Genomic DNA, 136,985 nt, shown 5'->3' with positions numbered 1-136,985 from the left:
TATCACACCGATACTATCAAACCGTTTTAGGTTTCATGTAGCATGTTATCACTTATCACATAATTTTATAATATAACAAACATTATACTGGATAGGATATCCTGCCATTATTTTGAAAATAATATTTTCTAAATAAATGTAATCAGTGACAATACAATTTATTTCATGTTTTAAAGTTTAAAATGTATAAGTTTAAAACTTATAATATAAATTCTAAATATATGAAATGTATGCAATATTTTTTATAATCCACATTTCTCTTGGTTCGACCTCCATACTGGAATAATTTTTTAGTGATAGAATATGCTTTATGTATTCTGATTTTCTAGACTGATCCATGTTTATGATGGAGGGATGCATTGTGTGGTCATCTGTCAGAAAAAAACAATGTGTCTTTTATAGTTCTTGCTGAGGATCTCACTCCATCACCACTGATCTCCTTCAATGAGGCTCTGCAGCATTTTCAGACCACTGATCTTGGAGACCTGCTTGTGAGTTTGTTTCAAGTGAATATGCATTATGACACTATGATTGTCATGACTATTGAGACCATTCTCTTTCTTTATTTTTTCTTTATTTTATACTTGCTCTTCTCCTCTATCAGAAGAATATTCAGCCCACCATTCACAGGACTGGATTGGCTGCCATCACCCATTTCCTGTTTGGACCTCCACGGCTACACAAAGACCTTGTAGAAGAGAGAGACTTAGTGTTTGCCATCGCACAATGTGAGTTGAACTTGTGACTTGACAAGTCAGGTAGAATTTAAAACAACGCTTTGTTTTATTGATATGCTTTGTTTTATTGATTACATACATCGTTTTACTAATATATTCCAATGGATCATTTGTAGGACTGTCAAAATTCTTGTGTTAATGCATGCAATTTAATTCTATTTAATTTAACGCGTTAAAAATATTTAACGTAATTAACAGCAATTTTTCCATCAGTCATTGGCTAGCGTTACAGTATATGATCAAGCTCTTGTTCATGCAAATACTAAAACCATTCAAGCGTGATAAGACACACAAGAGAATTCAGTGCAGTACTGGCAGTATATTTGAGTCTCTGAGCCTAATAAACCTGCTACTGTAATGTCTCATTAATGTTAATCAAAGAAAAAAAGAAAATCACTCACTGCTCTTGAACATACACAAAAAATATACTGCATTTATGTTGTTTCTACTGGAGGATAAATTTGAAATTATTACAATATAAAAATATACACTGTAAAAAAGTATTGTTGGTTTAACTTAAAAAGGTAAGTTACCTGGTTGCCTTAAAATTGTGAGTTCATTGAAATAAAAAAATTGAGTTAATACAACAAAGGAGACTGGTTTAATAAATAGAAACTCAAAATAGTATGTTATGGGAACCAAATTAATTATCTAAGTTGATTTGACAAAAGATAATATGTTGTTATAACAAATCATGGTGCGATTAATTACAGAAAAATGTTTGATTAATAATGATTTTTTTAATTGATTGACAGCACTAATAATTCGTTTTTTTAGTGTTGAAGAATCCGTTAAAGATCTTTTCTGGAGTTTAGCTTATTCATTTTGCAGAGAGCACACTTCCTTGATTTACATACAAAATGTTAAGGGACATGTAGAGGAAAATCATGACATTACAACATCATTTCAGAAAGGTGGAAAACAAAAATTCATTTTTGAAAATGGGGAGTTAGCTTTGAGTTATAAAACTGAGGTTTTTTTTTTGTAGAGTACCCTTTTTTATAAATGTAAATATAAAGGACATTTTTGATTTTCTATTTCATGACCTATTTTAAGTTGTTCAGACGGCTACCAGAGTAACTGATTAAATTAGGGATGCATAGAATTGTATTTTTTGGCCGATTATTTAACGAAAAACTATTAGCCTATACCGACATTTATCCCATGCTTATTTATTTGAACTTTTGTCATTAAAATATATTACGGTTTTGATCATGTTTTAAATCAGCAAAGTTCAAAAACACATGCATTAAAGTATGTATGAATTATTTTCATTGAATATGGATTGGATCTATTTAACATTCAACTGGCCTACACAAATACAATACAAGATGAAATAACAGTGCTTTTTAAGACCCAATGCATGTATAATGTAAACATATGTTCACTTAAGGCATAACTGACTATGTTTATGAGGATACTTGCCAAGACAGTCATTTTGAGATAATTTTGTGAACTGGTACATTCAAGTGCAAGAAGACATGAAAGAGAACTCAATTCAGTGGCTTTCTTGGTGCAAACTTGCTCACACAGCGCTCAACATCTTTTTCGTGTCTTCTTACGCTTGAATATTTAAATTGGCAAAGCTTAAAAACGTGCAAATTTTGTGATGATGCAGCACGGGCCCAATCTTTGTTCATGCTGGCCCCGGGCAGATCTTATCGTCGACCCCTGCTATATTTTGTACAGATTTTGTTTGGGCGAGCATTTAATTATTTACCCAGAGAGGAACATTGGATTATGCAACAAACATTAAAGGTCCCGTTCTTCGTGATCCCATGTTTCAAACTTTAGTTAGTGTGTAATGTTGTTGTTAGAGTAGAAATAATATCTGTAAAATTATAAAGCTCAAAGTTCAATGCCAAGCGAGATATTTTATTTAACAGAAGTCGCCTACATCGAACGGCCCATTTGGACTACATCCCTCTACTTCCTTCTTTAATGACGTCAGTAGAACAGTTTTTTGACTAACCTCCGCCCACAGGAATGCTCCCTCAACTCTACCGAAATTCGTTTATGTACTTGCGCACTTCTTATAACTTACTGTGTTTACTCAGCTCTTACGTTGATTTTCTGAAGTAAAACTGACGCTTCATCTTTTGTGTGATGTACAATAAACTTTATTAAACTCATCAGTATATGTTTGATCATCATTCGGACCTGGTCCGAAACAGCAGACTTGTAGGCTATTAATAAATAATGGATACATACAAGCAGATGACAAATACGTTATAATAACCGTAATTAAACTACTAAACTATACCTGTTCCATCTCTATACAGCACTCTGACTCTGTAGGCATTATTGTCCGACTCGAAATGAACACCATTACTGAGAGTTTCTGATATTATCATCATTCCTTGAGATGAAATTGTCCTGAGAGACTGAGCGCAAGCTCATGAAGCTCCGCCCCCTGGGTTGTGAAGCAGCAGCTTATTTGCATTTAAAGGGCACACACTAAAACAGCGCGTTTTTCTGAGCCCCAAAAATGACAATTTAAACATGCTGTAAAAAATGATCTGTTGGGTATTTTGAGCTGAAACTTCACATACACACTCTGGGGACATCAGAGACTTATTTTACATCTTGTGAAAGGGGCATAATACGGGACCTTTAAACAACTCTGTGCTTTCATGCAGGTAATTTATAAACTGTCCGTTTATTTTTTTTCATGCCTTTTTCATGCTATTACCAATATGCTGATGTTTTAAAATTGATAAAAAATGGGCAGATAAATATTTGTAGCCGATACATTGGTGCAAATCTAGCTTAAATGTCTTACATGTGTGGTGTATTTGCTTACCTTACATTTACATTTATGCATTTAGCAGACGCAAGCGATTTGCAAAAGAGGAATTAAAGCAATGTCAAAGAGCAAACAATATTTGTAATATACAATGCCAGGTTTATTAGACAACTAGATTAGGAAGCAGGCTAGTGAAGAGGAGAAATGCAGAGAGAAATGTTTGTGATTCTGTAGGTTCTCTGGATAATGGACAGTCAGTGCACATGCGTGTACTCCAGACCGTCTACAGGAAATTGACTTGCACACGAGCAGACTGCCCTCGCTATGGACCACACTGGGAGAATGTGGGCTTTCAAGGTACGTCAAATATTTAAGGCGCCTGTGTTAAAAAATCGAGATAAACTGTTTAACCACAATCATCGACCATTTCATTATTTATGATCCCATAAAATAGAAGTCACCTGTTTTTAAACTTTGTTTTTGTGTAACACTTTCATACTCCTAGGTTCAGACCCTGCTACAGATCTAAGGGGAACTGGTTTTCTGGGTCTGATGCACATTCTCTACTTCGTCATGGACCCAGAGATACTACCACTTGCTAGAGACATCTACAAACTCTCTCAGCATCCAGTCCAGGTGATGCAAAACACAAAGAAACATACACTTGCTCACTTACAAACTACAAACTTATCATTCAATTATTATAAAAATACTTATTTTAATTTTTAACACCTGCAGAATTTTCCGTTCAGTGTGATGTCAATCAACATGACCCGAATCGCCCTCCATGCTCTTAGAGAGGAAGTGCTGTCCAAGTAAGTCATCATTTGTCACAATATTACCTGAACATTAACTGATGGTTATTTTGAGCAATATTAATTTTTTTTTTTTTTTTTAAAGCTTTGAAATCATCTGGGTGTGTTTGTGTTGTAGCCTAACATAACCTCTTCAGTTGTTTTCATGACAATAAAACATTTTATTGCTTTGTGATGTCACCTAGGGAGTGTAACCGAAGGCAACAGGTTGTAGCTGTGCTGAATGATTTTTATGTTGCAACATTCCTGCACCTCTACCAGCTGTGGAAGAACCAGCAGAAAACTATCTCGGATTCTGGCCATGTACTCAAAGGTGACTTTTCAGTTACAAATTAATAGCGTAGTATTTGTTCTTGGTATCGTTTACTGACATTCAGCAGAGATTTTAATTAACACAGTGTCATTTGTTCAATATCATTTGAAGGGGCCATAATTTACTTTTATTTTCCACTTATGATAGTAAAGGTTTGCTCCAAAAACATGTTTAACTCTCACTGACCCTTGTTACTGTGACTTTAAGAGTTTTACGTGTATATTGCCCTTTGTAGTTTAGAGAGTAGTCTGAGAGCCACTTTCCTGCTGAGTTTTGCTCCAACACACCTGCCTGGATGTTTTCAGTGATCCTGAAGACCATAATTAGCTGGTTTAGGTGTGTTTAATTAGGACTAGGACTAAATTCTGATGAAAGGTGGCCCTCCAGGAGCAGGATTGAACACCTTTCGTCAAGGTAGCCTGGATGCTGAATATTTAAGTTTATCCACTTAAAAAAAAAAAAGAAAAAAAAATGAAAAAGTCTGACCACGTCTCTGTCTGTTCTGTGATGCACAGAAGTGGAGCTTTTTGCTAAGAAGAACCCCAAGCAGATTCTCAAACGTCTCGAGGGCTACCTGAAGGAGCGACGTGCTGGGACAGGACACCGGACATCACCAGACACACTATCACATAGCAACCCTTCACCTTGTGACACTGGGTCTCAAGCAGGGAGTCAAGGCGGGAAGGAGGGGAAAGAGCTAAATTTCACCGGAGTGTGTGAGCTGCCACCTGAAATGGAGGGAGAGGCGAGACTAATCTGAGAGACATAGACGAGGCATTTGATTTGTACAGTCTCTCGACTATCTCTCATGCTCTAACTTGGTCTTTCTCTGTTTCTTTGTTTACTTTCTGTGCTTTCTTGCTCAAGTACACTCAGAAACAAGTCTATGTTGTAACTGTAGTTGCTATAAAACTCTTTACTGTCTTCTGTTCTCTTATAGTACATATTGGCTCTTTAATGCTTTCTATGAAAAAGACCAGTAGATTTAGTAGCCAACTATCAGTTTAAAAGGATAATCTTAGAATGACCTGCCTCAGTGGCAGCAGATTGTCTTGAAGCTGTCAGGAAGAAAGAGGCTTACAGGCCTCATTGGTGTGCAATTGCAGAGTGGCCTGCAGAAGCAAGCACCTTACCCACGACTGTGGTATTGAGTGAGAAAGACTTCCTGTGTGAAGGCCTGACTATTAGGCATGTATTTGATTGAGTGAAAGCCTTGTGGTCCTCATGGTCACTTGAACATGTTCACTGTGACCGAGTCAATGTTCAAGAAAGTTGGCAGAGTTTATATTTATGTTGAAGAAGATGTTTTATTTATATAGAGAATATAAACAGATGTTGGCTCTTTACTCTTCACTGTTGAAAAATGGAATGAGGTATCAAAACATTGGATGGAAATAGCCACAATAGGCCAAAGTTTTTTTGTTTTTTTTTAATCCCTTTAGATAGAGTCCCTTTAGAGAGATAAATGTCACAATATGATTCAGAGATTTTCTGGCATGTTTCTGTTGGCAGGAACTCAACAAGTCAGGACATCTTTTTGATGGGAAAGTGCATTTTAGTGACCTGTAGACCAAAATGTATGAATGTGTGAGTATCTATTTTGCAGTTCCGTTACAAAGCTAACATTGACCCTTGCAGACTGATCACTATTAACAGAATTTTCCTTATCAGCTAAATTCTGTTTGCGCTTTGAGCTACAATTAGGACAGTAATCAAAGTTGAATGTGATATTTTGGAGGTGTTATGCTTCTCTGCATGAAGCAAAAATCTACATGTTTCTAGCAGGTACATTCCAATTTTAAGTAGTCATAACGTGACTGTGAACATGTGGACGAGAGTGAGGATGATCCCATGGCATATAACTTGTGCTGGGTCATTTCTAGTATCCCGGACGAGCCCGCAATTTATGTTGTCAATTCCTGTTATGCCAGAAATAATCCTAAAAAAGTTGTTATCGGTTACTTGTGACATTTCTCGTGCGGTACAGCTTTCTCAAGCTGTCTACTAGCTTGTCCTGAGAGAATAGATGGTGAGTTTTTAAATTGTTGGACAGTGATTAAATTGTTACAGCACTTTTAGCAATGAAAGTGTGTAAACAAGGCTTAATAGGGCTACTCGTGTCGATAAGACATGGCTTAAAAAAAAAAAAACATTAGCCTGGAAGCTGCAGGTCATTTAAGCTGTATGTTATAAGTAAGCTAACGATTATTATTTACTTCAGAGTTGCATGAGACGCGTCGAAAACTTCAATATCTAATAATAAAAGTGAATCACTCTATTGAACTTCTTGCATCTAACAAACAGCATTCAAGTAGACATGTGAGACCTGTCTATAGTATAGTCAAGGACACCGTGAGACTTGTTGATTTAAACACGAACAAAGTAGAATACCTTATTTACTGTTGAGCCACTTCAAGTTAGTGCAGAAAATAGTAGAGAATTTGATGTATTTTTGTAATTTGCGTCTTGTTCTCCTTAGTCCAGGTCCATTAAAGATGTGAGGGTTGCAACAGTCATGTAAATTGACAGTGATGTACTGTACATTTTGAAAAAAAGAAAAACTTGATGGGGAAAGTCTTTCCTCCCTTTGCAACCCTATCCTGCACTCTCGTCTTGTAAGCATGCCAGGTAGCGCTAGAGATGTAGCATCCAGGAATCGTTGTTTTAAATTCCTTGTTAAAAAAGCTTGTTAATCTAACTTGGTATGGTTGCATATGTTTGTCTAAGTTACCTAGTCCAAAGTGTTGTTGTACGATATGAGTACAGTGTGTTCTGTATGTTTCAGGTTTATTTGTTACGCTCTTATTTTATTATTTTGTAGGTTTTTTTTTCTCTTAAACGACACATGAATATAAATACTCAGTGGATGTATATTAGAAGTCCTGTCACTTTAGCCAGTTTAATTTTATATAAAGCAGAGTAGTATTTTATAAACTTGAATAAGAGCAAAAGCATGATGGGAAAAAGAATGTTTATATACAAAGGCAAATCACCCTTTCCTGGGTTATTTAATATAGTCTGGCTGGTTTGTATTAGTTTATATAAGCAGGTTCAACACTTTCATAATCCTATATATCCGAGTGAATTCAGTGCTATTGTAAACTCCACGGCAAGCATTGTATTTCAAACCCAATGATTTGTTTTCCACACTGACCTGCTGAAAGTAAGAGTGAATTTTATGATGTTGCGTAATGTGCACATGTACATTTCCTTCTATTTTAGGATATTTCAAGCTGTCATGTGCAGTTATTACTCAAGTGTGCTTCTATCTTGCATACTACAGTAGCTCACAACTCCTATGAACAATCAAACCTACAAATCAAGCAATCATCCTAATCAAGATATGAGCCTGGTTTGGCACCTTTTCTTGTATATGTGTGCACAATTAGCTGTTTAGTTGTTGTTTTGCTGTTGTTTTTTTTTTTTTTTAAAGGAGAGGGTGGTCTGTATGTGAGATGACTATTAATGTATCTTCTTTTCTTCTTCTTTAGCGTTAATCCTGCATAGAAGAAAAGAAGATATATATATGAAGAGTTCAGATGCAAAAGCCTCTAAGTGCCATCTGAAATTTTCTTCTAGAATGATCATTTTTATAAAGCTTGTATATTTAAGTTAAGTAATTTCACTTAAATGACAATTAATAGGTAATTTGCATTGCCATTTAAGTGAAATTATTGAACTTAAATATACGAGCTTGATAAAAATGATCATTCTAGAAGAAAATTTCAGATGGCACTTAGAGGCTTTTGCATCTGAACTCGCACACAAAATTATATGATTGTAACATTATGATTGTTACCGGGGCATATTATGCATACCTCAGGCTTTCAGACAAATCTCTTCTGGGCAGACATTTGATTGAGGACAGCCATGATCCCATGTCGTAGCACAAAATGGTGTGGTGTCTCTTGCAGTAATCTACCTAGCTTGAGAATGTACTGTATTTATATGTATGTACACTAATGCAGCACTGCAAAATATTGACTTCTACAGTATATATTTCTATAGCCCATGTTTGTGAAAACCGTAGTCTTACACGCTGAAACGCAACCGAACCTTTGCTGGAGGATGTTTTTAACAATCTTAATGGTTTGACGTCAAAACAAATCAGACGATTTTGTGGCCTTTGGTATTTACTGTGCTTTTGTGAATGGTTTTTTGCAAGCGTTACAATATGTCAAAAACGATTCACTCTACTATGGCACAATGTAACAATATTTGTTTGGACCAAAAGGAACATTTGTGGGTTTGATGCTGGTTTGGAGGTCAAGCTCTTTTAATGAGAAATCTCGCCATCCTAAATGTTAGAATCTCTCCTATATGTTAGATTTCTTCCCAGTGTGTTTTAGAAGAAATCATTCCACAATACTTCATCTATCTGATCCACAGAGATGAAATTTGTTTGTTGTGAAGATACAAATCCAAATGACCAATTTGATTCATTTAGTTGCCCTGAATCAAATTACAGTAAATCAAAAATATCCTGCACTTAATTTGAAGATGCATCATTATTGTCTGTTATGAATCCTTCAGAGCATTTTATTGTATCTGAACCGTGATTGTAGAATCCCTATTTTATAATGAAAATATATTTCAGAATATATGCGGTGGTACAGTGATGTATCGTATGAAGAGTAATAAATAAATGCAACTTTAAAAACAATGTTAAATTGTGTTACATTGTAATTCCTTACATGTGCTTTGTTTAAACCAAATGGAAAATATCTCTATCAGAGTTATCGTTCTTGCATTGTAATAGTGTGGACTGACCTTTAGGGGTCAGTCTACTGTAATGGCTGATGCAGTCTTAATACTAGCATATGCTTTCCTGTACTGAATGTTTTCTCATCTGTTAATGAATAACAACTGTGGTTTCCATCAGGAATTACTTTTATCTTTGTTGCTTTATGAAGTTTCAAATGTCTGGTTATCCACAAGACACAGGAATTATATTGAGTTAGATATAGTGTGAATGAACATGGTGTAGACTCAGAGAATGTCATCTTGTTTCTAGCTAGAAGACCCACATGAAATCTGTGCTGCAGAACTCCCCTGGAAGCTCCACAGATTTGATGGAAATTTCCATTGAGCAACAATGAACACTGCTTTTTATTCATCTCTATATATAATTTCTACATATACTAAAAGATTTCATTGCAAGTTGTATACATTGACATGTTAAATGAACATGATTTTTTATTATTTTTTATTATTAATTATAATGAACACTCAACAAAAGTATATTGAAAAATGACCATTGCCGTATATTAAGTTTTCTAAAAGAAATTGATCATATCGAATTCATTAATATTAACAAAGTGAACCTTGTAAAGTGTTATAATTTTTTTCTTATGCCTTTAATACTTTGTTAGCATAGTATTTTTTTTAAATACACTATTTTGAAGTGCTTTTCTCCTTAATATGGTAATCCAGAAATACATTTGTATTCATTATAGGACTGTTTTTCCTGCGTACAATGAACTACACACAGCTCCTCTGAGGATTTTGGCCTACATTTCCCTGGCTGACACATCAGAACATCAAATGTAAACCTGCTGTGGATCTGATGCTGTCCCTTAGTCAGGGTAACAGATTCAGATTGCTCTCTCAGGGCTCAATTTAGAGAGACCAGTGCATTTTTTATTTTTTATTTTTTTTCAGGAATTTCTGAATCAAAGAGGACAAACATCTGGCCTGCTTTGTTGAGAGCCAAAGAAAAAGGCACATCCTAAGAGGCAAGGACAAAAACAAAGTATCCAATAAATAGTTGTTTTAAATGTCCTCAACATTTATTATAATAAATGCAATATTACAATTATTGGCTTTTACATCTCCTTTAGTTCCAGAATAGTCCTGGCAGATATCTGACGAGTCTGGCGAGGCTGAGGAGCCGCTCTCTGCTGGAAATGCTTATGCCAGATGACATCCTGTCTGAATGAAGGACACAAATGATGGCCAAGGAGTTTGTGTTTATAGACACATGCTTGGAACAGAGAACAGCACTGTTGTATTTGTCTCCGTTCTAGTACTTGGAAGGAAAACTTTCACTTCTCTGTAATAAAAGGTTTGCATCATAACAAGTTTTAAAAGCATAATTCACCATTTTAACTAGTAAGGGGACATTAAAAAGGGAAAGTCGGCAGGTTATGTAGGGAGTCTGCACCACATTGACCTGTAAACAATGAAACAATAAAAATGTATGGAGGAGACAACTTTGTGTTCCTAATCTTTTGTTCCTCAAATATTAATATAATAATATAAAGTAAGCAACCAGACACTAAAATCAATAATGGAACAGGATAGATTTAATTAGGTGTTATTTTGCAGAATGTCCTGACTGCTCTTTTTCATACAATCATTTAATATTCAACAATATTATTGCTCTGCCGGCATTGACTTCATTATATGAGAACTGAACTAAGCTGGACGATGACATCACTGTTTTCTCCAGAGCGGCTATATATATATGCTAAATGTATAACTTTTTTTTTACAACAAAAATGAACCATCACTTAACTTACTTAAGCTGGACTATGATGTTATTTTCCTCTAGATCTGCTGTACAGCAGAAACCAACTTTGTTGCATTATTTTCCTGTTTTCACTGTAAAGCTGCTTTGAAACAATCAGTATTGTAAAAAGAGCTATATAAATAAATGTGACTTAACCTGACTTGACAATAAAGGTGAGTGGGGATGATGTACATTCAAATAATGCATGTCACTGCATGATGCCAGATCTGACACCATTTCACACGTATTAGGATTGAACCTGTGAGATTTGAGGTATACGGTGAAGGAAAATAATTTCAGTGTATGTTGTTTTTTTCACACAAAGGTTGGCATTTGCTAAACATCTCCTTCATGCTCCACTGAAGAAACAGAGCTGTACAGGTTTGCAATGACATGAGGGTGAGTAAATGACATTTAATTTTGGGGTGAACTGTCCCTTTAAATAACACTGTCATTTTGTGTGATTGCTCTGTTCTTAAGTTGTTCAACTCGAAATTGACTGTGAGAAGGGTTACGATACAAAAAAGCAACAGAAAGGGAGAGATATGTTTGTCTTGCGAATGCTCATCTGAATGTAATCAGACTGTTTTAAGACCGATGGCTACATCTTTCACACATACGCCACACGCCACAGTTTCCCTCACCCCTTCCTACCGCTTCAGATGTTGTTGCAATCTGCAGACCCTCTTTCCCCTTCATCACAGGCTCAGTGGTTTGTGCTAAACCTCTGTCAACATTTTAGTGTCGTGAGTCAGAGAAGTACACTGGTCTTTCCATGACTGAGACGAAAGTGTTTCTTCCAGAAATTAAAGTTTGCAAATTTAACAAAAGCTTTGTGCTAGTTGAATACTGTAGACTGTGTGTGATGAGACATTCTTTCAACCTGCTCCCCATCTGAATCTTGGGAGCCTTCTGGCTGATATCCCCCCCCTCCGTCTCTCGTCTCTCCCCTCTCTCTCTCTCGTCTCTCCCCTCTCTCTCTCTCTCTCTCTCTCTCTCTCTCTCTCTCTCTCTCTCTCTCTCTCTCTCTCTCTCTCTCTCTCTCTCTCTCTCTCTCTCTCTCTCTCTCTCTCTCTCTCTCTCTCTCTCTCTCTCTCTCTCTCTCTCTCTCTCTCTCTCTCTCTCTCTCTCTCTCTCTCTCTCTCTCTCTCTCTCTCTCTCTCTCTCTCTCTCTCTCTCTCTCTCTCTCTCTCTCTCTCTCTCTCTCTCTCTCTCTCTCTCTCTCTCTCTCTCTCTCTCTCTCTCTCTCTCTCTCTCTCTCTCTCTCTCTCTCTCTCTCTCTCTCTCTCTCTCTCTCTCTCTCTCTCTCACTCAGCTGTATGTTCTGGTTCTTTCCCTGCCCCTCCCTCCTTAATGCACAAATTTAACAAAAAAAAATACTTTCATTACTTTTATACCAGCCTCTCCTTCCTCGCCTTACAAAGCCTTTTTTCCTCGCTAAGGTCTGCAAGGTAATTTTGTGGTTGGTCCTTCAGCACAATTCAAAGGCATATTTGTACATACAAGCACAAATATACAGCTCTCCTTTGAGTATGGACTGTTTGTGGTCTGGACTGCTCACAAAATACACAAGAGGTGCGTTTCACTTGAAATCCTGCCATCGTCTCTCTGTCATTTAGTATCTGTCTGTCATTGAAAAAACATTTTACCATAAACATACTTTTTTTTTTTTTTTTGTCATTTAGGAAGCTTTATATTCATCTTTGCTATATTGAAAAGAGCTAAACATCTGCTAAACATGCTCCGTTGAAGAAACAAAGTTGTACGTGTACAGAATAACATTTTTGGGTGAACTGTCTCCTTAAATAATGCTGTAATTTTGTCTGCCTATCTGAGCAAACCTCTTTTTAAGTTAGAAAACAAACTGGTGTATTGTGGAATTTTAAAACAAGGGACGTAATGAAGATTTACTTTATGGGTCAAGAGATCAGGTCCAGGAAGTGTGTGTGTGTGTGTGTTGGGGGATGATATGAGGTGTCTTTTCCATATTGCTCAGATTTTCTTGCCACTATGGGGATATTACATTAGTCTGTGACACTAAAGGCCAACAGTAATTCCATTCGAGTACTAGGAAGGAATTTTCAACCAGAAGTCACTCTGTGTGTGATAGTGATTCTATCAAATACATGTTTAGCTTATTGTTATTCTATTCTGTGTTCGGAATTCTTGTACAGTGGGATTTGCAACACTTTATTTTCAATGTCATTTTTTCTAACTAGTTTAGTGTAAGTTAAAAATTAGACTACTGCATAAATCACCCAACTTTAGCATAATTGTGAGAATATAAACCTGCTCTCAGTTCTCAGTTATGAGGAGAAGTGTTGGCTGTGTGTATTGTGCATGCCATTGCACATACCTCCTTGCTCCTTATCTTTGCTGAAGACATTACTGCCTGGTGGTGTCCCTTGTTATCTGTCCCTGTTCTTGGTACCTTGGATCCTTATTTCCTTGAACATTCCTTTCATCCTAGCTCATTTTATATGGCAAAGTATCCTTGGCATTGAGTTGATGTACCCTAGCTGAACAATAAACCTCTAAAGAAGCTTCTGTGTTTCTTCCAGTGACTGTGCATTCCTGAGTGAATGGGCTCCGAATATTTGGGGCGATGAGAAATAACCTAACAATAATATATGGTGGAGCTGGTATCATATTGCTGACAGGGTTAGTTCAACCAAAAAAAAAGAAAAAAGAATAATTTACTCTTGCACGCATCATTTCAAAATGGAATGACTTTCTTTATTCTATGGAACTCACACAAGGCTTTCTATGGAAGCATATTTTCCACATTATGAGGAAAATTAATTCTCCAAAGTTTTCTGAAAGTCTTACCCATACTGCTCAAATCTCATTTGTCTATCCATATTCCAACCTACCAGCTAGGAGACAAATCACATCACATTGAGGTCAACTTCATTAAACAAAGTTTAAATTATAAGAATAAAAAAAAAACAGTGTTGGGGAACGTTACTTTAAAACAATTTTTTTTTACAATATTGTTTTACTCCTTCAAAAAGTAACTTATTGTGTTACTTGTAATGGAAAGTAATGTTTTTTTTTTTTTTGTTTTTTTTTTTTTCTTTTTTTTTGGCAAATGTAAAGGCTATTTTACACCAAAAGTGAAATGAATATGCCTTAGCCTGAAGGGCCTATACAGCAGCTCCAAAATCTTTTTCCGAATTTTTGTGTAATTTATTATTTATTATTTTTTTTACTATTTTTGCAATTTAATTTTTGTAATAAATTACATTTTTGCTTATTTGTATGGTTGAATTTGACCAAAGACATTGGTTAATACATTTTTATGACAGATGTTTGTTTTGTTGGAACATTTGGTGCAGTAACAACAGCCAAACTGGAAAAACGGGTCAATAAATTTTAAATAATATTTAAAAACGAAAAAAAAATCTCATTCCTCTTTTATTTGATTCCAAGTGTAAGTCTGAAATCTGAAACAATTTACCCTTTTACTATGATTTTGAGAGTGTGTGTTTAATGGCACCTATAAACAGTGTTTTAAAAGCTGCTGGGGGTATACTTTTATTTATGTTAACATACTTTTTTCTGTCCCTGCTTAGAGTGGAGAGACAACTAGAAGTAAACTATCAGTAAGGTAAGTGTAAAAGTATAAGCACTGTGACTCGCACTGTGGTCTATATAAAGAGACCAGGAGCATTGGGAAGAATTGAGGTGAACAGGAGAGGACCTTGAACTTAGGTCAACCAAAGCTCAGCTGTTCCATATGTCAAAGCATTGCCCACAAGACTACAGCTCTGACAAAGCAATCAATCTAAATGTCTAATCGCTTGAACACTATTTCTTTAACATAACATTGAAAACCCAGCTCTTAATATTACATGTCATAATGTAATTCCAGACTCTGGCTACAACTTGTCTTTAAATGTCTATGGCATTTGGATCTTGCCACACCTATTGCCACACACTCTTAATTCGTCTTCATTGAATGACTCTATACAGCTGACTGCATACATTTCTCTACCTAGTAAAACTACAGAAATACACCCTCAGAAAAAAAGGATCTTAAACAGTTTTCTTTCTTTCTTTCTTTCTTTCTTTCTTTCTTTCTTTCTTTCTTTCTTTCTTTCTTTCTTTCTTTCTTTCTTTCTTTCTTTCTTTCTTTCTTTCTTTCTTTCTTTCTTTCTTTCTTTCTTTCTTTCTTTCTTTCTTTCTTTCTTTCTTTCTCTTTTCTACCTACCCCCTCTCTTTAAGTCTGTTTTTACACTCCTCTGTAGCTCCTCATGTGTCTCTCCCCCCTCCCCTTTGCCTCACACCCCTCTGTCTCGCTCTCTCACATTCTCTTTCTCCCTCTCCCTCTTTCTCCAGCACTCACCCATCCCCTTCTAAAAACTGTCCGTGGATCTCTTCTTCTGTTTGCAGCCGTGAACAAGGCACCATGCCGGGACTAAGGGACCAGGCGCCACTACCAGTTCTCTTTCTGTCCCTGCTGGTTTACTTCTGGACTGTAAACGGACTGACAGAACACAGCGAATCGGAGATCAGCCACACAGCTCCAGAGCAAAATGTGGAGGGCAGAAAGGCAACATCTGGAGCAGGTACAAATGACACAAGACTTTTGTCTAAAGTTCTGTTTAACCCTTATCTTCTATAAAAAGTATCAGGCTGATTTTGACTTTTGGTAATAATCCCTGAAAGCTTCAATAATCTCTGTCATCTGGGTTTTAATTAGGCTAGAGGGGACGTTGGGGGTCTCTAGGATCCCAAATGTATAAGAAACGAAAAGAAGCTTTAACCAAGTACAAATTTTTGGTGATTTGGAAAGAAAGCACTTGCTAATTAGTATTCAGTTTTCCAACAGCACACTGCATTTACTTTGACAGGTTATATTTTGCACATAGTTTACAGCACATTTTGAGTGGTACTTTACGAAAGACAGGGATTCTTCTTGAAGGATGTTTTTGCAGTTTCGTGACCAAAGCTCTTGGTGACAACAGCAATACTTGCACCTGTGCTTGGAGAAGCCACGTCTAAGAAGAGAACTCACTGAGGAAGGCAAAAGCTGAGTTGAATATTTACCTGACGTGATGTGACAAATGGAGAAGTTCAACTAGCACTCTATACTGTACGTTGAAGACAGACTTTCATCCTTGTGTTTCAAAAGAATGTGATGGCTTCATTATTCTTGCAACTTGGATTAAGGAGTTAATTTAAGAGTTAATAGCAGCACTGTTGCTGAGGTTTGGAAAATATGGTTACTGGCAGGCTTCTGGTATTCAATAACACAGCATTTCCATTAAATGCAGGAACGCAGACTCACTTTTAACTGGAAAGATCGGTGAAATTACAAAGACTAATGAGAAGAACCCAATAGGAATGTATGTATTTACATGTCTTAGGCAGGAATATCTGTAGTGTTATTTGTCACTCCCTAGAGTAGCCTCTCACAAGACTTTTATAAAGGTTGCTGCAATGGTGGGAGAATCAGAGCCTTTTGGTTGCTTTTTAGGGCTTAAAGTCAACATGAAATCCATATATTGACCTTATTCACTTGCTTAATACTTGTTCCTTGCCTTGTTGTGAATGATTCATTGATGCATGTAATTTCAAAGATGAAGAGTTTAATCAAAATGTAATAACTTATCTTTTCTCTGAAACAACTTTCCTTTTCCGCTGATGTCATTATGGCCTCACAGGCTATTTGATGTTGTCAACCAATTGCTATTTTAGGCATTATTTTAGCAGGCTTGGTATTTAATGCCAACATTTCACAAACGAGTGAACAAAATCAAGTGCTGCCCTACAGTTTTACTTGTTGAATCTTGTTTTATTTGGAAATATATGTTACATTAACCAAGCAAAATGAGGGTTTCACATCGACTTCAAGACCTTTGGCTTCTTGGCTCAGTTTTGGCCTAGCTGTGGTTCTTCCTTCTGAAGATGCATTGGTAGAACAGACTTCAAACACACCTGCACACCAGCCCAGGCTTTACCCTGGTGCTCCTGTCTGTTAGACGATTTAGTACTCTTAGACTGTCAGACTGAAAGGATCATTGATACAATCTGTAAAATCTGATATTTAGGAACCCATCTGAAGTTGAATGAGTTGACAATAAGTTTGACTCCAATTGAACAATCCTGTTTCTGCTTTTCTCCTAATCATTTTGTGTTCTCTCTGGCAATAAAAATGGCAAAAAGGCCTGTGCTGAAACCCCTTCGATGCAAGCTAGTGTTGATCAACAGCTAAGTAAACTTTTGCCAGATTACTCAGAGACTCCCAAGGACTGGCGTTGTGGACTAGCTCTGTGGGTAATGACTTCACAGCAACAGGCAAGAATGTTGCTTAAAACTTTCCCACCAGGGATGAAACTGCCCTTGGGACACAGGACAGGATGAATTTCAAGGGCCAAAGCGTCTGTGTCAACATATGAGGCTATGAACTCTAAAATTGGGCTGTCTGGGTGTGTGTGTTAGAGTGTAGCTTCAATTAAAGATGAGTTGACAATGTGGAAATGAAGAGCCAAGAATATTTTTTGTTTTTCTAGATGTTCCACAAGTGAAGATAATCCCACCCTATGCAAAGATTGAAGTTGGACAGTACAAACGATTGCTGTGCAAAGGTGAGAGGCCAGTTTAAACATAAAATAATAATTTTGTCATCATTTATCCACCCTCGTGTCATTCCAAACTCGTATGGTTTTCTTTTGTGGATAACAAAAGATGAATTTTTGGAGAACATTGTGGCTACTCTTTTCATTAAAATGAAATTAAAAGCGGATTGGATCTGTCAAATTACAAACTAACAAAAAATTTAAATATACATATCATGAAAGTGGTCTATGAGCAACAAGTCTTTTGAAGTCATATAGTCTTTTGCAACAAGTCTTTTGAAGTCATATAGCTTTGTGTGAGGGACAGATGTCAAATGCAAGTTGTCATTCACTAAATAAACAAGCCAAAAAAAATTCTCAACTGGACAGCAAAAATCTAATTTGTTACAAAAATGCTGCACTTGAGGTTACATTTCATTGACATTAATGGCACCATATTTGATTTGAGAGTGCAAGGAGTCATTCTTTTTATTGAATTATATAAATTTCTTCACACAGAGCTATGGCTTGGAATATATTGCAAGAGTATTTAATAAATAATAAAATGTATAATAAAATAATATCAGGTTATAATAAATAATAAAATAAATAGTAAAAACATAAGGCATTGGCTGGATATGCATTTGTTGTTGAACTAACTCAGATGCTAAAGCTATAGAATTAATTCAGTCATTTTTCTATGCTATTTCCTAGTTGTTGGGGATGCAGAGGAGATTTACTGGTTTTCTCCTAATGGTGAGAAGATTCTAACAAAACATGACAATCTCGAGGTGCGCAGTCATGGCAATTCCTTGTCCTCTCTCATTGTTCTCAATGCCAATTTGAACAATGCCGGGATGTACAAATGTGTGGCCAGAAACAGAGACAAGGAATCACAAGCCATGGCCAAGCTGGACATCCTTTGTAAGTATTTACCTTAATATTATCAGTCAACATTATCACAATTATTATGACAGTCCATCCTGCACATTTCTGATTCATTTAACATTCTGGGTTAAGTGTTTTGTCAGTATACTGAAACACTTTGAATATATTTAGTATTTCAAATTGTAAAAATGTTTTGTTTTTTTCTTAAATGTTTTGCTAACTTCCATCATTTTGCTATATTAAACACACATTTATTTTTGCTCAAAGAATTTTATTGTGTATGTTATTAAGTCACTTTTAATAGTCTTTTTAGATAACTTTTTTTCCTGTTTCCAGATCTGGGCCAGAAGTAGAAGTGTTTGAATCATACTTGAATTAGTCAGTCATCCAGAACAATGTGTTGGAAATTAGGAGAGAATTATCAAAGTGTAGCCAGACATCCTGGTAGACAGATGCATTCCTTTTTCTTTGTACGTTCCTGTTACAAGTGTCCAAGAAGCGTGGGTTGGCTGAGGGAGTCAGTGTTGCAGTGTAGAAAACTAGACTTTTAGAAAAGCCAGAATTGGCTGATTGGTTTCGCCAAACTTGTATGCAAAAAGTGTGCTTTTCCATTTGATCAAGCAGCTCAAATAATTAAGCTTGGCAGGATATTGGTTATGACAGACTGTTTTCGTGGATGATAATGTTACTCTTTTTTTTGGTCTCAGCTGAGAAATATCTCTACATTCATAAAAATAATTTTTAATTCCATGCATTTATTTGCATGGAACATTTCAATCGCACAACAGGCTCCTTACTGTGGTTTTTCATATAATTAATGTCTTCACATTAAGAAAAAAAATGGTACTTTTAAGAAGTGTTCACTGAAAGGTTCTTTGGTGATCCTAAAATTATTTTTCTCTGGTTTTGCTGTGAACACGCCATGAAGGTACAACACCTCAGATAAAACCTCATACCATGGTCTTAAAGACATGGCTGTGATTGAATTTTCTCTTGTAAATGATTGCTTCAAAATAAGACTATGATAAACTTGTAAAATGTTTTTACTTTTAAGCAATTTATGATGAGATGATAAAAGTGAATTAAACAATGTAAATTAACTTTTTGTTTTCTTGCAGAAACTTTTGAATCGGCATAAAGTATGATCCACTTTGCAACTTATTTTAGACAAGAACTGGCTACATAGACAGACCATTGACTGGCATGTGACAACCAAAAGAGCCTATTGTATCAGAACAGTACTTTGTAAACACGACCTGCACACCCTGGAATGGAAATTGCATAAGTGCAGCCAATCAGATTAGCTTGCTGTTTTCAGAAAATTACAGTTCTGTGTTTAATATGCATCAGACAGTTTGAGACTAACCACAAAGTAACCTTCAACTTCAACATGTGCGGCTATAAATTGAGTTATAAACTACAGTTTTCTAAACCCTAAAATTCAAGATGGTTACCAAGTTGGTTTCTTTCCTTCTCTTTCCTTCTCTCTGTGTCCTTTAAGTAAAGAGAATGCGTAGAGAAACTGAGAGGGAGGGAAGAGGAAAACGACAGAAAGAGCCCAAGCCCACCAAGAAGCCCAAAGTTCCCAAGCCCACCAAGAAACCCAAGGGCGAGAAGAAAGCCAAAGGAGAGAAGGGTGGGAAGAAGAAAGGCAAGAAGAATAGGGAGGAGACCACCACCATCACCACCACCACCACCACCACCACCACCACTGTGGCCCCCACAACCACTGTGCCCATTGAATACGATGAGGATTTTTATGACCCTGAACCTGACCAATACTGGGATGAAGGTTAGAAAAGCCGTTCTTATTAAATGACTCACTCAATTAGATCTGGGCATTTTGGTTTGATTGGAGCAGAACATTGACTGCCTTGGTTCTGTAGAAGTATTGTCTCCACTCATTTTCTCCTTGGGGATTTTAAAACATTCTTCATAAAGATTCCTCAACCAAACCAACCAGTTCAGAGATGAATAACAACATTACACATTTGATCTGAAGCAAAATGGTATAAGAAAATCAGAGTCAAAGACAAAAGACTGAGTACTTAAATTCTTTTACAAATTAATAAACTGCTGATACCATGAAGCATTATGAATGACATAAACAAGTTAACTATGCTATATAAAACTGTTATTTTGTTATATATTGTTAGAAATATTGTGAAACTCATTTGCAATGATTCACAGGAGTAGTTGCTGAGTAGTTTATCATTGTCAATCAACTTTTGGAGAACATGCTGTGTCTGGAATAAGATCATGTAGAATGATTTTATTCCATGATCTGGAATATGGCTGGAATTTACTTGCACTCACAAAGACTGTTTGTATACATAGAATTTCCTGCAGAGACAACAACAGCGGAAAAGCCTACATACCCTCCGACAGAGAAAACCACAGATTTCCCAACAGATTTTCCTCCTGACACGGATGAGTATTCCCAACCTTTTCCTGACTCATGTGAGCATAATATCACTCATTTCTGTGTAAATAAACACTACTTTGTACATTATTATGATCAACATTTCCTTTAACTTTTTTGAAGACGATGACTATTGGAAGGTGGATGAGCCCACACCCACAACTTCTGTGATTGCTGGCCGTCCAACTAATGAGGATGATTATTGGGATGCCAGATGTGAGTCTTCCAAAAAATTATGTTTTCACATGAATTAAGATCTGAAGCTAGTTAGCAGGAGTCACAAATGACCAATTGTTCAGTTAGGACACACTTTAAAAAAGTTATAAAAATGTCTTTTCTTTGGCAACAGATGAGGTGGCAGAAAACCTGCCTTTCCCTGATGGCGAAGAGATCAGCTCTACCGAAAATGCCTGGCAGTACACTACCACAGGTAAACCGATCATTCCTTCTAAATGCTGTGTCCTCCTCAAAATTACATGATATTGTAAACTATGATTTATGAAATGTTCATGGCCACTTCTCTGTTTAACTATTATTGCAAAATGGTACTACTTACTATGTCTTAAAATTACTTTAAGTTCACATTTTGTAATTGTAACTATAGTTTCAAAACATAACAAAAACAGACAAAAAAGTAGGTTTAATTGGCAGTTGGGTTAATGGCTTTGTGCTGTCTCAGACTTGTTTTTTTAAATACATCTGTTAAAAAGGAGTGAATTTAAACACCCTATGAATTTATGTGTGAATCAAATAAAACTCTTACCACAATATACACCCATCTCATGAAAGATCTTGTTTTTACACCATTAAAAATCCGCAATGTCTTACAAAAGACAGCAAACCAACAGCGACAGACAATTAGCAAACATTTTATGAGTCATTAAAGTTTCTCTACTGTACTCTCAGTAAATCTCGCAAACTTAACCTACATTTCTTTTCTTTTGTCACAGAGGAGCCCACCGTCCCTCCATTTGAAAACAACTGGTATGAAGAATATGACTATGGACATGGTACAGTACATACTACTTTGTTACCCCTTTTTTTGAAAAGAAAACAAACATACAGTGAGACATGCATGAGAGGTGTTGGCCTCCCTCTTTCTTAATGAGAGTACAGAAAGTGTGACCTGTCATTTCTGACCTTAAATAAACACTTGCAGAGACACAGAGGTGCCGCTTAAGATGAAGCTGATAATTTTAAATCATGTTGCCGTTAAATGAAAATGTCACTGGAAATGTTTTTTTCCAACCAGAATAACATAATGTCTTGCGTCTCCTCCCCAACTAAATCTTACTCAAAAAACGTATGCATAAAAGCCCTTATGTACGGTACAGTTTACCTTTTTAGCCGGTTTTAATAGGCAATATGATATGGGGTGCATGCATGGAGGCAGAACCTGATTTTACCAAGTGCAGCGTGTTCCTGGATCAACACCTTTGCAATTTCCAATCAACCAATCAGATTTGAGTTTAGGCTTACAATAAGGTTTAGGTGCTTCTACATCAGTGTTATTCACCTATCATTTCCCTCAGATTTTAGGGATATCTTATAGGAAAGGGTTAGGTTTAGGGGTAGGGATATGGTTAGGATTACATTTTTGGACAGGAATGTTTTTCCAGGATCAACAAAACATGTTGACCCAGGAACGCGTCTAACTCAACAAAATCAGGATGTGCGTGCATGGAGCACTTATTTTAGATAAAAGGAATTGTTATTAGGAAACAAAACTCTGTCCAGGAGAAAAACAAAACAGACATTGTCTGTTATTATTAGGGTATAAAAACAGAATTTCGTGCAGGAAAAGATTGTAGCCTTAAGGAAAATGTGGCAGGAACAATTTTGATTTGATTATCTGATTCAGTTTATCTAATTCACTTAAGTTGGAAATCTGACTTTCAGACAATATTTTCTTACATATTTTGAATTTAGTATTTGGTTTGTCCTCTTTTGCTTTAATGATCTCCACAAGTTTCTGTAAAACATCACGATCGTGTTTTCCAGCATGATTTAAGAATGATCCAAAGAGCATCTTCTGCTTCAATCTGACCTACTAATGTGTTCACATGATCCATGTCACAAATATATTATCTGATTTATGACCTAAAAGCTCAATGAATTTCTTATTCATTACATATTCATTATATAATTATGACCGCCGCTAGCATAGCTAGCGAAAGCGGTCATATAGGGATTGTCAAAGTTTTTTTTTTTTTTTTTTTGTCATCTACTGAATTTTTCGTCAACGATACCAGGGACACCGAAACACCGGGGAACATGAAATTTGGTGGGCATGTAGCCCCACTAGACTTTTACGGAAAAATTTCGTTTGGTCCCCGGGGGCCACTCCCCCCCCCCACGCTGGGCCCCCCCAAACCCAAAAAATTCATTTTTTCCTAAATAACTACCTGAACCGTGGCACCGAGGATGAAGAATTTTTTATGGTATGTTGGTCTTAAGGGCCCACATCAACCTAGCCCATAATCACTCATTTGTGATTTGCGCCCCTTCCCTTAAAAAATGAAAATGCAATATTATTCTGCTTTAATCGCCCCTATCTTCAGTTGAGATGTTCAGAACTGCACCATATTTCATGTGTAAGATTAACTTGACATCCTCTGGGGGTATCCTCTGCTAAGTTTCGTAGAATTTCATCCATGGGGGGGTATAAAATAAATTCATTTATGTGCACATTTAGTGTACACTCATCGGCCTGTAGATGGTGCTGTTGAGCGAAGGGTTGCTGGTTTAGGATGATACTGTCTCACACACACATGCAGGAATACAAACAAACGCAAGCATGCACACACACTGACATCCACACGCACAGACACACACCCATACACACACATACAAATCCACATGCACAGACACACACACACAAACACACACGCGCACACACATGTACGCACGCATACATACACGCACAGACACACGCACACACACACACACACACACACACACACACGCACACACACACACACACACACACACACACACACACACACACACACACACACACACACACACACACAAACACAAACACACACACACACACACACACACACACACACACACACACACACACACAGACAGACATGCACATACTACTACTTTTTTATGTATCAGCCATATACCTGATTTACCAATACCCAATGTGTTATGCTTGGGCAGTATACTAATGAGGTGGGTGGGACATGTTTCATGCCATGTTAGATCACATCCTGAGAGTCTACGCTTTCAGAAAATATATAGTTTATATAGTTGAATCAGTTTTCTCTTCATGGTACAGACCAAAATGTATTATGTGCACACTTTCTTCACCTAAATCCATAAAATCCCATTCATTTCTTCACCTAAATCCATAAAATCCCATTAATTTCAATGGGACATTTACTTAAGTGTTCTACTAGGTACAGTGGGAATGAGTTTAATTTTGTTAACATTGTTTTTTTAAAACTCTGGGACCAGGGCTACAAGATAAAACCACTTTTTTGGGGATTTTTTTTTTTATTTCAGTAAAACCACTGTTATGGATGTGACGTTTTCACATTATGGATGTTAAGTGTCTAAACTAATGACTTTTGATATAAAACTTAAATAGTAATGGCAAATAATTACAAAACTCTAAATTATCCATGATCCACAGGAATACTCCAGACAGTCTTTTAAAATATACAACTTATATACATAAACACGCAATACAGCCAAATTGCTCCACGTCATTTATTTTTGTGGAAAGCCAGTGCAGGCCTGAGCGGCGGTCATATTTTGTACCGCCATGCGGTACATCTAGTTTCTTTTTTTAAAACACCTTTAAACTTCTTTGAATCCGGCTGTACTTGCTCAATGTGTGACACTGACTCTGTTATGTTGTGCTCTCACTTATACCCTTGCTTTCTGTTTTGTCATCAGAAAAGAAACTGGAAGAGGAGAGGGAAAGAGAGAGAAAAGAACAAGAGGAAAGAGGTACAGTGTTTTATCCTATAAAGAGAGTTTATATATTTTTGCTTTGCTCTCAACTAAATCTTTATATTTAAGAGTGCAGTTGTACTGCACATGATTTGGATGTATGCTCGAGAAACGCAGTAGCCTGATATTCTGAACAATAATACAATTTAGAAAACCATAAGTGGGTTCTATTCAGTTTAACACAACAATAGTGAAGTTATAGTGTTGTTTATTCCAGTGTAGTATTGGACTATCATTGGTTTCAATTAGGTATTTGGACATACAATACATGAGTAAGATCACATATTTTTAAAATTATTATTATTTTTAAACATCTTTGTTCATTCCGTTTGTTTGGTTTGTCTTGAGCTGGAAAACATGTTTTATTGATCAAAAGCATCAACGTGTTTGGCCAACACTGTCTCAGTCTTCAACAGGCCTTTCTAACTATCCGTTTCCAAATTCGGTTTCTAGTTATTTAAATAACACAGTTAGCATGACAATCACCTCTGTACCTCTTCCAGCTACCCTACATTCTGCTTACACATGATTATTGACTTTGACAGTTGTGGGAAATTACCGAATGACAAGCATTCATTAACACCTGTGAACTCTGACCCTGTTCCCATGAACTGATGTTCAGTTCCTAACAGACTGAACAAAATCCTTCGCACTGTCTGGGGCAGGAATTTTTATACAATTTCTATATGCAGAATATTGTTGAATATTAACCAAAATAAGTAAGCGAGCTGAGAAAGAAAGTTTGGGAGATCTTGAGAGAAATGTTCCAAGTTCAACAAAGTTAAGCTTTTCTAACATTATCTGAAATCAGAAGTCATCTGCAATATACTTAAACCTGATGTAAAATAATGATACTACACACTCGTCTATGCCTCAGTATAGTTATAAAGGGTTGCAAGGATGATGTCAAAACCTGGAAGACTAATTTAAAAATATATATATTTTCTCCTATCCCATTCCAATGTACAGAGACTATTGAAAATTCAGAATGCACTTGGCTGAAAACTGAAACCGAAAATAAATAAATAATAAATTAATTAATTAATCAATCAAATTTATTTAATAATCAACACTCAAAAAGCAGCTAAAACTTACTTTACAAACATTTAAATTGCACGAGGCAGTTTTTATTAAAACCTTTTAATAGCAGAATTGTTTCTACTCCAGTTTGTTGGTCAAATATAAACCTTAAAATGACAATATACTGTGAAAATTATTTTTCATGACAGATTTATTCAAACATACATTAAATAATGAAGACATCACTAACAGGTTAAGTAAAAATATGTGAATATGTACAGTGCATATATCAATTTAGCAAAATGCTGAGTTATTTTTTCTAGCTAACTAATGAGTTTGTGGACATTGAATAGCTTTCTTGAGGAAAAAGCTGTTTTTACAAGCTGTTTTATTGATGTCTTTCCCAGTTGAAACAGTTATTGGGTGAGACATTGTTATATGAGACAGGATTTATTTCGGTATGTTGTAATGTATCTTTCAACATACCTTCTGGTGTTCACCCATGGTTATTTTGTGCTGTAACTAATAGTAAAGAGGAGATGAGATGATCGGTTCATGCATGGCTACAGTGATCTGTCCCGTCATATTAAAGAGCGGCAGAACGACATTTATTGTTTGAATTTTGTAAAAAGAAATCGACAGAATTCTTAAGTTGAGACTTTGCTTTAATATTAAAAATAACAAAGCACAAAGCTTTTTGTGATTATCGGATGGCAGGCATGCTACAAATGTTTAGTGAAGTTTTGTTCACGCATCAACAGAAAACAGAACAGACTAAAAGATTTTAGATATAAGAAACCATATAATTACCGGTTTAAAATCGAGAGCTAGTGTCCACACAGCTGACATGTTGGTAACAATTTAGTTTAGGGTCCAATTCTCACTTTAAACTAGTTGCTTATTAGCATGCATATTGTCTGCTTATTAGTTCTTATAGGGCACATATTAATGCCTTATTCTGCATGACCTTATTCTACATCCCTTAATCCTACCCAATACCTGAACTATTAATAAGCAGTAATTAGGAGTTTACTGAGGCAAAAGTCATAGTTAATAGTAAGTTAGTGAAATTGGAATCTAATCTAAAGTGTGACTGACATGCCATTGGAGAAGCGGTAATTACATGTCTGTTTCAGTCACTGATTTCAGCCCTCCAAATCCATTTTGGCCCGAAACTGAAAATAGCTGTTTCGGCCGAAATTTTTAGGTAGCCGAAATTTCGGTATATCCTTACAGTGGAGTGTTGCTCTGTGGTGCTCTTCTAACATTGCTCTGTTTGTTTGAGCCAAGGAAATTTATATAAATTAATAACTGGAGAAAGCCATCCGTTAGCATTCACATTCTTCAAAATGTGAATTCACCAATATAATTTTACCTAGTTCCTCAATGGCTGATCAAAAACAAAGACTTGTTCTAGCTGATCAAAACAGCTAGTAAGCTAATTTAATTTTCATCAAAAGCAAAAAAAAGAAAAACTATAATATAATGAAAATATTAAAATATTAAGATTTAAATGTTTTAGTTAAAATATACAGCTACTTTTGTTTTGATTTTTCATAGTAATTTTAGCGTAGCTTTTAGTAACTTTATGTGCTTTTGTCATTATTTATTTATTTATTTTTATGTCTATTTATTCACTTATTTATTTCAAGCAGCTGTCAAGGCAGAATTTCTCATTTTCTTTTAAGTTTTTTTAAAAGTTTAATTAAACCAAAAAAGATTGTTAATAGTTTTAATTAGATAACAGTAACAACACTGACTACCAGCAGTTAACTACCAGCTTTATCTTCATGTTTTGCTCATGAATCCATAGCATTAATGATGAACTTTGTGTTTTTCCCAATAATTTGTCGTCTCAGAAAAAGAAGAGAAAAGGCATGAAGAAGAGGAGGAGAGAGAACGCAGGATTCAGAAACCTCCACCACGCGTGTACAGAGAGCCTAAAAGTGAGTGGTAGGACTTGGTTTGGGCATATAGCCATATGGGATGCTTGCCATTAGCTTCATCACTTAATAGATAACATAAGACAAAAAATAAACTTAGGACAAAATGACTGTGAATAAATAATAAAATACTGACATGCAACAAACTTATGTAAGAGCATTCCCAGCTCTCAGTTCTGGCCGCAGATCTTACCAAACAAAAGCAACATTTTGGCATTCATTTCAGTGACTTAGACATAATGTCAACATAAATATAATTGAAATAGTGAGATCTTGATGAAGCATTCATTAGGTTCAAGTGAGTAGTTACCTTAAAACACTTTTGGAAGACTTCAGTTGTTTTTAAGTCATTGCAGATGCTGAATCCAGCCAAATCCTGCTTTATTTCAACAGCTGGTTCTTTTCAAAGAAAATTCCAAAAGTCCTCCCTGCGCAGATGCATGGATGTAGTCCTTCATCTTAATGCACAGTACTCTGAATGAAGACAATAAGTGGTAGAGCACTTATTATATAAAAAAATTAGTTTTGAATAAAAAAAGATAAATATGTTATTAATCTATTGTTGTTTCATTATATCTTTGGGTTTATTGTGTATCTGCATAGTCTTGTCTATATAGTTTCCATTTACCTTCATAGTTGAAACTAATATTGAGTATATAATGTATGTACATATTTTTGTATTTATATATATTGACATCAAAATGTCAATTTTACTTTTATAAGAAAATAAAAAATGAATAAAGTAATACATAAAATAATAATGATATATATATATATATATATATATATATATATATATTTATATTTATATTTATATTTACTTGGAACACATTTTAGAACACAAAGAAAAGAACAAGTATAAATTAAAGGACATAAATTGAAATAAAATAATGAGGTGCCATCAGGAAAGTTTAGCACAGTGCTTAGTGAGAAAGCACAGATAAACTGATTTCAGTCTGGACTAGAACATATGGTGTCAATCACATTTACATTTATTCATTTAGCAGATACTTTTATTCAAATCATGTGTTAGGACAAAAACACATTCATGCATATGCATTTTTTCTCTGGTTTGCTGCCTCTTGCTGTATCAGTTTGTCCTCCTCTGGGTATGGAGTCTCATCGCATAGACAATGACCAGCTGCTGACTTCCTCTGTTTTTCAACATCGCTATGGCTCACACAGAGCTCGTCTTAATATTCAGGTATAAACATATGCACAGATACTCTAATGTATATACGGAACACTGAAATGTATAAGAAATATACATATATAGAAATAGATGTGTTGTCAATGTGAGCATATTGGTTCATGTAACAGGCGTCTGGTGATGAAGATGATATGAATGGTGGGGCATGGTGTGCTAACCCTGAGGAGAAGATCCACTGGATTGAACTGGACGCACGTACACTAACAGAGTTCACTGGCGTTATCACCCAAGGACGAGATGACCCCCTAGAGTAAGACAGATATTAAAAACTTAGGAGCCATGTGGTTAATTGTGTTTAAGAACTACCAAACTATCTAAACAGTATAAATTTACAGTCCTTGTTATTGTTTTGTTGTTTCAGGAGCGACTATGTTTCTTCCTATTATGTGGCATTTAGTAACGACAGCAGAGAATGGACTGTCCTTCATGACGGATATGCTGAATGGGTAAGTTGCCAGATTGCCGTCATTTTCTCTTCTCCTTTTGGTTTCCAAATCTTTCTGTGTTGCTTAGAGGTCATAACTCATTAACTAGAGAGGGATTTTCAACTGGGGGTCCGTGACCCTGATATTTCAAGAAGTTATTATTTGATCTCAAACTACTTTTTGTAGTTAAACAATACATATTAATTTAACTTCAGCCAAAGCTGAAGGTCAGTTAAATATTTCAAAGTTGCTTTAAAATTAAAATATACTAAGTAGAATTAATGTACAAGTATATGATTTACCACTAATATGGTTCTATACCCATGCTATTATAGGCCAGGCTTAAAGTGCAGCACTTGAAATTCTACAATAAAAAAAAAAAAAAAAAATACCTGTTAAACTGAAAGTATTTAGTCTTTGAGTCACTTTTTTTCTCCCTTCTCTCTGCTCTCAGTTATTCTTTGGCAACTCAGATAAAAGCACCCCAGTTTTGTCTCAGTTTATGGAGCCGGTAGTGGCACGTTACATCCGCATCTTGCCACAGAGCTGGAATGGTACGATGTGTATGAGAATGGAGGTTTTGGGCTGCCCAGTACCAGGTGAGAGACTCAGGACCTTTGATTAGACTCAACACAGGCATTGACGGGAAGTATCAAATTCAAACAAAGATGTTGTTGTTTTTTGCATTGCGTGCTGAATAGGGGTGTACAGCAGAGCCAATGCTTGCATCTGTAACAGTCTCAAAATTATTTGTATCTGTATTCGGATAAAACTGGACGTGGGTTGGATGTACAATTTATACAATTACTTGAGAAGACTGATATGTCTATGGTTCTTAATGTATATCTGTTTCCTTCGTAGTTATTATTTAACAAATATGCCTTGTATAACTCAAAATAATAAGTTTTTATTATGATTCTAACATTTATGTTAAGATCTTCTAACTGTTAAAGCTGATAGCCTTGTAGGCAGTACTTCGAGATATAATTCGATTGTGGTTTAGGTGACCTGAGTTCGAGCCCGATAAATAAATATTTAAATATCTTCTAATTAAAACAATAATACTGAATGTTTCATAAAACAAAGTAAAAAAAAAAAGAAATTTAATTTTCCAGAGGAACTTTGTGTACAGTTATGTCAGGACAATCACCATAGACTATAAAAAAAATATGGACGCTGTGTCCGTGACATCACCCGTAGGTTTCTGAAGAGCATTTTTGAAACTCAAAGTGGGCAGAGCTGGCCGTCGCCATCTTGGCAGCACGTCACCGCGCGTCACTCCTGGATAACCGAAAATGGGCAAAGAGGCGGGATTAGCTGAGGTGACATGACGGCTAACAGACAGCGGACAAATGGCTTGTGATAGCAGCGGCAATCCACCTGTCACTCAAGTGGCCACGCCCCTAATTATGCAGAGCTTTAAGGTTTAATATAATTTAAACAGACGCGTTAAATAAACACAGTTGTCATGAAGGGCAAAATTAGCTATAGACCAAAACCACTTTTTGTACCAGGCTGTAAACATATTTTTTTCTGCTGTAAAGTTGGGCATATTAACATGGGAGGTCTATGGGATTGACTCTCTTTTGGAGCCTGTTTCTAGCAGCCAGTCGATAAATTGCTGTTTAAGTCACTTCCGTGTTGGATTCAAGAGAGAGACCGGAAGGTTGCCGCTTGACAATCACCCATAACCTCAAATAAGAGGAGTCGGACTTTAGCTGATTAGTGAACATAGAAGTTGAAAGAAAATGTTCAGTGTTGAAAATTGCGATTGCGATCAAGCTATGCTTATTTCATTCATTTCTGTATCATGTCGTACAAGGTTTAAATCATTTAAATATAAATATCAAATAGTAGAACATGTGTATGATGTAGTATTTTAGTTGATATTTATGTTGCCAAGTTCTGATTTCTGAGAGATGCATAGAGACAGCAACACGGCTATTTGATTTGTGATTTGTTTAAGTATAATTTCGTTCTATCTCCTGGCACACATGTTATTCAACAAGGAGTGACTGTGTCAGCCAAATATTTTTTCTATTATTAGGCAAAATTATTCATTATTCCCTTTGAAGCCATCATCCGTGCCTTTCCGAATAAGGTATTCGGCTTCGGGCACATTTTTAGCATCAACAGTTTAAGTATATTAATCAACATTGTGCATTTGTTCTTTACTCAGATCCTCTCAGCCAGCACCAGAGTCAGAATGAAGTGATGCATCGAGATGACCTGGACTACACCCATCACAACTACCTAGACATGGAGAAGGTGATGGGAGAGCGCCAAATTCCTGGAGTCTTAAAAGTTCATGAATGGCAAAAAAGATATAAGAATAAACTACAATTTAAGAAAATGTAAAACTGGTCTTTATGATAGGATGTTGTGTGTGGCTGCCAGAGAATTTCTGTGTTTCTAAGCTATAAGATTCAAGGTGTAGCACATATTTGTAGCACAAACCATGTGGGATGAGTTACACACAGAAGTTTAGTAGGCTTATGGATTGCAACAAATGACTAAATGTGCAGTAATCGCTTACATTTTTTTACTTTTCCTATTGTCACAGCTCATGAAATCAGTTTCTGACGAGTGTCCCAACATCACCAGATTCTACAGTTTGGGCAAGAGTTTTAAAGGGCTAGAAATTTATGCCATGGAAATTACTGATAACCCTGGGATGCACGAAACAGGTGAGGGATATCAGAGTAGGTATGGAAGAAACGGTATTATTATTCCGTTTTGGTTATATTACAGGTATTGGTTATTAAATAATTTGTTATCAGATTTGAAATGTTAACATAAACGAGGAGGAGAAACAAACAATGTGAGTGTGTTCATTATCCATTTATCTTTCCTTAGGAGAGCCAGAGTTCAGGTACACAGCAGGTTATCATGGTAATGAAGCTTTGGGACGAGAGCTTCTTCTGATGCTCATGCAGTACCTGTGTAGAGAGTATAAAGATGGCAACCCTCGAGTGCGCCACCTTGTGGATGAGACACGAATTCATCTGGTGCCATCAGTTAATCCTGATGGCCACATGAGAGCTTTTGAGAAGGTGCGTGAAAGATGTAATTTCTGCATCACTAGGCAGGAATTGATAAAATAATTACTGCTTTTAAACAGATTCAGAAAAAAGTGAATAGCTACAGTCTAGCCATCTGAGATTTTGTAATGGAGATAATCCATAGGATTAAGATTTTTCACATATTAGCACCGTTTTTTGTTTGCTTTTGGGATATGATCTGATCTTAGCGTTTGGACCTGGAAACATCAACATTATCATTTACATTTACATTACATTTATTCATTTAGCAGATGCTTTTATCCAAAGTGACTTACAAATGAGAACAATCAACCAGACAGGTTAAATTCCCAGGGAACATGCAAACTGACTAATAATAGACAAATCAATGTGGATAAACAATCTGCCAAATGTACAAATATAAATGGTGTTGTGACATTTTAATCTCACTAAAGTATGTAAGTAACATAACTTTGTTTCACAGGGCTCAGAGTTGGGCAGCTGGACATTGGGACACTGGACTGAAGATGGCCGTGACATCTTCCAGAACTTTCCAGACATAAATAACATTCTTTGGGATGCAGAGGATAAGGGCATGGTGCCCAAATTGACACCAAATCACCATGTGCCCATACCTGAGGGTATTCTGTCAAGCAATGGTTCAGTAAGGAAATATTTATGTTATATGTGTTCATTTAATGAATCAAAGCACCACTCACATACTCTAGTCTTGAACACCTTGAGCTTGACCAATTAGATTAGAGGACCAGTACTAACGTTTTTCTTTTTCTTTATGTTCTTCCTTTCAGGTTGCAGTGGAGACTCTTGCCCTTATCTCCTGGATGGAGAGTCATCCATTTGTGCTTGGTGCCAACCTGCAGGGTGGCGAGAGACTGGTGACATACCCCTTCGACATGCACCGCCTCACCAAGGAGTCTGAGGATATGGAGAAAAAACTCAACTCCAGAGCGAACAGACGGAAGCGACAGTATGAGGAAGAGGAAGAAGAGCCCAACCCTTACCTTCACATTGGATACCATCAGGAAAGCTACAGTGGCCCCCAAGAAAACCATGCATATCATCAAGAAAACTATGGATACCATCAAGAAAGTTATGGGTACCACCATCAGAACCAAGGATACCATGAGGAGAACCAAGGGTATCACGATGAGACCCAAGGGTATCACGATGAGACCCAAGGGTACCACGATGAGACCCAAGGGTACCATGATGAGAATCAAAGGTATCATCATGAGGGTCACTCTGAAGGGTATCATGAGGGCTATCAAGAAGGATACCCAGAGGGATATGGAGAGGGTGAACCAGGGGAAGAGATCAGAGTGGTTGAGGACCAGTCTTTGTTTCGCTGGTTGGCCATTTCTTATGCTTCTACTCACCGCACCATGACACAAACCTATCAGGGAGGATGCCATAGTGAGGACCCAACAGGTGGGCTGGGAATTGTCAACCGTGCCAAATGGAAGCCCATCCCAGGAAGTAAGCATTAGGAATTTGTGTGGGACAATAATTTAGAGCAGGGCTGTCCAATCCTGCTCCTGGAGGGCCATATTACTGTAAAGATTTGCTTCAGCCTGCTCATGCCAGGAAGTTTCTATAAATCCGGAAGACCTCGTTAGCTGGTTCAGGCGTGTTTAATTAGTGTTGAAGCTAAATTCTCCAGGAAGGTGCCCTTCCAGGTGCTGGATTGGACACCCCTGATTTAGAAGGATCTTTCAGATCAAATTGAATCTGCTTTGACACGTTAAGACACCGATGAACTTATATATAAGAACGAACTTGTGTGACGCCATTTTGAACAAAATCAGGGCAAAACTAAATTAAAGTTCACTCCGACTGGTAAACACCTTCCTACTACCATTGGTCCGTGGCAATTACATAATGTGTAGGTGTGTGTTAGGCTGCACGATTAATCGCAATTTACATGTAATCGCACTTAAACCGATTTGGCTTATCACGGTTTTGAAATCGCAAAGCCTGCGATTATTTTTGGGTGTACGGATGTACGGCTTTGTAAACGCTGTGATCTGGGGCCGGTTTCACAAAGCTATTTTAGACCGGTCTATAGTATTAGACAAGTCTAAAATTTGCTCATAGACTAGTCTAATGCAAGTTAGACTGTTTCACAAAAATAAAGACTGACTTAATTTAGACCAAAAAAATTAGACACCTTACCCCCAGGCTAACTTTGGTCTAAGACTCGATGTTACCTTGGCAACCAGCAGTAACAATCAGTTACATTACAAACAGCCAAAAGAAAAGGGAAAATGGCTCATAATTTAAACATTTCTTCTTGTTACTACATTCCCAAGTAAAATGTCCTTGTAACTGTAAGGACTGTTACATAGTCAACGCGAGCAACGATCGACGCGCTCACTTTCATACGCAAGCGTCATGGGCGATGCGTGAAATGCAATACACCGTGACTGCTCAAACAGGGGGTAGTAGAGTCGTAGTGGAGTCATAGCTCTGAATGCCCGTCTATTTCGCTTCAAACGCTCGCTTTATATGCGCGTCCTATTCGCCTTGGACGCGTGAATGGATTCAAAATGTTCAAGAGTCGAACTAGACGCGAATTTGACGCTTTATTTGCGTTTGGTGTGAACGCATAATAACAGGCTGCGATGTCAAGATTGCAATCCTGGAATGTGTGTGTGTGTGTGTGTGTGTGTGTGTGTGTGTGTGTGTGTGTGTGTGTGTGTGTTTCAGAGAGAGAGGCACGGGCGCGATCGAACAGTGGAAACATAAAAACATACTCCGTCATTTATACTCCTCCAACAAACACATATTTTCCGCTGGGGTAAACTGCACTGAGCGGTTGAATGCGCTTACTCGATCCGCCATGTTTTTTGTTTTGAAAAGTGTCTTATTTTACCCAGAATGCATTGCAGTGTAGTCCTACTTAAGATAGTCAGAGTCTTAAGTGCTTTGTGCAATGGTCTTATTTAGATGTCTATCTGAAGTCTGACTATCTACTATATCTAAGCCATAGTCAAAGTCTATCTTTGTGAAACCGGCCCCTGAAAGCACTGTGAGTTTGAGTCACTTTTGAATAGGCAACAAGCGTCAAACATCTTTCCTGTGAGATGATGTGGCTTCTTACACAGAATAAGGCAGTTGTGTGTTTATTAGTCATGTTTAATCAATCAAAGGGTTTCAATCTTCTGTTTATTCAGCTATAGATAGTATGATGCCCAATAGGGATTTCCTGGAATGACTTGTGTTATTGTACTTCTGCGGCGGGGCATATTTGGCGTGTCTGTGTGAGAGCGCCCTCTGGCGTTCAGATGGAGCAGCATTTACTGCCGATCAGCCGCACTGCACTGACAAGCTGCGCATAAAATAATCGCAGCCTTTGCCAAATCGCGTGCGGTTTCATTGCGATTAAAGGAGAACTCCGGTCAATTTTAACATTGAGCTCATTTTTTTGTACATTTGGAGTGCTGTCAGTACAGAGAACAACGACAAAAATCGGTGTTGCCTACACCGTGTTATCTTCTTTTTAAAATTTGCACCCTGTTGACTTAAATGGGGCAAGTTTTAAACCTGCTTTTAGCCTCTTAAAATCCTTGATGTGTCATTACAAGTGCACAGCCAATGTGAGTGATTCCTTCAGAGTGAACACGGTGAATCTGACTGCAGTTGATGTGAAAGATATGAATAAAAATGAAGTTAATTCGGCCAGCGCTCATACCTGTATTTATTTCCTGTTTTCGGTCGAAGTCCATAGTAGTCGATTGTCGAGTTCTCCACTGTTGTTTAGTTACCTATGATCATGCGCGTGAACTCGACAATCGACTACTGTGGACTTCGACTGAAAACAGAAAATAAATACAGCTATGAGCGCTGGCTGAATTAACTTCATTTTTATTCATATCTTTCACATCTACTGCAGTCAGATTCACCGTGTTCACTCTGAAGGAATCACTCACATTAGCTGTGCACTTGTAATGACACATCAAGGATCTTAAGAGGCTAAAAGCAGGTTTAAAACTTGCCCCATTTAAGTCAACAGGGTGCAAATTTTAAAAAGAAGATAACACGGTGTAGGCAACACCGATTTTTGTCATTGTTCTCTGTACTGACAGCACTCCAAATTTACAAAAAAATGAGCTCAATGTTAAAATTGACCGGAGTTCTCCTTTAATTGTGCAGCCCTAGTGTGCGTTGAGGCTCTACCTTTGACGTATAAATCCTCTCTGGTTCATTTCTTCTGTTTAGTACATCAAGTTCGACATCTTTATAGTAGACAATTAATTTTTAATTCTAATCAACTTTGTCACTGTCACTCTGTCACATCTTTAATAATGTAATCTATTGTATAAAGTGGTATATAAATAAACGTAATGTGAACTGAATGGAGAGCCGAATTGCAAAGCACGTGCAAACATAAGCGAAGAACGAAAAATAACTTTAATGTGAGTATATCAGGGCTTTTAGTGACTAATTTCTTTTTGATACCAATTCCTGTCCCTTCTTCTCTTTTAGGTATGAATGACTTCAGCTACCTTCACACTAACTGTTTTGAACTGTCAATTTTCTTGGGATGTGATAAGTTCCCTCATCAGAGTGAACTTTTAAGAGAATGGGAGCATAACAGAGAGGCCCTGTTGACCTTCATGGCTCAGGTGAGCTGTTCACATTCACATCATGAGAATGGACCATAACAATTGTTTAAAAACAGAGAAGCCCGTCTCTGTTAAGTATGTAACACGGTTCCCTGAGAAGGGAACGAGATGTTGCGTCATGGCCTTGATGCTATTCAGCATGCACCGGTTTCTGAATCACGTCAATCTTATTGGCCGATGAAGGTCAGGTGACAAAGCGTAGCGCTTCATCAAACATATAAAAGGGCACCTAATTCACAGAATTACCAGATTGTAATTGTCTGTAGAAGCTGCAAAGGCATGCGGGAAGTATGGCAAAGCGACGCAGCATCCTGTGAGGAACCGGGTTACATATGTAACCCAGAGATGTTCTCTTTTGAGGGAACTCAAAGCTGCGTTGTTGGTGCGTGTTGAAGCTATGGGAATGTTAATACCCATGCCGCCATACTGAACAAATGCCTGACCAACAAGGTTGAGATGTATGCAGATGCACAAACCCTGTGGCCGACTGAATGAAATGACCCAGAAGGACTTGAGATCCTGTTGACGAATCCATGTCCAAACTGTAATCCTTATGAATGTGTGCGGAAAGGGCCAGCCTACCGCAACACAAACCTCTAATATGAGCATCTTAGAAGACCGTGCGCCTCATAGGCTAAGTGAAAAATGTCAGCAAGGTTGTGAGAGTATGCATAGATACACACCTTATGGCCACTGAAGAACAATTACCCCAGAAGGACCTGAGATCCTGGGGTTGAATCCATATCCAAACTGTTGACCCTATGAATGTGTGCAAAGAAGGTGAACAGTCAAAAAAGGCACCTTTGGAACGTAACCTGGCCTCAGCTCCATCAATGTTGACATGACAAGCCGAAACGGCGGCCATGTACACTTGAATGAATGAATGAATAAATGAATGAAGCATTTTTATAACGCTTTATTATGCACTATTTTACACCTAAAGTGCTTTACCAACATATCAGGGGTGTCACCCACCACCAGTGTGCAGCATTGACCTGGATTATGTGACAGCAGCCACAGTGCAATGGCGCCAGTGCACTCATCACAAACCAGCTATAGGTGGAGAGGAGAGTAAAGTGATAGAGCCAATTCGATGGATGGGGATTATTAGGAGACCATGACTGATAAGGGCCAATGGAGGGAATTTAGCCAGGACATTGGGGTTAAACCCCTACTCTTTACAAGTAGTGCCATGGCATGACAGCCCAACTTGTGGTGTGCAAAGCAAACCCGCTGAAGTGAGTCCTATAACCTCATTCCACAGAGATAAAATTGCTAGAAGTTACCATGATTCCAATCATTCTCTGCAGGTGAAAATGGTCTCATTTTCAGTGCCCTGAAACAGCTTGCTGGCAGGGAACAACTGAACATACTGACCGAGGGGACTAGTTGCAAGGGGAACTGCCCCGACAACCTATAATGTCCTAATACTCTCTGTAAGAGGAAGCGGACACCACACCACATCGCTCCACAAAGATACGGTGAAAAATCCAGCTGGAGACTGCTACTCCCAGAAATACCAAAGTGTCAGGGTTGGCAAAAAAATCTCCTGAGAGCATCAGGAGCAGAGCAAGCTTCCAGATCCAAAATGGGACATGGGGTCGGGAGAAAGAGAAAGGGAAACATCTGTCTCAAATACCAACTCAACCTGCAATCCTCATGATCAAAGGCTGCCTTGCTGCAGGTCTTGAATCAGTGGCGAGCAGATGTCTGACCCTCATCCCTCGAGAATAGAGCCAGTCAGGAGTAGAGCTTTCTTATTATGCCCCCTCCAGAACTGACTGTGCGTGCTCCACTCCTAAACAAACAGAGATTCTGTGAGTCATCACCCATAAGAAAGTGGCCACATTGACACACATCTCCTAAATTGCTTGCTTGTATTGATTTAGTACTATTTGTATCTAAACAAAATCAGTCGAACAGGACTTACAATTTTGACAATTGTACTGAAACAGACATGGTGCTTCTAAAGATAAAGAGCTGGGGATTCTGTGACATAGATGCCCTGTTATGGTCTTGATGATGCACTATACTTCATCACCTGACCTCCGTCGGCCAATAGGATTGCAGTGATTTCACACATGATTCAGACACCAGCACATGCTGAAGGCGATCTCATAGTGTCAATGCCATGATGCAGCGTCAAGTTCCCTCGAAAGGGAACCCTGTAGGTAGGACTTCGAGAACTCTGCACCAGTGTTGTAGTACTTGAGTCAGTCTTAAGACCGAGTCCAGGACCATATTTTCTATTACTAGTCAAGACAATCTCATTCGAGTCCAGGCCAAGTCCAAATGCTTAAAATGTGGTCTTGGACTCTGACTTGAGACTTTAGTCTGAGTGCTTTCTTTTCCAAACTCGAGTACTACAACACTGCCCTCCGCAACCTTACATTAACCATGGTCTCTTTCCCAGGTACATCGTGGCATTAAGGGAGTTGTGAGGGATAAAGAGGGAAACCCTATTCCCAACGCCACTGTTACTGTGGAAGGAGTCAACCATGATGTCAGGACTGGTGAGATGTTTTCTGTAGTTCTGGAAATTGTACTGTTTTTTGTGTACTAAAGAGTATCAATAAAAAAGACTTCTACTCTTAGGTGAATCTGGAGATTACTGGCGACTTCTAAACCCTGGTGAGTACCGTGTAACTGCCAGAGCAGACGGCTACTCTTCCTTCACCCGTCTATGTGTGGTGGGGTTTGACCCAGGTGCTACCCTGTGCAACTTTGACCTTAACAAGTCTAACTGGGACCGCATCAAACAGATCATGGCTCTCCATGGCAATAGGCCAATCCGGTTGCTGAGCAGTGGCAACAGGGGCAGTGGGCGGCACTTTTCACACGGCAGTAACCAAATCCCAAATTCTAAATTCAGTAACCAAATTCCTGTCGGTAACGGTGGGGACATGAACAGGGCTCGTCTCCGTCGATTACGGCTAATGAGAATCCGCCGCCTACGGCAGCAAAGACTTCTGGACAGCAAAACAACACCCCCTACCACAACCATGACCACCACAACTTCACTTCCATCTACCACAGAGAGTATAACCCCATGGTATGACTCCTGGCCCCTTGGGGAAGTCTTTGAAGAGAACACAACCCCACCAGAAGAGATTGAGTTGACAGATGCACTGGACTACAACTACAATTACAAGATAGATGATTATTAAGAGCAAACTACAGATCAAAGTTTTGCTCCACAGTTTTGGACTATATAGGTCATTACACAAAAGACTTTTATTCCAGAATATGAAAATTGACCTTGATAATTAATAACACTCAATTTTCTGGTTGCAAAGTATGTTGAAAGCAGCACCCAATGGCTTGCAAAGCCTGAAAGTAGTAAGAATAATTCTGTTGTGCATTCCTGGCTACACATCTACTGTACACTACAGTATACTACCAAAATGTAACATAAAAACTTCTCATATGACCATCATATTCACTGAGAGGAAAGGAGAATGTTTTAATACAAGAGAAGGGGCTGTATTACAATTTCTTTCTCACAATAAACAGTCAGTCTTTGTTTGTATAGGGCAAGTGTACATGGGAGATTTTCCCTAAAAGTTCCACCAGGTTCAATGCCCTGTGCTAAAGGACAGTTTCTTACCAGTAAATAAAGCCTTGTTTTCATATTCACACTGTTTTTGTTTTATCTGCATTAGTGTCATGTGCACATCAAGGGCCTCATTTATAAAACCTACCTATGCACAGATTTGATTTTAGAGTGCCTGTACACTAAAATCCACAATGATCAGATGTATAAAAATGGTCTTTGATATTTTGCACCACAGTGTTTAGCACCACATTGTGTTCTAAACAGGCGTACACACTTTTCCTTGAGGCAGAGTTGGAGTACTGCACAGGTATTTGGAAATCTAAACAGCCATAATGATAATAATAAAACCCTCTTAGCATTATTGCATAGCATTAAAGTTAAATTATTTGGTATAAATTACATGCTCGCACATTTGTCCCAGGAACTTTTTTCCAAGGAATTGTTTTTACCCCAGACCTGTTGCTGTCTGCGTTTCCACCGCGGTCTAAAGTACCGTGAAGTTTAGGCAAATTAGTCTGGTGACATAGGACTGCGCGCTACTTTACAGTTCCCGCTGGATTTCATCCTCTGAATTTAAGCTTAATAAAGCCTGAAGCTTGTCGTTGGTCCATCGGTTGTATTTTTTAAACTCCATTGTTGCTTTGAATTGCAAACAACAGCGCTGTTTACTGCACGCACCGCAACAGATAAAAAAAATGGTGGTTTTAAGATTTTTAAAAATTCTGCGTGGAGTCAACCAATCAAAATGCGGCACGAACTCAACCAATCAGCATGTTCAGCGCCCAAGTCCAACCACTGAAAGTTCCTGAACTTTGAAAAAGTACTACCTCGCAACCAGGGACTTTCGGAGGGGAAAATATTTACCCAGAACTTCATTTAGACCCTGGTTCCTACGGTGGAAACACACCGAGTAACACCCCAAAGTCCCAAGTTCCTGGGGAAATGCGTCACATGTTAAGAATGTATATGTAGAAATGAACATTAAACAAGATACATGCTGTTATATTGTTCATTATTTCATGTTAACAAATGCACTAATTGCACGTAATATTTTATACAATATTATAAATAATTCATATATAATATAAACTATATAAACATTTTAATGAATCAGAATGAACTATACCAGAGAGATGTTTACATTATGTATTATACCATGCACCAACAAATAAAGGATCAAGTGAGAGTGAAACGATAAATATTTGGATCATGTGGATGAAGGAGAGAGCCACGTTAATTAATGGAGGCTGCAGTTTCAGGACCGCATTTCTAGGATGCTGTTTGTTTGTGACAGCGCCACCTAGCCAATTCTACTCTAACAGAGGAGACCTGAATTAAGCCTAAAACAAAAAGGAGGAAAAAACTATTTTAGCTGTACAAAAAACAGTCCATTGTGGTGATTGATGTTGTAAACTGGTATTTGTTTTCATGTTGTTTTAATTCATCCAAGTACTACTAAACACACTAGTTTGTAGCGCAAACAATTTTACCATTTACTGCACAAGTCAGTCACACACCAGACGAGCTCTAAAAATAGTAAAAGCTGTTGGTAATTAAAATAAATAAAATAAGGGCCCTAGAAATGTGGTTATAGGACTGAGGTCCTGAAACTGAAGCCTCCGGTATTGCAGGAATACTATACTTGCAATATGGCAGAATAAGTCCCGCTTTCTAAATAAAAGAGCCAATCGCTGACGGGTAAAGTCATGGCATCACTGCAGCTGCCGTTAAGAGCTCTGGTTGCTATTGAAACGGTGTTCTGAGACAAGTGCTTAGGCCTGCACATGCGTATTGGCTGGTCTAGGCTGAAATATAAGCTTTTTTAATACTATTTGAGAATAAGTAACGTCATGTGTGGGACAGTTCATGTCAGATTTTGTTGCTTATTTGAAATATGTTATTTACTTGTTTAGCAGGCAGTTTCTGAGATTTCAGGATTCCCCCATTCAAGCAGATGGGACTTGGTCTTGGATGACCGAAAGCAAATATGGCCATCAGTGAACAGACATTCCTTGAAAGGGACTTTCAAGGATACTTCCTGTGGTGGGTTTTTGGGATGAATGTGGAAGAAGACCAGAGTGGGCGAAAACAATCAGCCACTTTATTAGGAAACTTACAAAATAAGCAAAGAGCATGCATTATGCACTCTGTGCTTTTGTATTGCAGATACTGACATGCACACAGGGAAGTCGTCTATCCCCAGCTGGCCAGCGGCTATCCCATCTCACCACACCAATTCCTAGAATCAGAGAACGGAGTGTTAGTCATCATGCACTTGACCTACTTTACTCACCACTTGTCTCCTGGCTTGTTTTTCCGCCGCAGACTTCGCTGAACCACACTACCTTGCCACACTTCCCTAGTGTATGCAAAAAACAGTATGCCAAATGAGTAATATGTCCGAATACATAGTATTCAAAAAAACAGTAGGCGTAAATTACCTAGATGACCTACTACCCCATTTCGAGATTCTGGATGAGTACACATTCGATGGACACTTTACTATTCCATGAGGCGACGGGAGAGGATTTGGGAATGTTAGTGAAGCGATGCACTTGACACTGTTAGGTCATGTGACTGCAACAACATGGCGGATATAATATGTCTGAATTTCATTAATTCTACCCATATGCATACTATATAACATAGGCGCCGATACCGTGGGTGCTCCGGGGCTCGAGCACCCACGGAAAATACTGAGCACCCACGGAAAATACCGAGCACCCACATGTGCCAGACTGTCATTAAACATTGCAGTTGGTGCTATGTGAAGTGTTTCTCGGATGAAAACGCCTATTTAGTGACCCCGCTCTGTACGCAGAGTATAAAACATACTTTTTTGGACACACGTTCGAAGGACATCTACTTTACATCGTCATTCGCCATCCGAAGTCCTGCATCTGCATTGACCTGCTTCTGGACCTTCAAATTACATGGTAATTAAAATATTACAGGGACAACACTTTATAGTCTGTTTTTTATTTATTAAATAAAATATCTTTAAAAAAAACACTTAGACTACATTGCCCCAAAAAATTTACACTGTGCACAGTTTTTATATTTTCTAAATACAAATTCAGTGAAGTGCCTCAGGCACATGACAAAATGCTTAGTGTAGGCTACAATAGAAATAAGACATTATTTATGATTTAATTTTTTTTTTTTTGATGCAATATATTTTATTCATTATAATGGACATACCAAAGTATTGTGAAAAAATTTTAATATTTCATTTTGGCTAACCACCACTTTAAAAAATCCGGGGAAAACTGAAATATTACCGAATCCCAGGAATGACTCTGGGGCGTAGGCTATTCCAATTGGAATTCGCTCCACGTAGTTCTTGAGCTAATTACATTAAATTAAATTACAAACAGCATCACCTGCGTTTGAAGGACCGAGTTGGACGTGACGTCTGAATGACCTTGTAGCCTACAAGACAAGTAGATCCTCTCTTCTGATACCTAAGCAGAGGTAGAATTTCTTGGCAACATGGTTTATTTGAGTGTCATCATGTTTGCCTGTAAGTGTTTATGCTCGATTCAATTCCTTTCGTGTTTTAAAAATGTAAGTGTTCGAAAAGTTCATAAGTTGTTAAATTAGAACTTAAAGGCCACGTTAGCAGAGCTTTGGTAGCCTATATAGGTCCAATAACGGACTTCAATCCGTACGAATAAAGCGCCATAAATTTCAGTTTATCTTTGATCCTAGCTTGTTGCCTATAGCCTACTAAGTCCTCTTTCGCCCGGACATGTCCTCTTTTGGACCTAAAAAAATGTTTCATAATTTGAATCCGCCCTCATCTATTTGCACGTAAATAATGATCTGCACATAAAGCTTTTGTGAAATTAGAAATGAAACATAAACTATATGGTACTATTGCCTCTCCGTCCGACTTTTCCCTCCTCATCAATATACAGGTCGTCTTTGTTCCCGTACCATACAGTTTTTTTTTTTTTTTTTTGTTTTTTTTATATTTTACAGAAGCACTGCCATCTCTTCTGGAAGTTCTGAAATGTAACTTGTACATTTATGGGTAATGAAATGTAACATGATTTGTCATTAATTTATTAACTTGTCTTTTTTTTTTTTTAACAGTGCTTCTAAATTCCAGGTTGCTAATATCTGCCAGTACTTCATCAGTCCAGTTACCAATCAGCAGTTACACAACATTACTTATACTGTGTGCATAGTCAGGGTAGATTCTATAAGCCCGTCTACTGGCCCAGTGGTGTATTTCAATAATATGGGTGAAGGTTTCTGTGTGTTACTATCTTTCCTTTTACGCAACACAACAAGATTAAATGAAATACATTTTCTCATATGTATTAACTTATTTCATCTGACTCCATAAATTAAAAGGGTTTTAATGATATCTGGGCACCATTAAAAGTGAGTGAATGTTTGATTATTCTTTTTAACTCTTTAATTATGTTTTACCCATTCAGATTAGGAAAATATATCACTTAGAGGTCCTTGCGTCTTATGCAGGTCTCACGACACAGTCTCGCCAGTTTTGTGCATCAAACAGAGGCAATTGGCTAATATCTTAGACGGTCCGATTCACCCTTACACAATCAAAGATACTTTGATAGCCCCCATGGAATTGCATATACATTAATTTAATTTAATGGTTTTACTTCAGTAGAGGTTTTGGCCACTATTATAGATGTAAGTCGACCAACTTTACTTCTCTTATAATAGCTCTGGATTGGCCAAGCCTGTGATTTCTCATGTACACTTATCTTTAGTAACATAAAATTAAAAAAGAGGTAATTAGACACACCCAGATTTAGATTGATCAAACAGCATTCGCTGCCCTAAACGGAAATAACTTGCCTCCACAAAAGTACACTTGAATTGATGTCAAATATTAGTCGTCACTAATCTGACGCAAAACTTGTGGGAATATACAAATCCGATAATCTATTTGGGAAAAACAATCTTAGAGTCAGTCAGAATAAAATCAAATTTTTACAATTTATTGACCAGGTACAGTAATTGACCGATGATTTTATTGAATTATTGCTCTATCAACTACAATAACAATAATTCAGAAATTGAGGAATTAAAGAAACATTTACCTGGCAATGAAAATTACACACAGCGGTGGTGTGGGAAATCAGCCTACAGACTCCTCAAACTTTTCTGCTCCTTTTCCTTATAAACCCAGATAATTCAATATTCTTTCCAAATGGTGGTGTCTGTCATTATACTTAGATTTGGTCCCCTATTGACGGGGCTCACAAATGTGAGATCAGAGATTGTATTTGAATGGGTTCTTGTTTTAAATACAGGAGGTAAGCCTCAAATTCCATACCATTAGCTTTTCCAGACACTTCATTACAATGGAGGTCAGGGCTACTGTTCTAATCATTATTTTCTTGAGGAACAGTTGTCTTATGAGTAATGATTCCCTTTTTCCAGAGATGTTACTGTGTGAATTAACAGACCTTTGAAAGACAGGGACCCAGGCTGGTGTAAGTTCCTCTGCACATGTCTTCAAAAGGGAAGCTGAGATGCCATCAGGGCTTGTTGCCTTTTTAGTGTTTGTTCTTTTAAAAAGTCTTGTGACTTCCATGGGACTAATGTCTATCATTGGAACCCAATCATCACTTATGGTATCGTTCTAAAGAGAAGTCATGTGAATCAGACCTAATCTAGAAGTTATTCAAATCATTTGCCATAGTATTGTCATCAGTTGTGCGCGGTGGTTTCTTAGTGGGAGTCATATTTGTAATGGATTTCATGGTCGCCCACAATTTCTTTATATTTGCACAAGTCCTTCTCTATGGATTCCATGCATTGATTTTTAGCTATGTTGAGTTTGTTTCAGCTCCCTCTGCACTGATCTTCGTTGTACTTTGTCCTTATTCCTGAAGGCAAGCCTCTTGCACTTGATGCAGTCCTTGATGTCCTTAGTGATGAAGGACTTGTTGTTGGGGTAGTTTAATTGTCTTTTGGGGTATCACAGCATCCACACACAAGTTAATATAAGCTGTGACTTCTGAGGATTTGTTTGGCTCATGGAAGATGTCCCAGTCTGTGCTCAAGTAACACCTTTAAAGTTTCAATACTGGTGGTGGACTAGACTTTGTCTTACCCAACTCCAGGCTCCAGTTTCAGTAAAAACCATGACGCATGACTCTCTGTACTCAGCAGATTCTGATGTAAAGTTTGAGTTCGTCCATCTTATTCCTCAGGGAGCGCGCACTACACCGGATCAACAATGGCAAGGGTGGCACCACAACAAATACGTATTAATCACAATTAAAAACAAAGTATTAAGGGTGGGAATCTCTAGGAGGCACGTCACGATTCGATTAAGATTCAGAGGGCTGCGATGCTAAAACGATTATCTGAATTTTTTATTTTTATTTTTTGTGTGTGACTACAACCCCTGGCAAAAAGTATGGAATCACCCCTCTCAGAAGATGTTCATTCAAATGTTTAATTGTGTAGAAAAAAAAAACAAGCACATATATGCCACAAAACAATTTTCACTGAACAATCCAGACTTCTGGCTGTATAAAACACTTAAAAAAAAAAAAAAAAAAAACTATAGTCAATTACAACTGTTTTTACAGATCACACAGAGGAAAAAAATATGGAATCACACAAATCTGAGGAAAATTATATGGAATCACCATGCACTTTGCATTTCTAAAACACACACCTGTATCTGATTACAACTGCTAATTAGTCTGCAGTTAAAAAAGAGTGCTTGCACCCATTAGTGATGTGTTGAACCAAGATGATTGACATAACTCATGGCTCCAACACGAGAGATGTCAGTTGAAACAAAGGAGAGGATTATCAAACTTCTCGAAGAAGGTAAATCTTCACGGAATGTTGCAAAAGATGTTGGTTGTTCCCAGTCAGCTGTGTCTAAAATCTGGACCAAGTACAAATCAAATGGAAAGGTTGTAAAAGGGAAGCGTACTGGTAGACCAAGAAAGACATCAAAGCGCCAAGACAGAAAACTTAAAGCAATATGCCTTGAAAACAGAAAATGCACAACAAAACCAATGAGGAACAAATGGGCAGAAAGTGGAGTCAATGTCTGTGACCGGACTGCAGGGGCGCCGCTATCAATTTTGGGCCCTATGAAAGAATATGAGGTTGGGCCCCCTACCGCACCCATTCTGTTAATAAAATCGATCTCTGGGGCCCCCAAAAGTGCCTGGGCCCTTAGAATCGTCCTAACTTCCCCCCCCCCCCTTAGCGGCGCCCCTGCCGGACTGTAAGAAATCGCCTAAAAGAAATGGGATTTACATACAGAAAAGCCAAACGAAAACCATCATTAACATCTAAACAGAAAAAAAACAAGGTTTCAGTGGGCTAAAGAAAGACAATCTTGGACTGTGGATGACTGGATGAGAGTTATATTCAGTGATGAATCACGAATCTGCATTGGGCAGGGTGATGATGCTGGAACTTTTGTTTGGTGCCGTTCCAATGAAATTTATAAAGACAACTGCCTGAAGAAAACATGCAAATTTCCACAATCATTAATGATATGGGGTTGTATGTCAGGTAAAGGTATGGGAGAGATGACAGTCATTACATCTTCTGTAAATGCACAAGTTTATGTTGAGATTTTGGACACTTTTCTTATTCCATCAATTGAAAGGATGTTTGGTGATGGTAGCATCATTTTTCAGGATGATAATGCATCGTGCCATAGGGCAAAATCTGTGAAAACATTCCTACAGGAAAGACATATAATGTCAATGGCATGGCCTGCAAATAGTCCGGACCTCAATCCAATTGAAAATCTGTGGTGGAAATTAAAGAAAATGGTCCACGACAAGGCTCCAACCTGCAAAGCTGATCTGGCAACTGCAATAAGACAAAGCTGGAGACAGATTGATGAAGTATACTGTTTGTCATTAGTTAAATCCATGCCTCAGAGAATTCAAGCTGTTATAAAAGCCAGAGGTGGTGCAACAAAGTACTAGTAGTGTTTTTATTTGGTGATTCCATATAATTTTCCTCAGATTTGTGTGATTCCATATTTGTTTCCTCTGTGTGATCTGTAAAAACTGTTATAATTGACTCTAGTTATTTTTTTTTGTTTTTAAAAAAAGTGTTTTATACAGCCAGAAGTTTGGATTGTTCAGTGAAAATTGTTTTGTGGCATATATGTGCTTTTTCTTTTTCTACACAATTAAACATTTGAATGAACATCTTCTGAGAGGGGTGATTCCATACTTTTTGCCAGGGGTTGTATAAATACTTTGCTTTAAAAGTACCCAAGAGTAATGACCCATAAAGAATTTACGTCCAATATCTTTTAACATTGCAAGGAACCAACAGGAATAAATGAGTGCCTGAAGCAGCATACTTAAGTAAATTTAGTAAATTAATAATATAACTAACAAATTATAACAAACCTCAGCATATTCTGAATCTCTAACATAAAATGGACTTCAAACCAACATCCTTCTGTTATGTGCAATAATCTTTGTTACGTGCCTCCCCAGTCTAGGGGTCAGGGAGGCAGTAACAAGAAAATTACTAAAAATTTGGCAACCAAGAACTCTCCTCTCCTGTCCTGGCACTCCACAAATCACACAGATTTTTGAAACACTCAAAAATGACTTTATTTGGAGTCCAAAGTACAAAAAAAGGGAAAGCATCAATAGGCTTCAGGAGGGGACAAGGCAAAAACAATAAACAAAGTTCTGACTTAAAGGGGAATACTTTCTTAACCTTTCAAAAATGAGATTCGAAAAGATAAACAAATTTCTTACCTTACTCCCTCTCTAGCCAAACACAGGAGAAAAACATGGACATGAACAGAAATGGCATCCGCCTCCCTACCGCTTCCCCAAATAAACTAAATCAAAATAGTTTAGGAATGGTTAAACTCAAGGCTCTTTTAAGAAAATCAAAAGAAGTTAAGAAAAATGAACTCAACCGCAGTCCAAGTCTGCTTAGGTTAACAACAACAAATAAACAACAACCAGATGTACAATTAGTCTTAGCACACATGCTAGGGTGTGAGGCAGGAGAAGACAGTCTTGGCAGCCTGGAGTCAAAAAGGGCCTCTCCAAACTGGGCTTTCCTCTCCAGCTTTATCCACAAGCTTTCCTAGTCAGGAGCCAATCAGTGGAAACCAGGAGATGATGGCAATTAGTGTCAGCTGGTCTCCATTTGCACCCAGGAGAGAGAAAGAGAGAGAGAGCACAACAACAACAACAACAACAACAACAACAACAACAACAACAACAACAACAACAACAACAACCACCAAACCATTGCACACATAATAATTACGGCCTGGGACGTAACATCTTTCAGACAAAAAATAAATGTTTTGCTGTAGCAAAATAGGCCACAATGAAATTATGCAAATGAGTGGCAGTGCAAATGTGCTTAGCTAGTGAGTGCAAATGTGTAAGTTCTTGTGTAATAACAGGAGCTGGTCTACATGTTCAGATGCAAGTGTGCTCCGCTGTGCTGTTACTATATCTCCTGCCATAGAAAAGACTCTCTCTGCAGAGACACTGGTGCCAGGAATACACAAGTATCTTTTGGTCAAATTGGAATGCTTTATCTCCTGGACCACTGATGTCTCTCCAATACTGTCCTTCGTGTCCTGGATGAGTTGAGCTTGCAAAGGAGCAATCAAACAGATGGTGGGGCTGCTCTCCTCTGACATGAGAATAGTTGGATCGTTCATTGGCTTTAGGGCCTTGATACAATCTTCTGCATTTGAGATGTCTGCTTCAGTAAGTGTGCAGATGTCAGACTCTCCTCTCCTTACCTGAGGAGACAGTAAGGCAGCACAGACTGCAGGCTGTTGCTCCAGAAACCTGTCAGCCATCTCATACGCACTATTCCACCTGGTGCTCACATCTGTTTTCAGTTGTTTCGGCTGACCAAGTAGAATCTGCTTCTCTTCAAGCTGGTGTTTTGCAGTGGTACTGCGGTGAAAATGCGTAGTAATACGTCTCACCAACCCCAGTGGCCTTGACACAGTGGGTAACTTGAGCGCCCGCTGAGAGGCCAGGTTTAGCGTGTGGGCATAGCACTTCACATGAAGGAATTTACACAGTTCAGCAGCAACAGCCATGTTGGATGCGTTATCAGCAACTAAAACTAAATCTTTTTTAGTGATCTGCCATTCCTCTGCTACATTCTTTAACTGCTCAGCCATATTTGCACCCGTATGGCTTTCATTCACTGCTCTTGTCTGGAACACATGAGACGCTAGCTGCCACTCATCTGTAATAAAATGCGCATTTACGGTGACATACGATTCTGTGGCAATGGATGTCCACGCATCACGTCACAGCTATCCTACACCCTTTCTTTAGTGATTCCATGACTTCGGTTTTGGTCTCGTTGTAGAGTGTGGGGATCGCTATGTCCATAAAATATCTCCTAGATGGGACGTTGAATCTCGGCTTCAAAGTGTGCAACATAGCGCGAAAGCCCTGGTTCTCAATGACTGAATACGGACGCAAATCCTTGGCAATAAAAGCTGCAAATGATTGTGTAATTCGCTTTGCCCTTTCCAAGCCAGGTGGAAGCTTTGACAATATTGTTTGCTCAATGGTCCTCGATGGTCGTTGGCACTGGCAGCAACGACCGGTACAGCCGATTGTTTTTCCTTCTCTGGGTGGAAACATTTAATATGGCTTCTTATGTTTGTCGTGTTTCCGAAATATATTAGTTTTGTTCGACATAACTTACAAATAGTGTGGCTCTTGTCCAACTCCTTTTCTCCTTCAACTTCATAGAAGCCAAAATATTTCCACACGTCAGCTTCAAACGAGGAGGGTGTTTGGATTTTGCACTCAGCCATTACGTCTGTTATGTGCACGCCACAGACTGCCCGGGCACTGCACTTCCGCACTTCAGAGTTCCGCCTTTTTATTTTATTTATTTATTTTTTGAAATTTCGCTTTTTGACATTTGTGAATCGATTCGGAATCATCCCGGTCACCTACAGAGCAGCGGCACCAAATTACCACTCCGAAGTTGTCAACCACAGCATGGTCAATTGCCTTGTCACTCTTAATGACACAGATGAGAAGCAGATGTAAGCAATCCTACAGGAGCCTGAAAGGCAAGGTGGCAGCCAATCGCTGTCAGGTCCAGGTAGAGATGTTTGTCGAGCATTTATCCAAGGGAATTGTATGCACTCAAAAAAAGAAAAGCCAGTCAGTTCTCAGGTGCGTAGAACAAAATTTAACCAATTAGCCGAAGTTGCCCGCACACTGGAAAAAATAATGCAATCAGACCAAAAAAAGGTCTATCTAAAGTGCCTTTCAGAATCAAGAAGTAAAATTAAAAAGTGAAAAGTACAAGGAGTTTTAAAAATGGACCATAGCTAAATGTTTGCTCTCTGGTCTGTTTTTAATTCACTTTGGATTTTATTTATGCAAGAAGTATTGCACTTTTTCAGTGTGCGGGCAACTTCGGCTACATTGAAATATTGAATGATGCAAACAGTTAAATGCTGCTTTAGCACAGCTCTAAAAAGAAAGTGGTATCATTCATTGTTCAGTGATTCAGTTCAATAACTGTAAAGATCTATGAAATGAGTTCAATTAAACTATAAAGCAGCTCTGTAGAAAATGATGTCATCCTGTTCAGTTATCATTACTTAATCTCTTCTGCACTGTTTTATAAAAGCAATAAAATCCACATTAACATGGCTTTCGTAGGACAAAACCCAGAAACGAGTTACTAGCACTTCTAGCTCCATTGTCCTGAAGTCAGTGGGTTGCATGAAGTGACGTTTTGGTTAAATGCCTGAAATAAAGTCTTTGGTGAACAAGCTTGAGCTTGGGCCGTCTTGAATTGTAGCTGGATTCCACCAAATTAGCTGGTGATTATTCTCTTGATGTGCTGTGGGATGTAGTAGTTGTCTAATGGTGCATGGATGAGAGCATGAGGGATTGATCCATAGGCAGGGATTGATCCTCACGGATCATCTGGCTGAGAACTCCGGTGTGTTCCAGGCATCCAGAGGAGCCTACAATTGCACCTTTCTGGATAGCAGTGTTGATGTATCCATTCTCTGTCATGTACAAGGTCATCCTCTTAGCTAGTACTGAAAACAAGATCTTGCCTTCTACACTTAGCAGTGAGATTGTTCTGAATTGGTCAATGGTTGAGGAGTTCTCTTCCTTTGGCACGAAACAGTCCTCTGCCTTCTTCCAGCCTGGTGGAATGGTACCCTTTTTTCCAGATCCTCCGGAATAGCTTCCACAGCCTCCGGAGAAGCATTGGGCATTTCTTATATACCTTGTAGGGTATACAGCTTGGGCCGGGGGCAGACCCTGTTCTGGCCTTCTTCACCACCTCTTGGACTTCCTTCCAGGATGGTTCACTGAAGTTTAGCTCTTTTTCTGGGGTCTTATACTGTTGATGCTTGGGTTGGTGTCCAGGGTCTGGTTTCTGGAGGTGTCATTGTGGGTCTCCCTCAAGAACGCCTCCACATCTCCTCTGGGGCTGGTCAGCCTTCCAGATTTTGCTTCACCCAGCAGTGTTCTGGTGAATCGGAAGGGGTCTTTGGTGCACTGGGATCTTTTGTTCTCCCTCTTCTTCCGAGTGCTTTCTGCTTTTCGGAGTCTGCAGAGGCGCTCCCGGAGTTGACTCGTCAGGTCCTTGATGCCTTCCCTTTCATCAGCAGAACTGCTCTTTTGAACTGCTTGGTGAGAGTCTTGATTTCTCCCCTCAGATGATTCATTTCCCTTTCTCTTCTGCTTGGCTGGTGTGCAGACTTGATGTTGATTTTCTTCTCCTTAATTCCAAAACGCTCCCTTGCCAGGTTGTAGGTTGTTGTTGTGAGAGTATTGACTTTTTTAGTGCTCATCACTTGTGATCCGATCACAAAAAAACACGTTAATTACAATGGTAATAAACGGGGACATTGGGTGAATTCCACAATTTTTTTGTACCCTTCCCAAATGGAAAGTGCAAGTGCCCTGCTACCTCCATATACTGTTTATATGTCACTATTTGGACGACCAAATGTTGAGAATGTAGCTACCAGTTCAGCTAAATAGTGTAGCATACTACTGTTTGGAACAACCCTTTAAACAGCATTTTCACTGGCCACAATTTTGACATCGATACCCATTGGGGAAAACTGACATATATTTTTTGGTAACACTTTACAATAAGATTTCATTTGTTAACATTAGTTAATGTATTCAATTTGAATGTTTCCTGGGGTGCCCTTATAATGTTAGTATGTTTTTTAGATAAAAATTTGTTTAATTTAGATATAAAGGGCATTTTTCCTAGCCTGATTTTAGCCTCTGATTTGAACGCTCTGTTTGAAGGGGCGTGTCTGCTGTGAGACATCAGTGTAAACGCCCACTGCTGTGATTGGCTGCTGTAAGACTTCAGTGTTAGCCTGTTGATCACGTGAATGAAGATCTCAGGCTTGTTCGACTTGAACCGGCGCTGCACAGACCGATCGGTGAATGACATCAAAGTACCGCAAGAGCATAGAAAGTAGACGGCTCCTTATCCTTTTGAATTGCTCTCGCGGTACTTTAATGTCATAAACCGATCGGTCTGTGCAGCGCCGGTTCAAGTCGAACAAGCCTCTTATCATTGCAACGCAGTTTTTTCTGCACTCTCACTATTAATGATTTCACCAATGCAATCTTACAATACAGTAAGAGCTTCGTTGTGCAGTGTAACAGCGTCATTGATTTCATAACGAGTTTTGGCAAGTGTCCAGATAAACTCGCGCTGTGTGATTGACAGCTTGGGCGACTGGAAAGGGATTGTTCTTTGATCGCTATCTGTATATTAATCACAGTTTAAATAAGATTATTTACATCCTACTAAGAGAAACGACGTGAAGTTGATCGTTTAGTCACTCGCTTGATTTACTGATGCATAAACAGTATTGAACGACTTTGAGAGAAAGATTATCTGTCTGAACTTGAACAAATACACATCAGACATTCACATAACCCACTGGTTCTTCAGCGGCTCGGATGAAGGAACTAAAAAAATGCCTTTGTGTTCATTTGTACATCCAAACACTGAGCAACTGCCATGCTTCGCTTGTTTGCAAGCCATGAGTCTCTCGAAGAAAAATAATTCGGACGATGATTCGGCTGCGCAGTTCCGCCTGGCCTTCAACATGGGCTGGCATATGCAAATTTTTGGAGGCGTACATATTAATGATCCCGACTGTTGCGTCACAATCGGTGTTATGTGGAGATTCGCCTATTTTTCAGGGGTGTTTTTCAAAAATGAGATTTAAATAAGAAGGAGAAAACAATGGTGTTTGAGACTCACTGTATGTCATGTACATGTACTGAACTCTTGTTATTTAACTATGCCAAGATAAATTCAATTTCAAATTCTAGGGCACCTTTAACTAACATGAACTAACTATGAGCAATACATTTGTTACTGTATTTGTTATTCTTTGTTAACGTTAATTAATACAAATACAGATGTTAATTGTTTGTTCATGTTAGTTAACAGTCCAATAACTACTGTTAACAAATACAATATTTGATTTGAATAATGTATTAGTAAATGCTGAAGTTAACATTAACAAAGAATAATATATGATGTATAAGTGAAGTTCATTATTAGTTCATGTTAATTAATGTAGTAGTTAACTAATGTTAATAATGAAACCTTATTGTAAAGTGTTACTGATATCTTTTATATCTCATAATTTGGCAGCAGGTAAACTAAGCTGCTGTCACTTTAAGACCTGACGCACAGACCCCTTATACTGGTACATATGCATTGTCTTTCTCAACTGTTTACGTTCACTTAAATCATAACTTACTGTGTTTATGTGAATAGCCTAGACCGGTATTTTATAATAATAATTATAATATTTATAATAATTTTACAATAAGCAGTGAAAAGGAACTCAATTTAGAATTGAGAGGCGGCTTTATGTGCACACACTTTGGGTGTGAGCACAAAATCTGCGGGAATGCGTAAAATTATGTGTCCCACACCCAAATTCAAGACCTGTAACACCAACAATATTCATCCAGAGCAAGTGAAATGAGTGTGTGAGGGGAAGTGGTTTTTCTGTCTACTTGCTGTTGGAGAGAGAAAGCGCAGCTGCAGCTGGTATCTATTCTGGGGAAAATGAGTATTGGAAGAGTTTCAGGTATTTTAGTAATGTTTGTTTGTGAAATTGGTTTATGATGGATATATTATCAGGGACCTCCAAGCTCCCAAAAAATGGGGTGAAATATTTTTCCCCCAAAATAAAAATTAGAGGGATAGTATTACCATGCCAGCTGCTGTCATGGTAATAAAACTTATACCATTTAGACCTTGCATAATATTTTGATTTTAATATTTTTTTCTTAAATACGAACAGTACTATGCATCATGTGAACTGTTTTATTAGTACAGCAGGAGTTGCTTACTGTATAGTTCTATTAGTGATTTACCGAAATGTTTTTATTTTGTTTATTTTATAAATAAAATGTTTTTTTTTTTGTTTTTGTTTTTTTTACCGAAACCAAAAGTTTTCATTTACTGTAGCTGAGAGCCAAAACCGAAAAATAAAGTGAGTAATTTAAGTCTCTATGCTGTTTAATGTGTCTTTTTATCAGATGATAAATTAAACCTGTTGTAATAATTTTTTTTGGTAATGAGCCAACTCTCGATATTTCAGCCAAACAAATTTTGTTACCTCTCTAGCAATGGCATATTTTTTGTTCCACACTGCTGACATATTAACCTGTTTTAGCTTAACCACATTGTGTGCAGAAAATAGATACTGACAGTCAAAACACATCATTAGAGAGGCTCTGATTAAACGTCTGTTTCTGTCAAGGATTTAAGCCCCTCAAAACTATACTGAATATAATGCTATATGCAATACTGATCTATTCAGCTGTAAACAACAGTAAGTTGAACAAAATTTGTGGAAAATGAGCAATAACAGTCTTTTCTTCCCTGGTGTGTTAATCAATGGTATATGCTTTTGGTGAAGCATATGTCTCTACGTACTCAAAATACTTAAATATTTGTATATGCATGCATATTTTGCAATAAACTTAAAATAGGGCTGTGCCGGTCAACTTAACCACCGGCGGTGGTACGCCACAACATCTTTTCGGATGTGAATGATGTTTTATGTGAACAATACCACACGAGTGAAGCACACAGCTTTTTCAAAATAAATAATAGGCTTAGGCTAGTAATTTAATGTTACATCACAACCACGGAAACATTTGGATTTGTGCTGAATGAGAGAAGTAAATTAGCCCATACATTTTTAATAGAAACATAGTAACATTTCCCTGTAGGTTTGTGAGATCCAGTCATTTGAAAGATATTGGCTCTTTATTGTCTTTTTATTAGGCTAATTAATCTTATGAAAAATGAAAACTTACACAAGCACAAATACATTCAACATAAATGGGCAAGTTTTATCAAATCTCAATTATTTAGAAATAAAGTCTGTCTGGATATCTTTTCAGAAACTGCTTCAGGATTCGTAATCACAGAGTATATAGGCTCATCTTGTGGTCTGGTTAGGCTCTTACTAAACGTATGTGCAAAGCAATTGGGATACACAGGTCATTTTGGTCACAAGTTCCTTATACAGTATCTACTGAAGGAATTATAACTCTGCTCAAATGAGCTGAATATGAAGAGGTGAATGTATTTGAGTTAGTAATGCAGAGAACATCACAATCACGCTGACAATTTATGTTCCGCTTCCCCCAACAAACTGAAACCCATTTAGTATGTTATAACACAGTTCATCTCATCAGACAGATCCTCCTCGAGGCGCCCGATTGGTTGCCCTGTCCTCCCTTGACTTAGAAGGTCAGTTGCAGCGCTCTCCATTTCATCAATAGTCATGTGACAGGCACCTGCAATTTCCCGTTTTGCAAAGTCAACAAATTTGGGGTCTTTTGCATATAGACCCAAGCCTTCAGAGATCAGGATCTAAAAGATAAAAAAAAAAAAAAAGACATCACAAAAGTTGGATCAGATTTATTTCCACTACAACCAGCTGAAATCCACTGACCACACACAACTATTAATGTGTCTGCTGAAAGCAGTTAGTTGCACTGATAATTTAGGTGTGTCGTATTAAATGGGGTTTAAAGTTTCGTATTCAGAATTTTTGGAGATCAGTTTTTTCCACTTTAAAGGGGTCATGAAATGCATTCACATCTCTGGACGTTAGTTTATGAAGACATTTTTCATCAAAATGTTCAAATATTTGTAATAGATGAAATGTATGATCATTTTCCATCCTCAGTTTTACTCTTTGTCACAAACACTTAATTTCAGGGGCATTACCTCTTTAAGAAACGCAAGTAAGCGTCTAGTGCTGTGATTGGTGAATTTCATCGCACCATAGCCACAGCGTGTGTGATGCTCGAGATGGCCAGCTCTTTAATAGAGCCCTCTCCTTTAATAGAGTTTGAGATTGAAATGAACCACAATTATTGCCTCCAAGGACAAAATACTTGGCACTGCTTTAGCTTTCAATGCAAGATATTGAGAAAAAGTTTTTTAATTTTCAAGAAACAAAAACATTCTTGTTCAATTGCTCAGGCACTTGTTAAAAATATTAACTATATTATAAATAAACCATCCACGTATTTCTAATAGTTTGATCTTTTGGAAGGGAGTCTGACTGTCTTTCCCGGTACCACTCTTGTGATGTTATGTTAAGATGTTAAGTCATGTTAAGTTCTCATGCTAAGTTATGTTAAGACATGTTAAGAGCAAGCTGCCTTGATTTAAAAATGCATGTCAAGCAGTGTAGAAGAAAATTGTGACATCACAATTTCAAATGTGAATTTCAAAGCCTGGCATTTCAGAAGGATGGAAAACAAAAAACTCATATTTTTGGACTGGGGAGTTAGCTTTGAGGTATGAAACTTGCATGTTTCTATTTTAGAGCAACCTCTTATATGTGTAAATATCAAGGAGATTTTGATTTTCCATTTCATGACCCCTCTAAAGTTTCTTTTTCTGTGGATCACAGTCAAAAAAGAAAGTCTATGATTCGCCGCTGTACAAAAACAAAGTCCAGCTTGAGTCGTTTTTATAGCCACTGAACCTGCATAAATAATAACTATCCTTATTACTTAGGGTTATTTGATACACCATTCAGGAAGCTTATTTACCGACTCCACGAGGCTGTCAGCGCTTCCCTTCTCGATGTATCCGGGGCTGTGTTGGGAGGGCACTCTGAGAGTGGTGTACGCCCGAGGCTGCTGGGCTACACCAGCCATTCCACTGCCAATCCACCCGGGACGGGCCGACGCCGGTAGGCTGGCGCTGCCATTGGCGTCACCCCACATTGCCTGAGTGCCCCCCATCTCGTTCACTAAAATGAGGGGGGCGTAGAGGAGACGACCCCGTCTGGCCTGGTTGTTCACCCAAGAGGCCGAAGAAACCGCAGATGAAATGCTGCTCCGCCGAGAGTCGAAGCTGTTTTGCGTCTGTGGGAGCACATACATTATTTTTATTATTGGTGGGAAAACAGTGAAACAGAAATTTGTCATGAGCAGAATTTAATGGTTTATTATTTTATTTTTGCACAAATGTTGATTTTGTGCTAATGGTGTTAATTGCTGGCGTATTCTCCAAATTATGATATATCTTATTCTATATGTGAATATGATACTTCATTATGATGCTTCGAAAAAATCTTTTCAACCCTGTAAAGCCTGAGATATAAAGAAATATGTCAGAGCATTTATCTAATTTGTAAAGTTTTAAAATGTATTGTATTTTTTTTAAATGTTTTTTTTTAATTAAAAATATTTGTGCATACTTTTTGTATTATATTTGATACATTGTGTGTTAATTGTAATTTATTGATGGAAATGTATTTTTATTGATTTTATAATCATAAATATCTATTTTGCTTTGTGGTAGTCAAAAAATTAATTTGAGCCGTGACAAGATAAATATATTGTAAATATAAATGTAAAAATGTATCGATTATTTTTATAAATGTGAATAATAATAATTCATATAGATTGAATAATATTATAGTGCAAATAATTATATTAATTATATTATAGTGCTTTTATATAAAAATAGATATAACTATTAGCTCTCACTCTAATACTGATTTTAATTCATTTAATTTAATGATTAATATACTTCAAATGCTTGCTGTATCATGTTTGATACATTTTCAACAATTTTTCATTCAATATTAAATATCAGTTGCTTAAATCCACTAAATATTAATTTTGAAATATCAATAACAGAGTTATTCTTAGTGTTACTTTATTCAAATCATCAAAGATTTCTCAATAAAAAGATGTGTGCATTTCTTCTTGGATAATCCACCAGAAGACATGTAGTAGAGGTTGTCAGGAAAGTACTGATCATGTTGTTGAGGCCTTTCAAATGTGAGTTTTAAGACCAATTCTCACCGCACCAGACAAACGGTGCAAACACTTTTTATCGGGTCAGTGGGTTATCCTTGTTGGCATTGGTCAGCACTTGTTTAAGCCAATTTAACATGTTAAATCTGATTGTTGGGTCATGGAATGTCTGAGAAGTGACGTACTGTCTTCTGGTGATAGTCAGTGTTGGTTGGTGTCCTTTTGTGCAGACACAATTCCAAATCTGGAGAAAAGTTACCTGTATTCGTGCCCTACAAGGTGGGGAATTTTGGCGGTAAGTGCCTGGGATTGGGAGATCCTCATTGCTGCCCTGCCTTCTCAAACACTGGATGTTAAAGTTTGGCTTTCGGCCTGACGGATACATGAAAAAAGTAATCAATGTTAGGTTCACTGAAAGGTTTACCACATTATTTTTTTGCAGTGCAGAAAGTTTACAGTTGGATTTACCTAAGGGAGTTGGGGGAAGCATGCGTCGCCGTGCAGCGAAACCACTGCCATTGTATTCATTGTTGTTGTTGTATCCGTTACCATTGTATCCATTACTATGATAACCATTACCATTGTAGCCATTGCTGTTATAGCCATTGCTGGAGTAACGATTCCCTGGATAATCAGTCCCATTGGTACCATTCCCATTGTAGCCATTTCCAGTGTAACCATTGCCATTGTAGCCACCAACATCTTGGCTGTTGCCTTGGTAACTATTGCTGATATTGTCAATGGGTTGAACTGGGGCCACACATTCACTGTTCCCATTGGGTGCTGCAGTTTGTGCCGGAGGAACCTCAGGAAACCACTGTCTGTTCAGACATTAACACAAAATCAGACAGATACATTAATTTGTGAGAAAAGCTTGTAAAATTCAGACAGACTGTTGTCTGAGTCATGTGAAGGTCCCGATATAATCACAACAATGTTCTTTTTTATTTTTCACATTTTTATCATGTTTTGAAAAACCTTTGCAGCAGTGTACTGTTAATGAACATCCCAATGCCAGCCGTGTTTCTGGGAGTGGCGTATAGATGAATATGCAAGTATGTGCTACACACTTTCTTCTCAATAACAAAATAAAACAACACAACTGACAGAGGTGATAAAACAGCGGTTAAGATGTGTATATTTTTGCACCAGCTCAGCATTCTGGCACTCTAATCAAATCAAGTCACGTCATGTTTGTTTATATATATATATATATATATATATATATATATATATATATATATATATATATATTTTTTTTTTTTTTTTTTTCAGTGTGGCTTTCAATTGACCGTTCTTAAAGACCCGCCCCCTTTAGTTACTGTTGCTATGTCCGACAAGTCACGTCGCTCTCACGCCCCACCATGTTCTCACGCAGTGAAAATACATCGCGGAGCAAAAAGAACACTGACAACGTGCTGACAGACAGGACAGACCAGGTTACTTTTGATATGAAACAAAGTCTCAACTTTCAAATTTGGTCATTTTTTAAAAGAAATTTAAACAATAAATACCGTTTTGTGACTCTTTAATGTGTCGTGACAGATCACTTTAGAGCCTCTTAAAGCTGCTCGTGAACCGATCATCACTTCCTTCTAGTTAATTTATAGCATAAAATAAACATGAAAGAACATAAGAAGGAATGTTGTTTTAACCGCGGAAAGACGTCAGTACACTCCGTTTTTCAAGTTCAAATCCTCCAACATTAATCTACTAACTCTCCTGACTGCTTTGTCGGACAAAAATGGCAGATTATGATTGGCCAGATCACCCGTCAATCAATCTCCCTGCGTAGGGTCAATTAGAATTTCTTCAATTTCTACTATAAAGCAGATCTCCATTGTGGTCATTACTCGCAGATGTTTGACCTTGATGGACTGAACAGAAGAAATGAACTGGAGAATATGCAGAAAGCCAAAACACTCCTATCTATTATGTAATCGCTATGGACCTATGGTAGTTTGAAGGTGTTTACCAGCAGGAGCGAACCTTTCCGGAAAGTTCACTTTGCCTAGCTGTTTCGTAAAGTAAACAAACTCCAAACAAATTTAGTTTTGGCCTGATAGTTCTTTGATTTTGTTTTAAGTATATCAGGGCCTTGAATTATTTTGGTGCATTATGGGTAGTCAAACATTTCCTACTAACCTATCATGTGAGACAGCACTATGAGGGTCCTCCCTGCTGACAGCACTTTGCTCTGGAGGGTATGGCATCTCTGTAACCCCTGTGACTGTAACTGTAACTCCTCCTCCTGTGACTGCTCCTCCCGTCACTCCTTCACCTTCACCTGTGACTCCTACTTGCATGGCTCCTCCAGTGACTGATTCTCCATTTCCTCCTGGAATGACGACCGATCCTGTGACTCCTCCATTTTGCATTCCTCCATCCGGAGATGGGGGAGGAATATATTCACAAGCACTAGTTGTATCATTCCTGAATATGAGAATTTAATAAGAAATACAGTAAGATGATATACAAAGAAGTTCTTCAAATACCTTATGAAAGCATGAAAAACATTCCAGTCACCTGCATTTCTTCCAGCTAACTGCAATAAGCTAATGCTATAATGGCTGATAATGCTCTACGATTATGTTCTTTGAAGATTTTAAAGTGAAAAGTCAAAGTTTTTCGAAAGGCTGGAATACACTACACAACTTTTAAAATCTGAACAGATTTTAAAACATTATACACGAGAGATACACTGGGAATCATACACTAAACGATTGAGGATCATCCACTACCAGATCTTCAAGTCGTTCTGAACACAACAAGCTTGTGCAGAAACATACTAGGTTACGCACAACAAATGAAAATAATATGTGTTTTAAAATTAGCTGAAAATATCAAACATATTTAATATCCTCCAACTGGATAGAATCAGAGTCTATGCCCATAATACACTACGTGATTTTCTGCTAAATATGTCAACTTCGACTGCCCAAAAATCTGCAGACTGACTCTGACTTTCGGCACCTCACATCAACCCATTCAGACAAATCAGGGCAGAAATCTGGGCGAAAGTTGTGAAATTTATTCTAGCCTTACGATGCAACACACTTTTGACAGCAAATGTTACAATGTGCTACCTAAAAGCTTACACTTGGCTTGAATTTCCACCACATATTTTGCCATGAAAAAGACAACTGAACCATGTGTCCAGTACTGGCATTCTAGAAATATAAGTCTCTAAGTCTGAGTTAAAGGAAACATTAAAAAGCCACAGCAGCAGCAACAAGCGAGTGAAGTTAAACAAAGCAGTTAATGACAAATTGGGAATGTGTTTTACTTACATTATGCCATTCCATGAGAATGAATACATAGTTTTATTGTCTCTTTGCTCTTGGTGTGAATGTCCCTTAAAGTGATAGTTCTCCAAATTTTTTTTTATTCTGTCATCATTTACTCGCCCTCCTGATGTTCCAAACCAGTATCACTAACACTACTGTTCATAAGTTTTGGGGTTGGAAAGATTGTTTTAATGTTTTTGAAAGGAGTCTTTCATACTCACAATTTATTTGATCAACAATACAGAAAAAAATATATATTATGAAATATTATTAGATTTTAAATTAACTGTTTTCTATTTTAATATATTTTAAAATATATTTTATTTCTGTGATGGCAAAGCTGAATTTTCAGCATCATTACCCCAGTCTTCAGTGTCACATGATCCTTCAGAAATCATTATAATATGCTGATTTGGTGCTCAGGAAACATTTCTTATTATCAATGTTGGAAACAGTTGCGCTGCTTAATATTTTTGTGGAAACCATGATGCAATTTGTTCAGGATTCTTTGATGAATAGAAAGTTTAAAAGAACTGCATTTTTTTACATTTATATGTCTTTACTCTCAATGTAAAATCTGACTGATCCCAGACTTTTGAGCAGTGGTGTACTTTCTATATTTTCAGGAATCTTTACAAAATATCTTCGGTTACACTTTATTTTGATGTTCCACATGTAGACATTCTACTAATTATAACTTTGCAAGTACATTTCAACTAACTTAGACTGTTAGTAGACTGTTAGGTTAGAGTTAGTTGTCAGGGTTCGGGTTGGTAGAATAAGTTGACATGTAGTTGCAAAGTATGGTAGTTGTTGTACACAGTAAATTCCCCAGTGTTAAATTAACACTGCTCAGAGCACATATGGTCCTACTCTACATGGTGTTAAAGTAACACTGAAGCAGTGTTAAAGTTAATGAGACAATTAAGTGATCAATTGAGTGATGATTGAGCATTATTGAAGACACCTGATGATAACAAGCAGAATCACTGAAGGAGAAAATCACAAATTGTAAGCCACCGTTATGGTGATGGGTGTTTGCTTTAGTTGGACTCTTGACCCTTACTGTATATTATTAACTTTAGACTTTGCTTGTCTGCTGTTATTGATTTATAACAGTCAAATGAACAAAGAAAAAGTGTGATCTATGATTAAACCGCTTGTTAAAAAAACGCAACTTGATCCTACAGAATTAGTCAATTACAGGCCGATCTCGAATCTACCTTTTCTGTCAAAGATATTAGAAAAGGCAGTATCCTCACAACTGTGTTCCTTTCATGAAAGAAATGATATCTGGGAGGATTTCCAGTCTGGATTTAGACCGTACCATAGTACCGAGACAGCTCTCGTTAGAGTCACAAATGATCTGCTCTTATCATCCGATCGTGGTTGTATCTCTCTATTAGTGTTACTCGATCTTAGTGCTGCATTTGACACCATTGACCACAACGTTCTTTTAAATAGATTAGAACATTATGTTGGCATTACGGGAAATGCACTAGCATGGTTTAAATCATACTTATCTGACCGTTATCAGTTTGTAGCAGTAAATGATGAGATGTCTCATCGATCACAAGTTCAGTATGGCGTACCACAAGGCTCAGTACTAGGACCGCTGCTGTTCACTCTGTACATGCTACCATTAGGAGATATCATTAGGAAACATGGAATTAGCTTTCACTGTTATGCTGATGATACTCAGCTGTATATTTCTTCAAAACCTAACGAAACTTACCAATTCACAAAATTAACGGAATGCATAGCTGATATAAAAAATTGGATGACTCGTAATTTCCTACTTCTAAATTCTGAAAAAACTGAGTTTCTAATTATTGGACAAAAAACTTCCTCACGTAATAACCTAGAATACTGTCTAACACTTGATGGCTGCTCTGTTAAGTCTTCGTCGTCGGTTAGGAACCTGGGTGTGCTCTTTGATACCAATCTTTCATTTGAAAGTCACGTGTCTAGTATCTGTAAAACTGCATTTTTCCATCTTAAAAATATATCTAAATTACGTCATATGCTCTCATTGACAAATGCGGAACAATTAGTTCATGCGTTCATGACCTCAAGGCTAGATTATTGTAATGCTCTACTGGGTGGTTGCCCTGCACGCTTAATAAACAAACTACAGCTGGTTCAAAACGCAGCAGCTCGAGTTCTTACTAGAACCAGGAAGTATGACCATATTAGCCCGGTTCTGTCAACACTGCATTGGCTCCCTATTAAACATCGCATAAATTTTAAAATATTGCTGATCACGTACAAAGCACTAAATGGTTTAGCTCCGCAGTACTTGAGCGAGCTCTTAACGCATTATAGTCCGTCACGTCTATTGCGATCTCAAAATTCCGGCCAGTTACTAATACCTAGAATATCAAAATCGACTGCTGGCGGTAGATCCTTTTCCTATTTAGCACCAAAACTCTGGAACAGTCTTCCTACCATTGTCCGGGAAGCAGACACACTCTGTCAGTTCAAAGCCAGATTAAAGACACATCTCTTTGACCTAGCATTCACATAATACATTATAGACTTCTATAATTTAATGTTAGGCTGCATAGATTAGGTCAGCCGGAAATGGGAACACTTCCCATAAATCCTGATGTACTCGTTACATCATGAGAAGAATGGCATCTACGCTAATTTTAGTGTCTGTGTTTATCCCGAGGTTTTCCTGCAGCCTGCCGGATCCAGGCCGTATCCAGATCTGACGAAGGACCTTCGCCTGGACTGATGACAATGCAGTGCTGAAGTGCCAACTAGTCTCTCCCTATGGAGGATCCCTCTACCACTATACAGATAAGGCGTTGTCCGGAAAATTCGTTTCATGTTCCTACCCCAAAGCAACAAAATAAAATAAAATTCTTTATCAAAATTTATAAGGAAAGACAAGTACTTTGTTTAGGCTTGGCTTGTAGGGAATTCCAAACCTGCGTATTTTCAAACGCACATAACTATAGAACCCATTCTAAATGCGCATGTGAACGCCATCAGCGTTTCTCACAGGTTCGCGTTTAAAGTCTGTGTAGAGGGAATGGTGTCGTCTTAGCGGCCCCTAATTTAATAACAAATGATCGTTGCGACGGAAGCAAATCAATCAAAACTAACTTTAGATTTGAAAATAACTTAACTCTGCTATAAAGCCAAAACAATCTCTGTTACCTTAAATTATACGCTTATCTCTGTAAAGCTGCTTTGAAACAATCTACATTGTTAAAAGTGCTATATAAATGAAGATGACTTGACTTGACTTGACTTGATTTGATAGTGTTGGTTATGTTTTGACATAATCATGCTGTGATCCGAAAATGAAACTTATTGAGATAGTTTGGTGTAACTTGTTAGCAGCAGCTCTGTGATTCTACAGCATATGATTATCAGCATTTTCTTATAATCCAATATATGTAATAAACATTCTTCTCATCAAAACACTTTCAAATGTATTTATTTAGAAACACAGACATCAATAATCAGCCTGTGAATCTCAACAATGGTGACAATAATAAAGCATGTTGCAGTGGCTACCACCAATCACAACTCATTAATGGCTCCCATCATGCATTGCGGTATGAATAAATTATGTAATCTGTCTATGTAATTTACTTTTCCCAATTGTCACCATTTTTGAGATGCATAGACTGAATCTTTATGTCTGTGTGTGCCTAAAAAAAAGATAAAAAAAAAAACTTTTAAGAAATCCTTTATATTAGATCTAAAATTCTGGATATTTATGCAGAATCACAGTTATGCTGTAACCAACAACATAAATCAAAAACATAAAGTTCAAATGATGATTGTCATAACATAACCAACACCATCAGATCACTTTTTTTCTTTGTTCATCTGGCAGTTGTAAGTCAGACACAGCAGCCAAATAAAAATTAAAGTTAATAATTTAAAGGGGTGGTAAAACACCTTTTTTCGAAGGCTTGATTGTGTTTGTGGGGTGCACTGTAACATGTGTTCATGCTTCGTTTTTTAAAATTCGCATTATTTTTCACATATTTAACCATTATTCTACACTGCTCTGTCCCTCCTTGTAAAAACGGTCGGATGATTTCCTGGTTCTAAGAAGCCCCGCCCTCAAAAATACGTAATGGGCTCAGATTGGTTAGCTGGCCCAGTGTGTTGTGATTCGCTAACCGCCAAGTGCACGTTGTTTCGGAAACGCCCCTTACCCTCACCGGTAGTTTGTGCTTCAGTAAACAACGGCGTTAATATTCCCATACCAGTTTGAGCCCGAATCAGACCCAGAGAATGTTAGTGGAGAGGATCGAGCAGAACCTGTTCAAGAACGGCTGTTAAAGGACGTTTCAGAAAGGTATGTTTTTTTTTTTAAGACTGCAGATCTATTGTGATCGCTATATGAAGCTGTTACTTTTGTATATTTAAAACGATTGTAGCTAAATATCTGTCGCAGAACTATTAACCCAATACGAACACTAAACATCGGCTTTACAACAGTAGCCAAATCAAACACAAACCATGTTTAGCATGCCTGTAGATAAACAATACATAAAAGCTATTAATCAAAGAATAATTTACAGTGATCACATAAACGACAACAACCACGAACATTCCAAGTTCGCTGCGCTGGTGATATTAAACAGAAGTTTGTATGTGTTTGTCGGATAAGTTTGAATTAACGTTAGCATTTAACAAACTGGTTTGTGGAGACAAACAGCGTTGTCCTTCGTTTACTTCCTCGCTACGATGTACAATTAACAATACGAACTATTACAGGAAAACTCATCAACGAAAAAATCATACAGCTTGTGGCTCGTAAACAGCTTCTGTTTTTAAAGTTGGAACTGCTCGATCTTTCAGGACAAGCCGTTGTGTGAATCCTGCATTGTAACTCGTAGATTGAGGAAGCTTTCCTCCAGAAAATGTGCAGCACAGAGAGCGACATTTGGATTATAATTATGAGGGACCGAGTTAAAAATAAATTGTAACCGTCCTTAGGAAGACTGAACAAAGTGGACCTGCAATCTGGGTGAAAATAACAGCGTTTCGACGGCATAGCGGCAAAGACTCTCTACTACCACAACAACTCTTCTCCAAAGCAACATAAAATGGCCTCGCCCCCTCTATGTATTGTGTTCCCAGAGGAGGGGTTTATGTAAATGTTGGGCTTAGTGATGTCAGCAAGCCCACAGGAATGTCGTGTAGTCCTTCTCAGCCGTTTCTGTAGTTCTTAGAAATTGATTTCTTTAAAAGCAAATATCTCCCTTTGCTTTAAACTTTGAACGTTGTAACTTTGCAGATGTTGTTTATGCTCAAACAGCAGCATCACACACTAACTAAAGTTAGAAAAGTGAAATCGTGTTTTACCACCCCTTTAAGGGTCAAGAGCCCAACTAAAGCAAACACCCATCACCATAACGGTGGCTTACAATTTGAGATTTTCTCCTTCAGTGATTCTGCTTGTTATCATCAGGTGTCTTCAATAATGCTCAATCATCACTCAATTAATCACTTAATTGTCTCATTAACTTTAACACTGCTTCAGTGTTACTTTAACACCATGTAGAGTGGGATCATATGTGCTCTGAGCAGTGTTAATTTAACACTGGGGAATTTACTGTGTACATTGTCTGTTGGGGGAGCATCAAAATAAAGCAGATAGGTGTAAGCAGATAGTCTACCAATACTCTAATGAGAGTTACAGTAGTAGACATGTAGTTGCACAGTTACTTATAGTTAGTTGAATGTCTAAAGTGATCAATCGAAATAATGTGTTATCATATTTTCTTTTGTGAAGAAAGTATCATACTGGTTTGGTTCAACATGAGGGTGAGCAAGGATGACAGAATTTTAATTTTTGGGCAAACTATCCCATTGAATTGTAACCTGTTACTTCATAGTGCCAAGGTTTTCAACTAGGAGTCCTTGAAGGTACTACAGGGGGTCATGATGTTTCAAACTATTATTATTTTATTACTAATTTGTTGATGGTAATAACTAAAAGTAATGATAATAAGTATTATATAATGTACTGTAGTAATGGTAACTCATGTTTTTGATTAAAGATACTGTAAATTGTTACTGAGAAAAATTTGACGGTTATACTGCCGATCCTGAGGTTGGCTGAAAGGTTGTTGGGTAGGTAAAGGTTGAAAACCTCCCCTTTCCCCATTTTAGAATACACTAGAGAGAATGACATCTACACAGCATGTCTGTCAAGCTTGGAAAATGGAAATACGCTAAGTAGTCTGAATTTTGGGGAGTTGCAATGCTTGACAACATGTTAAATTGCAAAGAAAATCTTGTTTTTGGAGCATCTCAAAGCTGTGAAGCGATTAGTGAACTGACAGTTATGAAATTAAAGGCCCTTTACAACAGACTAAAACTAAACTTGGACTAAAATCTAACCAAATACCCCATCCAGAAAAAATAGGTCAAAACAGCTTTTCAGATCCTGAGACTTTTCTAAATTCAGTGTAGTAGCTTCTAATTATACAGGTATAATTCAATTCTTTTGTTTCTTATCTTAGTGTGCTCCTTACCTTTGGTTGGTATTCAGCATCCACAATGGGGTGAGTTTGCTGTGACCGGAGGCCCACCTACTGGGCAGGGGAGACAACCTCTGAGGCTGATCAATTATCACTTCGTTTTCGGATAGGGCGGAGCCCGGACGGGAGTCCAACAGGGCCTCCTCCAGCATTAAGCTCCCATTGCGTATTCTAGGAGGAAGCTCAATGCTCACTGAGGTCTCGTCCAGATGGGGGGGCATAGGGCTGCTTCTGGGAGTGGACATGACCGGTGTGGGCGGAGCATCACTGAAGACGCTGTCACTCTGCAGTTGGCAAGGGAAACAGAATTAACTGTTGTTCCAGTAAGACTTAGTTTTATAATGCATAAGGAAACCTTTAAATTACAGTTGTAACTAATACAGTTTTAATACACTTTATTTTAAGTGTCCTTGTTATAGTATAATTATACAATTAAGCACTGAATCATATTAATTAACAAATTGTACTTACTATAGGGTTTAGATTAGCGTTTGGTTTAGGGTTAGAATTATGCATAATTTTCTGTTATTACTATAACGTAATTACATTATATTAGTACATCTAATGTGTGACAAGGACACTGTAAATTACAAGTTTTTTTTATATATTTACAATTTAAAGTGCCCAATAATGCTTTAAAGGTCTGCAAAGTTTCAAAAATCAAAGAGCATGATAAATGGAGTTATTGTCTTCCAAAAGAAAGAACGATTCTCAACTGCCTGAAATGAGTCGTCAGTAATTCCAGTCTTGCTGCATAAACCTATGTAGGATTGTAACACATTTGTACAATGCTCTTCATTGGTTGCCCACGAACAACATCTACTTTGAACCACCTTTAAACACTAGTTGTAGCTTTTCGTTCATGTTGTCGACATGTGGAGAAGACGCTGTTTTCTGTGCTTCTCGAAAGCAAATCCACTTTGCATGCACTTCCAAAACATGAGGACTCTGGCTTGAATTGATACAGTAAAACCGATGCTATCGTTACTGCAATGTAAACTATGAGAAAATTAAAGCGTTCTTTGAACTTGGATGCATGTAATCCTACTGTAGGAGACTTTAAAATAGCATAATAGGGGCACTTTTGGTTAAGGTTTATTGACAGCATCTGGCATGCTGTCAGTTAGTTTAAAGCACTCTCATTTTACTATTCCCACTGGATTTTTACTGCTGAGTGTTCTCACCCTGAAGAATTCTTCTTCTTCCATTATCTCCCCCTCCAGCCCTTCCAGCCCTTCCTCATCCTCCATCGCCATAGCCAGACGCATCTCTGGGGCCAGATCCTGTAGTGTGCGTAACCCAGCCTGGACCACACAAGATGAGAGTCATGTCAAAGATAGGCTGTGATCCAGTGATGCTGCATTATGGTTGCACAGAATAACAGTGCAAAAAGTATGTGGTATGAGAATATGGAGCTCATACTCAAAGAGGGATAAATGCCCAAACTGAGCAAAAATATGCAATTTGCATACATTTATATGGCCAAGAAGTAAGATGAAATTCCAATAGCTTGTGGTGTAAATCAATGAGATATTTATATTTCATGTAGTAGATTGTGTACAACATGTTTTTTAGCAAAGTTTTGATCATGATGATAATTTAGAGGCCTTAGAAATTTGCACATCAAATATGAAACAGTAGGCATGGTTGAGTAATTGACGTGTTTATAGTAACACAAATCAATTTATTACATAGACGTCTGAATGAGCATGAAAAGATTCACTTGAAATAAGAAGGTTCATGCTGCCCAATTCAGCTTTAATTTATTTGAATGTGTCCATTTGAGCAAATGAATTTAATTGTTGTTATTTTCTTGCTCAAATATGTTATGTTTAATGCACGGAAATAGTTCTAATTCTATGACTTCCCATTCTCTGCACGTAAACAGCCATTTGTCCTGTGTGGGCTAGACATGATGTCACTGAAAAATTAAAAGGCAAGAAAAGACAACACACACACACACGCACACGCACACGCACACACACACGCACACACACATACACACAAACAAACAAGTCCTAATTCATTACCTGGAGAGAGGCTGACTTGTCCTTGCCTTTCTTCTTCCTCTCTTTCTCCTTTCGCTTACGAAACTTTTTAAAGTAGTCCTGAATCAGGAAGCTGGCATAGAATTTTCCTGCAGTCACCTCATTCCCTAAAAACATAGAGAGATGAATTTTTAAAAAGATAAAAAAAAAATGCAGATCTTCAGTTGTCCGAAGAGGTAACTTTTTTTGGGTGGCAAGGGAAGGACTTGTTGGGCATTGATTGAGGCATTTCTGATTCAGCACAGTGTTAGCGCTAAGCCTCGGAGAACACTGCATGTCCTTCATGGTCTGTTTGTAAAGTCAAACTTGTATATAGTGTTGGTTGTCCACATTAAGCACAGAAAGCCTATAAGAAGATACTATTGTAACATACTCTACCTGCAGGGGGAGGTATAACTTCATCCAGCAGTTTGGGTTTGGTACGTTTCCAGATCTTCTTGATGATAGCTCTCAGCTCCTCGTTCTGCTGGTCAATGGGGCCTGTGTTTGAACGGAAAGGTACTGTATTACTGTATTTAGGATAGAAAAAATGCTTAATTTTTGCTGTAGTTTTTGTCAAAAAGCACACAACAGATTATTTAAATCTACAAGCATCATCATTTTCCATAGAAAAGTTTCATTTATGGAAGCAATTACAAACATCCTCACTTGTAAATGTCAGAATTGACAGAAGTGTATTGATAGTATGTTAGTGAGATTGTGTGTGTGTGTGTGTGTGTGTGTGTGTGTGTGTGTGTGTGTGTGTGTGTGTGTGTGTGTGTGTGTGTGTGTGTGTGTGTGTGTGTGTGTGTGTGTGTGTGTGTGTGTGTGCAGGAGTCCAACCGTCTGTTTTAATCTTGAGTGAAGTTCTGACGAGAGCAAACAGGGTGGCGTTGAAGGACACAGTGCCATCAGGATAGAGAGGCACATTCATACAAACCAGTCTCTGCCAAAGAGAAAGAGAGAGATGGGCAGAGAGAAACAGAAAGGTGTAGATATGAATGGTTAACAGGACACTGCTGTGTGGAGCATGTTGAAATGGGCCTGCTAATGTTTTCTTGGAGGTTGCTTACTGGACCTCACAAGTCTCTGGTATTTTGGTCTCTACATACACCACCGTTTAAATGTAAGGATGCATTGTATTAATCAAAAGTGAAACTTTCTATTCATCGAAAGAATCCTGAAAAGCAGAATTTATCACGCTTTCCACAAAAATATTAAACAACTGTTTTCAACATTAATAAATAATAAGAAATGTTGGTAGCACTTTATTTTACAGTCCTGTTTGTCCTTATTTTAGTAATGACACTAACCCTGAACCTACCCCTAAACCTTAACTGACCCATGTAGTTTTATCAGAAAGACTCGGGAGAATTAATACTGTGACGATGAACATTTATTTAAGAGCTCAGCAAACAATCAAGTTCTTTGGCGTAGGCCCCGTCCGTAACTCGCATTCCGAGGGTACGGAATCTGCATATCCTGCCTGAAGACGAAGGCAGGGGCGCAGCCCACCCCCTGCGAAGTAAGGAAGGGGGCCATCTGGTGGTGGTGGGGTGGAAGGAGGAAGAGAACATCCTGGCGTCTTCAGGATGGAGGGGAGAGCTCGTCTGGAGGTGTTGGGGAGGATGGAGGGGAGGACCCAACATAGTGGTGTTGGTGGGGATGGAGGAAAGGTCCCGTCTTGGTGGTGGTTGGGGAGGATGGAGGTGGTTGAAGCGACAGCATCTGCGAACTCAGACATGTGGAAGTACCACCCTTTTATACTGGGCTATTAGGATATGATTGGATAGATGAGAAGGTAATAAGTGACGTGAACGATTGAGTCTTCCTGGCAGAACTTGCGCTAGGCTTCATTTACCTTACACTACTCAGTACTTTTCATGTAAGTCGGTAAGAACACTGTGAGTACATTGAAAGTGCACGTACTGTAAAATAAAGTGCAACCAAAATGTTTCTTGAGCACCAAATCAGCATGATTTCTGAAGGATCATGTGACACTGGAGACTGGAGACTTGGGTTCCTCCTAAAATGCAAGTCTACAGTCCCATTTCATTGTCCACCAGTGACTGTATAAATCCAAATGTCCTTACCCTACACGCTACTCGATGTGGACAGAGTTTCCCAAAGCCCAGCGGAGGCTGAATTCTGCGCAACATGGTGACTACATCTATATGTTTAATCCTTCCCCTGATGCAAAGAAATGCAAAAGTATTTATTCAATTAATTAACATACTCATTTAAGACTGGGATTTAATTATGCTCTCATAAAAAAAAAGACATCCAGTTTGTGTAAAATCACTTACGTGGCTTCTGGGTCGTAATCTGACCAGACTCGTTTAAACTCATCGAGGTGATGAGTGCCCAGCACAGTCCAGTCTCTGGTCAGATACTCAAAGTTATCCATGATGACAGCGATGAACAAGTTAATGATCTGAGAAAATGCAGATTAATCACTAAACAAATTTGTTTATTATTTTGAAAGTTGTATATTTCCCCAAGAAAATGTATGTTCGCTCAAAACTTTTGCATTCCTCTCAAAACTATTGCATTCCCTGAAAAACTTTGCATTTGCTAGCAAAAGCATTGAAGAAACTTCAAAAAGCAACTTCATATTATTTCAAACTCTAGGTTTTCCATTTTCCATCAACACAACTTTTGCAAGAGAGTGCAAAACTTTTGCGAGTTAAAGGTGCAATAAGCGATTTCTGAGAAACACTGTTGATATTTGAAATCAAAAACCAAAAAGCACAAACAGGCAATGCAAGAGTGGATGTTTCTTTATCAAAGCTGAAGCTAATCATAAAAAATAAAGCGAAGATGACGAACGAATGACGAGGAAGAACAAAAAATTAACATACAATATACAAGTGTACAAGTTCATTGTTAGTTGCTAGCAGCACACCAGCTCCAGACAAACGATGACACTCAAAACTGTCCTTTTACTATAGCAAACACTACAACAACAATCTCTCTTTCTGCAGTCTTTCTTTAAATATCCCTCTTGTTCACTCTCTCCTCCCCCATCATGAGTGTATACGCCCCCTACAGCTGATAGGCTACAAATGTGTTGTGGTGCTCCGTCCAATCCACTTTCAACAGCGTTTCTCAGAAATCACTTACTGCACCTTTAAGTCAATACGTTTGCGAGTTAACACAAAACTTTTGCAAGAGGGTGCAAAACTTTTGCATGAAAACTGAAATCCCTTACCAGGAAGGCGCAGAGTGCAAAGAAACTGATGAAATAGAGATACGCCAGGTTGCTTCCACAGCTGTACTCCTCCCCTGGCTCAATGTCAGACTCTGGGTCACACCGACGTCCTGGCAGTGCCGCAAGCATGATCTGCTGCCACTGTTCACCCGTTGCACATCTGGGTTTGAAGACATCCAACAAACCTTTACATGAAACCATTTACTAACCAGATAAAAAAGCAGATCATTATCCAAATTCAAGTCAAAAATCAACCTAAGGCTACTGTACTCTTACCTGAAAAGCAGAAGTACAGCCATGAAAAAGGTTTGGAAATTGTTGTTCCGACTGAGTTCAGTACTGTCGTCAATAGCTATCTTCCCAAATGTCTGGAACCACAGAAAAGAGTTTAAACTTCCCAATCTGGAATGTTTCTCAAATGAGGAGAGGGAGAGGAACATATACAAACGTATAAAGATGAACCCACCTGCATTCCAATCACACCATAGATGAAAAAGATCATAGCAATGAGTAGGCCGACGTATGGCAGTGCCTGAAGGTAAGCAGAGAGACAGGTAGAAATGATGCAAAAAAGAGAATTTAGAATGAGTGTCTAGTGAGCTTGTTTGTTTCCTAAATTTTTCACCTGTAGAGATTTAAGGAAGGTCCAAAGGAGGGTTCGAATGCCTTCACCCTTACTGAGCAGCTTGACTAGTCGCATAACTCGGAAAAGACGGAAGAAAGTGATGGACACTTTGGCGCTCTCCCCATCTTTCCCCTTTTGAAGTGGGAAAAGAGAACGACATACCAAATGTTAATGTATAATTTTAAAAAGTCCAGTTAACAAAGGTCCTTGATCATGCTGACTGCTTTCACCAGTCAACAATTCACTTTGAAATCTGCCACTGGATTTCAAAGTGAATTGTTTTGTGAAGCAGTCACAATATAATGCAGGTTTTGCTAAGAGACAGGCAGTGAAAACTACATTAGACCTGACAGCAAACAGCCTGTTTAAGAGTAAGGGTCAGAAAATGTGGAGAACTAGGAAATGGTCAAGACAAATTTAATTCCAAAGACAATCAAATGATTCAATTAAATTAAACGTCCTTTAAAGATCATAAAAGCTAAAGAACTCTCACTAATGAAAGTCATAAAAAGCCTGACATTTAAACAACGAACTTTATAAATATACAAAGCCAATTTAATTTTGATATAGACATATTATAATATTAAATATAGTGCAGTTCTAGAACCTTCTATGTGTCGCCACATAAAACACGACTGTTAATGAAAAATTCATTGTTCTTGTGTCCATTCATTTAAAACTTGTTGATTTCATTTGAGTGTGTGTAAAAGCATTTCTAACAGCTGAATTGGGGGTAGGAAAGAGCAGATGTAATAAACCAGATAGCCCGGGGAGATAACAAACACCTAGGCACGAGAAAGAATCTTAGTCGAAGAATACAGGATGTCATATAGTAGGGTCCCAGGCCCCCTCCTGAGGAAAGCAGGAGGTCATTTAGATTGTAAATGAAGGCCTTTTGGCTTCTCAGGGACAAAGAACAGCATGACCTGCCCAGGGGGGGGGGGGGGGGGGGTAGAACCAGTCCATACTAGATGTCTTTAAGGAAATTTACAGAGACTGGGAAAGGAGGAGTCAAGAATGTCAGAAACCTGTATAAAATGTCTCAGTTTTATTATGTCAGTGGGCTTTCTGTTTCACATCTGGGTGGCTGCGGTTGCGAAAAGATTCCTCAAAGAATAAAGCCTTTTTCTTCTTTATTACAATTTTGCCTTTTTGAGTGTTGTCTTACACCTGTGATGCTGTTTTTCCAAGTGAGATAAAAATTGCTATTACACGACCAAAGTTTCTTTCTGCAAATTTCTATACAATGTCAACGTATCAGCACCATTGTTTCATGTCGGAATGATCGTATTTACAAAATAAGTGCGCTTAAACAACACCACAGTGTCTTATTTACCAGAGGGAAAGTTGTGGGTGTATTAATTGAAAATTACGGAAGCAAATCACCAGCAAATTCTTATTGATTACAATTAATGTATAATTGCACATTCTGAATGTACAATTTATGTATATATTTTGTGTACTACTGATAAACAATAGATAAGCTTGCAAGATATTAATACTTATTTAGCTGATTTATAAGGTGATTAAACTGCATTTCCCTTCATTCTTCATTCTGTGGCATATTCTTACCTCACCATGGCCTCCTCCACCCTGAGCCAGTAACAGGATGTTCCAAAAGCACACAGTGGAGCAGGAAACAGAAGATATGACATGATAGAATTTGATAAGTGAGTGTGTGTCTAAGATAACAAATGCTATAGTACTTTAATCATTGTCACACCAAAAAAAATCACATGCATGGGAATCCCTCATAGTTCAGATATGGTTTTAAAATAATACATACACTGAACTCTGCAATCATGATGTCCACCAAACTGCCCACCACTATCAGCGCATCAAAAGAGTTCCAGGCATCTATAAAATAATGCTGTGTAATCCACAACAAAGAGAGAGCAAGAGGGAGAGAGAGAAAAAGCACAAATGTAAAGGCACTAACATGTGTCGATGTGTTATCAAACCATTGGAGCAAAGTGAAAAGTGAAGTGACTGAGGAAAGAAAGTGTGCAGCAAGTCTCACATAAGGTCTCAGAGCCAGAAGTTTGATGATCATCTCAATAGTAAACAGCAAAGTGAAGATCATGTTCAGGATGTCCATCACAGAGTTGAAGAGTTTGGACTGCTCATAGTGCTGTGGGGTCACAGTGACAATCTCATTAGTGGACTAGACTACACATGATTGGCTGCATTTTTATGAAGAACATCTCCCAAGAAGCTTTACACAGATATGAGATATATTGTAGGTTCAATTAGTTTTTTCCGATTCTGATAACAAAAATATATAGCACTTCAACTTGAAACATGTGTTGGCAGTTGTGACCTAATTGTTAGAGAGCCAGACAAGTAACCCCTCTCTAACCATTAGGCCACAACTATAATGTATGGCGGAATAGCACTTTTGGGAGTACTTCGACTTGGGCGCAGTAAAAAGTCACGTTTGTTCTTTTGACAGAAGTGAGAGGAAGAGGATCAGGCGTGACTTTTTACTGCGCCGAGTCGAAGTACTCCCAAAAGTGCTATTCCGCCATACATTATAGTTATCCTTTTTAACCCGCTTAGAAAAGCGCCACGTTTTATTTTGTGTCACCATACTTGTTCATATAACTACTCGTGTAACTGTTTTTAAATAGGGAAAACGTTGATGTGTTTGGTCACTTCTAAATTCATTGCTGTTAGATACCATTGAATATACTGGGGTAAGCTAAGTGCTTTCAAAGTGTCACCGCGCGCTAGAGCGATTAAGTGCATGCACTGAGATTAGAGAGGTATGTATCAACTCGTCTTAGTTAAGGGAATAACATAGTTTAATATGAAAAAAACGGTGGAGTATCCCTTTAAAGCATGACAAAAGAATATTAAAACAATGATTTAAAGTAAATCTCTTCATTTGACATTATTATAATTTTCACTTTTTTATAAGTATACTTAAGTGTGTTAAGAAACAGTCATGAAAGTGTACTCTCTTTAAGTACAATCAACTGGCCTTTTATTTCATAAATATTATATTATCTGCAAGTAAAGTTTTTTTAAAGTATACTTTCAAGATTGAAAGTACACTATAAGTGGACATTCAATGCAATTAGCACACTTCTTATTCACAAGGGATATTTACAGTACAACAAGCTGTATATATAAAAAAATGAACATCTATTGAATACCTCTATTTAGATAGCTAAGTAAACGTGTGTGTGTGTGTGTGTGTGTGTGTGTGTGTGTGTGTGTGTGTGTGTGTGTGTGTGTACCTGTACAGCCAGTGCGAGCGTGTTGAGCAGAATGAGCACAAACATGATGTACTCAAACTGAGAGGAATTGATGATCTTCCAAAATTTGAGTTGAGAAGGGTTTTTGGGTATGTAAATCTTTATTGGTTGAGCTTTCAATGCGTAATACACACATTGTCGCTGTGAGCAAAAGAGACATACCATGAGAGAAACCCATTAGACAACAAGAACAACACAAGGAAGACAAAAAAATGTAATAAATTGAGTAGACTAGACGATCAAGAGAAATATAACCTAGCATCACCTAATTAATATCCAATAAGTCTTGAATCCAGACTTACCTGATTTTTGTTTAGTTCGCAGTTTTTGAACTCAGCCTCTCCTTGTTCACGGAAGGTGATGATGACAAAACCCACAAAGATGTTCATCATGAAGAAGGCGATGATGATGATGTAGATGACAAAGAAGAAGGAAATCTCTACACGGTAGTTATAGATGGGTCCTCTGTTCTCTGCATTAGCATCAATGGCTTTGTACAACAGCCTGCGAAATACCAAAAAAAAAAAAACCACAATTAAGTTTGGATGATTCAAAATCATTGCTGTTTTGTTAAACGTTTTCCTCACTTACTGTGGCCAGCCCTCAAACGTAGAGACGGTGAATAGTGCAAGCATGCCCATCAGCACATTGTCGAAGTTAAAGTCACTGTTCTCCCAAACTCTCTCCCTCACCATAGGATGGTTCATATCACCATCTTTGAACACCACAAAAGTGCCCCTGAAAAAAATCACATACACAAGTCTCAGAAAACAACCCAGTGAGTCATTGTAAGGGCAAATAAAACAACAAATTTATGGCTAAACAACATACTTGCACTCTTCAGGTGTATGTTTTGCCTCATCAGTGCATCTGTAGAACCGGCCCTGCAAGAGGTATTACATTAATGTTAACCAAAATGAATACTGATTTGACCTTTGAATATAGGGCTGCTGATTAACATTAACTAGTAGGCTGCACATAATGTCAACCTAACAGGAAAATTTATTAAAAAATTATTACATTTTGATGAAAGACAGACTGACTGAAACTCTTTTCTTAGGAACTGATCAATCATGGAACATTAAGAAGGTAATAAATGTCCATTTTAATTCTATGTTGGTTTTAAGTACCTTGAAAAGCTGCACACCAATACAAGCGAACATAAACTGGAGGAGAGTGGTGACGATGAGGATGTTGCCAATAGTACGGATGGCCACGAACACACACTGAATCACGCTCTGAAGACAAACGGACAACAATCATTGAAAGTTATGAATTAACATAACTGGAAATAATAAACATCATGGCATTTAGGGCTGTATGATATTGAAAAAACTGACATTGTGATTTTTTTTTAAATCTGCAATACTGCAATGTGAAAAAATACAAGTATTTTCACCAGATGACTTGAATAGCTCTATTTGGAATGAATGAATTATTCTAGAATGTTTTGGGCGATTTTGTAGGGGAGTAAAAATAATTTATATAAAATAAAATAATAAAAAGGTGGAAAATGACTTTTATTCTTTTTTTGAGTGTAAACTCCATGAGTGCACTTCCCAAAAGCATTGCTAGCCAACTATGGTTGCAACTTCGGTCGATATCAGCATAGTTCAATGAGTCGCAGCAAAGTTGAGTGGTTGGAACGACAGCTGTGGTTAGAAGCATAGTTTCTTGTTTGCATGACATGTGGACTCAATAAATCCTTATCTTGAGCAAAATAAGCAAGCTGACGTTCAGTACAATCAGTATCTTTTATTTAGAATACATACAAATGTCATTTATGTCTTTTAGTTTGTCAAGAGATTTAAAGCACCGTGTGTGAACGTGCTCGACTGTGTAAGAACGAGCCTATGATTGAATCTGGAAATAAAGCAAATAACTGAGAAAAATATTAGATAGTCCTCAGATGCTATGTCCGTAATTTATAGCAAAACATCTAGCATTAATTCGAACTCAAACAGTTTCATTAAAAGAAGTTATTACTCCACCACCTGCATGACATCATTAACCAACGTGGTTGAACTACCATTTTGTGACAATACGGTTTCGGGAAACAGTCGTGACTAGATAGTTGATTTCTTAAACGATGCAACATACTATGGTAGTTAAGCAGCGAGTCACGTCGTTGTACGGCAAATGCACCCCTGAACAATTTGGGCAAATCTTGGTTATATAAATTACAATAAATCAAACCTCTTTCATTAACAATAAATTAAAAAGAGTTCAAATTTTTAAAATTATTGTTATGATTTTTATTGTGATTTTTACTAAATAACAATATACAAAAATATAGGAAAAATATATTGTAATACTGCTATTATACTGTATTTTGTAGTACAATTGTAAAATTACAACACTGATATTTACATCTTAATTTCTTCATTTTTTAAATGTTAACCCATCAGAATTTTGTTTTTAATAAATGCGCAGTATTTCAGAGATCTGCAAAGCACTGTTTATTTATTTACATGCGTGCAGCTCATGAAATAATGTATCTGTATCTCAGAGCAGCATGTTAACATTGAGAAACATTGTAAAATTTTACCTTGAGTCCCTTTGCCCTGTTGATAGCTCGAAGAGGCCTGAGCACTCGCAATACTCTGAGAATCTTTACCACAGAAATGGCACTCGAACTAAGTGCAGAAATGAATGAATGAATGAATGGATGGATGGATGGATGGATGAAAGAATGAATGAATGGATAAATGAAAGAAAACTTACTGCAAGAAGAAAGAGGTGAGGGACACACTAACAACCAGAAGGTCAAGAAGGTTAAAGGCGTTTCTGCAGAAGGACCCTTGATGAAGGAAAGCTCCATACACAGTCATCTGAGCAAAACACAGTCACACATTGTCATTTATGTATACACTCAAAATGAAGGTTCACCAGAATGTTCGAACTCAATGCTCACTATTAAGCATCTGATGATTTTGCACATGGCCAACCCTTTGTCAGAGCTCAAAACCACAGAGGGCTACAGACAGTCCTGGGTAGTAACTGATAACATGTAATCTGGATCAGATTCCAAAAATAAAGTTCTTGTAATTGGATTATATAACATTTTAAAATTCTCATAATCAGAATACAGTTAAATTTTGATAACATGATTACATATTCATTGATTCTCCCCAAATCTTCTTTTTTATCTTTTCAATTTTCCTTTAAAAAAAGCATGTTCAATAAATGTTCATAAAGTCTTCTCGATTTGTGGCATTGCACACACTAACCACTAGTTAAGTGAGAGGCAATAGCACTTTACCACTAAATTTACAGAAATCATTTCAATTTTAAGGAGTGTTTTCTCAATATTGCATATCCAATCAACTGCTGATGAACACATTGTAATTATTTATACATTATTATAACATAACCATTTATGCTTTATACTATGTCCTGAGAAGGATTTGTCTTTCAAAAACATTTATCTCATTTTATATTTACATGTGATGCAGTTATTCCAAAACGTTTTAGTCAGCTAAACCTCTTTTGAACTAATATATTTAATAATTAGGTCAATAATTTAACAACACATTCGCATATTCACGGTTCTTTAATGTCAATTAATGGCCATAACATGCAGGTACACAACTGAAATATTTGATTTTTTAGTATGTGTTGATTTGTTTCTATTTGTTTTCCATTTGACATTTTTATGATTTAATTAATTGTTAGTTTTTCAAGAACTCACTAACCCCCTGCCCTGACATAAAATGTAATGCCCTTCATATTGTGGAATATATTTTCTTTTTCTTTATATTTTTATATCAAAATGGTATCAATAAAATTGTTCAGTTCAAATCAATATGATAAATGAGTTGGGTCAAAAGCAATTTAAAAGTCTGAATACTTTACCTAATTTTATGTAATGTAACAGATTACGTTACTAACTGCAATTTTCATAGTGTAATTTGCAATCTGTAACATACTACAATTTGTAATTAAACCCAGCACTGGTTACAGATGTATCCCACTTCTAGACATATAGAATAGATCAAAATCGGTTTGGAGCAAAAGAGATTTTAACTCTGCACGGGATGATAAATAGTTTACCTTCAACATGATCTCAATAGTGAAGACGGTGGTAAAGACATAATCAGCATAGCCCAGCATCTATCATAGGACATAAAGACAGCAATCAAGAGTTAAGTCATTGTCTTTGGTACCAGGGTCAATCTCATGAGTCCAGGTCATATTTCACCTCAAAAAAAAAAAAAAAAGTATATTATGTATGTATATTATATAAGTATATTATATATGTATATTTCATATACACTGCTTTTTTGCTTGCTTAGTTGGGGACACTTAATATTCAGCAATATTATTAATTGACTGCACGAACACTATTGGATGAGAACTGAACTGAGCTGGAAGATGACGTCACTGTTTTCTCCAGAGCTGCTTGATAGCTGAATTGAACTAATTTCATAACTGATTAACTTTACACAGTCATTGAACCGAACTGAATCAACACTGAACTGTTTTTAACTGAAAAATGACTATTTACTATTGTCTTTAGAGTTGATTTACAGCATATGATAACATCTAAATTTGTTCAAGTCAATTTTATTCAAGTGTATTAAAGATTTCAACTTTTTACAGTGTAGAAAAAAACGATTTAAGGACCATTAAATAATAAAATATATATTTAAAAGTAAAATTGTAAACATACATATGATAGTATTTGCGGTACTGAATTTACTTTATGTTGATTTTAAGGGGGGAAAAAGCATTGTATTACAATTATTTTGTATTAAAAGGGTCATGTAATGGTACATGCACTTTTACAAGTTGATTGTACTGAAATGTGTGTTGGCAGTGCCTGTACACAACAATCATAAAATGATAAAAATCCATCCTGTGTTTTTTTTTTTAAATCTTCTTATATGTTTTCCCCTCTCTCAAATCAAGCCGTTCGACCGTGTGACATCACAAAATCGACGCCCCTCCCAAGATTGTTGATTGACAGCAGCGTTTCAACACAGACCCGCCCTCGCTCATGAGCGAGCTGTCATCATAGTCCGCATTGTTTATACGCTGGAGCAGAATGGCATCTAAGCGATTGTGGTGTTTTGTTCTTGGGTGCAATAACGAACACAGCAGTCATTTTGATGTTCCTAAATCCGAACCGTTGAAGACGCAGTGGCGAAGTTTTGTTTTCGAGGGGAATATTCCCCACGATCAACGTCAATGCTTTCATGTTTGCGCGAATCATTTCACCAGACTGTTTTATAAATGAGAACATTGAAAAAGGTATTAGCTCCTGTCTGAGTATGTGTTGTTTATGTGCCTAATAACTGTCATAGTCTCACAGACTGGTTATTTTTTTAAACAGATCAGTAAAATGTTAGTGGTTCAGCCCTGACAGTTGTACCTAACACTGCATAGATAACGTTACGCATCACTGACAAGCCTACATTTACCGAAAAAAAGTTTATCATGACCATTAGCTGTAACATCAATCTGTCAATGAACTAACGTATACATCAGTAACGTTAAACACATAGCGTTCGTATATCACTACTCTACCCTGCCAGTACATACAAAGATAGATCAAAGTGACATTACATTAACCAGCCATTCAGAAACGTTCTGTTCTCTTACGAGAGGTTCTCTCGTATTGCGTAAGTTGCTTACGCTACGGGTAAAGTCATCTTTTCTCAAGATATGAAGCCAAAAAATTATCCTTAATTTTTGTATTTATTGTCAACGCAGTGCAGCAGCAAGCAGACCTAGAGCATGCTACCTTGCCGGGCGGCAACTCTGTCTTCGGGAGGCTGCGCCCACTGTGAAGAACTGACAATATCGACCCTGCGGGCTCAACTTGCCGAAGCTGTCACTCCACCTGTCTCTGGCGGGCCAGAGAAGAAGAAGCGCCGCTCCCAGAGACCACCGGAGCCCGATGTGGCCTTCAAGTGCTCGACGGAACCCTTCCCTCGAGCCTCGCTCTCCCCCTCCCCTCTACGTCCCCCCTCCCCTACACGCAGCTGCCAGCTTTGGCCCTCACTGCCGTCACATCAGGGGACGAGGCGGAGGGAGATGCCATCGGTGACAGCTGTTCCCTCCTGGCCTCGGACAGTGAAGAGTGGTCCGGATCGCTCCGCCTCCTCTTCGACCCAGGAGTCTGGCCGGGCCCGGGCCAGCGTGGACGTGGAACTGCTTCACCTCCTCACCAAGGCCGTTAACCAACTAGGTCTCGAGTGGTTACCGCCGAAGGCGCCCACGCCCAACAGGCTTCTACCTAGCCGCCGCCAAGCGCTTGCCTCTAGGTCAGCACCCTTCTTGTCAGAGCTCCACGCTGAGCTCCATTCTCTGCGAGACTCCGCTCTCCTGTCTCCTCGAGTATCAATAAACCGCTCATTTCGCTTCAGTCGATGAAAACCAGGTAAGCAGCCCCCGAGCCCTTCCTTATATACGCTAAGCCACCCCCATTCTGGCAGGCTATGACGTGTGAGGGCGCGACGTCACGCAAGGCTCAGTGGTAGGCTGCTGCAGTTGCCGCACGGCAGCCAATGAGCACGCTAGGTAGACTGCTCTAGATCTGCTTGCTGCTACACTGCGTTGACAATAAACACAAAAATTAAGGATAATTTTTTGGCTTCATATCTCGAGAAAAGATGACTTTACCTGTAGCATAAGCAACTTATGCAATACTCGTTCCCTCTTCTAGAGAGAACCGAGGTTACATTAGGTAACAGAGTACGTTTTCCAACTCCGGTTCAAATTGATACGGTTGCACGGTGTCCTCAGAGACTCAAGCTGCCATTCTTCAAAATATACCCTCAACTGTTGTCAAGGCAACACTCCACGTGTGTTGTTGTGGCAAAATGCCCCACAGAACAGAGGGGCGGGGTGAGCAAAGCTCATTATCATTTAAAGACACATGCACTTAAACGGCTTGCTGAAAACAGAGCTGTTTTTGACCAGGTAAATTAGTGTTTTCTTACAATACTAATGAGAATTTTTAATTAAAGTATATTACAAACTTTTAATTTAGACCCTAAAGAATCATATTAGCTTGTACAAAAATGGCATTATATGACCCGTTTAAAGTAATGGGTAAGTAATTGGGTATACTGTCCTTTAAGAGCTTTAATGTTTTGTAAATCTATACATGGGAATAATAAATGTTACAAAGTAAATAAAAATCACTTTTTATGTAAAACATTGGCTGTGGGTGAAATATTAAAGTCTTCAAGGGATTTAGCCATTTTATTAATCTCTATTGGGCACAAGGGATGGTATTTGGGGATCATGGGTACCACAATGCACTTGAGAAATGCCATCTAGCAGGGACATGAGATCTATTACTATTCTAAAACTATCAAATGCTAATTTGCAGGGCCAGTTAGTGTGCCTGACGATTTCGATTTTAAAATGGCATACAGTATTAATAATTTGCCTCACTTTGGGAATGTGAGCAATGGAAAAAAAGTGAAAGATCTGGACACAGACTGGCCCTCAAGCGTTCCTCTATTCTAGACACTAGAACTTACAATGTTCCTGACAGAATGAGTTTTGATTGGGTCTTCAGCGGCCAATGAAAAACTACTCAGTATGATGAAGACGAGGATGATGTTGGTGAAGTAATGATGATGAATGAGGTTGTGGCAGGCAACTCTGAGACTAAGTGAACATTGGCATAGTTAATTTTAGGTCGGAGATCAGAAAAATTATAATTATTAGCAACCATCATTTGTGCTATTTTTTTTATTCTTTTTTTTACATACCAGTTTTTCTTTCCAAGGATGAAAAAGGAACTTCCATCAGGAATAGGTACAATTTTCTCCTTGGGTTGAAAACTTTCGACTTTCATGGGAGTGCCTATACCTTTGGAGAAAATTAAGATTGAAAAAAAAATGTCATGAAATAAATTCACATACATTTATAATCGATGTGACTATAAAGTTTTGGACTGGACAGTATTTACCCTCAAGCCCTTCAATTGTTCTAAACTCCTCATTTTCTTCCCAATCGTCCGTTTCATTCTGAACAAAGTAAAAAAAAATGAAGAAAAAGTTAACAAGAGAATCATAGAAACTTGCTTAATAAATGCTTTGATAAAATGCACAATTAATCACTGCACATTATATAAAGTCATATTTATATTTACCAAAATGTGATAACTTTGATATAATAATACTTTGATCATATTTATCAAAATGTGATAACTAACCAACTGAAAAAACACAAAAAACATTAATATTAAACAATAATATCTTAGCCTGTTTTTCACAACCCAATCAAATAATGAGGGGTAAGAAATAAAAAATAAAAACCCACCCCACATTATCACTTGCTGATTTTCTGTTATACTCAGAAATTCTAAATTACATTACAGAAGTTAAATGTGTCTCGAATGCCTTTAAAGGGATAGTTCACTTTAAAATGAAAATGCTGTCATCATTTACTCACCCTCAAGTTGTTTCAAACCTGTATGAATTTCTTTCTTCTGCTGAACACAAAGGAAAATATTTTGAAGAATGTCAGTAACCAAACAGTTAACTGGAACCATTGACTTCCATAGTATATATTTTTTTTCCTACTGTGGAAGTCAATGGTTCCAGTTAACTGTTTGGTTACTGACATTCTTCAAAATAATTTCTTTTGTGTTCAGCAGAAGAAAGAAATTCATACAGGTTTGAAACAACTTGAGGGTGAGTAAAGGATGACAGTATTTTCATTTTAAAGTGAACTTTCCCTTTAAAAGAGAATGTGAGAGAGCAGGGTTCTTACACCAGCGTCTTCCTCTCTTTCCTCATCATCTTCCCATTCGTCATCCTCTTCTTTTTTCTCTCTATAATACAGAACAACCGACTTGAGTTCTATGCCTATGAGTGCACAACAATAACAATATGTTAGTGTTGCCTACTCTTGTTTCTTTTTGCCACCGTCTCCGGCTAAGTTGTCCACAGCGATAGCCAAGAAGACATTCAGCAAGATGTCTGGTAGAAAAAGTAAGTCAAGGACCAGAAACAGGACTCCAGGTATAAGAATAAGCCATATGGACAGGCACTTTGATATACTGAAAGGATACAGTTACCACAGACGAAAAGGATGACAAAGTAAATACAGACAATCATATTGGGAAACACTGGTCCACCATACGCCATGATGCCATCATACATGACAGAATTCCAGTCCTCCCCTGTTAGGATCTATTTAAGAAAGAGTTCTTAGTCTACGCCTCCCAGTTCTGTACACATTTGTAAGTGAAATGATTGTATTCAGAATCTTATAATTTGCATACGTTCCAGTTAAAGGGATAGTTCACCCAAAAATGAAAATTCTGTCATCCTTTAATCACCCTTTCCAAACCTGTATGACATTCTTTCATCTGCTGAACACAAAAGAAGATATTTTGAAGAATGTCAGTAACCAAACACTTGATGGGCTCCATTGACTTCCATTGTTCTTTTTTTTTTTTTTTCATACGATGGAAGTCAATGGGGACCAGAAACTGTATGGTTACCAGGTTTGGATCAACTTGAAGGTGAGTAAATGATGACAGAATTTTCATTTTTGGGTGAACTATCCCTTTAAGATGTATTGTAAAGAACCACCTTAAAGCTATTGCTAATAAAATAATCATTGTTTTGGGAGTAGGATGACAAAAACATGTTTTAAAGGGGTCAAGCAACTAGGCCTATATTCCCTTGTGAAAAAGAAGTGTCTTTTATTATTACTGTCTTTTATTATTACTCACGTGAGATCGCAGCAATAGAAAGCTACAACGATCCAATCAATTCCCAAAGGACAAAATCAAGTCCCGCCCAACATTTTTTCTTGTTTGAGAAGCTGTCACAATAGGGAAAAAAAGACTATTGCAACTTCTGTTCCATGCCAACTTTAATTGTACTGAATGTGCAATTTGCATAATTGCCAAAATTAATTATGTTTAATATAAATTTAAACTATAATACATTTTAATTTAAATTGCAATTAACATGCAATTAAGTGCTCAAACAATTCCATTCATTCCACACTTAGTGTCACACCTAAGTATATATTTTCCATAATAAGTACTCATTTTAAAAGTATGCTAAAGTGTACTTCTTTTTAACAAGGGATACCCTTATTTTTCACAGTTTTTAGGAGTTTAGGTGATGATTAGTGTATGTACTTGACCTTGCAGGCTGCATAAACACGACATTAACAAACACAATTTTTTTTTTAAACTTTTAGCTTAGTAACCTGGAAACAGGTGAGCAGGGCAGATGGAAAAGTGTCAAAGGTGCTTCTTTTCATTTGAGTTTCATCAAAGTTGAACTTTCCACCAAAGAGCTGCATGCCCAGGAGAGCGAAGATGATGAGGAAGAGGAAGAGCAGCAGCAGAAGGGAGCAAATGGCTTTCATTGAATTCAGCAAAGAGGCCACCAGGTCTGAGAGGGCAGCCCAGTGTCTGAAGAGAGACATTCAGCATGTTCAATGAATCTTGAAAATCAGCAAAGACTATATACAAAGACGGTGTACTCCTATTACTTATGAATGGAAGAAACTACAATGTGCAATATGGCAGGATACGTCCCGCCTTCTAAATAAAAGAGCTAATTGCTGATTGGTAAAGACATTGGCCCTCATTTATCAAAAGTGCGTACACCAAATTTCCAGCGTACACCTGGCGTACACCCAAAACCACGTTAACTTTGAGATTTATCAATATGGACGTTGGCGTACGGCACGCTCAAATCCTACGCCAGCTCGGGAGGTGGTGTACGCACGTTTTGAGTGCGGGAATGCGCAAAAAAACAATTCCTAACACCACAAAACGCACTGACAAACTAAAAGATATAATATAATATGACCCACTGTAAAAAAAACAACAACATAGTAATTATAAACTTTGTGTTTATTTTTGTGCAACATGGACCTCAATGTTTAATTTGTGTGACTTTACCAAAGCATTTGAATTGTAGGCATATGTATTCCTTAAGTTGCGAGCCTGTGCGCTTTACCTGACGTTTCAAGCCTTGTTTATACTTTCGCCTGGCTCCGCAGCGCGAGTCTCCGCAGACTGCGCGCGCACCTCCCCAAACGGACGAGGCGTTTATACTCGACGCGCTCGCCGTTGTACTATTCTTTGAAACGATGGTTAGGCCAGGGTTAGGCCCGGCAGGTATGCACGGACTGGGTTTAGTAATGAAAGGCTTCCAATGACCAAAAAAATAATTCAGACTGACAAAATAATAAAAATGCCATTCTTCTTCTTTTAAATAATAATAATAATAATAATAATAATACAAATAATAATAACGACATTCTTCTTCTAAATAACAAAAAGCGTCATTAATAATAAAAATCTAGAAATCAATTTTGTTTCTTTCCACTTCCCTGGTTTCGCTTTCTCTTTTTTCAAAGAAGTTTCTCTTTAATTTGCCATCTTCCGTGTGTCCATGGCGTAAAATGAGGGCGTGGGGGGAGCGGAGACTTGAATATATAGGGGCGTGTTATTCTAATGACGATCGTTTTCAGCCGCGGCATTTATCAAGGGCAGGTATTGCGTACACCAGAATTTCAAAGGTACGCACAGCTTCATAAATCAGGCGATGAGAGGAGTGTAAGCATAATCTTACGCCAATATATACGCCCGTTTCTACGCAAGATTGATAAATGAGGGCCATTGTCACTGCAGTTGCTGTCAGAAGATCAGTTTCAAGCTCAGTTTCAGTGTCATCTTAGGACTGCACATGCACATTGGCTGATCTAGCCTGAAAATTATGCTTTTTTTGGGACATTGTGTGTCAGATTTTGTTGCTAATTTGAAATCTGTTATTTAATTGTGAGCTCAGCAGGAAGTTTTTGAGATTTCAGGATTCCCCCATTCCCGGAAACATTGCAAATATGACCGCAGAGTGAACAGATTTTCCAGTAACACTTAACAATAAGGTTCATTAGTTAAAGGGGTGGTTTACTGCCTTTTTTCTTTGCTTGATTGTGTTTATGGGCTGCAATATAACATGTCTTCGTGTTTCGTTTGTTAAAAAACGCCTTATTTTTCATACATTTCACCTTAATTGTAAGCCGCTTCCTCCTCTGTCATTTGAACGACCGGTTGACTTCCTGAGTCTATGAAACCACTCCCTCAGAAACAGGCAATAGGCTCAGATTGGTTAGTTCGGCCGGTGTGTTGTAATTGGCTAAACTGCGTCCGGAATCTTCACGCCCATTACCTTTACGGGCGACAGTTACATGTGCTCGGACCCGGTCAAATGTAATGGTGTCAATATTGCCTCAGTTTGAGCCAGAATCAGACCCAGAGAGCGGTGATGAAGAGAGTCAAGCAGAACCTCCGCAAACACGGCTCTTACTAAACGTTTCTGAATGGTAATTTTTTTTAAATTATTATTATTTTCTCAAAGAATTTCCACACGCTGTTACTTGAAAATGCTACTGCTGTTTGTTAGCTTTTGAGATACGCTTTCCCCCTGATTAAACATTTAATATAACTGAATACATGACTGAGTAATACCGTTTTTTAAAGAAATTGTTTTATTGATAGAATGAACAACCGTTTAACTATTCACAAAACTTACCGGTAGTTTACTCAGTTTGTCGTTTTCTTTAGGTGTACATATGATAACAGCAGCTGAAGTTTGCTGTTGCGATAATTTTTTGAAGTTTGTACACGTTTCTTCTACACACAAAATAACATCGAACTAACTAGCTACTATAACCAAACAGCTTTGGCATTGGTTTGCGTTCTTGATCAAATCAAAAAATTACGTCATAAAGTATACATGGAAAATACGTTTACAAAATTTGTACATATACAAATTCGGGTCCAAAATGTTTATACGCATCTAAAGCCAGCGCTGGCATTTTTTTACTTCCTTGATAAAACGTACTGGTTACTTTCGTAACCTCGGTTCCCTTAGAGATAAGGGAACGAGTACTGCGTTGCAAACGCTATGGGAAAACTCCTTTTCTCGAGAATATTGAAGCCTTTATTTTAAAACGCATTTGCTACAGCACAGGCGAGAGCATCAGACCCACGTGAGTGAGCTGATAGGCTGTGCTGTGGGCAACTGCACGAACCAATGGCGGATAGACAGAAGCGCGCGAGCCAATCAGGGCGCTTGGCGCTCTGTCACTGTCAAGCGCGCGAAACTACACGTGACCATAACATATAAATACAGATAGAATCCGCCATTTGACAGGTATAATCGACTGAAGCGACAAACCTGCCATAAGAAAAATAGCACGGCAAGGCAACGCAGTACTCGTTCCCTTATCTCTAAGGGAACCGAGGTTACGAAAGTAACCAGTACGTTCCCTTACGAGAACGTTCTCTCGTACTGCGTTGCAAACGCTATGGGAACGTTTCCATTAAAAACGCCGTGCTATTAATCTTTTGGCCGCTCTGACTCACCAGAGTTCCGGGAAGTACAGAATAGCCAGGATAAAAAGAGACCGAACATCGGGCCCATCAATTATCCGTAATAAAGACTGGCCAGAGCCAGTCATTTAACCCACAAGGTGATAGCCGTGTGTTTAATATCAAACTAGTCTGGGTCAGCAGAGCCAGAGTCTAGACTGAAAAGACTGTAACTGCAAAGCAGGGACATTAAAGTTATAATTCATCGGATCTGGCCAGAGCCAGTCACTTAGCCCACAAAGTGAAAACCGTGTGTTCAATATCAACTAGACTGGGTCACAGAGCCAGTGTCTAGACAGAAGAACTGTAGCTACAAGCAAGGGCATTAAAGCTATAATTCAACAATGTGGACGGAGCGGATATCCGGCCGCCGCACATATGCTATAGATGGGAATACCCAAGTGACCATGGTTCAAAACTAGTCTGGATCCACAGAGCCAGAGTCTAGACAGAAAGAACGCATGTCTGCAGAGCAGGGACATCCAGCTTATAGAATCTCACAAATGTGGACGGAGCGGACCAGCCGGCCGCCGCACAAATGTCTTCAATGGGAATACCACTTGACCAAGCCCACGAAGAGGCAACACCTCTCGTGGAATGAGCTCTAACACCTATGGGACAAGAGAGGCCCAGTGAGGTGTAAGCCAGGGCAATGGCGTCAACTATCCATCTGGACAGTGTGGTTTTAGTGACCGGGAGGCCCTTGGATCGGCCCCCGAAACACACAAAGAGCTGTTCAGACTGTCTGAAAGAGGCCGAACGCTCCAGATAAATTCTCAAAGCTCTGACTGGGCAAAGCATGAGAGAATCGCTATCCTCCTCGGAGGAGGGGAGAGCTGACAGAGAAATAACCTGGGCTCTGAACGGAGTTGAGAGCACCTTAGGAACATATCCATGTCTTGGCCTAAGAATGACCTTGGAGTCATTAGGACCAAACTCCAGACAGGAAGCGCTGGTAGACAGCGCCTGTAAATCCCCTATTCTCTTTACTGACGCCAGTGCTAGAAGCAGGGCGGTTTTCAGAGAGAGAGACTTAGGATCAGCTGACTGAAGTGGTTCAAAGGGAGGTCCCTTAAGAGCCCGCAGGACCAAGGAGAGGTCCCAGGCCGGAACAGACGGTGGCCGAGGCGGGTTAAGCCTCCTGGCGCCCCTGAGGAAGCGAACTATAAGGTCGCTTTTTCCTAAGGAGGCCCCGGCTTCCAATACGTGAAAAGCAGCAATGGCTGCCACGTACACTTTGAGAGTGGAGGGGGAGCGACCCGCGTCCAACATCTCCTGTAGAAAAGACAGTACTCTTGGTACTTCACAAGTGTATGGGTCGAGGTCTCGAGCTAAACACCAGCTGGAAAACACTGACCATTTACTGAGATAGAGGCGTCTGGTAGACGGAGCTCTAGCTTCCTTTATAGTATTCAGGACGCCCTCTGGGAGGTTCTGGGGTACCCGTTGAGTGGCCATACATGTAGGGCCCATAAGTCGGGACGGGGATGCCAGATTGTCCTGTTGGCCTGAGTCAGGAGGTCGCGCCTCACTGGGATTGGCCACGGGTCTGCTACAGACAGCTGCATCAACTCTGGGAACCAAACATGGGTCCGCCAGAGAGGAGCTACTAATAGCACTGCGCTTTTCGTGTTCCTGATCCGTTCGATGACCTGAGGGAGCATCGAGACCGGGGGGAACGCATAGAGAGGAAGGTTGGGCCAGTCGTGGGCCAACGCATCCCTGCTCTTTGAGAAAAAGATTGGGCATTGACAGTTGTCTTCTGAGGCGAAAAGATCTACTTCTGCCTTCCCGAAGACCTCCCAGAGTAGGAGAACTGTCTGAGGGTGGAGAGACCATTCCTCTGGGGGAACTCTGCCCCGAGAGAGCATGTCTGCTCCTGTATTCAACGTGCCTGGCACGTGAGCTGCCCTGAGCGAGCGCAGATTGGTGTGAGCCCATAGCAAGAGCTGTGAGGCTATGGCAAACAGGTTGCGGGACCTGAGGCCGCCCTGGCGATTTATGTAAGAGACCACCGACATGTTGTCCGTCCGTACCAACACGTGGTGTCCCGCCAGGTATGGGAGGAATGTTTTTAGGGCTAGAAAAACTGCTCTCATTTCGAGGCAGTTTATGTGTAGGCGTTTCTCCGAGCTCGACCAGAGGCCGGAGGCAGGCCTGCCCTCGTACAGAGCTCCCCAACCGGAGTTGGAGGCGTCTGTTGAAATCATCCTCCTCTCTGAAACTACCCCCATGCTTACGCCCTGCTGGTACCAGCTGGCGTTTTTCCAAGGGGCCAGGGCTTGAACACAGCGCTGGTCCACCTTGATAATCAAGTGGCCTGAATGCCAGGCGTGGGGTGGCACCAGAGGAGCCAGCCACAGCTGAAGAGGACGCATACGCAGTAGGCCTAGTTGGAGTACTGATGATGCAGAGGCCATCAGGCCAAGGATCCTCTGAAACGTTCTGAGGGGTACAAGAGAGCCCTCTATGAACGATGCCGTGAGCTGCTGAATCGTTAGAGCACGGGCCGGTGTGGGCCATGCTCTCATAAGTACGGAGTCGAGAACTGTTCCCAGGAACGTGATACGTTGGCTGGGCAACAGAACACTCTTTGCAACATTGACCCTGAGCCCTAGACATTCTAGATGGCTGAGGAGCCAGGCTTTGTGAGTATGTGACTCCGCCTCTGACTGGGTCAGTATGAGCCAGTCGTCGAGGTAGTTTAGGATGCGCATTCCCCGCTGTCTCAGGGGGGAGAGAGCTGCATCCATGCACTTCGTGAATGTACGAGGCGCTAGTGCCAGTCCAAATGGAAGAACTGTGTACTGGTATGTCTGCCCCTCGAAGGCGAATCTCAAGAATGGCCTGTGGTGGGGGTTCACTTGAATGTGAAAGTAAGCGTCTTTCAGATCTACTGAGAAAAACCAGTCGCCTGGGCGAATCTGCGTCAGGATATGTCTGGTCGTGAGCATTCTGAACGGCCGTGACATGAGAGCCTTGTTCAGATGTCTGAGATCTAAAATGGGTCTCAGGCCGCCGTCTTTCTTTGGAACAAGAAAGTATCGGCTGTAAAAACCTGACTCGCTCAGAGAAGGGGGGATCTTCTCGATGGCCCCTTTCGCCAGCAGACTTAACACTTCGGTGCGGAGGACATGACTCAATGTGCCCCTTACCGTGGTTTGTATAACCGCGCGAAAACGCGGTGGTCTGCGGGCGAATTGAAGCGAGTAACCATGCTTTATGATGTTCATCACCCATACTGAAACTCCGGGGATAGCTTGCCAAGCTAGAGCCCGCAGAGCTAGAGGCATTATCATATCTGGAACACCCAGAGTGGGGGGCTCGGACTGACATGTATGCATGTGAGAAATTATGCTCGATTTGTGCTTTGTGTGGGTCGCTGTTAAAACAGCGTTTGTTTGCAGGGGTGCGTGACCTGTGACGGGCCCATGAACTGCATTTAGAACTGCTGCAGCCGCCTGAACTGAAGAGGGAGCCGTGAGCAGTAGTTGAGCGATTTTTGGGGCTGGTCCGGCCGCAGCGGGACAGTGACCCCTCTTTGTGCCGGTTAGGACGGCTTCTTGGGCTCGTGATCGAGCGTCAGCTTCGGCCGCGGGCCCTGGCGCTTAGGGAACGGGAACCGTTTCGCTGGCTTCATGTGCTTACTGGTCTCAGCCGCTGGGCGGGGCTGGAGGACCTGGGACACCACTTTCTCAGGTCGCGGCGTGCTTGGGGCGCCGTTGGACTGAGCTGGAGCGCTTTGGTAGAAAGTGTCTCATGGCGCTGGAAGCCTTCTGAGCTTCAGTGAAGCGATCGGCGAAGCCGCTGACAGATGGGCCGAAGAGACCTGAGGCTGTGACGGGCGAGTCGAGGAAGGCAGATTTATCCGCGTCCCTGATCTCGGTTAAGTTTAGCCAGAGGTGGCGCTCCATTACCACTAGGCTGGCCATATTGCGGCCCAGGGCTTGAGCGGTGGTCTTCGTGGCCCTCAGTGCCAGATCCGTGGCACTCCTGAGGTCTTTAAATGTGTCTGGGTCCGGGCCTGACTCATCCATGGAACGGAGAAGTTTGGTCTGGAAGGCTTGAAGCGTCGCCATGGCGTGAAGTGCAGAGGCGGCTTGACCGGCGGCAGCGTATGCGTGGCTGGCAATGGCCGAAGTAGTTCTGCACGGCTTAGAAGGGTGCACCGTCTTAGACCTCCAACTACCTGCAGTGGGGGGGGCATAAGTGTGCAGCGACCGCTTCCTCCAGTGGGGGGAGAGACACATATCCTTTCTCTTCAGCGCCGTCAACAGTGGAGAGCGTAGAAGAGGCAGATGAGCGCGTTCGCGCTGAAAAGGGCGCGCGCCAGCATTTTGTGAGCTCTTCGTGAACCTCAGGCATAAATGGAGCGGCGCGCTGACGAGGGGCCTGCTGGCGCCCCGGCAGGTACCATTCATCGAGGCGGCTTCTGGCGGGCTCAGCTGGAGAAAGCCAATCGAGTCCCAACTCGTCAACAGCGCGAGACATGACACGGAGAAGTTCGGCGTCAATGCTCGCTCGAGTATCAGAAAACTCTAGCTGAGAGGGGGGGGCGGGGTCCGCGGAGCCCGACCAATCCTCGCTCTCAGATGCCGCCATAGAAAGTGCGTCATCGACGTCATCCGGAGATGCGCCGAAAGAGACGAGTCCAGCCGCTTCAGACGAGGGGCGCTGCTCGCTCCGAGAGAACAGGACAGGCGAAGAAGGCGTGAGCGAGGCACGAGGAGAAAGGCCCGGCGTGCACTCGCTAAACTCACCACGCTCAGGACGCCTCTGATCGCGCCGCTTCTTCCTACGGGGCTCGTGGGGCGCCGAAGACGGAAGGTGGGCGGAATCGGTCACCGTCGAAGACAGCCTTGAACGGAGAACGGAGACAGGCATCCCGTCGCAGAATTGGCAGCCGCCTTTCATGAGCGCTCACTGGGTGTGTCCGTCGGATGCATGCAGGGAGACCCCGCAGCTCTCACAGATGGAGAGAGGCATTATGCCGCGCTGTGAAAACAGCGGTTTGCTCTTTTAGATAAATATGCAATGAAAAGGATATAATTTTTCGTCGGATGCCACAGGGAAACGCTCAGCTGGCGAGATGCCGGGATGCGAAGCTGTTCCGCTGGACGGCTTTTCCACGACGAGGGCTTCTTACGACCGGAGAAAATCAGCGACGAGGTGAGTCGAGCTGAAGGAGATTAAATCTGTCAAATGGCGGATTCTATCTGTATTTATATGTTATGGTCACGTGTAGTTTCGCGCGCTTGACAGTGACAGAGCGCCAAGCGCCCTGATTGGCTCGCGCGCTTCTGTCTATCCGCCATTGGTTCGTGCAGTTGCCCACAGCACAGCCTATCAGCTCACTCACGTGGGTCTGATGCTCTCGCCTGTGCTGTAGCAAATGCGTTTTAAAATAAAGGCTTCAATATTCTCGAGAAAAGGAGTTTTCCCATAGCGTTTGCAACGCAGTACGAGAGAACGTTCTCGTAAGGGAACTAAAACATTACGTCTTAAATTATACAGGCAAATACATTTAAAATGATTAAATCTTACTTGCAGGTTGTGGCCTCTGGTTTTAAAGCTGTAACTGCTTCATGTTGGAGTAATAGTTTCTTGTTGAATCCGACATTGAACTCGTGTAGATTCTGGAAGCTGTCTTCCGTAAAATGCGCAGCACAGAGAGCTAAACTACGATTGTAATTGTCAGGAACATAATCAAACTTAAATTTTAACCATTGTTGACGAACTACAGCGTCTGTAGGAAGCCTGAACACAGAAGACCTGACAGCTACAGCTCTCCACTATAACTCCTCCTCTTCGATAGCAGAACATGTTCCGGAGGGAGGGTTGATGTAAATGTATGGGTTAGTTACGTATAAAACCCGGGAAGTATCTCGTTGTAGTCCCATTCGAGTCGTTTTTGTAGGCATTAAACTTCCTGATTTTTAAAAGACAATATCTCTGCTTACGTTGAACTTTCAGCGCAGCAACTTACTGCAGATACTGTTCATGCACCAACAGCAACATTACACAGTATTTAAAATGAAAAAAGTGAAATAGCAATCAACCACCCCTTTAATCTTTGTTGATTTTAGTTAATAAAAATCCAGCTGTTCATTGTTTGTTAATGTTAGTTCACGGTGCATTAACTAAAGTTATGTTGAAATTAATATTAACTTAGATTAATAAATGCTGTAGAAGTATTGTTCATTCTTAGTTCATGTTAACAAAGGTAGTTAACTAATGTTAAGTAATGAACCTTATTGTAAAGTGTTACCGATTTTCCTTTAAAGGGACTTTTCTCTTATTGAGTCTTATTGATTATTGATTAGTTAGCTTTTTCTAAAATCTAAAACTAATTACAAGGGTTATTATATTGTTATTTATAGACAGTTTAAAAAAACACTAATAAAAATGACACAAACACACAACAAAATGAATAAAACTTTTAACTAAAAATAAAATTAAAATATAAAAAATAAAAACTAATTCAAAATAGTAATAAATACTATAACAGTATCTAAATGACTCAAACTGACACTGTTGGCCTCATAACTCATTTGAATTCAAATTATATAGCCACGTCATTAAAGGCAGGGTAGGTAGGATTTTTCTAAAAAAAAAACATTCCAAATTTGTTTAAACTGTCTTTATATACCAATACATAATTAAAATGTAAGTACTCTGAAAAAGAGAGTATAAAAATCGAGTGTCTGTAGACCTCTCACAACTGTTGTAAACACAGCTAATTATTTCCATTCACTCCACCCCCTCCCTTCTGGGCTCCTTCCAAAGCCATGCCCCCAAAACACATGAACACGCGACGCCAAACGCTCAGGCTCAGCTGGAAGACGCATTTATTTACCTGAGACAAGTGGAGAGGAAGGAGCGCAGTGCATGCAGTGACATCATGTCAGAATCACATGTAATAAAATACCTAACTTTAACACTATGAATATAAACAAATAAGATGGCTTTTAGTACTCACTATCAAGCTAGCATATCGATACTGGTAAAGTTTAAAATACATTTTGTTTGATTCGGTAACAAGCTATATTTAGGCTATAGGTAACGAGCTATATTTATAAGGCATCAGTTACGAGCTATATTTATAAACCATCAGTTACACTGTGATGAAGGTGAATTTCGTGTAAGATTCATAACATATACGGTGGTTTGCATGTAAGAGTTTCCATGATGAAAACATTGTTGACTCTGATGAGGACTAACGTTACACTCCGGTGACAAGTACCGCATCGTCGGTTCGAGGACAGGTCCGGGGTCGAGGGCGAAGCAGAGGAGGTCGTTCAAGAGTGCGGGCAACCAGGGTCCGAGGAAGTAGTTTTTGCCTTGTTTGCCTTCGCTGACTGCATATGCAGGTGCTTTGAATTTTGAATGCTCTTTCTCTGCCATAATTTTACTCTTCGTAGGTTCCGCGCCTCTCTTGCACTCCTCAAATCAAACGGGTGCGCGCGCATATGGGCAGATCTTGTAGCAACAGGGGTGGTAGCCATGTTTGCGAGAGTGAGTGACAGTCTCCCAAACCAATCAGTTGTTTCGTCCCGAATGGAAATAATGAGCTGTGTTTATTGCAGATTAAAAGGTCTACAGTCACTCGATTTTTATACTCTCTTTTTCAGAGCACTTACATTTTAATTATGTATTGGTATATAAAGACAGTTTAAACAAATTTGAAAAAAAGTTTTTTACAAAAATCCTACCTACCCTACCTTTAATACCACACTGTTTCACACTGAATCTCAAAGAGCTGGAAACACTTATGAGCTAAATCACCTTGTGACTTTGAAGATACGGATCAGACGGACGCAGCGCAGCACAGAGATTCCGATGGGCGGGATTAGTTCCATCTCCACCAGCACCGTCTCCAGGATTCCACCACACACCACGAAACAATCAAAACGATTAAAGAGTGCCATGAAGTAGATCTGAAAGCCGAAGCTGTAGAGTTTCATCAGCATCTCCAGTGTAAACAGAGCCAGAAGGATCTTATTTGCTCGTTCTGGGACATTAAAGAGACCGTATTTAAGACAGGGTCAAATCATCTCATTAAAGGCAAACTTTGGCAATACTTCAGTCACACAAACCCTGTATATCAGTGAGCCACTTGGGCTGGCCGTAGTGTTCAGAGGCGCTGGCGGCAGTGTTGAGGAACACCAGCAGTAGCACCAGCCAGTAGAAATTGGTGGATTTGACAGCCACACGGCAGTTCTTCCTAATGACCACATTCAAGTGGTACAGCTGCTCACTGAGAAAGAGAAGAGTCAGTAGCAAATATAAGTAGAGATTCAATTTGAAACTTTAAAAAAAGATGTCAAATCTGTCACTTTAAAATGATTCCTTAGAAAGGTAGAGAAATAAACACTTACAAAAAACTTATAGCCATCAGTCGTGCCCTAGGAAAATAAAAGAGTTTATGTTAATGAAATCTCTGGTATTTAATATTTTAGTATACTGTATATGAAACAACAATATTAATGTTGTACTTACATTATAGATGAACAGCAACCACCATCATCATCCATGAATGCTTCAAACTCAGAGTCTGAATCTGATTCTGTATAAAAGAAAAAGGACTGAAAGTGTACTTCAAAAATGATAAGTGTCAAGATAAAATGTCTTAATTTATCTTATACCATGGTCTGGGTGAATACTCGATTCTGATTGGCTGCAGAGTGTCCGTTAAAAAGTGATAATGTACACCTAAATAAACCGTCAGGCGTAACCAAGGAAACCAAGTTATTGTTTGTAACTTGTAACTTTAGATTTTGATTGTAAAACTAATTAAAATATTAACTAATGTTTTAAAAATGTGTTATTTGGCAAGTGGCCATTGGTATAAGCGGGTTTATGCCCTTCGAGGTGTCCATTGTCAGGTATTAATGGACTTCGGCGGAGGCAACTGCTGCGCGTCGGACGGTTCACGCCTCGCCGTCGTCCATTAATACCTGATAATGGACACCTCGTCGGGCATTAACCCTTACTTAATTCATACAAATCTGAGTGAAACTTCAGTATACCTCCATCTTCACTGTGTTTGTACCAGCCATATTTCTTCATCATTTTTTTCTTAGCCACCACAGCACCTGCCATTTACACCACAAAAAAGAAAAGAAAAAAGTTCTTCATTGAGTGAAAAACAAACAAACACATATGGATTCACTCAGCACTACACTGCTTCTTAACACATTTTAAAACTTTTTAAATACACATTTAAACACTTTTAACAGAAATTACATTAGAGTACATTTTAGTTTACAAAAAAATGCTTGTCATTACAAATAATTAGCATATTTTAATAGAAGCAACTATAATTAATGTAGAAAATTACATTTAAAGATGTAGTTAATTTCTATCCTACTTAAGCGGGTCCAAAAAAAACACTCTCAAGTTTCACTGGATATAAATATTAACTATAAATTATTTTCATTTAATTGTAATTAACATGCAATTAAGTGTCTGAAAATATTCAATTCAGTTTACACTTCTTTTAAAGTATATTGTTTCCATGTATAAGTAGCCTACTCTTTAAATGTACAGTATGTTCCTCTTTTTCACAAGTGTGGGCATTTTCTCATCAATCTGTGACATTCTGTCATCTTCATTAGGCAAAACTGTTCATTTTATTAATAATCATTTATGCACTGCACTGCCTACTGTATATTTTTCCAGTGTGATCATAATGTGAAAGGAACGCAAAAAAAGCTTATATTACGTTTATTTCCATCCTCATCCATGTCCTCTGCTTCAATGAGCCAGTCCATGTAGCCGATCATGTCCTCCTCCATCTGTTGTTTCTCCTGGGCCATCTGCAGTTCACCACGACACACAGCCTTCTCTCTCTCTTTAGAGAACTCACTGTGATGTGCAAGAGACACATGCAATGTAAACCTTTACAAGATGCCCAACAAATGTCATCACAAGACCTCCATATCCTTACAGTATGTAACTGCCCATATAATTTAATTTGCAATGGGGGGCAGAGCTGAAGGTATAACACCAAATTGTTATTTTCAAAACTATTTACCATACTAGTATTATAAACACACATATATGATTTAAAAGACTTATAATGGACCAGGGCTTGAGTCACTCACCCGCTCAAAACACCCAACACGAGATTGAGGACAAAGAAAGACCCAAAAATGACCAGAGACACAAAATAAACCCAAGGCAGCTCAAACCCGATGGAATCATTCATCTGAGTGAAACATTACAGATGAGAGAGAAAATACAGAGGTTATATAAAGTTGCTCATGAGCTGTCAAGTCTTTTTTGAGTGGCGTAGATTGGACATAACTTTAAACAGGCAAGGTAGCACTTTATTTTACATTTCTTTTCCCCATGTACATACTATGTACTTATTATAGTAATTACAATAACTGGGTAATAACTTATCTGAACCTACCCCTAAACCTAACCTTTACTTTCTTGGGTATGTACACTGTAAAGTACACGTAAGTACATATGCTGTAAAATAAAGTGCAACCAGGTTAGTAAGTGATTATATCCAGTGTCGTTATCGTTACCCAAAACTATCACATTAGTCATGTCTTGAGGCTGTAAACGGTTTGTTTTTAATTAAAAAACTGAGAGAGGAGTTGAAATTATTTTCTGTAGTAAATGTTTACAGATTTTGCATTATTGAGCTGTTTTTTTAAATTGTATAAAAAAACATTGCTTAAACTCAAATAGCTCAAATAATCATCTATTTTCATTAACATTCCAATAAAGTATGTTATTCGTGTAAAATGAGAAACTTTAGCTAAATATAAAGATAAAAAATCAAGAGTGAAAAAGGTGGGGGAGAGGTCTTACCCAGTAGAGCACATCAGTCCAGCCCTCCATTGTAATGCATTGGAACACAGTGAGCATGGCGAAGAAGATATTGTCAAAGTTGGTGATGCCTCCATTGGGTCCCTCCCATCCTCCCTGACACACTGTGTTATTCCCCACGCAGAAGCGACCGTTACCGGCAAAAGCACATGGTGTAGGATCATCGTCCACCATTAGCTCTTTTCACATGAAAATAAACAAAATTTCATAGGGTTTAAAATTAGGTATAGTCAACAAACAACCAATTTAACTCATTGACAGAATTTTCCATCATTTATGATACAACGCTTCCCCGCCATTGGAAGAATTTTCTGGCAATCCATGTTTTCACTGTTAAGCCGGGCACACTGTACAATTTATAATAGTCCTTTACGATTGTTGCTTGTCAGGATGTATGAACATGATCCCCGCTAGAAGCCATGTTACACTGTAATATCTCAATTGTCATTAATGTCAGTCTGTACAGCAGTAAAGATGTGTTAAAAACGGACGTACACAAAAAGATCGTCCGCAGTTTTACAACATCAATCCATGACACGTTCCGAATAGAAATGGTGACTAGCAAACAAAAACAATCTTTAGAGTTGATTTTGATAATGGAAAACTGGAAAAAGAAAACGAAGAGGTGTTTGTGGAGCAAGTGGTTGTTTGATTGTCTCACTATTTCGTCATCATGTTCTGTTTTTGGTTGTTGTAGGAAAAGCCACACAGCAGGACTGTGCCTCAAAACTCCTGACACTTCTAAAATTTTAATTGGCTTTCGGCTGTCGGAGAACATGTCAAACTAGTGATCAAAGACTACAGATTTTGGCCAAGGATCATAGGAAGGATGATTTAAGGATTCACAAAATTTCTCTACCAAATCATGGCTAAATCGTAAAGCATGATACGATAGGGGGCGATACTACACACCTTCTGAAATAGTAAAGAATCTTTGGACCCAAAAACAAGCAAAGAAGAAGCAGAAACAAACGACAGAAGCATTGATTACGCACATGTAAGCTAACACAATCTTCAAACATTAAACAGCATATAAATCAAAAATGCCTAACATTAAAGAATGAAATGTCGATCGAGAGGTATAGGACTTGATCTACTTGATCTATGTTTTGACAACAACATGATTTTCCCAGCTTTATGTTCAAAATGTTGCTTTTTTATTAAAACATACCCACATTCAAGTGTTGATAACGTATGCATGAAGCTAGAATAAAATGTTTTTAGGGTTTTTTTTAATAGCAGTGGCTCTGTTCTTTCTTTCGAAATATTGTATGTTCAGATACTGTATTCATGCAACAATATATTCTGGGGGCCATGAAAGTAGATTAAAAATGGCGTGGGCTAGCAATTTTTTATTTATTTTTTTAAATGCAAGTGGGGACAGAGTTAAACATGCAAACGGAGTGGCATTGCAGTCAGCTTTGTAAGTGCTTGCATTTCTCACCTGTCCCTACATAGTAGCAGGTCTTGTGCATTCTGCCTATGAAGAGCTCCAGTCCAATGATGGCATAAATAATGATGACAAACATGACCAGCAGACCGATGTGGAGCAGAGGCACCATGGCCTTCATGATGGAGTTCAAGACAATCTGCAGACCTGCACACATCACAGCCTGAATCACAATCACTGTATACATCGGAATTATACAGTATACACTGTATACCGTATACGTAGCCTAGAATCTAGACGCACCCTAGCGGCAGCAAAATGTATTTCGCAGCCAGGGTAGTCTAGCAACTCTCAATAAACCTTCTCGCTGCAAAAACCCAGATTGGGTCAGGCCAATCACGTTGTGTATAGAGTAGGCGGGGGCGGGCTTAACATACACGACAGAGTTGCGACGATTACCTGGCTGCTGCTACTTGAAAACAAAGAATGGCGGCTGCTGATGGAGAACAACGGTCTTTCGAATCGGCTTTGGCCGCGACTCTGGAGGACTTGGAGTTAAGTTTTTCTTTGAGAAAAGAGCAAAGAACGGCACTTAAGTCATTCTTAAAAAAAGGAAGATGTGTTCGTCGTTTTGCCAGCCAGATATGGCAAAAGTTGAATCAATCAACTAAGCTCCGCTGTTGGGAAAACGCTCTGGTTGGTTGAAGCGCTGTCCTATTGCGTGCAGAGGGAATTTGAAAGACAGTGTTTATCCCGCCCCTCGGATTGAGCCGTGACTATGGTGAGTTTCCAGACCTTACATCTTGATGTAGGTCTGGCTTGCCAGGCTACCGTATACGCATTTTCTACTCAAAATTACAGAAGAAAGCATGCACACACTTACTCGGCACACCAGAAACCAGGCGCAGGGGTCGCAGTACTCTGAAAGCTCTCAGGGCTTTGACATCAAGACCACCTGGTTTGCCTGCTCCGTGATGTGCCTCTCCTGGTTTGTGCTCTCCCATTTCAGCTATCACACTGAAAAGACTGCAAATGGAACACACAAACCTGGTGTTGACCTCTTCTGCTGTTGACTCTACTGTCATTTAAGTAGGTTTATGTAGCCAAACTTGGTCTTCAATAAACCAAGAAAGAAAGAAAGAAAGAAAGAAAGAAAGAAAGAAAGAAAGAAAGAAAGAAAGAAAGAAAGAAAGAAAGAAAGAAAGAAAGAAAGAAAGAAAGAAAGAAAGAAAGAAAGAAAGAAAGAAAGCATATTCAACTTGAAAACCACACACATACCCTACAATGACAATGATAAAATCCAGCAAGTTCCACCCACTGCGGATGTAGGCGCTAGGATGCATGACCAGACCGTATGCGAGAATCTTTGTGAATGTTTCGATGGTGAAAATGACCAGAAACACATACTCCACTTGTTCCTAGGAAGAATTAAGGAAGTAAGTCGAAGTGATGCAATATCTACACACATACAAAATTCAAAAGTTTGTAAGATTTAAAAAATTGTATTCAGCAAGGACGCATTAAATTGATCAGAAGTTCTACATTTCTGTGCAATAAATGCTGTTCAATTGTTTTGTTTTCACAAAAATATTTAGCAGCAAAAATCCAGTATATTTAGATATGATTTATGTCCAAGTGAAATTGAAATGGCACAATAAAAATGTGTCTGTTGTATAATTGCATGATATTTAAATATACAAACTTTATGATTGAGAAGCAATTTGGTCTACACATACACACTCTCCCTTTCACCTGATTCCCCCCTATAACACACATTGCTGAGCTCATTAGCTTTCTGCCCTCTTGACCTACTCAGTAAGAAGCTAAAGCTGAATGCTACCACACATTAATACCAGCTATAGTCATCCATATGCTGACTCAACAGACATCAGGACAAAGTCTAAGCTAACTTGAAAATCACATTATGAGCAAACTGTAAGAGTTCTATATAGGGGTTATAGTGCAAGTGTATTCACTTAAATCCAGATGGATGGTGTTGTGTAAGAAAAAGAAAAGACAGACAAAAGAGAAACAGAGAAGCATGGAGAGGTGAATCTATTAAATAAAGCACTAACGGTTTGTTGCAATCATTAATATCAGTCAGAGAGTATATCACGTGTCTTCTGTAAGGGCAGCGAGCGAGCTGCCATACATAGAGAACAGATGGTCAATACTCTTATCCTGTTTGGTATATAGAGCTGTCAGTCAAACTTCAAGCCTAATGCAATTATAGTGTTGCACCGAACACTAGGAGCTCTGAAGAACTGTACATTGCCTTCTATTGGATGCATTCAATTTAACATGCAGATCATAAAAAAAAAAACTCTCAGCCAGGGGCCGAATGCACAAACCTTTCAAGTACTTTTCATTAACACTGTGTCCTAACCTGGTGCAATGTGAAAAGTCTAACTGAATGCGAAACCACTGGACAACTTGCAGTTTATGTAGTGCAAGATTTTATGCCAATGAGATTTCACAATAGAATGGACTAACCAGCATGAAGTCGCAGTAGTAGAATTCAAGTGTTCGACAAAATGTCCTGTCACACTTTATGCTTTAGTGTGAAAGTTAGCATATGCACAAATTAAAGTGTTTATAAATAAAACAGTGTTTTCCATGTCATTCCCTATTAAGAGAATAATATATATATATAATATATATATACATATCTGGAAATCTTGGAAATCTTTAGGCACCTCACAATCCCATTCCGATTCCAAAAATTAGCTAACCGACTTGAAAATCTTAAAATCTTTATTTTTTTTTATTATAAGCACTTTTTAAAATAATTACAAATTAAATTATATTTCCCTTAATCCCTTACATTAATTTTGTGCCATAAAAGCATGAAATGCAAGTACATTTAACCACTTACAAGGGGTTGCACCCTGTTAATAAATATATAAGGGGACTTTTGCTTATTATTTATGGATGGCTTAAGCTGCACAGGTGGTCAGTTACAATGACTAAAACGTTGAATGTGCTTGGATGGGCACAAAGTTATATTATGTGTTTTGATTCGTTTTGGGTGGTGGAATCAGTTTTCATTTACTGAGTGAATGGCATAGTAAACTCACCAGATTGTGGTTGGTGGCATTGGAATCATCTTCAGGAAATGGTTTGGACACACCAAGGGCAACACAATTTGCAAAGATGGCCAGTAAAATGAATATATCAAAGGGCTTAAAGGTCTAAGGTCAAGGAAACAATCATCTTGAAAACATACAAAAGAAAAGAATGCACAAGGACTGCACACACACACACACACACACACACACACACACACACACACACACACACACACACACACACACACACACACACACACACACACACACACACACACACACACACACACACACACACACACACACACATTGGGCAAAAGGATATTTCCACTCCACTAGGGCCAGTGCTGCCATGCGTATAGGATTGCTGAGAGTGAGGCAGCACAGAGCTCTAGGAGCACGCAGGGCCGATTTGTTAGCTTGCGTGTGCTTCTTGGCTCCTCCAGCTCTCTTTTGCCCTGCAGAACCTGTTGAGTTGAGTGTGTCTGTCTTGCTGGGGTCAGACCCAGCCAAGCCGACCCCATCTGAAGCAAAGGGTTTTCTTATTAAATAAATGACAAATTATCTGCATCTAATATAAATATTAAAATATAAGTTCACTTCACATCAAAATGGTCACTCCAAATCCGTTTGACTTTCTTTCTTATGAACAATGAAAAAAATATCCAAGGTTTTTTTTTTTTTTGCAAAGTGAAAGTGAATGGGTTTTACAGCTGACAAGCAATAAACCAGCACATTATTCAAAAAATTATCCTTTTGTGTTCATATGGTTTTGGAACAACTTGAGAGTTACTGATGAATATAAGTGGTCAAGTTAAACTATAAAGACATTAAGAGCAAATGTAAATTAGCATCCAGTGAAATGAATACGATCAGTTTCTAATGTCTATATCTGAATAATCTTTTTATAAACATTTGCTTTTGAAAATAGTCTTCTGACAGCCTCTCCGAAATCAGTAACTTGCATTTAAGTTGACCTGCATCTAAAGCTACTCATATGAGTGTTATATTTGACATTTCCTACTCAGCAGAGCCTTATAAAACTGTTTAAAGCAAAGAAAGAGGCCAGATGTGGCTAATACCGAAGTACACTTAAGAAGCCTTATAAGGATCGGGCAGAAGTGACCTAGTTCTGAGAGAAAAGAATAGCTAGTATTTGACCCTCTAAGATCTACCTATATATCTATCTATCTTTATGTTGCAGGAACTGCAAGGTTGTGAAATGCAAAGAGCAAACATGCAATTAAAAATGTTTTATTTTAGAAAATGGTTACTGCACCTAAAATAGCCTAACCTATACGTTCTCTCACTTTTTTTATCTTAAAATCTTTGTTGGAAATTTATTTTATTAATTTAATGGCTGCTGACAAATGTCAGTTATGCATATGTCTTTCTGCAAGAAGAGTTGACCAGGTGATATCACTCACCTTTCTGTGTCACATCCATGTCCACGACTTCAGCACAGTCTGCTGCTTATTCCTACGAATTTACATGAAATAACTCCTCACTACACCTTTCATATCTATTAATAATATTTATCGGGCTGAACCGTGTCGCGAGCAGTTAGCGGAACAGGTGTCGCGCGCAGGTGAAATGGCTCACGCGCGCTGCCTTGCAAATAAGGAACTCCAAAGATCTAATTTAAAAGACGGGTCCACAGACCAAAGCATTTTCGTAAATATATTTACATTAATTGAAAACACGTGGATAATTGAATATGTAGGCTATCAATCATAAAGGAAAACAAATGTATAAATCTATCCTCGTGTGACCGCAGGTCTTGGGTGTAGTAGCCTAAGCCGTGAATGCTGGATTAACTCATGTGAGCCGGTTAACGCCGGGGATGATTGTGCTGAAACCTTTCAAAGGGGAGGAGACACGAGGGGAATTCTGGATACCTTGAATCGTGTTAAATAAATATGTTTAAAGTTGTTTCGATAAAAAAATAAATAAAAAAATCAGAGAACACATTCATAAAAATAGTCCGTTGTTAAAGTCCGTTATTACTTGAGTAAGGAGCCGAGAACAGGTGTTACAATATATTCAGTTCCTGAAATATTTAGTTCCAATGGGTGGCGCTTACATGAATATTCATGAGCATACCTTATCGTGGGCGTGGACAACTAAGTAGGCTATAGATTTGTCTTCGTCTTGTCTTACGTATTATTTCGAAGACTAGAACGAAGAAGCTTAAACCACCTTTATAATGATTCACATTTTGTAAATAATTCATGGTTTGTGTAACACGTGTTTCCAGTTAGTCTGAGTTTACCCGAATGATTGCAGACCCAAAGTCATTTGCATATTATAAAAATAGCCTTTAAATTATATAGGCTAATGGCGCAAGAGAACTTGGAGTTGCATGTGCTTTGAATAGCTATTGCTGACTGTACACCCAACTGAAAATCATTTTGATACAATCTCTGTTACCTTAAATTATATGTTTATCTCTGTAAAGCTGCTTTGAAACAATCTACTTTGTTAAAAGCACTATATAAATGAAGAAGACTTGACTTGATACACAACCCACATAACTTCATAATCAAAGGCTTTCATAAATGTTATTTAAGGTTCTTTTGCAACAGTTGTTTTCTACAGTGTGTTGTGGTTTATTTCCGTTATGTTGTGGCTTTATTTCGTTGTGTTGTGGCTTATTTCCGTTGTGTTGTGGCTTAATTTCGATGTGTTGTGAACTTATGTTTGCTTTTTAAATTTCGTTGTGTTGTGTGCACTACTGGGCCACCGTAGCAATGCTTTATAATGTTGGTCAAATTAAAGGGATAGTTCACCCAAAAATGAAAATTAGCCCATGATTTACTCACCCTGAAGCCACCCTATAGGTGTATATGACATTCTTCTTTCAAACGATTACAATCAGAGTTGTATTAAAAAATGTCCTGGCTCTTCCAAGATTTATAATGGGAGTCAATGGGTATATATTTTTGGAAGTCCATCAAAGCGCATCCATCCGTGATAAGTGCTTGAAACGGCTCTGGGGGCTTAATAAAGGCCTTCTGAAGTGAAGCGATGCGTTTGTGTAAGAAAAATATCCATATTTAAAAATATATCAACTAAAATCACTACACTCAAAAAAATGCTGGGTTGTTTCTGTAAACAAATTGTTGGGTTGATTGTGCTGGGTCAAAAAGTTGGGTTGTTTGGGGTACTGTAAACACATTATTGGGTTGCTCATGCTGGGTCAAATGAGTTGTAAGGGGGTCATTCACAAATAAACCGCTGGTTGGGTTATTTTGACCCAGCAACTGGTTACTTTTTTCATTCTTTGCGGAACTTTCTGGATTCTTCACTTCTGACCTGACTCGAGGAGCACGCCACTCGGAGCAGGCAGTGTTTTATGGTAAGTTAATATGATGTTTACCTATTTTTAATAAGTTGTGGTGGTAGCAGCAAGCTAATTTCACTGTTCAACATACAGTCTTTGATATGGAAGTGTGAGGGGTAACGTATTTATTCTGTGAAACATTAATTAGCCACAGCTAGCCGGTTAGAATTTTTGACAATATGCCGCATCGTTAAATCCTTAGTTGAAATTAAACCAGCTATATCAGCAGCCTTTTTGAAACATGCAGTTTAAATTCTAAATTCATCATGTAATTATCGTAGGCCTATTCATTGTGGACGTTGTATTTAAAAGTGAGAAAAGCGTTTTGTATGAAATCCACACACGCAGTTTCCCTCACAGGGCTCGCACGTAAAATCAGCGGGAAATGAGTCTCTAATGTAGGCTAGCTAGTGAGTTGTGAGTGAAAAGTCTGCTGGCGTAGTTTTAGAAATACTCGTCAGAAGAAATGACTGAGGTAAGTTCCAGCACAGTCTGCGTGTGTCTTCTGTAATGTCTCGAACCATAGTTTCTGACAAAAAAAAAAAGGCTTTCAAGAGCTTGATATAGCCTAGTTTTTTTTTTAGTAAATGTATGACTTGCAATCTTTATAAACATCGACTGAGGAAAGGAGAAATAAATGGACAGGCGCCAGTTTTGAGAAGAAAAGTATACCCGTTTAGTTGAACGAATGATCGTCAATATTTAAAACTTAAAAAATGTAAACTTACATGATAGCCTACCCTACCATGATGCATGTCATCTTTCATTTTATTGTGTGTAAGTTAACATCTAAACGAGGCGATCATCAGCGCTGCCAGTCAGGAGATTAACGAGCAGCTTTGTGGGTTTGTGAGTTTTAATGTTAAAGACACTTTCAACATTACAGTAATATTTTACTTTTAATAAAATAATGTTTTATTTTAATGCCTTAATGTTGATAATATTTGTCCAAATTACTATTTTATTACTATTACTATAATTCAGTTTGCAAATGCTGAATACACATTTTGTTTGTTTTTCACATTTGGTCATTTGGTAATGTTTGCAATAATTTTAATTGCATATTCAATAATAAATTGATACTTCCACAAAAAAAGCTTAACTTGACATAGGTCAACATTTAACATAGGTCAGCTGAAACCAGGGATGCTTTCACACCTGATGTACTCATTATTTAATAAGAAGAATGGCATCTATGCTAATGTTTGTCTTTCTGTTCATTCTAAAGTTTACTGAAGTCAGCCGGATCCTGGCCGTATCCAGATCAGAAGGTGGACCTGCGCCTGGACCCATCCATGACGCATCCCTGAAGGACCAGCCTCATCAGCCCTGTGAAGGCCTCATCGACATGACTGATCCTCAACAAACTCGTCTCCATACCAGTGTGATGACTCCAACTTCCAACCAGATGAAACTGGATAAATATTCTGAATGTTCTTATTCAATCTGACTTCTGACCTGTAATGCTGCCTGGATCATAATCATACACTGTTCGCTCGTTGGCCAGAGGAGAACTGAGCGACTGAGACTGGTTTCTCCCAAGGTTTTTTTCTCCATTCTGTCACTTATTGAGTTTTGGTTCCTTGCCACTGTTGCCTTGGCTTTTGGCTTGCTAGTTGGGGACATTTAATATTCAACGATATTATTGATCTGCCTTACTTAAGGTGGATGATGATGCAATATTCTTCTAGAAACAAACTTTGTTGTATTATATTCATGTTACAGTATCACTATGAAGCTGCTTTGATACAATCTGTATTGTAAAAAGCGCTATATAAATAAAGATGACTTGACTTGTGTAATCAACAGGTGAGGATCAACATGGTTGAATATTTACAAAATGAGATGACTGGTGAATTGCTGCACATTCTGTGCCTCAGGGATGAAATGAGGGGGACATGTCAGACCTTTGACATTGATTAACATTTGTATTCGATAAAGAAAAGTATTAAAGAAATGTATAAAATAAAAAAAATGAGATTTAAATCATACAGTGGCCTCTCTGGTTTATTGTATTACAGAGATAATAATTATTTTAGTTCATAATATAACAAATATTTGTTTCTAATTTTATTAAGGCAATGAGACAAGAAATAACCCAGCACATGAGTAAGACTTAACCCAGCAAGAGGGTTAATTTCACCCACTGGTTGGGTGAAATGAATGACCCAGAAATATGGGTTAAATGGTAAAACCCAGCACTTGGGTCAAACCAACCCAGCGCGTGTTCTGTCCAATAGTGACCCAGCCGTGTGGTTAAGGTTGGGTTATTTTTTAACCCAGCAGTTTTTAGAGTGTAGCTTCCGGCAGACGGCCATACGCAAGTCGTCTTACGCCAAAAGAGTAACCCTTGAACTTGACGCACAATGTAATGACGAACACGGTTGCCCAGCCATTTGTTTGAACTGAACCGCGAGAGGAGTCAAAGCTTACGCTACTCCTACGTCATACATCGTCAAGTGTTACTCTTTTGGCGTAGGTCGACTTGTGTACGGCCTACTGCCGGAAGCTATTTTAGTCAATAAAGTTTTAAAAATGTATATTTTTCTTACACGAACGCATCGCTTCACTTCATAGGACCTTTATTAACCCCTCTGGTCCCTAATCTGGGTCGTAATATAAATTGGGGGCTCAATCGGGATGGCACTGGACTGCCTTTGTTTGCAATGCATTGCTACTTTTGCCTCTTTTTTTGTAGCATGCTTAACTAAATGCTTTTTTTGATGCAATGCTATACTTTTGTTTTTTTGTAGCTTCTATGTAAACTTTAAAGGCTTAAAGTTGGCCCATACAAGATCTTTACATGGGATTTGGAATGCCTCAGACCTGGGGAGAAACTTGAAAGTGAGATTTGTGATGCAGATAATATGCACGTTCATAAGATTTCTTATAGTTCATTGACATGTTGTTGCTGACTGTACTCTGTTAAATATTCTGTTCAGTTCTACCTTGCAAGTTTGTAATCATTCTTCTTGACCACAGGTCATCAATGCGTACATGATCTGCGTTGTCAACAATTATGCAGGCAGGGCATTTATCCTGGATTCATATCAAGCTACAAATATTTGGAACTGGAAGGCCAGTTCAATGAAAAGGGTAAAAAATACAAATCCTGATGCCACAATGCAATGTAAGTAATTTTAATGTTCTCAGATTATTTGGTAATCTTTTATTGGAACACCAAATACCTGTATGCTGTAGATGGATCCAGAGACATGTGATAGACATAGACCTTGCTGGTGGGGTCAGTTAATCAGACTGACTACTGGACACTAATGGTTTGTTCATTTTTACACCCTTATTTGTAAACTACAAAGGCTTAAATCAAGAGTCATTAATTCATGATCCTATCTTGACAGATGATATACTGTATCCCAAGGAAAGACAGATTTTGTGTTTGAACTCCCTTGGTGACAGCCAAACCAAACTGCTTCACTGCAGATAGGTTGTAAGATGTGGAAAAATGTATGAGGACACTTAAAATGTTGGTCTGATTGTTTTTCTTTCTTCCTACGAAAGTGATTTCATGCCCAACAAAGGTACTCTAACTGCCAAATGGCAATGCTACACAAAAGGGATGTGACTTAATGTTGGGTATTTGTCTGCAAGGTATTTAAAATGTGGATTTGTGCTTTGTCAATGCTTGTTATAGTCTGCAGAAGTGGTTCTAAATGGGGGCAGTTTGGAATTTCAATGCACAGTCTTTGTGTTCACTTGAGAAGGATGACAACTGAGCTTTGTTTAGAGATTTGACATCAGTAGCCAACATTTGTCATAATGATAACTTGATTTGACCAACATTCTAAAGCATTGCTGCAGAAAACAACTGTTGATGCAAATTAACCTTAAATAACATTTATGAAAGCCTTTGATAATGAAGGTATGTGGGTTGTGTATCAAAATTATTTTCAGTTTGGTGTACAGAACAACATTCAAAGCGCATGGAACTCAATTTCGTGTGTGGTCTTGAGCTATTCGCCTATAATTTTCATAATATGCAGACGACTTTGGGAGATGCAGAATAATAACACAAGAATATTATTGTAAACATTTAAACAAACAATCATTTACATTTAAAAACCTTAATTTCAGTCATTCTTGTGAAACTTGCAGTCACAGAATTCCAACAACAGCTAATTTGGGAGAAATTTGGAGAAATATGTGAAGGGCTTTTTATTGTAGTTGTGTAGTTTTTTATTTTCGTGTTCCTCACTTTGCTGTATTCCAACGCTACCTACTTAGTGAAGGTCTATAACACAAACTAATCAGAAACATGTTACACAAACAATGATTTACTGAATTAACAAAAATCGAAACAATAGGCTATCTTACCTTATGCATTGCTACTATACATTTATTTTAATGGTCACAGCACCCCTACGTGTTGTCAGATGAAAAGACAAAGGCTGCAGATACTGTATATGAAAGTTTATTTATTATGCACAGCAATGGACGAGCATTTCCTGAAAATACAAGGCAGCTGATGTTGTAAACATTAATTATGCAGAAAATACAAATGACTTTTCTTTTGTTCTCAAACATATTAAATAACTAAAAGAAAGAATAAACATCTGTAGTGTTACATTAATGATGACTTATTTGTATATATGTTTGTATCTCTCCTTCAAATGAGATTAGACATTTTCACCAACAATGTCAGTTTGTGCTGAACAATTCACATAAATGGAAACATAGAGAATATTCTTGGTCACTAATTTCAATTTGGGTTGCCATAACAGAAAACCCTTGGCACTTTGTAAGACAGCAAACACAATTCATGGCAGGCCACATATGGCACAACTTTGTTTAAAATAAAATACAATAAAACTCAAAACAAACTGTAAAAATAATATTTGGTCATGTAATGCACTGGCAAAAAAGACAATCTCTTCAAATATCCTTCAACACAAGTCACAAAATCAAGTGTTACTTACTGAAAACATATTCAGGGGCAGAATAAAAGTGTTGGCACAATTAAATCCATAAGAATGAAGTAATAACAGACTGTTACTCAAATAGATTTTCATACAGAGATGTATTGCGCATCTGCAATACATCTCTGAGACGTCTCCTGTCAGATGTCGTATAGACATCTAGAAGATAAATCCATAGAATGAAGCAATAACAGACAGTTACTCAAATAATAAATGTAAATTTAATAACTCTTAACCTATTTACCCTATTTACAAGGCATTATATTGCCTTTTTTTTGGACACCTAATATGTAGTTATTAACACCTGATCCTGTTATCTTACTTTTTGCTATCATAAAATCTAATCTTGTCCAGTGGGTCCTTCTTGCATATCTGAGAGACTTTAGCAAATGCCATATAGGTTTTGCCAATATCTGTTTTCATACATATTTTAAGGACATGTAAGAAGCTCATAGAAAAGAAGGGGTGAGCGATAGCAGTTAGTTAATAGTTAGCACAGCTATGATCCAGCCTCTTGTTCCTGTCCCAACGCTTCCAGTAGCAGGCCCATGGGTGTCCTCTTCAATCCTATACTCTCCAACTTATTCTCTAGTTTGTTCTTAAGGCTTCTGAGTCTTACTGAAGCATGGATTAGGATCACTGCGAGGAGAAAGCATCAGGGGGGACTGTCACAGCGTGATATGGCAATATAATACAAATACACATTGCTCAAGCTAGCAATTAATTCATGTGTACATACAAAGTATTAAAAGAGCAAAAACAACTGAAAATGTTTCAGTGCACTAATGTGATACTAGTACTTTTTAGTGTTAAAAAAAGATGTAGGCAACAAAGAATACTAACTTAACATGGGGAAGGCAATGCCAAAGAGGAAAACAGCTACTCCTCCTAAAACGGACAGAAGAAGGTAGCTGGAGCCCAAAATTGCAGCCAGGGAGAACGATGGATGATTCCTCCGGAACCGTCGGATTACCGCCTTGTTTTCAGCTGCCCAGACAAACCCCAAAAACAGAAGGATCACAATTGTTGCCCCAAGGATCAGCTGGAGTGGTTGGAAATATCTATGGCACAATTACACACACAAACACAAAATAAATTGTTATTGTTGTAGTATAATTAAGATACTATTACAATTTTTTTTCATTTATTTTAATTGTAAATAAACGTTTCGTATTGTGTGTTTTTAACAGACCTATGTCTGTATAGTTTTTTTTTTTATGTCAGTTTTAGTTATTTTAGTACATCAAGTTAAACTAAAAGGGAAATGTTGGTGAAGTGAAGAAAGTGATGAAACAATATGGGCCACTGAAAGCAAAGGGATAATTATCTTGACCTGGCATGAATAGGTTATATGAGAGCTGTTTGAAAACATGATTAGGCTACTGATTAACTGCTTTATAATTGTCTTGGTGATGCCAACAAAACAACGTCTTAATAAACCTGTCAAAGCCATGACACATTATCGTTATCAGATCACTCCAAACAGAGAAGTGGATGTTGGCCTAACACTTTTATTAATTTATGTCACACTACAAATTGATTAATTGTGAGCATTTTTTTTTTTAACAAAACGCATTCAATACAGAACATAACACAAATGGGGTATACCTGGTTAAGGGTTTTAAAAGAACAGTGAATAGGTCTGAATGAACGTACACGTCACTGGTGTTTCCTTACCCGACTATAACCAAAAATGCCGCGGCGAAAGCAAAATAGTTCGACTGGTAATACAGAAGGTTGTTAATGATTCGGTTATTCCACCGATCCAAATTACGAACATCAGGCACAGAAAATCGAGCCGAACCCAGCAGAAAATCGTCCAGGGTTCTGAAAGGAGGAGGTTGAAAATCCACCATTTTGACGCCTTTGTTGACTACATTTACCAGCATGCATTGCAAACCCACGGGACTGAAAACACGCTGCGGAAAAACAACAATAAATAAAATAAATAAATCATAAATAAATATGATCATATGTGGTGTAGGTGGACTTATAACATGTCATAAAATATCATACGTCAGTTATATAGTAAGGAACTTTTTTATTTTTATACTAAATATGTGGCCTTTTAACCTTTAAAACTGTGTATTTGTGTGAATCCTTTACTCTAATGGGCATTGTAGAACTGAAACTACAAAAAACATTTTGGCTATATCAGCTCCAAATGATAGCTTGGAGTTGATAACACATAAAACTACTTTCTGGTGTACAAAACAAGCAATGTTAATTGGTGCACGATGCCTGAAAAATGACACTAAATAAAAAAAAAACTACGAGATCAATCACACTCACAGTTCTGACTTCTTTTCTCAGAATTGTGAGATATAGCTAAAAAGGTTATTCAAGTTATTCAAAATTTGTAAAAAAGTTATTCAAGTTATTCAAAATAAGTAGGCTTCCTACCCAAGCAAATGGCACACTTCGGCCCTGTCAAATGGTAGCCTACCCTAAACACTCGCTGTCTTCCTACGAGTCTGTACTTTTTTTCAGGAAAACCAATGTAATATATTTTTGTTCAATAATATTTTTTGATTATTATTTAGAAATTCTATGGTACTATGCAATAATTATACAATTTTTATGAGCATTTTTTCCATTAGAATTATGGAATTTTATTTTTAATAAATGCAACATTTCACATTAAAATAGACTGTGGGGTCCTGTCCGGTCGTCTTGGATTCTGTCCTTGCCATCGGATTATATCCTACAGCAAAGTAGTGGTGCTGGAGCAGGCATATCTCTCTCATCACTTAAATCACTTCTGTGCGCATGTTTCATCTATTATCTTGTGGTGTGTCTTCAAGTTCCTCTGTAATCAAGTCTCCTGGCAACGGAGGCAGGACTGAATGATCTGGGAGCCTCTAGCTCAGACTCTGCACAGTGGCGGCACAGGGTATATGGTCGTCAGCAGCTGGAATGAGTGACAGCTGCTCCCGGCAGACCCCTGTGCGTCTGAGCAGTCCTATTAAGGAATCGCACTGCTCACCCGGGGAAGGATCTAGAAAAGGTGATCTAAACATTGCCCACTCAGACCTAGCCTGGATTAGCCTGGCAAGCCAGACCTACATCAAGATGTTAGGTCTGGCAACTCACCATAGACATGGCTCAATCTGAGGGGCGGGATAAACGGCTGTCTTTCAAATTCACTCTGCACACAATAGTACAGCGCTTCAACCAACCAGAGCGTTTTCCCAACAGCGGAGCTAACGTTAGTTGATAGATTCAACTTTTGAATCTGGCCGGCAAAACTATGAACACATCTTCCTTTTTAAAGAATGACTTAAGTGCCGTTCTTTGCTCTTTTCTTAAAGAACAACTTAACTCCAAGTCCTCCAGAGTTGCGGCCAAAGCCGATTCAAAAGACTGTTCTCCAGCAGCAGCAGCCATTCTTTGTTTTCAAGTAACGTTAGCAGGGAACCGTCGCAACTCTGTCGTCATTATGTTAAGCCCGCCCTGCCTACTCTATACACGATGTGATTGGCCTGACCCAATTTAGGTTTTTACAGCTCTGAAAGTCAATGGAGAGTTGCTAGACTACCCTGGCTGCAAAATAAATTTTGCTGCCGCTAGGGTGCATCTAGATTTCTAGGCTAAGCCTGGATAGGATGCCGCACCTATCGGGCCATTCCGTTTCAGCGGTTGCAAAATGCAAAAGAAATATATTTCGTTAAGTATAGCAACATGGAACATTAGAACTCTACTGGATTCAAACTATGGCACTAATCAACCTAGTCGAAGGACAGCATTGGTCGCTGCTGAGCTTAAGCGCTACCATCGATATAGCTGCATTAAGTGAAACCAGATTTCTGGGTGAAGGATCATTGAAGGAGGAAGGTGAGGGTTATACATTTTTCTGGAGAGGGTACCCTATAGGAGGACAACATCTGCATGGTGTCGGTCTGGCAAACAGCATAAAACAGCATTCTCCCAAACCTCACTGAGGCCCCAACTGGTATCAGTGAGAGGTTAATGTCATTCCACTTTTCCCCTTGCTGGAAAACAACATGCTACTGTTTTCAGTGCTTATGCTTCTTCCATCAGCAAAAGTAGTAAAGGACAGTTTCTATGAGGCACTGGATGAGGCCCTTAGGAAAGTTCCACGACATGATAAAATCTTACTGCTGGGTGATTTTAATGCAAGAGTGGGACGAAATAGTGATATCTGGGATGGAATAATTGGATGACATGGCATTGGGAATGTAAACACCAGTGGATTAAGACTCTTGAGTCTTAATCCAACTTAAGACTTAATTAGACTTCCAACTTAAGTCTTAATTAACGCGCGGGCGCGTTTTGCTGGATTTTCTTCACATTGTAGCACAATAAACTTAAATTACTCCGTCGTTTATGGTCATACAGAAAAAAAGAAATATAAAAAAAGAATCTGTATTATTTCTACTTTTGCATGTCCACTTACAATAAAATCAAAACATTGTGCTTTTGTAAAATAAAGAAAATAAACAGGGTGTGCTTTCTGCCTCCCCGTCGCGGTGAACTATTTTTTCTTGAGCACGTCTATAAACTGAAACAAAACTCAGCGAATACTTGTCACACATTTATGAGCCATATACCTTTATAAACATTTAAGTGTGTACTTTTAAATGATCGGATTCAAACTGAAAACAAATATTCTCTGTTAAAGTAATTTGTATAAAACCAACAAGATGTCCAGTATCTCAAACGCTTGCTCATTATTTTTAATTCGACCACGCCCATACGCGCAAAAGATATTCACATGCAAATCTCCACATGAACGCGAACGAGCTCATTACCTCAAAAACAAAGCACCAAAGAACTTCACAAGTCTCTGCTTTTTGTCGAGTTTGAAAGACGCGCCGTGAGCTTACATTGGATTTACCTAAGAAGAAGAACGCAATTTGAAGACAAGAAAGATGTAAGGTAAGAAATTCTTACTTATTAGTTTATGTTATTGTTGCATAAACTTCACATTGCAGTTGAACTGTTGCTAGATATATGGTGAATATTATAATATTTAGACCCATGTTTACTGTTACTGTGTTTGTGGATATCTGCTCAAACATAGATATGTATAATATGGTAACCATAATGTTTCATATTTTGGGGCATGCTGTGCGTTTGAATGTTTCACATTTTGGAGTTTGAAAAGCAAAACGCACCAAACATTATGCTTCATGTTTTTACTATTATCTCATTTCATATCATCATAACGAATGGAAACATTTGAAGTAACATGATAATCAATATATTTTCTCTAGCGTAGTTGTTACTGAAATCTTGTGGAAGATTTATAGGCTCACTGTAAAAAATTTGCTGTAGTTTTGCAGCTGTTTGCCAGTAACTTACTGTAGATTTAAATTTATGTTATTTACTGGCAACAGTTTGTTCAAAGTTAAATGAACATTAAACATTAACAGGTCTTTGTCTTTAAAGAATAAAATTATAAAATAACAATCTAATGCAAAGCATTCTGGGAACCAGAAATCTTAATCAACCTTTTTCTGTTTTTTTCCTTCAGATTTTGGTTCCCAGAATGCTTTTCATGAGGATGTTATGTTAGTTTTATTCTGTAAAGATAAAGACTTGTTAATGTTTAATGTTCATTTAATTTTGAACAAATTGTTGCCAGTAAATAACATCAATTTAAATCTACAGTAAGTTACTGGCAAGTAGCTGCCAGTAATACTGTAATTTCTACAGATTTTTCTAACAGTGCTGCTATAGGTTACTGTTATTATTATTTTATGCAGCACTGCGCATAGCCTATGCCTACAAGGCACAACAAACCTGGTGTTCATTATATTGTTGGAAACATTTGCGTGTGTGTGTGTGTGTGTGTATTCTGTGAATTTTAAAAAGCAATTTTAACCAGAAAAATGTCAGATTTATTCCCAAAATCGTGCAGGCCTATAGTTTCTCTTGATATCAGTATGTTGACTTTTTTTTTTTTCAGGGCCCAGATGCTGCACTAATGAGTCCTGCTGACTTCAACATTCACATGAGTTCTCTGTATATGAACATGGTAAAGTGAAAATCAAACACCTTGGAAATGAAAGGTATGTACAATTTTTTTAGGAATGGCACAAAGGTCTCTGTCTTTGGATCATTGTTTTCAATAATGTGTTTTTTTGTCATTTGTTGTGTATCTTTGGATTATGTTGTGTTGTAAATAAATCCAAACCATCAAAAAGCCATTATTTTTTTAATCTCCTCATTCTTTGTGTAAGGTTGCTCAGAAGGACAGGGCCTGATAGCTCCTAATAGAGCCATTAGGGAGGGTCGTTGTCTTTCTCAGGTGTGAAAAGCTTACATATTAATGATGAAGCATGAAGCTTTCTCACACAAAACATGTCTTACAAATTTTAAATCAATATATTGTCTTATCTGAATGAGCCGTCAGGGCGATTTTCAGTTTTTAAAATAGTTTTGGAGCAAATATTCTAGGCTACGTGATACAATTGTCAAAAGTCTTGTGAAGAAATAATCAGTAGGGGTTTCATGGCCTTATTTCAGTGCCAATTTTTTTTTGTATTTTCACAAACCACGCATAAATGTCATTATCTCAAAACTACAAACTTTTACATACATGCTAATGATATATTATTGTAGCAGAGTTTGTGCTGAATACAGTGTAATCAGACTTTAGCCATGAAAATGTCACAAGTAACAGAAATAAGCACAAATGTCAGAGCATGTCAGAACACCTCCAGGGCCAGAAAACACCTCAGACCCCAGAGGGTTAATCCTGTTAGTTTTTCCCTGTCTGTTTAATCAGAAATTCCCATCACTTGTGTCTTGTTAATTATCCCGTTAGCGCCAGTACATTGTTTGTTGGTCATCGTCCATTTATGGTTGTGTGTACTGAATTCCTGGAGTTTTTCCTTTGTTCCTGTATATTTCTGGAAACTTAGTTTGTAAATAAATCAACTACATTGAAGTTCCTGTGTCCTCGTCTTCAGCATCCTGCAACAACCCTGACATTACCCTTTTTTTTTTAGACCACAAATATTCTGACTCACAGAAAGCAAACTGTCCTGGAAGGTCTTCCATCAGTGAAGATTCCTCTGCACTTTTTAAAACATGCCTGGTCAGTATGTTTCATTACTTCAACAGATATACAACATCTTACCACATGACAATGAGTGACTAAAAGAAATGTGAATTTTTGTGTTAACAGCAAACAGATTGTTTTGATGATTCATAGATTTTTGATTCAAAGTTTTTCTTTTGCAAGTACAACATGATTTAGTCAATGATTGGGTATGCAATTTATTTCAGTTAACACATTTTAAATTATAGGCCAAATCCTTATAATTTTCTTATACCATTTTATAGTTTTTATTAGCCTGGTTGACACCAAAACCTTCTAAGTTGTATCTGAGAGTGGGTCTGGGGAAGGTTCATTCACAGCCCATTTACAAAGGGGCGTTACAACGGACGTCGCTCAGTTGCCTCTGGGCGCAATTGGATAGACCTAAAACCAATCAGAGCGATAGTCATTGTGTAAAGCCCGCTTAAATGTTTGTGATTGGTGCTGTAGATTTAAAAATCTTGCTTTCCCCTGTTGTTTGATTTCATGGAAACAGACACCAGTGATTTTGCCAAGATATCTCTCATTTATTTTTTTTATATAAGACATAGGAGGAAGAGACAATGGACCAAACAGATGTCTTCATTCAGCAGCCTTGCCATCTCTTCCTGATTTTCGGACAAAAGGGCTCAGTCTTTATACTACTGGACCTACTACTACTGAAGAAAAAACTACATCACCATAGGAACACATACATTACCAGAGGAGCATATGGTTTCCATTAACGATGTGGTGATGTGGTGCTATGCTGGTGAAAAACACTGCATATACTTTTCAGTCTCAAAGTCTCCCAAAGTCTCTCTCTCCCACATCTTCACAAAATACAATGATTACAAATGATTATGAATGTATATAAAAAGTATAAAAAAGATACATAATACTACTGATTATGAATATACTATAAAGTAATAATAATACTAAAAACAATATTAAATGATGAGATTTGAGTCTTCAGTCCCTCCTCTGGAACTACGACAGTCAGTTCAATTATGAAGATTTATCAATGTTGAAAACGGTTGTTCTGCTTGATTTTTTTTATAACCTGAGATACTTTTTACATATTTTTGAAGTAAAAAAAGAAGTTTTTATTTAAAACAAATCTTTAACAATATACACTACTACCATTTTAAAGTTTGGGGTCAGTCTTTTATGCAGCAAGGATGTGTTAAATTGGCTAAAAAGTTTCAGACTTTTATGGGGAAAAACATGCTTAAACTTTTTATTCACCAACTAATCCTGAAAAAAAAAAGGCTAAAAAAAAAACAAAAAACGCATCACATCAGCATATTAAAATGACACTGAAGTAATGATGCTGAAAATTCAACCTTTATAACAGGAAATACATTATATTTTAAGGTATATTAAAGATAGAAAACCTTTGTTCTAAATTGTAATATTTCGCTATTACTGTTTTTTCTGTATTTGATTAAATAAATGAGCATAAGAAACATCTTTCAAAACCAGTTAAGGTCCAAACTTTTGACTGGTACTGTAATTTGCAAATTTAAAATAGACCACTAAGAACAGTAAAACGTACTCGGTTACCTAATGTAACCTCGGTTCTCTCTAGAAGAGGGAACGAGTATTGCGTAAGTTGCTTACGCTACGGGTAAAGTAATCTTTTCTCGAGATATGAAGCCAAAAAATTATCCTTAATTTTTGTATTTATTGTCAACGCAGTGCAGCAGCTAGCAGACCTAGAGCGAGTTGTCTAGCGCGCTCATTGGCTGCCCTGCGGCAACTGCAGCAACCTACCACTGAGCCCCACGTGAAGTCACGCCCAATGAGGGCGCTCGCGCTCTCACGCGTCAGAGCCCGCCAGAATCGGAGTGGCTTAGCGTATATAAGGAAGGGCTCGGGGGCTACTTTCCTGGTTTTCATCGACTGAAGCGAAATCAGCTCGTGGCGCGAGCACGGCAGGTTACGCAATACTCGTTCCCTCTTCTAGAGAGAACCGAGGTTACATTAGGTAACCGAGTACGTTCTCTTATGAGAGGTTCTCTCGTATGGCGTAAGTTGCTTACGCTACGGGAACCCCTTGTCAACGCCGTGAGTGCCAAGCATCCACTACATGAGTCCAAGGGGAAGCCCGGGGAACACAGATAAGTGGGAATCAGGCTGCCAGCAACGCGGACCGGCGCATGTAGGGAGATACAGAGCGGCGCTGCTGGTCTATATTAAAGAATATCAACCCTTATAGTGCAGCTAAACCAGGAGAGGAACACACGAACAATCTGGGCAGAACATACACACCACTTAGACTAACAAAAGTTTAGCCTGCAAGGTGGGAACTTCCAGGTTATAAAACCTAACAAATGTAGAGGGGGAGGCCCAGCCCGCCGCCGTACAAATGTCATGAATAGAAATCCCGCTGGACCAAGCCCACGATGAGGCCATGCCTCTAGTGCAATGAGCCCTGATGCCCAGAGGGCACTGCAGGTGTTTAGACACATAAACTGCTGCAATAGCGCCCACTATCCACCTGGACAGGCTATGTTTCGAGGTGGTGAGACCCTTGGTGCGCCCACCAAACGAAACAAAGAGCTGCTCCGAGTGCCTGAAGGCGGCGGAGCGCATAATGTAAACTCTCAGCGCCCTGACAGGGCATTATCGCCCTCGCTACCAGATGCTGGCAGAGCCGATAGAGAGATGACCTGCGCTCTGAAGGGAGTGCCAATCACCTTGGGGACATAACCATGTCTCGGTTTGAGGATGATTTTAGAGTCGTTTGGTCCAAACTCGAGACACGCGGCGCTAACAGACAGCGCGTGTAGATCCCCAACACGTTTGACTGATGACAGGGCTATCAGAAAAACGGTTTTGAGCGAAAGGTATTTTAGATCCACAAGATTTAATGGTTCAAAGGGATGTGTTTTCAGGGCCTCTAGGACCAAAGAAAGATCCCAAATAGGAACCGACAGGGGCCGCGGGGGATTCAACCTCCTGGCTCCTCTGCAATAGCCGCATCATACACTTTGTGCGTGGAGGGAGACCTGCCCTCATTCAACAGCTCTTGAAGGAAGTAAAGCACCCACAAGACCCCACAAGTTCGTGGGTCTAGATATTTGCCGGCGCACCATAAGAAGAACACAGACCATTTAGACGCTTATAGCCTTCTCGTAGAAGGAGCTGTGATTGTGTTCACAACCCCTTCTGGCAAGGCAACGGGTATCCGTTGATTATCCATGCATGCAGAGACCAGCACTCTGGATGGGGATGCCAAATTGAGCCACCGGCTTGAGAGAGAAGATCTCTCCTCACCGGAATCAGCATGGGGCCACTTGTGACAGCCGCATCAGCTATGAGAACCAGGTTTGGTTCTCCCATCGTGGGGCTATGAGTTGCACCGAGTGGCACGCTTCCCTGGTTCTCTTGATTACCTGTGGTAAAAGCGAGATTGGAGGGAAAGCATACAGTGGGAGGCTGGGCCAGGTTTGGGACAGCGTGTTCTCATTCTTTGAAAAGAACCTTGGGCAGTGAGCGTTGTCTTTTGACAAGAAAAGGTCGACTTCCGCTTTGCCGAAAAGGCACCACAGTAACTGGACTGTCTGAGGATGCAGGGACCATTCTCCCGGGGGAATGTTGTCCCTGGACAGTCTGTCTGGGCCGTCGTTCAGGTGGCTCGGCACATGTGCGGCTCTCAGGGAGTATGGCGAGTGCTGAGCCCAAACGAGGAGGCGTTCTGCTAGATCGCAGAGATTCCTGGATCTGACACCGCCCTGGCGGTTCACATAGGACACCACAGACATGTTGTCTGTACGGACTAGAACGTGGTGGCCCCGTATGTATGGGAGGAAACGCTTCAGCGCGTTCTCGACCGCTATCATCTCCAGACAGTTTATATGAAGGCGTTTCTCTCGGTTTGACCACAGGCCAAAGACCGGTCTGCCCTCGAAGTTGGAGGCGTCCGTCGAGATGGCCTTTCGGTACGAGACAGCTCCCATCGTCACTCCTCGCTGGTACCAGTCGGCCGCTAACCAGGGCTCCAGGGCTGAAACGCAGTTCTGGGTCACTCTGGTTTGTATGACGCGGGAAGCCCAAGCTCGGTGAGGCACTCGAGCGTTCAGCCAGCATTGCAGCAGGCGCATACGCAGTAAGCCCAGCTGAAGCACTGCTGCAGCTGACACCATACAGCCCAGCATTCTCTGAAATGTTTTCAGAGGAGTGATGCTGCCCTTCTGGAAAGACGCTGCCAGGTGTCGAACACGGCGTGTGCGCTGTGTCGACAAGCGGGCCGTCATAGCCACAGAGTCCAGCTCTATTCCCAGAAGAGACTGACTGACTGGGCAGTAATGAGCTCTTGGTCCAGTTGACTGTAAGACCCAGGCTTTCCAGATGGCTGAGAAGCACTGTTCTGTAAGATATACTGTAAGTTCTATCTCTGACTGTGCCAGAATCAGCCAATCGTCCAGATAGTTCAAAATCCGCATACCCCGATTTCTCAGGGGAGCGAGAGCCGCGTTCATGCACTTCGTAAATGTACGGGGTGCTAAAGGCAGGCCAAACGGAAGGATGGTGTATTGATATACCTGACCGTCGAAGGCGAATCTCAAGAATGGCCTGTGACGGGTTATTATGTGAATCTGAAAGTACGCGTCTTTCGGATCAAGAGAAATAAACCAGTCTCTCGGGCGAATTTGCGTGAGTATCTGCCTGGTTGTGAGCATTTTGAACGGTCTACTCATGAGAGCTTTGTTCAAATATCTCAGATCTAAGATAGGTCTTAGAGCTCCACTCTTCTTGGGAACGAGGAAGTAACGGCTGTAAAAGCTTGACTCGCTCAGAGAAGGAGGTACTGGTTCTATGGCCCCTTTGCACAGCAGTTTCGCTATTTCTGCGCGGAGTAGGCGTGCTACTTCCATATTCACTCTCGTCTCAGTCCGTGCTTGAAGGCACAGGGGACGGCGCGCGAACTGCAGCGAATAGCCATGTTATACTGTGCTCAGCACCTATTCTGACACACCTGGAATAGCTTCCCATGCTTCTGCATGTACAGCTAAGGGCAGAATGGCCTCCGGGTTTCTAACGCGGCACTTTGCAGGGTCGAGAACCTGAATCAGAGGCATGGGCACGGAACACGCGCCCCTGAGGCGACGGCAGTGAGGGCCGAAGCCGGCAGCTGCGCGTCCGGGAGGCGAGGCGGGGCGGAGAAGGAGAGAGAGAGAGAGAGAGGCTCGAGGGAAGGGTTCTGGCGAGCTCTTGAATGCCACATCAGACTCCGGTGGCCTCTGGGAGCAGCGCTTCTTCTTGCGCGGTCCAGCAGAGACGGGCGGAGTGACAGCTTCGGCGTCGAACACTTCAAGTCGAGCCCGCAGGGTCGACATTGAAAGTTCTTCACAATGGACACAGCCTCCCAAAGAGAGAGCGAGGGTTGCGTGTTCTCGACCCAGGCAGAGAGCGCAGATGACGTGGCAGTCTCCGGCGCTGAGCGGGGCTCGGAAAGAGCCACAGGAACTGCGAGGCATTTTAAGAAAAACACCTCGCGCTCTTTTAGACAGAAAAGCGTGTGTCACAGCGGCGAACACACAGCAGAGCAATAAAGGATACTCGTCGCCGGATGGCTCGGCAGGCACGGATGGCTGAAGGCGGCGAAGACGACCGGCTTCTTCAGACGCTTTCCTCTGCTTGCTAGTCGCTTGATTCAATGGCGGCGGCTTCTCTCAGGATTCAGTAATGTGTAGGGCTTTGCTGAAGAGATGAAAATCAGGAAAGCAGCCCCCGAGCCCTTCCTTACAGTGAGGAAAATAAGTATTTGAACATCCTGCTATTTTGCAAGTTCTCCCACTTAGAAATCATGGAGGGGTCTGAAATTGTCATCGTAGGTGCATGTCCACTGTGAGAGACATAATCTAAAAAAAAAATCCAGAAAAAAAATCCAGAAATCACAATGTATGATTTTTTAACTATTTATTTGTATGATACAGCTGCAAATAAGTATTTGAACACCTGAGAAAATCAATGTTAATATTTGGTACAGTAGCCTTTGTTTGCAATTACAGAGGTCAAACGTTTCCTGTAGTTTTTCACCAGGTTTGCACACACTGCAGGAGGGATTTTGGCCCACTCCTCCACACAGATCTTCTCTTGATCAATATATAATATATAAATACCGTTTTGGTCTTTGTAATTGATCCCTAGCGGCACGTGACCCGATCATCTCTACTAGCTAATAGTAAATAAACACGAATGAACAATGTTGAAAGAAACAGTACAGCTTACCGAAATGTATATTCTTCATACATAATATCGATCAATTAATCAAACAAAGGGGTCAATAAAACAGCTGGAGAACAATTGTCATATAACATTTACCTCAGGAAAGCCATTTAATGACCATAATATATACACGTTAGTTTGCTAGAAAGAGCTATAGAGAGTATTTTGCTAAATATGTGTACTATATTACATATTTATTTTATTTGTACTTATATCATTAAATAAAGTTGTTATTATAATAAAAAACGCATTATATTTAATTTGAGTTATTTTTAACCTTAAATAATACTACCAGCTGATAGGGCTGTCTGTCTGTCTGTATTTTTTTTTTCTTGAGAAAAATTAACGCTCTTGTGTACCTAATATTTATTCAAATGAGTCCATATTAAATCAAATCACAAGAATTGAATTGAAATCGTGAAATTTGTTTCAAGAAATTAGTAAAAAAAAAAAAAAAAAAAACCTAGCTTACCAAAAATTGTACCATATAAACATTGTAAAATGTTGTCACTAAACCTAATACAATTCAGTTTAGTTACTAAAATGTTTTGACAATCACAATACACTTATACTTATGTGATTATAAGTTTTTTTTTGCAACCCCCCCCACCCCAAACTCCAATTTAAACTCAAAAGTATACAAAAAACAAAAAAACACTTTTACAAATTGAATGGTGAATTGTTAATTTGCATACACAAGCAGTAACTGCACTACATGTACATATTCACAGGAATGATTATTGTAAACAAGATTTAATTTTGATTTATTTATTTACCTACCCACCTCTCTCTCTCTCTCTCTCTCTCTCTCTCTCTCTCTCTCTCACACACACACACACACACACATACACACACACACACACACACACACAAACACACACACACTAACCCGACCCCTAACCCTACCCATCACACACAAGCACACAAGTCAAGCGTTTTTTGTCTATAAAACGCCGATAGCAGGCTGGTTGAAACCCGTAGTTGTTGGGACATCAGAGACCGTTTTGTCCAGGAGGGCAACATGTTTATTAGCAATAGCTAACGTTAGCTCCGTAGTGTCCGACATTTTGAGCCATTCCTACGCTTGATTTTTTCCCATCGGACTTCAGTAAAGGGCTGCTGACCTTTCCCACCATCTTTTCCGACATGAAGAATACACTTTCCGGGTGTTAATCGAGCTTGATCGCCGCTATCAGATGAAGATGCGCTGCTTACGTCCTCCTCCATGTTTACATGTGCGTAGTGATATTGGCTTGATTTCAGCTGTGACCTACTTACATTTTCGTTGCTGATTGGTTGAAAATCTAGCTCAACAGTTTTATATGTCTCAATACGCAGTCAATATAGTGCGCCAATAAATTACAATTTCTCATTAACTGCAGGATAATGCGTGGAGAACTTTTTGCTTGGATACTTTTTATTAACGTAGAACATATTGAGCAAAAGAAAAAGTAGTGCCCCACTTGGTGGAACGAAACCCTATTTCTAGGCCTCTTTTAGGCTAATGACAGCGGCCTATTGTGGAGGTGTACAATTTTGTCTCTAGTGTCTTTGGACAGCTCTTTGGTCTTGGCCATGTTAGTAGTTGGATTCTTACTGATTGTATGGGGTGGACAGGTGTCTTTATGCAGCTAACGACCTCAAACAGGTGCATCTAATTTAGGATAATAAATGGAGTGGAGGTGGACATTTTAAAGGCAGACTAACAGGTCTTTGAGGGTCAGAATTCTAGCTGATAGACAGGTGGTCAAATACTTATTTGCAGCTGTATCATACAAATAAATAGTTAAAAAATCATATATTGTGATTTCTGGATTTTTTTTTTAGATTATGTCTCTCACAGTGGACATGCACCTACGATGACAATTTCAGACCCCTCCATGATTTCCAAGTAGGAGAACTTGCAAAATAGCAGGGTGTTCAAATACTTATTTTCCTCAATGTATATACGCTAAGCAACTCCCATTCTGGTGGGCTCTGATGCGTGAGGGCGCAACGTCATACGGGGCTCAGTGGTAGGCTGCTTTAGTTGCCGCAGGGCAGCCAATGAGCACGCTAGACAGCTCGCTCTAGGTCTGCTAGCTGCTGCACTGCGTTGACAATAAATAAAAAAATTAAGGATAATTTTTTGGCTTCATATCTCGAGAAAAGATGACTTTACCCGTAGCGTAAGCAACTTACGCAATACGAGAGAACCTCTCGTAAGAGAACCCCCTTTTTCAACATTCAACTTTCTTTCAAATTACGCACGGAAAATGCAGTTGTAATGCTGAGAACATTTATTTGTTAACCCTTACAGCTTTGGAAATCATTAGAACGGATCATAAAGACTGTCAACTGTGTGGAGGAATAAGTTATTTTTAACCACTAGCACATTTCCACTGGTCTCATATTTGATGATGTTCCAGTCAATCACGTTTCCCTTCGGCACATACGGTTCCTGATTAGAATAAACTGCCTTAATCTGACTGCCAGAGAGAGCATAATCCCACATGTGCACAACTGTAATTTCACCTACAAAGCTCTGCTCTGCTTCAAAGGCACCCACATCTGAATCAGGGTCCTGGCCGAGCAGAACGGTGCCACCAGGACTAACGGAGTGACCTTTCCTATAGAGCTGGAACACACTGCGCCTTCCATCCATCCAGAAAGCAGCAAGACCAGTCGCAGAGTCCCAGGTGAGGCACAGGTGAGTCTGGAAGCTGGAGAGAGGAGGCAGGAGGAAAAACGCTCCATTGCCGCTGAGGTAGAAGGAAAAGCGGCCATCTTTCTCCCTCCAAACACTGAGGGCATCATAGCCAGGTGTGCGGTAGGCGAACAGAATGATCTCCCTCTCACCCTGGAGCTCCGTCGCCACACGCATGCAGAGAGTAAACGCTGAGAGACTCAGTGGCTTTTCAGGAGTGAGTTTAACAAAGCTTGAATCCGTCTGGGTTGGAAAGAAAAGCACTTTTCCACCAAGACCCACTGCAAGACAACACACAAAATGCTAAATAAACTCTTTTACAAGACACACTAAATCCTGCTCCTGCCAATCCATGAAACTTAATGTAAAATGTGGTACCTTCAGTAGCCGCTGCTGTCAGAGAAAGCAGACAGAAAAATAAAAACAACATCTTTCTACAGTAGTTATGTTACATATGAGACTGAAGCTTCAATGTACGTATCACACATGCGACACAATTTCTAGTGAAGCCCTGTATCAGGGGGTGTATTGGTTAACTAGAGTCACGTGATCGACGACAAATGAAGCCTCACTTTCTGTCCAATCACGTGCGCGTTTCGCTTTGGGTGTCAGAAGGCTCGAACCCAGAGCTTATTTAACGAGTCATTGTTGGCTCGGTCTGGTTGATGGGTTTGTGAGGAGAGAAAATGAATTTATTTAATGAACAAATAAAACACAAACATGTAGGCCCTAAGGCTTTTGTACACATGCCATTGACACTATGGAGTGCACTGTAAAAAGTTTAACTATTATTTACTCAATTTTATTGGTGAAACATTTTTACACTCAAAAAATTGAGTAAATTTTAAAGCTGTGAAATCAATTAAATATACTGTATGAATTGAGTAAATGCAAGTAAAAAAATTAAGTAAATCTGAGTAACTGCATCTGGTACATTAACAAATAAAATTGAGTAGAAATAATTTAACATTTAAACATTAAAAAAACAATATTTATGAGTAATATTAACTGTTTTTATTAATGAGTAATATTAACTTTTTTATTTTCTCTAAACCTTTGTAAAATAGTACTCCAGACAACCACCATTATACATTACATTGGCCTTTATTTTCAATGAGTACAGCAATACAGCACATTTTAGACTGTTTTTTCATGTATACAATATTGCCTGCATTTAAACTTATTTAACAAGTAAAAATGAAATATTTAAACATTCAGGTAGCCTAATTCAAGTGTAATCAACCACTCTGTTATCCAATATCCACCGAATCTGCGCTGGTCCTCATGCCGGAGACAGACTCGCGCTCTGCGGGTGAACTTTGAACTTCATACCACCGTCCTGCGTTTCACTCACAGTCACTGTCTGAGGCACAGCCGAAATATACTGCGAGCGACTGACATAACCTGCCAATAAACAAAAAGTGATAGTTCTGAGGACATTTTATCATCCAAATGATAATAATTATATTCATTATCATTATGAAAGTCAGTCATGTGTTTATGCAAAGCGTTTCAATCCCCCAAAAAGACAAACGCGGCTCTCGTCTCGTTTAGGTGTCGAATTACGCCTCTGTAGGCTATGTTGTTTTGCATTAAATATGATTTAAAGCACAGTAATGATTTTATAGATAAAATAAAACATACACCAACCTGAATTTCACAGTGAAAATTAGGGGTGGGAGATATTGACCAAAATGAATATCTCGATATTTTTTTCCAATATCTCGATATCGATATTCAGACGATATTTTTGCCATCCTTCAAATAAATGTGTGCAAACTGGCAAAGAAGGTCCAGTTGGTCTTTTGACTTGCTGCATTTTACCTATGTAGGCTATAGGCTAAAAGAAACAATAAAGGAGCTAACTAAACAGAATCTGAGGAAGCCCCAATCTTTTTCCACTTATTATATATATATATATATATATATATATATATATATATATATATATATATATATATATAAAACGGAACTAGGCACCTTTTGCAACAGTGATTATTAAATCAAACAACAATATTGTTGATGATAAATTCAAAGTAAAAAAAAAAATATTTTCAAAACGCTATAAATCCATCATTTTTTTCCCCAAAACGCTATAAATCCACCCCCCCCCCCCCCAAAAAAAAATGATGGTTTGTCTTTTAAAAAAAGTCTTTTGTCTTTTATTTTTCGTGTTTGCATTTATGAGGAAAAAACAATATTACGTGTCAGTTCTCCATTATGGACGCGAGTGCTCTGAAAACGGCAAAAATACTAAAGACTTTCAAACTTTCACAGAGACCTCAAAACAAAAAGCACAAAGCCTTTCTTTAAAACGAATTTCGTTTTGTATTAATTGTATCTTAATTTTAATAAATTTTTCATTAACCAATTTCCTGGATTTAATACATTAAAATTAAATATAAATATAGGCTAGCAATCACAACATAAGGCGCCGGTGCTTGAACTGGAGATTATATCATCATGAACCGAACCGTAGCCTACTCGCCTCCAGTGGCGTTTTCTTGCGGAGGCCAAGGGAAGCCATGCTTCCTCACTTTTTCAGAATATAATCGTCATTTAATAAACACTTTTGTTTTCACAGTTTACGTAATCCTGTCATCTCCTCATCGTCTCTCTTCATTCATTACTGAGCGTTTTATGATGTGTAAAACAGCGCCCCTATAAAAGTGACATGGTGAATGAGCGTTGAAAACATGGTACTACACCCTGTGTCTGTGAGGAGGCCAGGCTGAGTTGGCATCCCTTGATAGAAAAAAAAAAGAATGATTAACCAATCAAGTGACGCTATGTCACGACACTGCTCCCCTGTGATTGGTCAGGACAGTGTCAAGGGAAGCCATGAACTTGTTGGCATCAGGCCAATCACATCACGTTATCATCGTCAATGAATGAATGAATGAAATAGCGGAAGATTTGTGGATTTGTGTTGACATCTTGTTTAGCTAGTTAGCTAAAATTATTAATTGTAATTATGGAGGGTGGAGATTTGGACGTATTTGATAAAAAAATATTTTACTAAACTGCCTCTACAGCAGCAACTCAGAATTAAATCCGATGGCAGGCCAACACCAAAACTAAATGAAAAAGGTTATCTTCTTGTTGCTTACCGTCCGTTTCCTATCTATCTGCTAATGTTTTAATGAAAAGACCATAAGATGTTTAAGAGGACTGACTGACTGTCTGTCTGTGTGTGTGTGTGTGTGTGTGTGTGTGTGTGTGTGTGTGTGTGTGTGTGTGTGTGTGTGTGTGTGTGTGTGTGTGTGAGAGAGAGAGAGAGAGAGAGAGAGCGAGCGAGAGAGAGAGAGCGAGCGAGAGAGAAAGAGCTCGTCTGGTCTGAACTGCCCATTTAGCGATGTGTTATTTTTTTTAATGTGATTATAGTTCTTCTTACTGTTTCTTGCGTGCTTTGATTAAGCAGCATGTGAGTGCACTTTGTTGTTTATTGTTTGTGAATAACCGCTATTGTATATCCTTAATGAGCGTCACACCGATTTAAGGGTGTATTAAATGAAAAAGGTTATCTTCTTGTTGCTTACCGTTGGCGTTTCCTATCTGCGAATGTTTTAATAAAAAACACCATGAAAGATGTTTAAGAGGACTGACTGTGTGTGTGTGTGTGTGTGTGTGTGTGTGTGTGTGTGTGTGTGTGTGTGTGAGAGAGAGAGAAAGAGAGAGAGAGAGAGAGAGAGAGAGAGAGAGAGAGAGAGAGAGAGAGAGAGAGCGTCCGTGCTCAAAGTGTTGGATTGTAACAAGCATAAGTCCCGGTAAGATGATGCTGGGCGCTCTAATAGTTAATCCAAATAGCAACATATAAATGGTAACGTATGATTTTCTGCCCCCACCCCTTAAAACATAGAGGTTGTGTCTTAATTGGCTTCCTCAGAAATTTTCCCCACGCCACGCCACTGCTCGCCTCACAGGCCTAAAAAATGTGAACTATATTTACAGAAAGCTGGTTCTAAACAAAACCATCCAAAACAAAATAAAACTATGTAGCCTAATAAATGTGCATTTCTCCGTTGCGTTCACAGCCTACTGCGAAGATTGCGAGTCATTATAGCCTATCGTCAACTTCATCTTTGCAGCCGACACAGAAATTAATAAACAATTTAAAATGTCTTATTGCAATATTTTACATATTCATAATCATTACTTTTGGTGGATCTTTGAGGCAGCTTTTTAGGTTTATGGCGTTTTGGAAAAGAGCTCTTCACGTAACGTTTCACCAAGGCACAGCGGGCAGCGGCCCTTCAGCACATAAGAAAAAAAGAAGAGAAAAAGCGTACGGGCTTACTATTTACGAAACTTTGATGTGGTTGAACAGGTGAAACAGTCACAAATTCCTCTGCAACTCAAACCTTCTCAGTACGAGTTATGAAGGAAGAGAACAGCATTACAATTTTCAGCGCGTCCTCCTCTGATTGCTGTGTTCTGACTGAAAAACTGCGTGCAGGAGCACATGCGCAAACGGTTTGTAAAATGTCCTTTTGTAAAATGACATATGATAAAATAAAAATAATTCAAATATCATTTTAAAAACGGTTTTGCGCATGTGCTTCTGCGCGCACTATTTCGAATTTACGTATGCGTTTTTGACGACGCGGGACTATGGGCTGGGCCACTCGGAGGTTGCTTCCGCAAATAGTACTGCCCTACAGTATTAAAAATCGCTACATATAATTGTTTAGAAGGTTATTGTGTGCGTTATTTGTTTTCTCTTTAACTTCTTTCAGCTCTTTTCATGTTTGGGGGGTCGGATTGTACAAATTATGAAATATTCGATATCCCAATTTTGCATATCGTCCAGACAACAATTTGGATATTATCGTCTAAACGATATATCGCCCACCTCTAGTGAAAATGCACCAAATCTGCGACGCTGAGAAGAGAGCTGTTGTTCTGGAGACTGTAGAGTTCAAACAGCCACGCTCACTCCAACCGTCGAGTTTTCGTCACGTCAGAGGGTGGGGGAGGGGGGGGGGGGCATTGTTTTAATTG

The 136,985-nt window shown here is 38.9% G+C and overlaps 5 protein-coding genes across 5 annotated transcripts in view; 2 read left to right on the top strand and 3 right to left on the bottom strand.

The window, feature by feature from the left end:
- elmod3 (ELMO/CED-12 domain containing 3) overlaps positions 1-9,278 on the top strand; it is an 18,502-nt gene extending 9,224 nt beyond the window's left edge. The window contains exons 7-13 of the mRNA XM_081349446.1: positions 403-491; positions 605-728; positions 3,718-3,840; positions 3,989-4,119; positions 4,222-4,298; positions 4,484-4,611; positions 5,127-9,278. Of these exons, the coding sequence (XP_081205572.1) occupies positions 403-491; positions 605-728; positions 3,718-3,840; positions 3,989-4,119; positions 4,222-4,298; positions 4,484-4,611; positions 5,127-5,371 (917 nt within the window). The 3' untranslated portion in view covers positions 5,372-9,278. The remainder of the gene's footprint in view (positions 1-402; positions 492-604; positions 729-3,717; positions 3,841-3,988; positions 4,120-4,221; positions 4,299-4,483; positions 4,612-5,126) is intronic.
- A 6,155-nt stretch (positions 9,279-15,433) lies between these two features.
- Positions 15,434-40,864, top strand: aebp1b (AE binding protein 1b). The gene is made up of 22 exons (XM_081349674.1): positions 15,434-15,693; positions 17,641-17,715; positions 18,400-18,609; positions 20,075-20,365; positions 20,911-21,033; positions 21,119-21,211; positions 21,345-21,425; positions 21,946-22,005; positions 24,908-24,961; positions 27,844-27,930; positions 29,022-29,131; positions 29,248-29,387; positions 29,499-29,583; positions 30,017-30,161; positions 31,742-31,830; positions 32,126-32,249; positions 32,419-32,615; positions 33,067-33,246; positions 33,392-34,079; positions 37,089-37,228; positions 39,642-39,741; positions 39,824-40,864. Exons 1-22 carry the CDS (start codon positions 15,534-15,536, stop codon positions 40,393-40,395), a joined length of 3,804 nt encoding a protein of 1,267 aa, XP_081205800.1. The 5' UTR covers positions 15,434-15,533; the 3' UTR covers positions 40,396-40,864.
- Positions 40,865-57,095: 16,231 nt separating this feature from the next.
- Positions 57,096-108,105, bottom strand: cacna1fa (calcium channel, voltage-dependent, L type, alpha 1F subunit a). The gene is made up of 47 exons (XM_081349545.1): positions 108,061-108,105; positions 107,746-107,850; positions 105,947-106,086; positions 105,552-105,694; positions 104,723-104,875; positions 103,261-103,457; positions 102,540-102,643; positions 102,158-102,300; positions 101,463-101,528; positions 100,933-100,999; positions 100,812-100,838; positions 100,530-100,690; positions 100,219-100,444; positions 89,253-89,460; positions 88,096-88,216; positions 87,931-88,003; positions 87,795-87,855; positions 86,989-87,046; positions 86,789-86,888; positions 86,555-86,684; positions 83,112-83,171; positions 81,783-81,889; positions 81,607-81,694; positions 80,189-80,296; positions 79,890-79,942; positions 79,650-79,796; positions 79,361-79,562; positions 79,041-79,199; positions 77,819-77,929; positions 77,585-77,668; positions 77,371-77,391; positions 75,799-75,930; positions 75,640-75,705; positions 75,450-75,541; positions 75,174-75,333; positions 74,269-74,396; positions 74,056-74,152; positions 72,806-72,908; positions 72,362-72,463; positions 71,966-72,090; positions 71,120-71,239; positions 69,930-70,219; positions 62,273-62,560; positions 60,596-60,948; positions 60,387-60,499; positions 58,910-59,227; positions 57,096-57,713 (listed from the first exon to the last, which is right to left on the bottom strand). The coding sequence occupies exons 1-47, from the start codon at positions 108,088-108,090 to the stop codon at positions 57,504-57,506; spliced, it is 6,150 nt and encodes a 2,049-aa protein (XP_081205671.1). The 5' UTR covers positions 108,091-108,105; the 3' UTR covers positions 57,096-57,503.
- A 7,388-nt stretch (positions 108,106-115,493) lies between these two features.
- Positions 115,494-117,919, bottom strand: praf2 (PRA1 domain family, member 2). The gene is made up of 3 exons (XM_081348952.1): positions 117,691-117,919; positions 116,857-117,074; positions 115,494-116,652 (listed from the first exon to the last, which is right to left on the bottom strand). The coding sequence occupies exons 1-3, from the start codon at positions 117,900-117,902 to the stop codon at positions 116,513-116,515; spliced, it is 570 nt and encodes a 189-aa protein (XP_081205078.1). The 5' UTR covers positions 117,903-117,919; the 3' UTR covers positions 115,494-116,512.
- Positions 117,920-131,609: 13,690 nt separating this feature from the next.
- On the bottom strand, positions 131,610-132,414 carry LOC308681021 (C-reactive protein-like; the record flags this gene model as incomplete). Its single annotated transcript, XM_081349542.1, has 2 exons — positions 131,610-132,265; positions 132,363-132,414. 2 exons carry the CDS (start codon positions 132,412-132,414, stop codon positions 131,610-131,612), a joined length of 708 nt encoding a protein of 235 aa, XP_081205668.1.
- Positions 132,415-136,985: the final 4,571 nt, after the last annotated feature.

This window comes from Scardinius erythrophthalmus (genome assembly GCF_964197995.2).
Source record: "Scardinius erythrophthalmus genome assembly, chromosome: 20".
NCBI classification, from domain to species: Eukaryota; Metazoa; Chordata; class Actinopteri; order Cypriniformes; family Leuciscidae; genus Scardinius; species Scardinius erythrophthalmus.
This window is presented reverse-complemented; position numbering and strand designations above follow the sequence as displayed.

What these genes read in the sequence shown, in the direction of transcription:
- aebp1b (XM_081349674.1), top strand. Translation starts at nt 15,534, where the DNA reads ATGCCGGGACTAAGGGACCAGGCGCCACTACCAGTTCTCTTTCTGTCC. An exon ending in CGTGTACAGAGAGCCTAAAA is followed by an intron (nt 27,931 to 29,021) that starts GTGAGTGGTAGG and finishes TTGCTGTATCAG; the next exon opens with TTTGTCCTCCTCTGGGTATG. An exon ending in CCCTGGGATGCACGAAACAG is followed by an intron (nt 32,250 to 32,418) that starts GTGAGGGATATC and finishes ATCTTTCCTTAG; the next exon opens with GAGAGCCAGAGTTCAGGTAC.
- praf2 (XM_081348952.1), bottom strand. Translation starts at nt 117,902, where the DNA reads ATGCTGGTAAATGTAGTCAACAAAGGCGTCAAAATGGTGGATTTTCAA. An exon ending in GCATTTTTGGTTATAGTCGG is followed by an intron (nt 117,075 to 117,690) that starts GTAAGGAAACAC and finishes ATTGTGCCATAG; the next exon opens with ATATTTCCAACCACTCCAGC. An exon ending in CATTGCCTTCCCCATGTTAA is followed by an intron (nt 116,653 to 116,856) that starts GTTAGTATTCTT and finishes TTCTCCTCGCAG; the next exon opens with TGATCCTAATCCATGCTTCA.
- cacna1fa (XM_081349545.1), bottom strand. Translation starts at nt 108,090, where the DNA reads ATGGCAGCACTGGCCCTAGTGGAGTGGAAA. An exon ending in GGATGAGGATGGAAATAAAC is followed by an intron (nt 101,529 to 102,157) that starts GTAATATAAGCT and finishes TGTAAATGGCAG; the next exon opens with GTGCTGTGGTGGCTAAGAAA. An exon ending in TTGGTGTGCAGCTTTTCAAG is followed by an intron (nt 79,943 to 80,188) that starts GTACTTAAAACC and finishes TACCTCTTGCAG; the next exon opens with GGCCGGTTCTACAGATGCAC.